The 129,882-nt window shown below is 47.7% G+C and overlaps 6 protein-coding genes and 1 long non-coding RNA gene across 16 annotated transcripts; 4 read left to right on the top strand and 3 right to left on the bottom strand.

Annotated features, from left to right (window-relative positions):
* Positions 1-650: 650 nt before the first annotated feature.
* Positions 651-3,521, top strand: LOC108164874. Of its 3 annotated transcripts, none has more exons than XM_033394842.1 (4): positions 651-666; positions 744-1,473; positions 1,554-1,723; positions 1,795-3,521. In XM_033394842.1, the coding sequence occupies exons 2-4, from the start codon at positions 775-777 to the stop codon at positions 2,948-2,950; spliced, it is 2,025 nt and encodes a 674-aa protein (XP_033250733.1). In that variant the 5' UTR covers positions 651-666; positions 744-774; the 3' UTR covers positions 2,951-3,521. The 3 variants fall into 3 exon arrangements, with proteins under 3 accessions (XP_033250733.1, XP_033250732.1, XP_017156308.1); XM_033394841.1 differs by lacking the exon at positions 651-666 and adding an exon at positions 674-688; XM_017300819.2 differs by lacking the exon at positions 651-666 and having other exon boundaries at positions 680-1,473.
* A 464-nt stretch (positions 3,522-3,985) lies between these two features.
* Positions 3,986-18,955, top strand: LOC108161021 (E3 ubiquitin-protein ligase HECW2). 3 transcript variants are annotated; one of them, XM_017295331.1, is made up of 5 exons: positions 3,986-4,681; positions 4,750-7,472; positions 7,541-7,707; positions 15,977-16,165; positions 16,235-18,955. In XM_017295331.1, exons 1-5 carry the CDS (start codon positions 4,267-4,269, stop codon positions 17,307-17,309), a joined length of 4,569 nt encoding a protein of 1,522 aa, XP_017150820.1. In that variant the 5' UTR covers positions 3,986-4,266; the 3' UTR covers positions 17,310-18,955. The 3 variants fall into 3 exon arrangements, with proteins under 3 accessions (XP_017150820.1, XP_017150825.1, XP_017150821.1); XM_017295336.2 differs by lacking the exons at positions 3,986-4,681; positions 4,750-7,472; positions 7,541-7,707 and adding an exon at positions 11,751-12,089; XM_017295332.2 differs by lacking the exons at positions 3,986-4,681; positions 4,750-7,472; positions 7,541-7,707 and adding an exon at positions 13,545-13,859.
* A 2,618-nt stretch (positions 18,956-21,573) lies between these two features.
* Positions 21,574-54,652, bottom strand: LOC108158724 (tyrosine-protein phosphatase non-receptor type 9). 3 transcript variants are annotated; one of them, XM_017291297.2, is made up of 8 exons: positions 54,422-54,652; positions 38,840-39,265; positions 38,550-38,780; positions 24,420-25,387; positions 24,190-24,353; positions 23,697-23,926; positions 23,394-23,601; positions 21,574-23,331 (listed from the first exon to the last, which is right to left on the bottom strand). In XM_017291297.2, exons 1-8 carry the CDS (start codon positions 54,449-54,451, stop codon positions 23,105-23,107), a joined length of 2,484 nt encoding a protein of 827 aa, XP_017146786.1. In that variant the 5' UTR covers positions 54,452-54,652; the 3' UTR covers positions 21,574-23,104. The 3 variants fall into 3 exon arrangements, with proteins under 3 accessions (XP_017146786.1, XP_017146764.1, XP_017146775.1); XM_017291275.2 differs by lacking the exon at positions 54,422-54,652 and adding an exon at positions 45,363-45,745; XM_017291286.2 differs by lacking the exon at positions 54,422-54,652 and adding an exon at positions 40,375-40,609.
* An 872-nt stretch (positions 54,653-55,524) lies between these two features.
* Positions 55,525-59,761, bottom strand: LOC108165034 (nose resistant to fluoxetine protein 6). Its single transcript, XM_017301070.2, has 6 exons — positions 59,341-59,761; positions 57,867-58,275; positions 57,350-57,423; positions 56,732-57,261; positions 55,995-56,651; positions 55,525-55,918 (listed from the first exon to the last, which is right to left on the bottom strand). The coding sequence occupies exons 1-6, from the start codon at positions 59,648-59,650 to the stop codon at positions 55,619-55,621; spliced, it is 2,280 nt and encodes a 759-aa protein (XP_017156559.1). The 5' UTR covers positions 59,651-59,761; the 3' UTR covers positions 55,525-55,618.
* An 8,430-nt stretch (positions 59,762-68,191) lies between these two features.
* LOC108157105 (histone acetyltransferase p300) lies at positions 68,192-83,212 on the bottom strand. 4 transcript variants are annotated; one of them, XM_017288982.2, is made up of 13 exons: positions 82,977-83,212; positions 82,278-82,892; positions 81,813-82,184; positions 77,475-81,731; positions 76,737-77,026; positions 76,456-76,613; positions 74,956-75,066; positions 73,895-74,861; positions 73,597-73,827; positions 73,297-73,527; positions 72,832-73,229; positions 71,219-72,743; positions 68,192-69,819 (listed from the first exon to the last, which is right to left on the bottom strand). In XM_017288982.2, exons 1-13 carry the CDS (start codon positions 83,029-83,031, stop codon positions 68,908-68,910), a joined length of 10,122 nt encoding a protein of 3,373 aa, XP_017144471.1. In that variant the 5' UTR covers positions 83,032-83,212; the 3' UTR covers positions 68,192-68,907. The 4 variants fall into 4 exon arrangements, with proteins under 4 accessions (XP_017144471.1, XP_017144480.1, XP_033247744.1 ...); XM_017288991.2 differs by having other exon boundaries at positions 68,908-69,819; positions 73,913-74,861; XM_033391853.1 differs by having other exon boundaries at positions 68,908-69,819; positions 74,956-75,036.
* Positions 83,213-90,574: 7,362 nt separating this feature from the next.
* Positions 90,575-90,905, top strand: LOC117188293. The gene is made up of 2 exons (XR_004472548.1): positions 90,575-90,686; positions 90,743-90,905. It is a non-coding gene; the product is annotated as an uncharacterized LOC117188293 (long non-coding RNA).
* A 4,474-nt stretch (positions 90,906-95,379) lies between these two features.
* On the top strand, positions 95,380-99,126 carry LOC108164682 (transcription factor btd). The gene is made up of 2 exons (XM_017300544.2): positions 95,380-96,891; positions 97,017-99,126. The coding sequence occupies exons 1-2, from the start codon at positions 96,110-96,112 to the stop codon at positions 98,413-98,415; spliced, it is 2,181 nt and encodes a 726-aa protein (XP_017156033.1). The 5' UTR covers positions 95,380-96,109; the 3' UTR covers positions 98,416-99,126.
* The last annotated feature ends 30,756 nt before the right edge of the window (positions 99,127-129,882 follow it).

Below are 129,882 nucleotides of genomic sequence, written 5' to 3'. Positions count from 1 at the left end.
GACGTCCCACTCCTTTTTGTAATCGGCATAGTTTTCCCGATACAGAATACAGCTTTAGTTAGCTTAGTACAAGTAAATAAACTAGGGGAAAAAATTTATATTTACTATCTAAATGTATGGGAGTGTATATTTCCAAACTACAACGAGATCTATCTAGAGTCTTATAGCCCTCGTAGCTTCTCCATTGGTTGCCATAGTCAAAGTCCTTGTTGTCGATGGCCAGGGCAAAGGATGAGGATGGCTTGTAAGGTTCGGATCATACAAGGAGTGCGCTTCAGTCCTGCTGGGATACGATTCTGTCTGGCTGGGCAACGGCGGCGGTAGACGAATGCCAGGGCCGAAGACCCTGGGATCTAATCCAGAAAGTTCGTTTGCGACATGTTGGCTGTATGAACTGGCACATCTATGTACTGTAAAGTCGTTAGCGCTTAGACTCAATATCGACGTAAAAATGTACCGGAAAGTATTTCCTTAATTAGGAAAATAGTTTTGGAAAGTAAAGTCAATTACACATTCATTCTGGTGATCTTTCGCAGCATACAGGAATACCCCTCGTCTGATACAAACTAAACTATCTGGTAGCTCTGTGAATTGGCATCGTATCATTTGAAGTTGGCTGCGCCTAAAGTTGACAGCAGCTAGTTTCTCTTCATTTCCTGTGCAAAGGTGTGTGTGTGTTTGATTATGTGTAAGGACGTGACTTGCAAAGAAGTTCGCAGACTGGGAAATTTCCATCGTTTCAGGTAAACAGTAGACGGAGAGTTTGTGGAAAAAATGGCAGCGTATCACTACGTAAATGGAACAAGCAAAATTAAAATGAAATCGCTTTCGACCAAAACGATAAAAGCCATTTACAAGAAAGCCACATTCGGGGGCCTAAGCAAAAAAGTGGCTAAAGCTATTGCCTGGGACATGGGCAAAGAAGTCAACGAAATATTGGAGACAATAAAAACATATGCAATTCACAACCGTAGCAATGTGGTAACGGAAGCAGACATTTACCATGCCCTCAAGGATGACGACGATTGTGGCAGTATTCTTTGTATGGCGTTGCCTGCGAAAGAAGCTGGAGCACTTAAAGGAGGGCATGTTGCCGCATGTACCGACACGCATCGTCCGTCGGCGACAGCGAAAGCCGGATACAGCCACGAGGAATCGTCCGAATCTGGCTGGCAATGGGAAGAGACAGTGGAGCTGAAGCCCCCCAAACGATTTCCGCTTACCAAAGAGCAGCAAGCCTTCTACCAAACAATCATCCATGCGTGCTGGGGAGATGACGAGGATGCGCAAGCAGACGCACTGAAGTCATTGCAAATAGATCCGAGTATAGAGTACATAATTCCCCAGTTGACCACGCACATAGTAGACGGAATCGATGAGGGTCTCTATGACAAGGATGTGTATCAGTGCATCGTTCCGCTACTCATGGCTCAAGCTCTTGTGAAGAATCGTATGATCACTTTCAACAAGCATGTGAGTAGGAGTAGGAGTAGTGCGTGTAATTGGTTGTGATTGGTTGATTATTGATTGTGGGGCTATATATTTAATTGCAGTTCCACCTAATCCTACCTAGCGTACTCTCGTGCTTGCTCATTCAGGAGGCATTCGAGGAGGACGTTGAGGGCAATGAGTTTCACTGGTACCTCAGGGAACTGGCCAGTGGCATAATGGGCGATATTGTGAGGGTCACCAAGAGCTACAATTTGCTCGGTAGAATTATTCGGTAAGTACGCGAGTCACAACCCCTTGATCCACGATCTTGATTGCTTCTACATTTTATATACAAATTTTAAGGGTTTTAATTAGCGGTCTTCGCCGCCACGGAAATTTACTTACGATTTATGGGGCCGTCGTTGGCTTTGGCCAATTGGGAAGTCTTGTCGTAGAAGACTATCTGCTACCGGAATTATCGAAGTTATCGGAATTCATGTACGCTGGAGGCAGGAATCCCAGAGTGGAAGAGGGAGCCTTAAAGAATATATGGTATCGGCTGATTAAATTATGTTCTACGGTGCTCAAAACTGTAAACACACCCCCCGATCAAATGGACAAATATGTTGCACAATATGGTCATTTTGGAGAATATTTGTACCAAATGGTTCGTGGACTTCGTGTAAGGGAGCACCAATACGCAGAAAGATTAAGGGCCGAATTGCAACTAGAAGCACAGCAAAAATTTAAACGCGAAAACCAGGTCGCAGAAGAGCTATTAGCCAACGTAGAGGCACAGAAAGAGTTCACAGCAGAATTTTGTGCCCGTTTAAAAGCACAGAGAGTTGCTGACTTACAGGGGTACAAGACCGCTGAAGAATTAATGGACTCCGACAGCGATGAGTATAGACCGGAAGCAGAACTAAGATCCGAACTAGAATCAATGGAAGAAGAAATAGATCTTGAGAGCGAAGAGAATGACGCGGCAGACGAGTTAATCGCAAAATTAGCAGATTTCAAAAGTTCTGATGAAGAGGGGGATGACCCAGCCGCAGTAGGCGCCGAATACGAAGTCTATGCGGAGGAAGAAAAAGACGATTTAGATGCCGAACTATCAATAATGTATAGGTCTGAATCCGAGGAGGACAACGAAGACGAAGTTGAAGATGAAGATGACGAAGATGAAGATGACGAAGATGAAGATGAAGATGACGAAGATGAAGATGAAGATGACGAAGATGAAGGTGAAGATGAATATGACGAAGATGAAGGTGAAGATGAATATGACGAAGATGAAGATGAAGATGAAGATGACGAAGATGAAGATGAAGAAGTAGCTACGAAGGCGAAAAACCCACACACTGGAGTAGCGACGGAGGAATACGAAATGAATTTCATGTTTTGGAGAGCGGCAAAGATGAGCTCGAGCTCTGAGGTGCAAAGCTCTGACTTGGAAGAAAATGAATATACTACTGACGACGAAGACCCAGCAGGCAAATATTTTACTGACAGCAGGTAGTAAGTAGTCAGTAGCAAAATCTGGCAATCTGCTGGCCAAACTAGCAGCACGTATAAGTCTGATTCCGAAAGGGAATGGTTCTGACACTGACTTGTAATTCCCGGAACCAAAGTCCATACACCAACTAAAAATACAGTTCTCAGGCTCAAAACCTAATATAGAGAATTCGAAAAAAAGCAAGGTACAATTAAAAAAAATTAAAGATGTTCAAGTACATATGCTTAATTATATGTGATACTTGTTGTAACAAAATGAGAACAATAAATATACAAAAATAAATAACAGATGAGCAATCTACAGCCTCTATATAACCAACTCTCAAATATCGAAAATCATCATAATCAGTTTTAGGAATCCCCATACTGTTCAGCAGAGCTGGCAGACGAGGAGCCTCCTTAAACCAATAAACTAACTTAATTTAAAATAAAATTAACTCTTAATTTACAACCAACAAAAACCAGTAGCAATGAAACGCATATCAAAGTAAAAAATGCACTTGTTTTTCCAGGGACCGTAAAAAATGATTATTTTGTATTATTTGTAGCCGAAACAATTACAGCATAATTAAATATACCAATATACTACTCTAAGGATAATCTATCCATATCCACCATTTTCATTTTAGGGTTATTCTTTTTGAAAGATCAAATATCGGCTATATTCGAACGGTTAAAGTGACCGTTTTCGGATACTAGCTGAGAAAATTTTCGGCAGTTCAAACAATTTCTATTTGGCGCGAACGACTCGTATCCAGTCGATGGTATCGATAACCGAACTTGAATCGGGAAAGGCTCTCTTTGAACCGGTTGACAACAATGAGCCCCATTTCACGCTTTTAAATTATGTACTTAAATTACTGTACTTGGATCGGCATATGTCATTAATTGGATACAATTATGTGGGCATGGCTAAATGTTCTATCTACCTATAATAATCGAGGAATATGTAGAATAGAACTTGAATTCGTCAGTATATTTACGGTATATTTTAAAAATAAAACGGTATATTTTGGTATATTTCTGAGGGTCGGTCACACTCACCTCTAACCCCAGCTGTCCAGCGAAATTCTTAAATTTTTTTTTCAATTATTGCTGTTTATTGAAAGAGTGTTTGCTAATTACGAAGTGAACGAGGACAATCGGGGGCGCTTTCATGTACTGAGTCCTTTACGCGAGTGCCCATTGTGTAAATGGGAGGCGGCAACGCAATGCGAAGCAAAAAAATCCATAACTCAAAAGTAGAGCAGCAGCAGCAGAAGCACAAGCAGTTGGTGTAACAGCGGGCGGAGGAGGAGCGGGAGGCGCAGCATCCTCGCCATGGAACCCCCAGCGGCGGCGGCAGTGGCCCTGACGCCGTTGCTGGCGTGCTGCCTGGCGGACTCCAGGAATCCATCGGATGTCGTGCCCCACACAGCCAGGCCCAGTTCAGCTGTTGCTGATGATGCGGACGATGATGATGAGGAAGAGGAGGAGGAAGAAGACGAGGATGATGCCAAGGATGATGCGTACTACGAGGCGCGCAACGGCAACGAAAGCGACGAGCTGGAAAATGCCTTTCAAAGTGCTTTAACACTTGCCAACGCTCACCCGGAGGTGAGCATCAGCGATGTGGACGAGGCGCAGCAACCACCCAGTGGTGCCTGTGCCCCTGCCTCAGACTCTGCCTCTGCCAATGCCTCTGGGTCTGCCTTGATGGATGTCCCTGTGGTGATTTGCAGGAAACGTGATAATTGTAAGTATATTCCATCATTGAATCTATGCCATGGGAGCGATATAGTATGTCCTTCGATCCACTTGCAGCCCCAAAAGACTTGAGCCACAACGAAATAGACTTGCCAGCACACGATCCGACCCCGGAAGCGGAGGCGGTTCTGGATAAGGAACCACGCCATCAGACGCTACTCTCAACCAAATCCTGCGAGACGCCGGGCAACAACTCCACGCTCTCGCCCACAAACTCGTACAACGGCAGCATCGGCAGCGATGGCAGCAGCAGCGTTGGTGGCGGAGCACGGCGCAAGTCCTGGACCCTGTCGCCCCAGAGCGGCGGCTCCACGCCCCTGAGCGGGGCCAAGAAGAAGACCAAAGCTGTGTCTGCGGTTCCTGGAGGAATCGCTGCAGTTCCCTCGGGCTGCTCCACGCTGTCCAACGCCAATGGCGAGAGCTTCAATCTGTGGGTGGCCCGCGAATGCTTTGAAACGGTGCCCGCCGAGATGGTGGACAGTCTCAGCGTGGCCGAGGTGGACGAGGATGCAGTACAGGACGAGGAAGACGAAGAGGCGGCCGCCGTGGAGAGTCTGCTGGGAGCTGCCGCCGCCCTGCAGGCCAGCACCAATGTCCAGCGCCGACAGAAGCACCAGCATCTCCGCCAGCTCTCGCCGCCGCAGCACCGACCCCTGGAGCGCTCCTGGCCGCCACGAGCCGTCGGCAGGGAATTAAAGCTGCAGGGCGATGTCTTCAAGTTTGACATCCTGGACACGGACGAGCGTCTCGCGGAGGAGGTGGCCGGCGCCAGCAGCAGCAGCAGCACTCCACAGCATAACTCCCCTCTGTCCACTCCGCCTGTGCGCTTCAAGCCGCTGATCAAGAAGAAGATCGGCCCGGACAGCTACATCAACACGATCAGCACGCAGAAGGTGCCAGTGCCGGCGGGGGCGGGGGCAGTGGTCCAGCAGAGCTACGAGTTTCCCCCCACCTTCCCTCTCGGCGGGAGCTCCAACTCGAACCCCAACTCCGCCGGCGTGTCTGTTAGCTCTTCGCCGAGCCACCAGCAACACCAGTTTCCGTATCTGCGCCAGCACCGTCCCCTCTCCCGAGCCCTGTCCAACGGCAAGGGTGCCCCCACGACCACGGAGGAGCAGCAACAGCAGCACTTGGCCTCCTCGCCGCGTCTGCTCCTCTCGCCCAAGCGCCAGCGGAGTCCTCCCTCCGGCTGCTCCACGAGAAGTACCTCACCGCTGGATGTGGCTGCCAGTCCGGAGCAGCACTCACCCACGCGGGGTCGAGGCGTCGGTGGTATCATTGCAACGGCGGAAGCGGCGGCGGCGGCGACTCCCGGAACGCCCACATTCCATGGCCACCAGCGACCACAGCAGAGGCTTCTCAAGCGGGTGGGAGGAGGAGCTGGAGCGGGAGTTGCAGCAGGAGGAGGAGGGTCATCATTGATCTGCCCACCCACGCCCACACACCATGCCCGGCGGCATGCCCGCCTTCAAGCAGTCACTGCCAACTCCAGCCATCAAGCGGAGTGCTCCTCTAGTCCTCCTCCTTCATCTAGTCAATTGGATTACATCTACCTGCAGACGACACCGCCCGGGTCGCCAGCGGCCCAGGAGCCAGCAGCCGAGGAGATGGTCCACATCAGCAGCACCCGCCTGCCATCCATTCCGGAGCGTACAGCAGCAGCGGCGGCGGCGGCAGCTGCAGCAGCAGCAGCAGCCGGAGGAGCCCTAGTAGAGGCCGGAACAGGAGTTGAAGCCGGGGTAGTGGCAGTGGGAGCTGGAGGTGGAGGTGGAGAACCGCCACTGCCACCAGCGTGGGAGGCGCGCATGGATAGTCACGGGCGCATCTTCTACATAGACCACACCACCCGGACGACATCCTGGCAGCGACCAGGAGCGGCGCCTAGCGGCGGACCTGCGGGACGGGAACAGCACCATCGCCAGCAGCTGGATAGGCGCTACCAGAGCATCCGTCGGACCATCACCAACGAGAACCGACTGGCGGTCTATAGTGTGCCACCCCCGCCCCGGCAGTCGAATGCAGCGGCGGCGGCGCCCGCTACTGCCCCCGGAGGTGCCGCCACAGCAGCAACGACTGCAGGGACTCCAGTCGCCTCGTCGGGCATCCATCCGGCCATACTGATGCTCTGTCGGCCCGATTTCTACTCCCTGCTGCACACGAACGAGGCGGCGCTGACGATCTACAACCGGAACGCCGCCCTCAAGCACATGGTGATGCGGATCAGGAGGGATCCGCAGTGCTTCCAGCGGTACCAGTACAACAAGGATCTGGTGGCCCTCGTCAACACGTTCGCCCAGATGGGCCGCGAATTGCCCTCCTGCTGGGAGACGAAGCTCGACCAGTCCGGCAAGCAGTTCTTCATCGACCACCAGCACCGCAAGACCTCCTTCATGGACCCGCGGCTGCCCGTCGAGTGTCCCCGGGTCGTGCGCCATCGGCAGCAGCAGCACCAGCACCAGTCATACTTCCATCCGGATCTCGTGGACGGCAACTGCCTTTCGGCCACCAGTGGCCACATCAACTCCAGCTCTGGCTCTCCCTCGGCTGCCTCCTCCTCCCTGGGCTCTGTGTCGGGTGTGCCGCCCCTGCCCCCGCCTCGTCCCTCCTCAAGCAGCGGCATCAGCGGAAGGAGCAGCCATGGCAGCCACGGCGGCCATGGCGGCCACAACTGCACCACAACGGCGGCCATCGCCTGTGCATTCAGTCTGGGCGGAGCAGCGGGTGGAAGCGGAGCCACTGCAGCCGGCTACGAGGATGTGCCTATTGCCTACAACGAGAAGGTGAGTAGATGCAGAATGCAGAATACAGGGTGCAGGCTTATCGTCTTCATGCTCTGCTTTGATTCCAGGTCATTGCGTTCCTGCGCCAGCCCAACATCCTGGAGATACTGCGCGAGCGCCAGGGCCAGCACACGGTGTCCCGTTCGCTGCGCGAGAAAATCAATGTGCTCCGAGTGGAGGGCGTGCCGGCTCTAGAGCGGCTGGGTCATGACCTACAATTGACCATTTTGCTTAGGTGAGTAGATGAGTGCAAAGCAGTGACCCGTGACCTGTGACCCGAGAGAACTAAAGTCTGTCGACAGGGAATCATTGCAGTAGATTGCCTATAAAATGGAACTGCAAGTATAATAAGGGCTTCCTTCCAGCCTCCCATTAACCCATTAACCCATTAACCCACTGAACCATTAACCCATTACGGAATGCTCCTAAACGGCTCGTACGATTTCCATGAAATTTGGATATGCTTGTTTTGGGGACCATAGTAGTTGATAGAGACCTCAGGTATTCGCAAACCTGTGCGCGGAACCACTAAAACCACTAGCCTATATATTTTCACAGGTGAAACTTTATAGGTAAACCCCTAAAAAAATACACTATTTCTCTGTACTTAACAACAAGAAATATTGCGAAGCCATTCCCCTAAGTTTTGCGCCAATTCATAAATATTCATCATTTTCATGGGTATCTAAATACCCATTGGAGAGTTACTTGGTATTTTAGTACTACCTGCACAATTTGTATCATCAAAGCGAGAGCCATTCCGATCCCGTAAATATATCTAGATTCTAGATCCAACAAATGGCTTTCACGAGGACCACATCTGTTCGGTGTACAGCTGAAGAGTGACGCACTCGCACCCCATCCATCTGCAGCACCCTCTCAATCTCCATCTCTATCTGCCCTTGCACCGGCACCCGCACCTGCACTTGACGAAGGTCCCACATCCCAGACCGACAGGTATCCACCTGGCCCTCAAATGGCATGCATTGCGGTGGTGCGTCATTGTCTTGCCTCGGTCTTAGATTTGGACTTTGATTTGGTTTTCGCTCGGCTTTGATCGATTTGGCGTTGGTGTTGATGTTGTTGCTGGGTGTCTTTGTGCAGCGGCGGTCCTGCTTGAGTGCTCTCCGATATACTCATAGAACTCATGGTACTCATGTACTCGCATGTTTAATTGCTTTTGAAAATTGTGGCCGAAGGTTGCTGGCCAATTTTCCAAAGCATCAAACAACACCTCCAAGCGGCAGGCAAAGCAAAGCCCACAACCAAGGTTAATTCGTGCTTCCCCCCCCCCCCCCCCCCCCCAAGCCCCCCACTCCGATCCAATACGAGTGGGGTGTATTTATTGTCTAATTGGCCGTGTGTTTCTCTTAAAAATATTCTTGAATCGACTTCGACCACAAATTTGGAGGAACTGCCGCCTGCACTCGAGCACTCGCCAGCATTTGTTGACCTTAATCTTAATCTGAAGTCCAAATCTAAATCATAATCCCCTGAAAACTGAGAGCCTGAGTCCGTCCACCAGCAATTTCCGATTCCGAGTCGTATACCGATTGAGCCGTTTAATTGCATTTCAATTAGCTCAAATGTCGCGCTTCATTGCCTCCCAGAGACACAAGCACAAATGGTAGCCATGCGGCATGAGCCGTGGGAGTTTTGATACTCATTAGCGGCTGGACATTGACCCAAGGAGTGCGTGTACCACCCATGTATCCCGTGTGGCAACCAGATGACTGGAGAGCACAGCAGGGAAAACTCTCCTGTGGATCGCTTTCCCCCCGAAAGATCTTTCCCTGTATTATATTACATTCGCTCATCCGCTCTCTGACTCCCTCTAGCCGATCTCTATCCGTATTGTATATCGTATATCGACTCGGCTATTACTCACTTTGGGCTTGTTCTACTCCCCATCTCGAGTCGAGCCAAGCCACATCTCTCTTTCTCTCTCTCCACTGTCTGCCTGTGGGACTGTGGGCCTGTGCCTGTGCTTGTCCGCGCCTCAATGAGATGAAAAATTTATAAACGACAACTAAGATTCAGCAAATACTCAGCGTAGCACACAATCGTATCTTGTATCTCGGATGGGTTGTACATTCATAGGTACTCGTATTTGTTTATTGTTTGTCCCCTTGTATTTCGCCAGTTGGCTTTATTATTATTTGTGAATATGAATTACCAGCAAAAACAATGCATAAATACACGATCCGTCGTCTCGTAGTTGAATCAACATGCAGTCCGTCGATAAAGAATTTTGGGATATTTTATTGATATTTTTTGGGTTTGAGTTTAGGATTTTCTGATCTGTTGATTGCTTTATGGTGGGACATTCCACTTTCAGACGCGACCGCTGCCACGCCTCCACTCGGACCTCGGACAGGGACAGAGCGACGCCCCAAAGCAGCAGCTGCTGGGGGCAGGGGCACTCCATCTATCCACACTAATCCCCCGTTCGCCGACCCAACACAACACAACACAACACAGCACACAATTTAACCCAATTCCAAATTCCAAATCAAGCATAATTTATTGGCCAAACGGGGCACAAATTCGTGGAGTATCCCTCCGCTTCAAGACTTCACTTCTGCCTCCACGGCTCCACCACAAAAGTTCCCATCCCAGTCCCAGTGCCATTTCCAGTGGGGGTGTGGCAGGGCAGGGGCAGTGTCGTCATCGTCATCATTGAGCTTCGCTGAAGCGTTGACAAGTTTCAGTAATTTTCTATTGCTCCCGCAGTTGCGGCAAGTTGGACTTGGAATTGGAAATGGAAATGGAGTTGACGGTTATATTACTCGCTCGTATTTGTGTTTCAAATTTGACCCATAGAAGGAGAGTTTCGCCTTTGTTGTACATACATACATATGTATATACCCTTTTTGCTAATTGGGGTATTCATCTTTTGACCAGAGACCGGGCTTGCAAAGCACAAAAGGAAGAACGTTAAGCAGAGTCGTATGGGAGTCTACTATTCGTATGAGCAACAGCAATCTTCCACAGCTGCTAGAGCTGGATGGATGAGGGCTCATCTGATCGATCCGATAGGTTAGGGTATCTAGATGCTCGACCCACCCGAGGTAGCCACGGTAGCCTTCCTTTCTTGTGGCCCTTGCCTTGCTCTGTTGTTTGTTTACAGTTCATTGGGTTTTCTGTCGCCGGCGGAGCGCGCGCGCGCGCATGCGTGCAGTTGGCTACATTTTGGAGACACACACAGAGTGAACGAACAGTGATACGCGTCTGTCAGTCCCTGTCTCCGTTCTGTTGGGGCTTCCGTTTTGGGGCGTGCTAAATGCAGGGCGTGGTGGAGTTAGGCAGGGCCACGCCGCGGCGGTTTAAGCGATGATCAGCGAACAATTACAAGCATAAAAATGACCAGGGTATATTGAATGGAAGGTAAGACAGGCCGAGAATAAATCCCTAGTGTATGCACTTGCCTTTACCCTCTATTTAACATGCTTTGACCATGACCAACGCCACAAGCACACACATGGCATGCACACAGACACTGAGGCCAGCCATGCAGCCGCTGCTCTGCTATGCACTGCTCTGCTCTCTCAGCTGAGTGCAATCCTCGTGGGTGGTGAGTCAGGCGAGAGAGAGCGGGTCGTGTCATGCAGGCCACATCTGACGGCAGCGGGCACGGTGGCGCTAGATAATTACCCCCTGATCTTTGCTCTCTCTTGGCTCCCTCTCCTTTCGTTTATGCGATGGTCCGCTGCTGGGCTCTGCCTGCCAGCCCCATTGTGTAGTGGCGTGCGCTGCCTCTGCGCCAACGCAGGCGTCAGAACTTCGGCAAAGAGTTCGGCAGATTCTGATTCTGCTTTGTCTTCGGCTGCGCTGCGCTGCACTCGTGAACGCTGCCTAACCGATCGATCGTCTTGTATCGCTCGCACTGCCAACAGAACAAAACAAAACACCAATAAAACAGAAACAAAAAATAATATTCTTTGCCGCCCAATTCCATTTTCCATTTCCTTTCATAAATGCCAACATTCTGCAGTTGGCAGGCATATCAGAAGGGGCATATCAGGAGAGCGCAGCACAGCAGAAGCACAGCATAAAGCATAAGCATAAGCTACCCCCTCTCTGGCCGGGAGCCGTCGGAAAGCGAGAGTAAACTCTGCCTGGGCTTAGGGGGTCTGTCGGGTCTCTGTGTCTCTTTTATCTATGACTCCCCAACTAACCAACGCCGGTTCAGTTCCGTTCGCTTTGGCTCGCGCTCTCTCTTCCGCTCCGCTCCGCTCCGCTCCGCTCTGCTCCATTCGCCGTTAGCCGTATGCCGTATGTCGTGCCGTTCGGCGATTCGATTTGCGTAGCTTTCAATCCACAGAAGCATTCGAGGCAGCAGAAGCATTTCTGTTCCAACTGCCAAAGCGCGTGCAGGTCGATCCGTTGATCCCGACGATCCAACCAACCCCCAAAAACTGTTTTTTTTATTCTGTGCCGTGCATTCATTTATCGCTATACGTAGATTGTCTGTGTGCGTGCCGTTCCGTGGTGAAAATATATCCTGGAGATCTCGATCCCAGGGGAACGGAATGGTTAACTTTTCGGTGATTCAACCTTATGCGAACGCAACAAAATGGGCTTTCTATCGAAGGCTGCCTACATCGTGTGGGCCGTGTAAGTACAACCATCCATCCATCCATCCATCCATCCATCCACTCGTCTAACACACCCCTAGAATACCCCTTTGGGTTTACTCATCATTCTTGTCGTTGTTTGAGGTTTGAGGTGTGTAAAAACGCCGTTAGATTACACCAAACTCTGTAATGTGATGATGCGTTTTTATTTGTGTGGAAAGTTCCTCCAATAATGAATATTTCACGAGCTACAGTCGATATTTTTGCACCCCATTGAATGTCCGTTGTATCAGACTCAGTTGAAGCGTTCGTCCTGTCGTGGCAAACGGGTGTCCAGTGGGTATCCTGTCCCGTGCGCGTCTCGTATCAGGTACGACTATTGCTAACAAATCCGTTCCGTATCCGTTTCTATTCCATTCAGTTTCATAAGGAAGAAGCAGTTCCTGGAGTATCCCATTCTCCCATCCCTTCAGGGAAGAATTCCATCAAAAACACAGAAGCTCAACGATGTTTTGTATTGACTTAGGTCTGCCCCTCCACCTCCTCTTCCTCCTCCTCCCAACCCGATTGAAGTGCGCACTCTTCCAAGAATCTTCTCTCCTCTTCCATCCCTTCGGAATGTTCCCACCGAATCGTGAATTTACATACATATTGTATTTATGTACATATTTCGTTGCATGCCTTTGTATCTGTATCTCATAACTGCTTGGGCATGCAAAACCACATACATGTATCCACATCCTGTCCGTCAGTTGCATCCGACTTTTGTTTTCTATATCTCCCCCTCTCCCTCCCCATCCCCCTCCCACTGCTCCATTTAGAGCGATTCCGTCTGGGTTGCACTTTTTGGCGGTCCGCTGCATCCGAAGGCTTAGATCGAGTTCTAACGACGGACTCTCGGCTCCCATTCCATTCCCACGTTCTATCGCATAGACCAGAACAAATGTCACTCTCGGGTAGGAGCAGGGTAGGAGGTGCTTTTCCACTGGGTTACAGCTACAGAAATGGAATAACAAATAGAATGCCAAGTAAACAATTCCAGCTAGTGGCCCATTTGAAAATTGATGTGTGTACAGTCCCCTACACTCATTTTGTGCCACATTGTTGCCTAGTATCCAGTATCCCAGTATCCCAGTATTCCTCAATGCTTCTTCAGTTGGGACCTCAAGGGGGACCGTTTCAAGTGGTTTCTTCATATTACAATGTTGCGACATGCCTTTGAGACCCCTAATCATGGTCTTGTATTTCTTCTGAATATCGGTGGTTGGTCAATCGTTCGATTGGATCTTATGATGCAATCCCCTATGGTTTAACGATCTAGTAGTCGCTGTCGCAACTCCTCAGATAACTCTTCTGATTCTCTTAGAACCCTCTCTCTCACTCGCACTCCCAATCTTTCGTGGCAGAGTGCCGAAATGGGTTAAGGCCCGTCCGTCCGTCCGCTTATCAGCTTATCAAAACCGCTCCCACTCCCATTCCCATTGCCACCGACGCCACCCACAGTCCACAGCCGGTCGGGGACTGCTGCAGTTCGAACAGAGCCCAAAATCAGTCGCCTGTTGCCTGTCCCTGTCGTCGTCTGCCTCTTGTGCCTCTTTCGAGTATCGAAAATCGTGGAATTGAGAATTGATTTTAGTAGTGTTTTGGCCGCGAGTGTTACCTTCTGTTTTGTTGGTGTTTTTTTTTTCGGTGGATTTAGTGCATCGCTAATTGAGAATCCATTTGGGTTTTACAACCCCCCAAAATCCGGTAGACCCATCCAAATGGGTCTCTTCTCCAAGTTTGTCTACAACTTCCACATGTGGGAGCCGTAAGTGGTTTCTTGCTTTCTTTACTGTTTGTTTTTATTCAAATAAACCCTTGCTGGCAATCATATTCCATAAGTTCTGAGCCCAGAGAGGGGATACCTGGGGGATACCAGAGGGGACAGGTGGGTATTCCGCTTGGCGTATGACGTTTCCTTTAGAGATCATTTGCATCTTTATCTGAGGACATTCACAATACACAAGTATCCCTGCCTTAAGTTTCCTTATCCATATCGAGTCCCCAGATATTTGCAGAGCGGCGAAAAAAGTCAGTGACCCAGCGGGCGTTTTGCCCGCGATTGCATTATATTTTTTTGCAATGATATTATAGACATATCGTAGATATTCTTCCGCCTGGGCACCACGCCCATCTTGTGGCCCTATCGCACACTGCCCCTATAGGCAACAATGGCCAGAACCACGTCTTTGTGTAAGGAATGACGACAGCCCCCACACGCGCAGGCCTTTGCTTTGGCGCGTTTAAAAACGCCTGCTACTCTCGCCCTCATCTGCTTTGGCGCGTTTAAAAACGCACGCGTATAAAAGTGCACGGGTTTACCATTGGCTTCTGGCTTTGAGCGTTTAAAATTGCACACTCCCTTTTACGCGTTTAAAAACTCACTCGTTTTTAATATGAATTGACGTTAATTTCGGCTTCCTGCTGTTTTCAGTTGCCAATAATTTGTAAAAATTTCATTCAATTTGAAAGTAATTTGACACGGGGGCATAGCCATAGCCACAGCCCTAGCCATAGCAGATATATGCGCCATAGAACCCCCCATTAATTGATCAGTTTCCATTTCCAAAAATGAGCAATAATAATGAGAGAACGAAAACGAGTAGGGGCAGGGGGCAGAACGGACCAGCAGCAGCAGCAGCAGCAGCAGCTCCAATTTGGAAATTAGTCATTTCCGAGGGGCGATAATTGCACGCAAAACTGTTGTCACTTTTGGGCCACCCCACAGGCCCCCTCTTGAACAGCGCACGATACCCTGCCCTCCCCTCCCCCGACGATACCCAATCCAATCCCCGTCCGATATGCGGTTGACCGTCATAATTTTTCGTTATTAATTGGCCAATTTTCAATTTTCAAGTTGAAGGCCAAAGTGGAAGCAAAAGGCGCAACAAAACAGCAATTTAAGCTACGGATTAGGGGGCTACTTAGAATACTGCTTATATACAGATAGATACTCCAATCCAATCCATTCCATTCTGTGTTTATTGCTGCTAATAATTCACACCAATCGATAGAACGCCTACCTCCCTACCTCCCTCCCTCCCCCTTGTCTGGCCATCAGCGAAGGTCATCGATTGCATCGATTGATCAATCGATTCTTCCGCTTTGTGGTTTCCGAAGGGAACGTTTCCGATTTGCGATTTTCGATTTCCGATTCTGAATCACAGAAGAACCTTCATCCCCAGACTGGACCCTGAGTCTGCCCCATCCGATCCCATCCCATTCTATGCTCTATGGCTCTTTGGTGCTCCTCTCCTTGATGAATAAATATGGAATTGTGCAAATGCAATGCAAGTGCCAATGTGGACGGAATACATTAATTGCTATGACAAATAACTTGCTCTTTCGACCCCATTGCCTTTGTTGGTCATGATTTCATTGCTGATTGAATTCTTCGGAGTGATTCTGTCATTCGTTTGGTTGGTTGGCCAGCCTCCTATGCGATTGTTCGCCCCTAAGGGAGCCTAAGGGTCCAAGCAGATCCCGAATATGAGTTGCCTTTTGCGTAGACATCCACCTGTTGCCTGACTCACGTCCCACAGTGCAAACATAACTCTATTCCCTCCTCCCTGGCCCGGATACACCTGGATGGATACCTTTCCTGGTCGAGTCGAGTCGAATGTTTGCTTTCCAGGTAATCAATTGTCGGCTTAGTGGCCAGCCGGCACACATGTGGCATCCATAAACGAGGCGGCACTTGCAATCAATTGCAGCACCTCCCTCCCCACTGACATTGGTGCATTGGTGCGTTGGGGAATGACGTCACTTCGGGGAGGAGGCACGCGGAGGAGGAGTAGAATTATGGCACCTCCAATCTATCTAACAGCTCTATCAAGTGCACTCCCCCACTCACACTCTGTCACATGCTTTCTGTGTTCTCTACAGCCTGTTCGAGCAGGAGATCATGAGCTATGTTCCTATTGAAGAGCGGAGTCCCCAGGGCTCGCCGGTGCTCAGCTCGAGGATGCCGCAACGGGCGCCGCCGCCCTTCCGACGCGACTTTGAGGCCAAGCTGCGCAGCTTCTACCGCAAACTGGAGTCCAAGGGCTACGGCCAGGGGCCGCACAAGCTCAAGTAAGTCTTTCCCAGACCAGAACCGAAATCAAATATCGGCAAGAATCGAATAAAGAGCCTCTTTTACAGATTACACATTCGTCGCAGCCACCTGCTGGAGGACGCCTTCCGTCGGATAATGTCCGCCAACAAGAAGGATCTGCAGCGCGGACGTCTGGCCGTGCTGTGGGACACTGAGGAGGGCCTGGACTATGGCGGGCCGTCGCGGGAGTTCTTTTTCCTGCTGTCGCGGGAGCTGTTTAACCCCTACTACGGCCTGTTCGAGTACTCGGCCAACGACACGTACACGGTGCAGGTGTCGCCGCTGTCGGCGTTCGTGGACAACTGCCACGACTGGTTCCGTTTTAGCGGCCGCGTCCTGGGCCTGGCCCTCGTCCACCAGTATCTGCTGGATGCCTTCTTCACGCGCCCCTTCTACAAGGCCCTGCTGCGTCTGCCGGTGGCCCTCAGCGACCTCGAGTCGCTGGACAACGAGTTCCACCAGTCGCTGCAGTGGATACGGGACAACGACATCGGCACGGGCGTCGACCTGGGCCTCACCTTCTGCGTCACCGAGGAGCTGCTGGGGCGCGTCGTCGAGCGCGAGCTGAAGCCGGGCGGCAAGAACATGATTGTCAATGAGAAGAACAAGAAGGAGTATTTGGAGCGGATGATCAAGTGGCGGCTGGAGCGCGGTGTCCAGGAGCAGACCGAGTCGCTGGTGCGCGGCTTCTACGAGGTGGTCGACTCACGCCTCGTCTCCGTCTTCGATGCCCGCGAGCTGGAGCTGGTGATCGCCGGCACCGCCGAGATCGACACCAACGACTGGCGCCTGAACACCGAGTACCGGTCGGGCTACCACGACAACCACCAGGTGATCGTCTGGTTCTGGCAGGTGATCGAGCGCTTCAGCAACGAGCAGCGGCTGCGCCTGCTGCAGTTCGTCACGGGCACCTCTAGCATTCCGTACGAGGGCTTCTCGGCCCTGCGCGGCTCAACCGGGCCGCGTCGTTTTTGCATCGAGAAGTGGGGCAAGCCGAACGCCCTGCCAAGGGCTCACACCTGCTTCAATCGGCTGGACCTGCCGCCCTACCCCACACCGGAGCTGCTCTACGAGAAGCTGCTGCTGGCCGTCGAGGAGACCAACACGTTCGGCATCGAGTAGAGGAGGAGAAGTAGGACCCCCGAGTGATATTCCCCTCATCCGTTCCTCATCTATTCCTCATCCATTCCCCATTGTTACACTCCCCCGAGTACCCCCTCCCCACGCATTCCGAAGCGCTTTATATTGATTTTAGGTTCTTTATAACTTGCCTAGTTCTACTGTTAGTTATTGTACCTACTGTAGTTATTTATACATATGCATATACATTTATATATATATATATATATATATGTATGTAGGATGCCGCCACCACAGGAATTCCAATCCCATGACAGACCTACGCTACTTTATGCATGGCATCCCATGCCAGTACCCTAGTTCGTAGATCCTTCCACTTCGTTACCGTTTACTGAATTGAATTGAATTGAAGTTACCTCAAGAGCAAAGAGCAAAGGTTTGCCGCCAGCGCCGCCAGTCACTAGTCCTAAGATTTATACACGAACTACAGACGACACCCTAGAACTTAAGAACCCCTTCCCCCACCCCCTCGCTTGACTTTGAACTTTGCCTCTAGTGAAATTGCCAGCCCCCTAAGCAGTGAGTAATCCAAGCTTTTGCAGAATAAAACTCCAACGTAGTAGCATTCCCCAAAGAGACACAAAGCTGAGAGACAGAGAGATAGCTATTCTATGCCAATACTTAACTAGCTTGTAATGTTGTAATTTCCTAGGCCTTAAAATTCCTCAAGAACTCAACACTCAAGTCAAGAACAGTCCCTAGAAGATGATGTGTGCATTCCCTTTTGCATTAGAGAGATGGAGGATAGGGTCACCGTTTAATGAGCGTATATGGATGTTAGTTATTACTATATACATTACCCCTTTTACTCCCCCCAAAAGTACGTAAATTGTTTTTAGATTTACACAACCCAAAACCCCAAAGCCCCAACCCCAAAAATCAAATCCATAATGTAAGGGCGCCTCCTCTGTCTGTGCATGTGAGTCCTGGTCTGGAATAATGAAGTTGAAGTTGAGACGGACGCATCTCTGACAAGGACATGGCACACACGCACAGAGGAGTCCCGGATCGGGGGTCTATATGAATATTGAGTATATTATATATACACGAAAATGGCTGCTGTTTTGCCAAACAAAAATGATATGAATGATTATTGGTCCAGTGCGCGTTGCTTTGGCTTTATTGGTTCTTTCGACGCATACAATTAAACGATAATACAATTCGACTATTACGATTACACGAAAACCATTCAACACTTAGCTAAATAATTGAACGGATAATGAAACAAAAAGAAACAAGTTTATATGATTATTATTGATCGAAAGCTAAAACAAACGCTAACGACAAAATGGTGATTTCTTTACATGTATTTTTGGCATTAGTTTAGTTGAATACGGAACGTGGACGAGACAGACAGAGACAGAAACAGCCAGACAGAGACAGAGATAGAGGTAGAGCTACGCTGCTGGCAAAGATGATTTGGAGAGAGATGGCGATAAAGACATGCCAGAGAAAGAGACAGAGACAGACAGAAGCTGAGAAAGAGAAACGCTTTTTGAACTACTTATGGATAAACGACGAATGTGTTTTAATGAATTATTATTATTATTATTAATGTGCGTGTATTAATGAACAAATTAACTATAATTATAAACCAATAAATGTGAGCCTTTTACTTCAAAAGCAAATCCGTGTCCCGTTTTCTATGGTCTTTACGTAGCATCGAAATCGATCACTAAAAGGCATCCATGCAATAGGGCGGCCGATCTGGGCGAGGTAGGTCTTTCTGTGATCGGGAGAGTCCTGCCGATCGACTGGCATCAGAAGAAAGGACATCCATTCTTTCACGATTTTCGCCAAAAATCATGATCATTAAATCATTAAATTTGCCAAAAATCGGCCTAATTTTCGAAGTCGAGATTTTGACGCCGATCGACAGTCTAGATCCTCGCGATCCTGGGAAAGTTGGCCCTTCACCGATCTGGCCCTAATTGTCTGAGATATAGCCTATCAAAGATTGGCATTCCACTAAAATACTGGTACCTTCTGAACACTATATCTCTGCAATAGGGCGGCCGATCTGGGCGAGGCATGTCTTTTCACGATTTCCAAGATTCGCACCCAAATACATCGATCTATTCATCAGGATTCACTTCATTTAATTTTCATCATCGAGATTTTAATGCCGATAGACAGTCTGGGTCCGCGAAAAAATGTTGTTGATCGATTTCATGAAGTCTAATATTTTCACTCGAGATCGGCGAAGGACATACGCTGACCCTTCCAAAACCATGGCCCTTCAAAAATGAAACAAATCGGCTTCGTTTTCTATATATTTTATCCACAATTTTGTCCACAATTTTCGTTTTGTTTTGTTTTGCAAAATGCAATTTGCAGATACATCAATTTCCATTTTGGTTTCCTTGCTGTGAAATGATAACATAGTACATATATGCCTATGTCCTTAAATATTATGCGACCATTTCTCTAGGCTAAGAGTTCCTTGCGTGTGTCTGGGTCTGGATCTGGGTCTGGGTCTGGGTCTGGTGTGGTGTATATAGTACATACATATAGATAATACAGTATGTAGATCCTGCACTCTGCTTGGATGTTGGGCCGCTGTCCCGCGCGTTTGTATGTACAGTGTCTCGCGTAAGTCTTGAGCTTTGGGATTCATGGAAGTTAATGGTCTTCGGATCCGTATCCGTATTTGGGTATTTGCGTATTGCGGTATTTGGGTATTCGGGCTTATGCAATATGCAAGTACTTATTCAATATGTAGGGAAAGAGGCGGCAGAGAGAATAAAGGTAGTGGTAGATGCTAGTGGATAGATCAGATCTCTTTAAGATTTGATTAAGGGTGGGCTGGATCAATCGATCTGGTTTCGTATGTCCTTGTGTGTGTATCCGTGTGTGTGCGGGGCAAAAGCTTTCAGAAAGCATCGTGTCGCATGCAACACATCGGAAGTGGAGTCGAGTATGTGCTAGAACAGAGGGGGTGGGTGCGAGTACACTAAGCTGGTAATCAATATCGAACGGAAAACAAGGGCGTTTTTGTAACTCTAGCTACGTTTTACATTACACTTGAAGAAATTTTTGCTAATTTTCATTATACATTTCACATACATATACATACGGGTATGTTCATATGTATGTGTAAATATCTGTAAGATGCGTTTTACAATTTAAATAAATTCATTCATTCATCCACCGACTGACTCCTCGGAAGATCTCCTCCTACAAAAAATACATACAATATGGCACTAATCTACGACGAGTACAGTACGTGTTTACACCTATAGAGGGTTCGGTTCTCTTCTCTGGTTTTTGGATTATGCAATATATATAGTGTATATATATATATATATGGTATATGTATATGCATAAGTGCTATTTCCTGTCCCAAGCATTATAAAAATAGAGCATTCATCGATTGGGTGGAAAGGAGCTGAATATTCATAACATATTCATCCCATAACTTCTTCTGGGGGCTTACGGGTTTCGGGTTACGGGTTACGGGCTACGGTTGTGGTTACGAGTAGTATGTATTTTGTTTCCCTCGGAAAAGGCCTTTGAAAGAATTGAAAGTTGTTCTGTGGTGAGTAAAGTACGTACATATACAGATACTATTTCGTTATACATAATATTAGCTTTCATATAGTATAATGTTATTCTGTGTTCTGTCTGTCCATCTGGCTGCGTGTGTGTGGGTGTGTGTGGATGTGGAGAATCTCTTGTTGTATTAATTTCGGTATCTATCTGCGCTTCATTCTGCTCGCATTTCCATCTATCGTTTTTCGGGGTTTGATCACAGCTTTTACAATTCTAATGATATACATGATAATGTTTTAATGAGAGTGTTCGTGTGTGTTGGTGTGTGCTTGTGTGTGGGGGCATAGTGCAACCAACAAAGTGTACGATTAGTCGCAATTTTGTTTAAATTCGCACCAAAAAATACTGCATATAGTACATATATTGGGAAGAAAAAAAAACAGTTGCCTCCATCTTTTCTGTGTCCTCTCAATCGATTTATGTATATAGATGTATATGTATCTATATCTTATGTAAATATTATATAATAATACTTTTTGCACAGAGAAAATGCATTTACACACAATATTTCACATTCATATATATTTCAATTTCAATTTCAATTTCTATTCGTATTCTTGTATTTTTTTAGTTCAAGAAAGCTGTCGTTCGACTTAGATTTTCCACACAACAACTAATCATTATTATCATTTATCTTTATCAATATCATTATTATTATATAGATATCCATTTTCCTCATCGGTTGTTTTTTTTATTTGTTTGTTATTTAAAAAAGTAATACAAAATATGTTTTTGGTTTCTTTTCCCTTTATTTCAATATTGTTCCGCATCCGTCTCCGCTCTTACTTTCATCGGATTCAGATCACGGATCACGGATTGCGGATCCACTTGGCATATGAAAAGCGTAGGAAAGTTGGGCAAAATTCTTTATATTTTCTGCTCTTTTGTTCATATGCGAAACGTGTTTCTCTCTTATTTTGTGTGTGTTTTCTTTAGTTGGTAAATTGTTTTTTTTTTTTTTTTTAGTAAAATTCACTACAAACTCGCCTGTAATTTACAATTTAAGTTGTAATTTTCTTTTTATATAAATGTTTTGTTGTAAAAAATAATTAATTTTAAATTAGAAAAAGAATACACATTTAGCAGCTATTTGGGGGACCTGGAGGGGGGTATGTGGGAAAAGGAGGATTGGAGGATTGCGTTCCTGTTTTCTTTTGGCGCCATCTGGGTCTTGGGGTTTGCGACAACATTGTACAACAATGCTTAAATCTGCTCTATACATATGTGTATATCGTATATATATCGTATCTATGTATATGCTGTATAGGACATAGATCTAAGCACATACTCGTACATATGCCGTATGCTATATAGGTGTGTATAAGTTATATGCTGCTCCTTTGGGTGCTTCATAGTTGATTGTAGGAAATTGTTAGCACGCTCTTTTATCTTCTCTCCGATTCGATTTCAATTTCCATTTAAATTTCAATTTCCGCATTGACTATCCGTTTGCCCTTTACTCCGGACGGTTTTGCTTTGCATGGTGGCTGGTCTACTCGCGTCCTTTGCCTTCCCTTCGTTGTACTCTCTCGCATGCCTCCACTCCACTTCACACCACTCCTCTCCACTCATCTCATTTCGTCTCATTGCATCTGATCCACAGTTTAGTTAACTTTCTCTTCTCACATTTCTCCTTCCTGTTGATTCATTTTCTTGGTTTTTGTTTTTGTTTCGTTTGCTTATGCTGCTGTTTTTTTCTTTGTTTAGTTTATAATTGTTTCTTCTTTATTTTTAGCTATTTGTTGTTTCATTTTCATTTAGTTTAAATTTAATTTAAATAATGTATGTATATATTTATAAATGTGTGTGTGTTTTCGCTATACATCGGCTATAGCATTGGTATGTCATAATAATAATAATAATTTCAATAATAATAATAAAAAAAAAATTATAGTCCATTAACGTAAATTGGTTACTCTACTCTTTCTACTCCTCTTCCGCTCTTTCGCTCTTCCTCTCTCTTCCTTGCAATCCTTTCTCCTATTTTCACATATTTTCAGGACAAACATCGAAGTACGAACGAACAAAATAATTACAATTCCGAATTTGGAAGAATATAAGCATAAAATTAATCTGTATACAATGTGTGTGTGTTTGTCCGTCGTTCCGTTCCGTTCCGCTCGGCTCCATTCCGTTCTTTACTTAGTTCCTCTCATCTATACTCCTCCTGCTCCCCCTCTATTTGCTATTTGTTGCTCCTTCTCGAAGAGGACCTGCGACGTCCTCTACTCCGAGTCCGGTTCGCGCTCATCGAAGCCTGCCAGATCGACCGTCTGGAGCATGCCGCGCGAGTAGGCGTACTCGATGAGGGCCAGATGGCAGAACACATACTGATCGGGCATTTGGATGGAGTAGGCGCGCTGCGAGCGTATCTTCTCAACGGTGCCGCGTATATCCGCCGTTCCCACATCCTCTAGACGCGATATGCAAATGTCCAAGGTGATGAATGTTCCTGCAGGAAAGCAGAAGCTCAATCAAGATTTAGATACTCGAGGAACATGGATGGACACTCACCTGTACGCCCGATGCCGGCGCTGCAGTGCACCACAATTGGTGGACCGCGCGCATGTCCCGCCCAGGTGTCGCCCAAAGCTTCGACGAGCTCCGCCTGCTTGTCGCGCACCTTCTGGAGAAAGTTCAGCACGGCCATGGCCGAGCTGGGAACACCGTAATCCGGCCAGCTGGTGAACTGCCAATGTGAGACATTGCGAATTTCGTCAGTCTGCGGAAAATGCAATTTTAGATTATAGATAGATTATAGATGCTGTGGCAGTGGCAGTGGCAGTGGCAGTGGCATGCAACCTTTATGCTACGCACCTTTATGTTTCTCAATTCCAACGAGGCAACCGTATAGTCCTCGTTGCACTCAACGCTAATTGTTCGCACATGGAAGTCGCCGTACTCTAAGGAACTATCTTCAGTCGGCTCCCAGTACTGGCCGCATTTCACACGCCCGCGCTCCATCACGCGCGTTGTCATCACTATAACTAAACAATGTTGCTCCCAGATCATGCGCCAAAAGTCATGGGATGTCTTTGGTAATGGACCTGAGCGACAGACAGAGAGACAGAGATATCATTATAGAGACAGTTCGAAATGCAGGCTATAGCTCTAGCTCTAGCTCATCCCCAGGAATGTCCCCCCTAGAGGACAGATCTATCGATAGATAGGCCTTGTCTATTGTGGCCTATCGAATATCGCATAGAAAGAAAACATAGAAAACTTCTTCGACAGAGGGACAGTTCCTTCCCCTTCCCTTCCCATCCCCTTCCCTTAGGGATGGGGTCCCTTTTTGGGGATTTTTCCGCACCTTGAGTTGAAATATATGCATTCTTCTGTTTGTAGCCATCGACAAAATTCGCATTTATGTAATCGGACAGCTCCTCGACGCCGTCCTCCTGTGCCAGCACCACTCGACTGTGATCGAAGCAGAGGACATCTGTGTATCGGTTTTTGGTCAGGTTGGCGCGCATTCTGCAAATGGAAAATGTATTCGATAGAAACCGAGAGTTATCCAACCAAGGAGATCGAATCACTTACCGCGCATGTAGGAACGTGCCGTCGGGCGTCCTGTTCCTAATGTCCGTATACTCCTTCACCAGTCCGTGGCGTCCCCGCTGCATCACCATCTGCACAATCTGCTCGATGGGCTTGGGATCGCCCTCCTGGCCGGCCAGACTGTCGTCGTCGCTGAAGCCCGACGAGGCGCTGCTGGGTGGATTCTCCGACCAGAACTCTCCGCCATTGGTGGCCTCAGCACCCGGGCCGCCGCCTGTGGCCCGTACCGCCAATCCTGCCACAGTGCCAGCTCCTGGTCCTGTCGCAGTGGGGGCTCCCAAGCCTGTGGTGGCTTTGGGGACGCCACCGCCGTCCAAGGGAACGCCGCTGGTGTTGAGCTTGAGGGGTGATGTGCCAGGGGCAGCACTGCCACCGCCACCAGTGGCAGCACTGCCGCTGCCGCGATGACTGGGACTCAGGCCATTGATTGTGATGTTCTCGTTGGGCTCTATGCTGCCCCCAGAGGTGGCATCGTTGCTGGCCTCACCGTTGCTGACAGTCACCACGGTGGTGTTGTTGTCCGCCAGCTGATGGACGGCGCTTATGATGGTTGCAGCTGCAGCAGCAGCAGCAGTTCCACTGCCGGTGCCACTGCCACTGCTACTGCCATTGGTGGTTGCTGCCACAGCTGCCGCACCTGTGACTCCAGCGACTCCGGTGACTCCAGTGACTGTGCCCACTGTGATATTGGCAAGCAGTTCGTCCTCACGATTCGTCATCGATTGGCGGCAACTCAGCAACCATGTGGCGTGATCGATTTCCAGCGTGCCGCCCAGATGCAGGGGCAGCGCCTTGCGCGGCACGTGCAGGCCCAACTGCGGCACCGATACAGTGAACACCCGTTCGCGCAGCTTCTCGCGCACGAACAGGCGCAGGATCTTGAAGGGGGCCTTGAACCACAGCGGCGCCGTCACGATCAGGACTTTCTTCAGACGCGCCGGATAGCCACCCTGTGCGCAAACGAAACGAAAGGGGAAACAGAAACACGAATTTAGTTGCGTATTAAACCAGAATAATAATCAAGCGACAGACAGATAGTAGGAAGACCTTCTCCCATCCAATTTATGGCAAGAGGGGAACCCTTCGGAGAATCCTTCCGTAACTGTTACTGCGGCAATATTTACATGAATATAACAGAGAAATTCCATGGAACTTCATGCACTTGCGCCCTAATCCTCAATCCCCTCGATTGTTTTCGGATTTCGCATGAATTTCCAAGTGTTGCACAACGTGTGCGTGTGTACGAGTGTTGCGCAACGGCAACGGCAACGTGTGCGTGTGCGTTGCGTGTACGTGGGAGGAGTAGGAGTGTGTGCAGCTTTTTCCACGGAAAACCCATCAGAACTAGAACCAGAGATGAGCTTCAAGCAAGAGTAAACACAAACAGCACGGAGAATCAGTGGCAGAGCCCCTGCATTTGGTTACCGACACGAGCCGCATATTACAGCAGCCAGAGCCAGCGACAGAGCGAGCGCCAGAAAGGGTAGAGTTGCGTGCCACATGCCCCAATGATTAAGTTGTGGACTGCAGCAGAAACTAAAAGAAAAATGCGACACTCAGAGATACCAAGAGAGAGAGGAACGGAAGGAGAGAAAGAGAGAGACCTTCACCCACTTTTTGGGAACCAATTTCATTGCGGCATTTCTTTTTTTCGATTGCAACGGATGGAAGCCAAGAAGAGGGGTTGGGGGGGAATGAATAGATACTTGGCTTCACTTAAAGGTACTACACACAGTACAGTGAAGCCTCCGCCCCAGCGCCAGCCCCAACCCCAACCCCTTTCCTTCTCTTCTCTCGAGGCTGCAAAGGAAGAAGAATCTCTCCTTCCGTCTGTACGTCTTTCCGTCTGTTTGTTTGCTTTTTCTGTGTATCCGTGTCATCATCATCATTTGGTTTATTGGCCATCCCCCTCTCCGTCCGCCCAAAGGCTGAGTGCAGAGTGCACAGTGCAGCGGTAGCGGCAGCCACAGCCACAGCCACAGCCACAGCCAGATTAAGGTCAGCGGCCCAGTGCCCCATCGTTGCAGAGCGGCGTGTGTGGGGTGTGGCGGGGGCAAAGCGCAGAGGAAAAGCAGGGCAAAGCCAAAATCAACAAGGGGCAAACGGCCTGCCTTCAGTTTAGAGGCAAGCCACGAAGCCTTTAGATACATAGATGGAGTCCTGCATAAATGTTATAAAATGTTAAATGTTATAAGTAGAAACGATCCTGTGGGTTGCGATCGAATCCTAGCTTCCCGGCTTGCATCCTGTGGAGAAGGTAATGTGTCGAAGGGATATCTATCCATCTGCATGACCTGCATCTGCCTCTATGTGTAAATACTGCTGGGAGGAGGTGCTGGGGGCTGGTGCATTTGCGGGCACTTTAATTAATCGCAAAATCACAATCAAAAAACACACAAAAGCAAACACGCAAGCCGGGAAGCCGGGAAACGGTGGAAAGCGGAGAGGGGAGAAGGGAGAGTGCGTGAAGGAAAACCATTTCATGTTCATGGAAAATTTTAATTAAAGTTCTCCATCGTTTGGTCGTTTGGTCGTTTGTTGCACTTGCAACTGCATTTGCAGCTTTTCTGCTAAAAAGTATTTTACAACACTGGCCCTCGCGCCCTCTCGCTCGCGCTCCCTCTGTGGCTCAATAAATTCCCGTTAAAGCTCTAATTGCCAGCATTTTTCTATTACGAATCTTCCACGGGGGCTCTATTGTTTGTCCCCCGATTCAAAGGTATATTCATTAGAAGGTAAGGCCCTCCTCAATTGCTGTATCTCAAACCGTGCGGGTACGAATAACGAGTGCCGAAATGATACCAGAAAAATACTAATAGTAATAGTACTAGAAATAATATTTAAAAAAAATACCCAAAAAGACACTGGATGTCCTGGTATTAGGTGCTCACTAAAATCCTACTAGACTCAGACCCTAGAATAATACCAGAATAATCCTTTAAAGATACCAGAAAACAGTAGAAACTATACAGCAAATCCTGGATATACCAGATCGAAAAATACTATAGCAAATACTAAAAGATGTCCTCATTACAATTGGAATACAATACGAGGGGGAAAAATACTCGAGAAAATACTAGAATGAGCAGGGGGAAATATAATACTAGGGAAAATACCAGAAATATTAATATCGGATACCATAGAACATACTAGAATACTGGATGGATACCATCAGAGCCGAATGCACCGGTAGAGTGCACAAACACACACACACATGGACACACACATGGACACACACATTTACGGGGTTTCTTTTGTTACTTGTCGATTCTTTATGGCTGTTATGCCACCCCCAGCCCCCCACCCATGGCATTCCTTTATGTGTTGTATACTTTCACTTGGGACTCGCCCCCACCTGTGGGTGAGTGGCATGAAGAGAGGGAGGGCCTGAGGGCCGGAGGGCAGGCAGGCAGGCAGGCAGGCAGGCAGGCAGGCAGGCACTTGTTTGCCCTTAAAGGTGGCGCTTGAAAGTAGGCAATGGCGGAGAATTCCGGGCATTCCATTCCCTTGTCATATCCATTGCCACATCCATTGCCATTCTACTGCAGTGCAAACATTCATTCGGCTCATTCCTTCATTTCTACTGCTGCACTCCTCCCTCGTTGCTTGGCTTCTTCGTTTTCCAATTTGCATAGCCAAGCCCAGCCCATCCTCCGTTCCTGAATCCTGGGGATGCAGGAGGAGGCGGCATCCTTGAGCCCCAAAAAAGGTTTCCAAAGAACTAAATATTGCATGGGCATGGCATAGAATTGGACATGAAAGGAAACGGATGTCTGAATGGAGTTGCCTGCTGCTCAAGTGGCACGGCGAATTATGAGTCATAATTGAGCTGAACGCCGCCCCTGCCATGCACCGCGGATGTTGCAACCAAAAACCAATAAGCGACAAGAGCGGGCAGCTGCAGCAGAGGAGAGCGTATCGGGTGAATGGGGAAAATGTGGAGATTCTCTCTCTAATTGGATGACACACAGCACAGCACACAAGACTCTCCCTGCGGCAGCGAAAGTGTTCCTTTTCTGTACAAATCTGAACAGGATTTTCGTTTTAAGTTTCGTGGTGGCTCCTGCTCCCTCCTGCTGCTTCCTTTCCCTTGCTGTCTATTCCAGTCGCATGCAGGCGATGCCTCACAACATTTCAGGGTCATCCCGATCCTCCCCCCGAATCCAGCCCACCCTTCGCCCACTATGACGGCTATCCCTATGGCTCTATGGCTCTATGGCTATCCCACACATTCAATTATAATTGAATTGAGGACGAGGCCGAGGCCAAAGACGAGGACGAGGGAGGACTACGACTGGCTGACTGTCAGAGATACAGATACGAGAATACGAATATGAATATTTTCGAGTACGTTCGCAATTGGACGGTGGGGGCCACAATAATGCCCCAATAATCAGAATCTGATGATGACGGTGACTCGTGGACTCCACCCCGCTCCCCTTCTCCCCCTTTCACCATGGTTGTATCCCATGGTTGCATATGGCATATGGCATTCCGTGTATATATAGAAACTTAATTGACAAACGTCCAGGCCACATGGCAACAGGAACGAGCAATCACAGGAACGGGGGCGAAGGTGGCAGGTGGCAGGTGGCAGGTGGCACCCACACATACTGCTGCTGTTGCTGCTGTGCCTGCTGTTGTTTCTTGTTGCCTTGAGGGTCAAAAGTCTGTGTGTGCCTGTGTGCGGAAAAGTTGAATGAAATGTCGCGTGGGCTCTGCTGAAAGGAGAACCCGGGACGGATTTCAACCCCGTAGAACCTAGAGGATCCCTCGAGTGGGCCGAGCAACGTGCCCGGGCATGACTCTCCTTCATCTGAGACGCCCCCAAATCCTCTGCTTTGCCTTTGGGGGACATGTGTGTTGTGTGTGGGGGGTGCTGCGGATAAGGATGAAGACAGGATGCAAATGGCAGAGAAGGAAGGCTCTGTGGCTAAAAATAGGTGCCGCTGAACAGCAGGGGAGCCTCTGTTTCAAGGGAAAACCCACTCCCACACCCACACCCAAAGCCACAGCATGGAGTGGGTGGGGTGGGTGGGATTGGGTCTTCGTTTCCCAGAATATGGAATGGAGTGTGTCTCCAATCTGCAATCTGCAATCGAATACAATATCTCATATATGTTTTCCCATGAAACGAAACGAATCTAGATACTATAATCATCTGCTGCTGCCGTGCTTCCTGGAAATCCTATCGAGACCGAAATTGAAATAGAAAGATTGTTTCAACACTTCGAAGAAAATTTCATGCCATCCCGTGCCATGTCCATGGATTTAATAATTCTATCTCGCTAATTTTCCAATGAAAATTGCACGAAAGAGTAGGTGCTTTTCCTGAGAAAAGCAATCCATCCATAAAAAAAAACTCTTCCACGAAAAACTAATGCCAAAGCAGGGGGAATCTCAATTACAACCGATATAACGATTGCATTTCGTTTGAATCTTTGAAATGAAGTGTGTTCCGAGCGGTATGATTGCACAGAGGGGGGCGATGGGTCGATGGGGGATGGGGGATGGGGGATGGCGTCACAAATAAGGCAATTATTGTGTGCTCTTCAAGAGAACGGATATGCCAAGCCAATTAAGAGAATTCCTGGGAAATCAAAGCCCTTTTTGGGCTCCCCCAATGATTTTTCTCCTGTACCAGCAGCGTCCTTTATCTTCTGCAATACTGTACTGTACTGTACTGTACTGCACTGTACTGCACTGTACTGCACTGTACTGCACTGTACTGTCGTGTTGCATCATCCCATTCATTCCCACTCTCTCTCTCGCATCAATTCCTTTCCGATCTTCCTTCTATTTCTCTCTCGCTCTACCGCGCCACACTCGACTGAGACGACTCTCTTTCGCTCTCAGCAAATACGAGTTGGAAGAATAACGGACTGCGTAGTTTCCGTCTCTGCCTGTTGATGCTCTTTCTTGCTTCAGAATTTTCTGCTACGACCTGTTCTTCGAGAGAAATGGAAATGCCAAACCAATTGGGAGGAGGAGAACAGATTCCTGGGAAAAAGAAAAGGAAACGAAAGCCCTTTTCTCCTGGAAAAGAAAGGAGTACAATGCGAGACTGTATTTACTGTATTTGCTTATGCTTTCGTTTTTGTGTTGTCTTTTGTCCCACAAAATAAATATTCAAACGCACAAAAATTGTTGGGAGACGTCCCAGAAGAGAGGAAGGGGGGCGGGGGTCACGGCATAGAAACAATAAATAAATAAATAAAAGATATGCAAAATTAGCCATTGACCAAAATGGGTAATGCTTTTTTTCTTTTCTTTTTGAAGCTTTGTCGCCGGCTTTGGGCATGAAACGAATTTGTCGCGGGCGTCCGTCCGTCTGTCCGTCCGTCCGTCCCGACGCTCGGCGTTTGGCCAAAAAAGGCGAAAGCGGCACGCACAGAACACTGAGCACAAAACACACGCAGAAAGAGAGGCGCAAAGAAGAAGGAAGAGGGCGGATAAAGCGGAAGAGGCAAGAAAAACAAACTGTTTGGTCAGATCCAGTCATCAGATGTTCCAAAAGGGAAATGGAAATGTCGGATTGTATAAGGAACGTACGTATGTATTTGAATGCTCGGAATGTTCCAATATTTGTACGTAACTCCGAGCTCTTAACCTGGCTCTTCGCTCTCCCCCTCTCGCTCGCCCTCCTGCCAGAAGAGAGCGTTTGTGGAGCGAAGAAGAGGCGAGCCACAGAGCCACAAGATAGCGTGTTCCACCTTCGGAATTCTCCCAGACACGCTCAAATGTTGTGCGAGCGAGCCGGATGTTCGTCCATTCGATTGAATTGCAGTTTCGGTGTGATTATTTATTTATTTATTTATTTATACAATATGTACAATAAATAAATACAATCTATCGAAGCTGTAGTACCTGCGCTGCTATTTTTTTGATTTATTAATGTGCGTGTGCGTGTGCGTGTCCTTTCCCTCTCCCCCTCTCCTCGGGGGAGCAGGACTTGCCATTTTCAAGAGTTTTTCCTTGAAATTCTCTCGAATTTGTGTCAAACAATAAATCGAAAAGATACAAAGTGGGGGTGGGGGGTAGGGGGCGAATATCTAAGGGATTTCCAATTGATTAGCTTTTTGGCATAGGTTTCCATTGGCGTTGAATTTGGCATGAGGCATGTGGCATCATGTGTATCGTGTGTCACTCAATCGATGTAAAGAGCTCTCCAATTAGCATGGCTTATCCCCAGACCTCCTCCTCCTCGAGAGCCCCGCGAGAGCCCCAAGCCTCGATCCGAAGCCATCAAATATTGATTTCACCTTTTCCACTATGGACTTCCACATTTCTGTGTGGAATGTGGAACGTTGAATGCGGGATGTGTGTGGCGGAGTGTGGGATGCGTGTCCTTCATTTCTGTATTCGAATATTATTTACGACTTCATTTTTGGAGGCTTTGCTGCCTGAACTTTTGGCACCTGACAGCAGTGCCCTTCACCGATATCTATCGGTTGCTTCCTTTCTTCCTTTCGATCTCTTACGATGATCGAGTGGCACCCCAGCACCTGCCTGACACCATGAAATGCCGCATGTTGCAGCTTTTGTGGCGAAAAGGTCAATACAATGCGATACGATAGTTCTCCTCTACGGACATCTATGGACATAAATCATGAAGAGAGCAACAGCAAGAACACAGAAACAAAAGGCAAAGACGTGAAACCACACCAACAGCTGTGTTTGATTGGCTCTACTTCTGCCCATCCTTCTACCTTTTGCTTCTCTCTCGACAGAATAGGAAGGAACAGAACAGAAGAGAAAAGGACCCAGGTAGTTCTTACTTTTCGCGCCTTTCTCCTGTCTTCTGTCTGTCGCTCTCCTTTCTGCTCTCCTCTTGGATTCCCTTTCTGCAGCCCAATTCCTTCTCTGGAAGAAGGAAGGGAAGAATCTTCCGGCTATATTCTACCTTTCCTAGTGGCAGTCCCAGTGGATCCCTTCATGGAATCTACCGCCTTTCGAATGCCACGATTTGCATACTGCAGCCACAGCCACAGCCTCAAATAGTCTTCCAAATAGTTGACCTACTTATTAGGAGAGTCCTGCCTGGCCCCCTAAGTCCTGGCTAATTGACAGGCGCAACACCTCCTAAATTATTGATTAGTAGCCAAAGGCAGAGGGGCGTACGGATAGGGGCTTTGAGTGAATCCAGTGAATCCATGAATAAAGCGAATCCAGTGAATCCAATGAATCACTGAATACATTTCGAAAGCTAATGAATCATAAAAAACCCACTAAATCAGAGACGACAAACAGACAACAACAAGAAATCAAATTATATTTAAATGTTTGTCTACAAATACCTTGAAAACCAACAAAAAAAACTAACCAAGAGGAAGAGGGGGAGAGAGCAGTAATGAGGGGGCGACTCGTACGAATATGTGTCTAGTATTGGATCGGAGTGTACCTCTCCTATACATATGTATAGTATATCTATGTACTTGTTTATATTCAATTCAATTTGTAGTACCTGCTGAATGGAGCTTAGGTTGTGGCTGCTTCTTGAGTGGTTGCTGCTGCTCTTGGTCTCTTGTCTAATTATTCAGATTTAGTATCGTAATATCGTGCTACACAGTTTCGCGGGAGGTGGAATGGTGGGGATGGTGGGGCGGCATGGGGGGCGTGGGCGTCTGCTGCCGCTGGTTCGCACAATTAAATGCTAATTTCCTTTTGGTTTTTTTTTGTTTTTTGGCTGCACTTCCAATTGAACAATTTTTTTGTATTTTACATAACTTTTCTTTTTGATTGTTTTTGTTTTTTGTTTCGTGTTGCTGTTGTTGTTGTTGCTGCTGTTGTTTTGTTTCAACAATTGCCTGTCACATTACACAACGAGAGGCAAGCAGAGATGCACTTGCACTTGCACATCCACATCCACATCCTCCTGTTCGCCGACCGGAAAGGACACGGAAGGCAGGGGAGCGGGGTGCGGGAGGGGGAGGGGGATGGGCGAAAAAACAAAACAAAATTTAAAGTTATTTTCTCTTGAATTTCTTTCGGGGCTTTGTGCTCTTGGTGGCCGCCAGGTGGACGACGTCGCGACGTTCGCCTGCACTTGTAGATACTTTTCTCTCTCTATCACCCAACCAGCGACGGATCTCTGGGCAATGTATCTTTTTCCTTTTGTTTTTGTGCTGCTGTCAAAACATTCAACAAACTAAAAACCAAAATTTTGGTTTCTGTAGATACACACACACACACACTCACACAGACACGGAGAGACACAGACACATACGCACAGACAAAGAGTGGGTTTTCTTTTGGCAGTCACTGTGTTCCGTTTTTTGCACTTGGAAGAAATTCGACGATGTTTTTGTCTTTTAATTCTTTGCGTGGGGACGGAGGGGGGCGGGGGCGGTGGTGGGGAAGGTTTATTTTATAATATATTTCACGAGTGGGTGTCCCCCGTTTCGAATAGGGGAATAGAGGCGTTTGAATAGTTATTGAATATCGAATGAATACCCGAGATGTGAATATTGTTTCGTCTCGCGCGTCGTCTCGTGGAAAGCTGAACTACGTCTGACTGCTGCTGCTCCGGCGGCTGCCTTTATTTTTTTTTCCGTTTCGTTTTCGCTTTTCGCTTTTTCGCTTGCTTTTTTTCGTTCTCGGCGCACGCGCTCTCTGCCACCACCTCGGCCACTCTCTCACTCTCCCTCTCCCTCTACGGACCCATCCCCCTCCCCATCGCCCTCTTTCGCTCTCCGACGGCACGAGCCGTCCGAGAGAGAGGCACAGGGTTGCTGCCTGCCGGAGAAAGAGAGAGTACTGCGCTGCTGTGGGGGTTGTTCCGTTGTTCCTGCTGCAAGGTTGCATGTGTCTCTGCGTCTCGGTTGTCGCTGCAGCTGCTGCCCCGCTGATGCTGCTGCTCCTGCCCCGAGTGGGTGGGATGGTGGTTGCTCGCTGCCAGGGTTGCCATCGCTGTCCGTGAGACAGGGAGTTGCCATATGGCCACTCAGTAGCCAAAAAATATTGCCAGAACTTTTCATTTTTAATGGAAAAGTCAACATATGTTTTCGAAAATACTCGAACTTGAAGCAGCAACAGAAAATCAGGAATTACCGTTGCCCCCCGAGGAGCGGCAGTGAAAGCACAGTCACCAGGGTTGCCACATAACCACGAAAATCATTGCAGGGTCTGCTTTGATTTTCTCAAAAACTGCTCTCAAATGATTTCCAATCAGATTTTAGAGTTTAGAACCAGACCACTGAGTGGGTGCAGGGGTGCGGGGGGCTGAAAGTTATGTTCTGTTGCAATGCGGAAGTTCGAAGTGTAATTGATGATTCCGCGGTTCAATAATAAAGGTTGGTGGGTTGCACAAACAATTACGTTGTTTCTTGATCGAATTTGCATTTTCACACACACACACACGCACACAGAAATAGAGAGAGAGAGAGAGAGAGAGAGGGATAAATACTCAACATTTGAGTCAATGTCGAGGAAGGAACGGGGCACTGGCTACCGCCAACAAAAAGAATAAAAGCACGTTGTAAAAATAACACACAAATCGTATTTAAGCCGTTTTGAGTGAGTGAATGAATGAAATGATACGAATGGCCTCTCTCTCTCTCTGTCTCTATCGCTCTATCGCTCTCTCTGTTGGTACTATAAATATCTCAAAAGGAGAGTCGATATCCCATCTGTCAATCGAGGTTGGGCCAAGTGTTTTTTGGGCCAAGTGCAAGCACCGTCCATCCCACACCACAACATCCAACAATAAAAGCACTATTTATTATTGTACGAAATATTTAACACACGCGCGCATTCCGCGTTTCGTTTCGCGTATCGGAAATGGTTTTTCCATATTGGAAAAGGCTTTTCACAACAATAATTCAACACACGTACATGTTCCGCTTCTTTTTTGTTTCTGTTTCTGTTTCTGTTCTCCTCCTACTTCTTCGTTTGTTGTTGATCTCCTCTGTCTTTTTATTCTCTTCTCTGTTTCTTCTGTCTGTTGGTCTGCTGGTGTGGAGTGTGGACTTTTGGATACAATCTATAAACGTCGACTAGAACACGTCAACTGAATTAGTTAATCAGGCAAAAGATAGCCACAAGCGACGTATTCACGTAGCGCCAAGCACACACCACACGGCGGAAAGAGCAGCAGAGCGGCAGCGAGTGAGAGCGAGCTTTGGCACGCTCACTTGTTCGCTGGCTGCCTCTGCCTCTCCCTCTTTCCCCTTTCGACTGACTAAAAAGTGAGAGTGAAAAAGCGTAGGCATATGACGCACACGAGTGTGGTGTATGGTGTATGGTGTATGGTGTGTGTGTGTGAGTGCGAGAGTACGTATGATGCACGCTTTCAACGATCGCATCTGATCTGATCTGATATTTTCATTGATTTAATTTCCATCCAAGCAGCAAAATGTTGCGTATGCGTGATGATGGTGGAATATTGCGCATACGCGACACCCTGAGGCACCCTGTCCCAGTGCCCTTTGGCACACAGAGAGAGAGAGAGAGAGAGAGAGAGAGAGAGAGAGAGAGAGGGAGATTAGCCGCTATTTATCTTTTCCCGCCTACCTTCCGTCGTTGTGTCTCGCTCAGCAGCACACACCAGCGCACGCGGGCCAAAGAGAACGAACGCCTACACACACCTACACCGAAGGTTTATGCTCTCTCACACTGCCGCTCGCTCTCACTCGCCGACGCTTCAGCAAAGGTACATGCATATGTGACATGTGAAGGTAACGTAATCCGCTCTCTCGCTACACATACGGGGCGACTCTGCCTCACCTATCATTGAATATACCTTCACACAGCTGTGTTGTGTTCCATTTGCGTTTCAATAAGAAAAGAGACCAAGAGAGAGAGAATGAGAATGAGCGAATGAATGAATGAGAGAGCACCCACGCAAATCATTTTCATTGTTAACTTTATTTTATGTGCGTTTTGATTTCGTACTGTGGAATATATCTGGAACATACATATATAATATGTATGGGAGTAGATTATATGCGTATGTATACAAAGGTGTATCCCCCACATACCTTTTGAAGGCCTTCCTTCGGGTCAAGGAAGGCGCAAGCCCGCCTCCGCTCTCAGCCGGCCGGCGATGTCTGCCCTCTCTCATCCCACCCCCCCTGTTCCACTCCCCTTCCCATGTTGTTTATGATCTCCAGCAGCAACGGTACCACTGGCCGGTGAAAAATAAAACGCAATTGCAAAGTAAACAAAAACAAAAACAACGAAACAAAGATCATGGAAAGTGTGCTTCGGCTTAGCGGGGGGGGCAGACCAGTAGACCAACCCCCCACCCGCCAGCCAGCCAGCAGCCAATGAGATGGAAAACAACACGAAAGTAAAGACCATTCTCCCGAGGGACCGACACTTTAGGTACCCTTGCCATTCCCATGGTGGGATTATATTAATTCGCATGCCATATTATCCGACGGAAGTATCTTTAGATACATTTCTTCAGGCATAATAAACTGTTTTCCCAATGGCAATTCCGTTTCATAATCCTGATACCCAAGGCCCCCCATGGAAGAGTATCCGCAGGCCTGCTAGCAACAAGAGCGATAACAGCTACCTGTTGTTGTTTTTTTCTGCCGCCACTGTATGCAAATAAGCGGATGAAAAGCGGGAAGGGGGCAGACACGGGTCAGGGAAAATGGAGGCAGACAGGCTGCGGGCTGCGGGCTACGGGCTACGGGCTACGTGTTGTCCCCAATCCAAATTGCGTCTTACCCTGACTAAGGGTAGTGTAATTTGAGCTTTTGTTCTTGTTGTTGCCATCTCCCAGCTCTTGCGTGGGCAGAGACGCCGCCAGAGAAGCATCAACGCCCACGCACCGCTAGGTCGAGACTTGATGCTGCTCTGCGGCTGTGACGCTGCTGCGCTGCTGCTTCTGTGCTGCTGTGACGCTCTCTGTTTCTGTCAAATAGTCGTGTGCTTGTGCGTGGGTGTTGGTCGGTGAAGGATTTCCGGGTAAATTGTTTCTATGGGAGCCAAAAGCTGACTATCGAGCTGACTCGATGGAGAACACTGGGCTTACAGCCCCTGGCGGAAGGGCAGGTATTGAGGGGGAGTCCAAAGAACATTGCTATGTTAACTAACAGAAAGAATACAAAAACACACGTGTAACATGGCCCTGTTAATGGTGGCAGGAAGAAAAGGCAGTTCCATTCCATGTTAAGACGGCACGGTAACAGCTCAGAGGAAGAGAAGAGCGCACGCTGTTAGCTCACAGAGGCGCATTGGCGATTGGCTGTTGGCTAGCAGAAGTGATCTTCTACCACAGAAAAAAGCTCTGTTAAGCAGCAGACGATTAGGCAGAATAATTTGCATGCAATAATTATGTACAGTGGCTTCCCAGCACTGGCAACGAACTGCAACTAAGCCAAGTCGCGTTCTCCTCTCCTGCTCGCTCCCTTCTCGTGCCACTCCCCCTCCCCCAACAACAAAATGCAAGTAAATGAAGGAAATTTGCCGCATGACATGAAAAGCCAACGAAACGAAACAGAAATTTTCAGCTTGAAGACATTTCCCAACCACTTTGTTGATAGGCAGAGGCACGGCCCGGCCCTCCCCGTGGCACAGATACGCAGATGAATGCCCCACCACGTACTGGTAAATACATAGATACAAAAGCTGCGACAAAATAGCTGCAGAGGCAGAGGCAGTGGCAGCAGTAGCATATGGAAATATTAATAGAAGACATCGTGTTTTAATATTTATAATTTCCAGGGGCTGACTTCCACGCTCCGTGACTTTTTGGGGCAAGCTCAGATCGGAGTTGAGTCGACACACGACGGACGACACACGCGACTCGACTTGCGACTTGCGCCGGAAATGAGGCACAAACTACGCCACCGACTGCTTTCGGAAGAGTCTCCTAAGCTGACATTGATGGTAGGGAGGAAAAGGACTGACTTTTGTCCCCTTTAGTGTCCCCCAAATACGAGTATGCACATAAATATTATCTCTAGGAACCGAAAGCCTTAAAGAAGAGCTCTTCCAGCACGATTAATCATAGATCTCCGATATGAATGTTAAAGATAAGTAAGCAATGGATCAATCTGTAGTTTCTGTTTTGCAAAAGAAGAGACTTGGCTCCTTGACATTTCCATTCCATGAATCGCTTCCGTTTCAGGGGACTCCGTTTCTCCTTCTGAGACTCACCTTTAGCAGGGTGAGTATCTTCTGTGAGAGGTCGTAGTCAAAGTTTGAATACTTGGAGCCGCTCATGTCGTAGATAAACACCAGTCCCGCACGCTGCGTCTCCGTGTCCTGCAGGGCGCTGTCCAGTTGATAAACGATCCCCTGCAGCGTCGTCGTATGGCCCACGCTCAACGGACTGTGTCGATTGGCGGTGAACAAGGCAATCGCCGCTCCGCTGGAGGTCCGGGCGGGCTGTTGGTGAAATAAAACATAAGTTTCAGGGACACAGGATGCAGGGAATGTACTCTTACGAGGATTGTAAATTTTCCAGTCTGCAGCTCGGAGCGCAGCGGCTCCACATCCGGATCGATGTTGTAGAGATACTCCTTCTGGCGGATCTGCTCATGCTGTTCGTAGAGCGACACGGCTCGTGGTATATCGAATTTACGGGCGTACAAAAACTTGACGGCTGTGGTGTGTGAAATGTGTCGCCTGAAGATGGGTACTGGCCCTACTCCTCCTCCTGCTATCGCTCCTGCTGTGGCAGCTTCCGTTGGTGGCGCTGTAAAGGCCAGGGGCGGCTGTGTGCCGCTGGCGGAGGCTGTGGAGGAGGCAGAGACAGAAGCAGAGGCTGCTGATAACGTGGATGTGGATGCTGTCAAAGTCCCTGCTGCTGCTGCTGTGGCTGCTGCTGTGGCACAAAGATTGTTGCAGAGATCTATGAATTGTTGCACAGCCTGAAACGAGAAGATAAACGAAAACGAAAGCTCATGAGAAAACTGTTCCGTGTTATTCAAAAAGATTTCCCCATAAACTTGAACTTTTTGTGGCAGCGAGTGCGAAGGATGATGCACGCAGAACAGAAATTACACAACTTTCCATCGAATGTCGTGACACTCGATCGCGATACGCGATCAAGATTGTAATTAATCAATTGATCATTCTATCCTCCTATAAGTGTGAGCAAATTACTCATTCGATGATCTATTCCATCGGAGGGAGACTGGAAGTCGGAGAGCTGTGGTGTGGTGTGGTGTGGTGTGGTGTTGCCATTCCATTCCAACACCCGCTGGACGTACACCGACTAGCTAGCTCACAATTGGTATAAGAGTTTATTATTAGTAGTGCTAATCAAGCACTGGCCCACAATCCCTATCGAGTCGCAGCTCCTTAACGTGCTATATTTATTACCCCCCGTATTCATTGGTGTACTGGAGCAAGCATTCCTGGAAGTACTGGGTGCTCGTTCCAGGGAATGCTATCGGAAATTCCCAATCGAAAATCTCTCTCAGAGATCTTTCTGCGAATCCAAAATATTAATTTTCGATTACGAGCAGAGTTGCGTGTCATTCGAGCTCTCTTCCATTTATATCATTCGTAGAGTTCTTCTTTTTCGGTGGGCCACAAAAAAAGTGCAAGTTTCAGCAGCAACCTCTTGACCTCGTTCTCCATCCAAACGATACCCGTTCGTTTCGAAGCAGTTCAAAGCACCAAAATGAATGGTGCCATCTCCCGTTCTCTCTCGCTGGAGTCTCTCCTAACAGTGGGTGTTTACACGGTTCTCTCCCTATCGTTCTTTCTTTCTCTCTCTCTCTCTGATAAGAGTGTAGATACATTTCCCCATCCATGGCATGGTACAAATTCCATAAACGTTTCGATTCTTTCATTCATTCATGCGCAATTTCTATGGGAAATTAATTAGACAATTCGTATGCCATCCGCGACGCGACGCTCTTTCGCCAGACACACAGATGCACACTTCCACTTCCACGGATGACGCGTGCCGCCTGGAATGAAACGGATCTCCGGTTCCCCTGTCCACTCCACTCCCCTCCACTCCACCCACCTGTTCGCGGCTGCGACGTCGCTGGTAAAGATGGACCATCGTATCGTATTTTATCGTATCTGTGGGTTTATTCAGAGGATCGGTACCAAATCATTCACCAGTTAAGAACCGAAAGCACACACACAAAAACAACACAATATATCCTCCGCTTATCACTTCCTCTTTCGCTTTTCTTTTGCTTTGCCCTGGCTGTTCTTTAATTTATTTTGTTCTCTTGTTTCTCTCTATTCGCGACGTTCCGCTGTGTTCAAAGCTTTCCCCATTACTGACGACGACCGATCGCAGTCGTCGTCGTCGTCGTCGTCATCGGCTGATAGCAGCAGCGTTACTCCATCTGTTGCTGTTGTTTTTACTGCTGCTGCCGCTGCTGCAGCTGCAGCGCTTGGCTCAATACACTCTTACGCTGGCAGCAGCAGCAGTGATGCCGTTTTGGCTGATTTAAAGCCAGATCATGGAATCTTTTTTGCTATTGAGGCAGATCGCTTTTTCAGTTATAAACATAATTGTACTAATGGTCGGATTATGCGTAGCTTTCTCTGAAGCAAAGCTGCGGCGTCGAAGCTTTTGTAGAGCTTTTTATAGCAGAAAAAGTCGGTTAAAGCTTAAGCTTCATTCTGGGTTACTTTTCCAGCTATTTTCTGGCTGTTTCGTTGGCTAAAGGGTTGCCGGCAGCAGCACTGCGGCAGAGCTGCGTATGCGGCAATTCGAAGAACCATTAGACGCCAGCAGCAACAGCGGTGGCAGAGGCAGAGGCAGCGGCAGCGGCAGAGAAGACGGACGCCAGGTTGTCGCTGGAGGGGCATACCAACAATTTGAGTCATGCGTGAGACGTGAGCCACCGTCGCTGTTGCTGATGCTACCATATGTCACCCTTCAGCCGGGGCACAGTGGCCCCAGATGGGCGATAAAACCCCTGAAATGTTTGATTAGTTGTTCGACAAGCGATACAAAAAGATAGATAGATAGATAGCTACGACTGTTGTCGATCAAATTGTATTCGTGTGAATTTCAATTTTCGTTTATCTTCGAGGCTCCTTGGGACTTCGAAGAATGCCCTTAGATATTATTTTCATCGGTATTTGTACGACGACGACCACTGTGAGCGGGTGGGATTCCTCCGAAGCGGATTTCGATCGCCCGAATGGAGAGATGATGGATGGATGGATGGAGCGGAACGGAACGGAACGGAAGGTGAGAGGAGTGCTGAGGGGAGTGGTACGTTGATGCGTCACCGCTTTTTGTCCATTTCGTTCACTTTCGCGTGTTTTCACATTAATCTCTCTCGTTCCGTTTCGTTCCGTTCCTTCTTTCAACGGAATACATTATCGGTTATCGCGGGGGCCTCATCATCCCATTCATCGGATGATGGAATGGCGGTGTTTCCCTCTTTCTGGCTAACGTTCCCACCTCCTCTCTACTGCTCTTTATCTTTCCAGTTTTTGGAGACACAGTCGGATCGATCCTGTCATTGGAGTCTTTGGAGGTGCGATTGGAATGCTGCTTGAATTTGTACGCTTTTTCGAGTTAACTGGGGGCAGGGGCAGACATGGGATGTGTCATCCCTCGGTTGGCCTAGGGGTCAATGAGGAGGTCATATTCCACTGCGGCTGGAACTGGAACCTGAGTTTCCTCCAACTACCGATTCTGTCCTTTCCTTTTTATACCCGATACTCAAAATGAGTATTGGGGTATATTAGATTTGTGGTAAAAGTGGATGTGTGTAACGTCCAAAAGGAATCGTTTCCGACCCCATAAAGTATATATATTCTTGATCAGCATCAATAGCCGAGTCGATTGAGCCATGTCTGTCTGTCCGTCTGTCCTTCCCCTTCAGCGCCTAGTGCTCAAAGACTATAAGAGCTATAGCAACGATGTTTTGGATCCAGACTTCTGTGATATGTCACTGCTACAAGAATATTTCAAAACTTCGCCCCGCCCACTTCCGCCCCCACAAAGGGCGAAAATCTGTGGCATCCACAATTTCGACGATACGAGAAAACTAAAAACGCAGAATCGTAGAAGATGACTATATCTTCTAGAGTGCAAAATCTTAACCAGATCGTATAATTATTATAGCCAGAATCAAGAAAACAATTTCATTTTTTCTCGCCCTGTCTCTCTCTAACACACACGTAGCATAGCCGGCTTTGCTTAGAGTAAAACATTAGCGCCTAGATCTCAGAGACTATAAAAGCTAGAGCAACCAAATTTGGTATCCACACTCCTAATATATCGGACCGAGACGAGTTTGTTTCAAAATTTCGCCACACCCCCTTCCGCCCCCGCAAAGGATGCAAATCTGGGGATATTCACAAATCTCAGAGACTATTAAGGCTAGAGTAACCAAATTTGGTATCCGCACTCCTGTTAGATCTCACTATAAAACGTATATCTCAAAATTTCGCCCCACCCCCTTCCGCCCCCACAAAGGACGAAAATCTGTTGCATCCACAATATTGAGGATACGAGAAAACTAAAAACGCAGAATCATAGATAATGATCATATATATCAGATTGCTGAATCTGGATCAGATCAGATCATTTTCATAGCCAAAAGGAACAAATCAATTTCCACTGGCTACGCAGCGCCCGACGTCACGCTCAGACTGATTTTCTGTCTCTCTCGCACGCACTCCTTGTCGTGTCGTTTAATATTAGCTGCGTCTGCCGGAGGAGAGCCATACTGACTTAGTATCGGGCATAACTGTAGAGTTGCGGTCTCCGCAGCAACTCACAACGTTCCCCCTCGTTTTTGGTTACGATTATATCAGAGAGATGATAAACAAAAATAGTCCATAGAAAGACCTACTTGGGAAACATCTGTTTTCGGAACCAGTTCCAGTTCAGCGTAAGCCTCCTGTAAAACAGAGCTAATTTTAAGTAGCCCAAACCCCAAACAATCTATAAATATCACAGAAGGAAAATAACGATATTTGATTCACAAAAAAAAACACCAAAAGATAAACAAAAGATTCGTCTGTAGAGTAGGGGGGAAGGAGGAGGTGAGGGAAGGGAAGGCACCAGTCACCAGTCACTTCCGGTTCTCTCCAGTAGTTTTCATTCTGCTTCGGATCTCGTAAATATCTTAGCCACTAGCGCGAGCAAGTTAATAGAGCAACAACAAGAGTACCTCTACTTCTACCCCTGTCCCTGCTTTACCTCCAGCCATCTCTCCCTCTCCCTCTCTCTCTCTCTCTTCATCTCTATCACTCTGTTTGTTCCAGCATCCACTCATAACTGTACCATTATGCATCATGCAAAGTAAAAGCACAAAACGCGACATCAGTTCCGTTCCGTTCCGTTCTGCGCTGGGGTTCGGTTCGGTTCTGAGCAACTGTAAAACTTTAGAGACTTGGATAGAGATAGAGATAGTAGAAGATCGCGATATGGAGCTATGGATGGATGGATGGATGGAGACTTTTAACGGACTTCGAGGAGCATGACAGCAGTTCTTTGGCGCTGGCTCCGGCTCTGGCTCTGCTCTGAAACCCAACGATCAGCCAGCGATTGGAAAGACACTCTCCAGAGAGATACAGACATAAGACACAGTTATGCTTGGCGAAAGATACAAGATACTTAATCGTAGTGATTGATGAAGAATGGAAAAATGGAAGAACACCGAGAACAACCTATAGCTTAAGCTTCGGGTGATCCACAGAATCCTCTCTCTGCTGCTATAGCCATTACTCATCCCGCTCCTGGCTTTTTAAGTGTTTTGTACAGACAATTTCCTCGTTTCACTGAGCCCAGGATGCAGGATATTGCTGACAGATTGTTGTCGGAGAATGAATATTGGCCGCACTATTTACAGCCACAGAGCAGCAGGAAATGCACAGCGCGAGAAGTTAGCACAGTGGAGGGCACAGACAGGGGGACAGGGGATAGGGGGACTTCCTTTCACACTTTCGCATTGGAAATGCTTTGGAAATGCGAATGGGTATTTTTTTAAGCCCACGTTTAACACGCTTCTGCTCGAGGGGCAGGCAGTCGCCGGTTGCCAATTGAGAGTCGGTTCGAGAAGAGGGCAAAAGCTGGGGAACCGAACGGAGCATAAGAGAGGCTAGTGGGTAGGGGGAGAGGAATCCTCTGTTCGCAGTTTGCGCTTTCCGTCTCCGCTGCTGCGATGATGCTCAAACGGTTTATGGTCTTCCACACCCATTTGCATATTAAATCTGTGTGTCCGAATCGGAATCGGAATCTGAATCCGAATCCGAATCCGAATTCAAGCCAAAAACGGAACTTGGCAAAAGAAGAAAGAGCCCAGAAAGTGACAAAAGAGCCGAGCCAAACAGCTGCTGCTGCTGGAACCGCTATGGAACCGGATCTTACATACGAGTGTATACAAATTTATGGAAATTTCTTTAACCCAAGAAACGTATGATATTTTCATATGGAAATGCACAGCACAGCCATGGGGTTACAAGATGGGATTATTCTACATATGTACTCCGTTAACATGAATACCCCTAATAAACATCAAAGTTTTTTCTCCTCCATGGCAGAGGAGCAAAGCGGGAAAGCACCTCAAAGACCCATCAGCAGCTACAGAAGTAGAAGCAGAAGCAGAGATGCACCGACAGTGGAGAGGGGGAGCTAAAAGTCCAGCTTGGGACTTGAGATGAGGCGAAAAAGGAGAAGTAGAAGACAGCAAAAACTAATAAAGTTAGTCTATAAATAGCCCAAAAGCAGCAGCAGCAGAAGTGTAGCAGTAACAGTAGCAACACAGCGTGAGAGCCGGAGAGCGGAAGAGCTAGAGGGGGACAGTGCACAGCACACAGCAGCCCGATGAAGCGAGCGAAAAAAGTAAAACGAGCAGAGAGTTGCAGGGCAGGACAAGATGGATGCAGGGGAGGCGAAAGCAAAAAAGCAAACTGAGAGAAGATAAAACTTAGAAAGTAAATAAGAGGAGGCATGGGCATGGCTAACGACGGATAGAAAGAGAGAGCACACACACACACACACACACACACACACACACACACACAGACCTTGGCAAAGCACAGGAAGAGGCGCTGATGACAGCCGTTGTTTCTGCTGCTCCTGCTGTTGTTGTTATTGCTGTCACTGCAATCGTCGTTAGATTCCCGCTGGTACTTGTTCTGCTGGCGTCGCTGCATTTTGCTACATTTTACATAGGCACACACACACACACGAGACACTGATCACACACGCACCAGCACAGTGAAATAAATAAATAAAATTGGATATATTTAATAACTAGAACATATTGCCATGCTCTCTCCTCCCGTGAGTGGAAAACGTGAAACCAAAGAGGGCGCGTGATGGTCCCCGAAAAAGAAAAAGACACGAGAGAGAGATGAACACGCGACGACCGAAACAACAATGAAACAACGGCACAAACAACATCGCCTTTGCCGCTGCCGCTGCCGCTACCGTACCGTGCCAAGCCAGTCGCGTCGCTGCTGCGCAAGAGCAGAGGCTCTCGGCTCCAAGGTGTATTGATGGAAGGTTAGCCACTCGCACACATGGTGCAGGGTATATACATATCTACATAGAGAGTGGCAAGAAGATATGCGACTCGAAGAGTGGTTCAAAAGCCTCACCTTATATTAATGCACTTTGGGCAGATCGACTCGAGCGAGTAAGGCGAAAGAAAGAGAGCGATCGCGCACACGAGGCGGCGGGCGCCGACGCAGCAGCAGCCCGACCGCCCCTTTACAGCCGACAGCCTGCTGTTCATTGTTTTTGGTGCACTCTGCCGCTGCCGCTGCCACTGCCACTGCCACTGACACAGTTCAATGTCAGCGGTGGAGCTGGAGCTGGGCGAGGGAGAAAGAGATAGGAGAGCCGAGAGAGTGATTGATTCTTGTAAGGGGATGCCGCTGTTGATGGTATTCCCGTAGGAGCCGTAGGACAGGCTCGCATACAAAACACATCTGTTCATATGTTTTCTAATCCTATAAAACAGCTGTTTCCATAAACAGTTGTGGCTCAGCTTTGGATTTATTTGATTACAAGTACATTAATTAGTTTTTTGGAATACCATAAGTATTCCTGTTGCACAAACAACTGCTAAAATCTTAAGCCCCTCCCAAGGGCAGGGCATGGCTCGTTGAACAGCTTTTGTGCTCGTAATTTAATTTATTCTATTTTCCACTGCTGCTCTCTTCGCTCTCTCTACCGCGCGCTCGCTCTCCTGCCTTTATGACTTCTTATGGGAAAGTGTTAAGAAATTTCGCCACAGTTTCGAGTGTCGCTGGAAAAGTTTCACTTGTGCTCTTCATCCATATCCCCATATCCCCACATCCACATCCATGTGTACGAGGAGAGTGAGTTTCGGAGACGGGATGGGGTTTGTCTCGCTCATACTTATGATTATTGCCATTATTTTGTTTATTATTACGATTATTACTACGCTTTCTTATGGCACTGCGCTCGATTATTGTAAGCAAAATGCTTGCCGCTGAAGCTGTCTGTCTGTCTGTCTTTGTCTGGGGCCTCTGTGGCCTCGGTGGGGCCTGGGGGCGTGACATTGAGACAAGACAAAAGCTGCTGCCAAGCTTCCATCCAAGCATGTACGCCCGACGCGTACGGACGCGAGTATTTCAAAGCCAAAAGAAAAACTTTCTTTTCGATGCGTTTACACAGAGCAGATCCGCGCATCGCATCGCCTCGCATCGAAAAGAAATCACATCATTTATGCTCATTTCTTTTCTTTCTTTCCACAGCACACACAACATTTCGCAGCCAGCCCTGCAGCAAAACGAGTTTTGATCCACAAATTAGAGGACAGACGAGACGCGACGCGCGCTGTGCTGTGCTGTGCTGTGCTGTGCTGCCCCCGTTCCGTGCCTCTTAGAAAGTGCTCCCCCAAAATGGGATTAGTAGAGCTGCTGTCCGACGCAACGCCAGCTCTCGATTACGCAACTTTCAAAGTGGAGGAGGGGCGGGGCGGAGTGGGGTGCGGTTGGGGTTGGGGTTGGGGACCGACCGCCCGATGATGCGACACATTTCCGAGGGCGGTTGGAACGTGACCACCGTGGAGCACCACTCTACTTATTATGTCATTCTCGACTCATAACAGAACTTTCAGAAGCAATTTCAGATACTTCTTGCTTTCCAGCGAAGATACTAATCACAGAAGGATACATACTGGAGATGTCTGACGAAGAGAATGAGAGAGTAGGCTGTTCCTCAGTTCTGACTAGATCGAATCCAATCTAGTTCTAGTCGAGATATCGTAAAACTAATGGATACCACTCCAATACATTTATTATCCAAAGCAAAGACCCGAGATTCCCTTTAGATCTACCCATGATCTTCCCATGCATTTTCTAGACTAAAAGTAGTACCAAATATTATAGAACCCACGACAGAGCAGTAGGTATGGAGAGAGCTACTTCCTAGTCGTTCCAGGTTCGTTGAGTGGCCACGCCATTCAGAGCCCAGATTTGTTTCCAATTTCGCTTATTCTATGCAACATAATGTGTCCCGTTAGGTCCATGGGCATTCTGCCAAAAGCAGGAGCAGAAGCAGAAGCTGCGGCGAATGTTTGCCATTTTAATTATCAGAAATGTGTGTGTGTGTGTGTGTGTGTGTGTGCACCGGAGATGGACAGAGAGACCCCAGACCCCAGACCTCCGAATGGAATGTCAAAAGAAACTTAGAGCCAGCCCCAGAGCCCGCTGAGGGGAGGGGGGACCAGCATGTAGGCCAACAGACAGAAAAATGAAAAAGCTCTTCACTGCGAAGCTAGATCTAAGCTCACCCTCGCTCCGTTGCCCCCCCCCCCCCCCCCTGCCACTTGGAACTCATTTCTTTTGCACAATGTAAATCGGTCAAACCAATCAAAAAGGCAAAAAATATATATACACATATACATACATATATAGCCACAATGCCCTATACTCTCGCCTCTCGCTAAGAGCGAGGGCTCTTTTTGTGCTGCTTTCTGGTTTACCGCCAGGCCCCGCGGCATTGGAAAGTGTTGTGGATGGGATTGAGAATGAGATGAGATGGGGATCGGGATCGGGATTTGGGTAGAGAATGTGATGTGATGTGATGCGATGTCCACGTCATTGTCAGGCCGAAGCCCTAACCCTACTCTCTAGCCCTGCACTAGACTGCAAATGCCATCGAGAGTGAGAGAGAGAGAGAGAGAGAGAGAGAGAATATTGCAACAGAGACTTGAGCACGCGGCGACAGCAACAAGAAGAGGCGGAAATGAAGAGTCCACCAGACAATGGGACCCCGCATTAGAAACTACAGATTTGTATACAAAGAAAAAGAGACCGGCCGACCGACCCCGAAAAGAAAGCCAAACAGAAAGAACGAAGGAGAACTTTGCAGGCAAATCAGCGATGGTAGTACAGTGGGCACTAGAAAAGTACACCTAAGAGCACACAGCCGGGGCGGAGGCTTCATGGAAAAATATTTGAGAGACAAGGCAGAATTCGAGGCGCCTTTAAAGAGATAATCGAATGAAGTAAAGAATTATGGCTTTCGCTTCCACTTTCATCGATTTATCGCCAAATCGATGACTTTCTAGTGTTTAATACATCATGTTATTGAAGTATCGACAAGTTTCTGGCATCTTGCCATTGTTTTATCGCAAAATCAAAGACTTTCTGAAGTATCGATTACTTTCACATGATTTTATTGATAAATTTGTTGGATTTTTTCATCATTTTTGGAGTATATTTTTGCAGTGAGAACCTTTCCTTTGTGTTAGGATTGCTGTACGAGAGATTATCAGATAAAATATTATTTATTTTAGACAAGAATTACTGTTCTCCGTGCACTGCTGCTACTGCTGCTTGAGGTAGAGATGGGGGGGCATCATCGCGGAAGCAGAAGCAGAAGCAGCAAGAAGCCAACGACGTCAAATCCATGCCAGAAGCAGTAGAAGCAGCAGCGGCAGCCTCCGCATCGCGATTCTCTGAGAGCCACTCGCCCGGTCGAGGCCCCTCCTCCCATACACATGCACGTACATACATATGTGTGTGTGTGTGTGTGTGTGTGTGTGTGTGTGTGTGGGGGGGTTCAACAACCTCCCACAGAGAAGCCACGGATTGGGATAGAAGCGAATGAGAAGAGAGGAATGATGGTAAAACAACAATACATTGCCCTATCCTATCCCCTATCCCCTATCCCCCATCCCCCATCCACTATCCACAGCGCCCACTGCCACGCCCACACATCGCATCGCAATAGTTCCTTCAATTATGCATAAATAAAGGGAAAATCGTAATAAACTTCGGACCAGGAGAGATCCCTGCCGTGATTAAACCATGCAGCAGGCATCCAGGCAGCAGGCACCATGCACCAGGCACCAGGCACCAGGCACCAAGCGGCATATATTTGACCCACTTCGGAAGCAATATGTCCATTAAGTGGGTGGTTCGTTGGTGGCGCCTCCCTGGGGAAGAGGCCCCAAACAACAGGCTATAGCCAACAATTGCAGGCGGAAGCAGAGCAGGGGATAGGGAGAGGGTGGCCGGCGACCGGCGACATTTGATAGCCAATTGTGGCCGGCAAAGTGCTTATAGAGTTCAATTAACTATAAATATAGCCACGGCCCAGGCACTGTCCTCCCCTCCCCATTTCGAACAGATCCCAGACAGAATTCAGAATTCAGATTGCAAGGAATTGGATTGGATATGCATTGGGGATTGTTGAATGGATTCTAAATTCGAATTAGTCTACAAAAGATCCCCGAAGATAAAACAGAAGAGAAACCAGAAATGGACAAAGACTTCAGACAGACTATTGTTGCACTGAAATAATTGTAGCTCTTTTCTTTGGGGTATAGCCCCGAAAGAAGTTTCCCCGAGGGCGAGAGCACTACAACGCATTTTCCGACTATGAAATGGTATATAGTATACCATATATGTAGTACATACCCGTGCATACTGTTCATATTGCAGTGCACAAAATGCGAATACACTGGCAAGTATATGTATGTACATGTAGCTACTGCACATAGTATATCTACTCTATTGTAATCACACGAGCACTCGTACGCTGCGCTCTAAATAGGCAATCAACAAGCATCGTTAAAGACTATATTCTATATTTAAGCATAATTTATAATCGAATGCAGAGGCACTTAGTATAAGAAGGAGCAATACTTCCACCTCCAGCCTGAAGGCGGCCCTGTTGCTCTGGCTATAACAATTAATTGTAATGCAATCAAGATATGCCTTAAACTACAATTTGTATAAATGAACATTTCCCACGATAGCGTCGATTGTAGAGTAGTTTCTTTTTCACAAACCCCCCTTTTTGTTGGGATGACTTTTCCCCAAAGAAGGAGCGGGAACGTCTTACTATATGTGAGCTTCTTATTCGCACACCAACACCACGAGGCAGAGTGCGTGAGACAGAGACAGAGACAGAGACAGAGAGAGAGAGAGTGAGTAGGCGCGTGGCTGGGGGTAGCCTAGCCATTTCAGGTAGCAATTTCAGTTCTTCCCTCTGGCTACTATAATGATCTGACCTGTTCCAGATTCGACAACCTGGTAGATATGGCCATTCTCTATGATTCTGCGTTCTCGGTTTTCTTGTATCTTGGGTGGTTGATTTTCGCCTTTTGTGGGGTGGTAGGGTGCCAAAATGATTCAGTAGGATATCACAGGAGCCGACACACTAAATCCTCTTCCACCACAAATCTACACAATCTATGTACACATACTCTTTGAGTATCGGGTATAACAAAATTTAGTTGGATATCTTTCCAGGGCCGCGTGACCGCAAACAGGGTAATCTTTAAGTTATAATTTAAGCTATATATTTCATGGTACATATTTCTGGATTTCTGGATTTAAGGGTTTTTCTTTTTTTTTGTTTGGGGAAAAACACTCCCTTCCCTCCCTAGTAAACAGTATCCTTTTCTGCAGTCTTCTGCATTTGGTCCCCTTTTATTCTTTCATTTTGGATAGGATAGGCCTAGAGCTCCAGGGCTCCTCTCGCTCTGCCTCTCTCTCTCCGTGTCCAGGGTGCAGGGTCCAACTGTGTTCCAGTTTTGATTTCGGTTTGGTTCCGTTTCGGATAGCTGTTGGGTTGGTGGGATGGTGGGTTGGTGGGTGGTTCGGGTGTTTTGTGGTTCTGCTGCTGTTTCTGATTGTTTGTTAGTGGGTTGTTCTCTGGTGTTTCTCTGTTGATAAGAGTGCATTGGGCCTGACCCATTTTCACACACACACACACACACACACACACACACGGATATGGATACGGATGGACGAGTGTGTGTGCGGCTGCCTCCGCATGTGTGTGCTTTCGTTCCACAACGCAGTTTTGTGTTCCATTCTCATTCTCATTCTCATTCTCTTTTTATTTGTTGCTACTTTTATTCGCCTTTTTTTTGTTTTTAATGAAAGTTATTGTGGCTGCCACTGCTGTTGCTGTTTCTGCCACTGCCACTGCTGCTATCTGCGGTGGCAGCCCTTGCGGCTTAATCAACGCAAATGAGGAAGAAAAGAAATGAGAAGAAGCCTCAGGGCACAGCAACAGGCTGTACCACTGCCATGCCCCATGCTCCATGCCCCGTGCCTACCCCGTGGGTCATTGTACTGTGTCCCCCCCCCCATCCACCATCCCGTCCGTAAGGATACTATAATAAATTCAGGGCAAGCCCAAAAAGGGCAGCCAGTGCACAGCACCAGGATACAAATATTTCATAAGTTTTTGGGGCAGAGCCAGAGGGGGACTCCCCCCACTGCCCTGCCATTGCTTTATTTAGTGGAATACACACACACACGACGCAGAATAAATTTATTTGTGTGCACACAAAGAGGGGCAGAGCCAGAGCCAGAGCCAGAGCCAGAGGCAGCGATGGCTGAAGTGTGGTTGCTGCTGCTGCTGCCCGAGTGTCTGCACTTTTTATGAGCAATTTGATTTATGCACTGAGCAAACAGACAGTGGGGCAGGCAGGCGTGTGGTGTGCTGTGGGGTGTGGGGCGTGGGGTGGCATCCACAAAAGTTGGCAAATGTGCAACAATGAAAATGCAACAATTTGTAGTCTGTAATGTCAATTCAAGCGAAATCAATTGTGCTGTGTGCCATACCCATACACACACGCCACACACGGAAACAAGCGCAAATTGATGCAAATACAATGACGGGAATGGCGGGGCGAGGGGAGGCTCCCTGCCCTCCCTGGATGACACACAACATAATCAAGAAAAGGATATGCCAGTGAGAAAAAGATAGTTAATTGAATATTCTATTCATGAGATACAATTCCATGCACGAGTGAAGATAAATATTCAGTCGAGAATGTGAAAGATACGAGTCTTAGTATGTATGGGTTTTCCTTCTTAAAGGTAAATCTCCCCCACATTCCCCCACAGGTGGTCCGTGTAGAGAGGGTTTCCGTATTATATTCTACCGTATGATATTCTGGGTCACCCGAAAGAACGAACGTGGCAAAAGGCAAGGAAGGCAGTCCATCCGCATGGCAATCGTTTTCCACGGAACTCTGTAATTGGAATCATTATTCCGGAAAAACCTTATAACTCCCCCCCTTCCCTGCCTTCCGCTCCCGTCCCATTGTTGTACCTTTTGCAAAAATTCAAATGAATGAACATTTTCGGGGCCAGAGATACAAGATGCAAATACAAACACAAGATTTCCACAGAACTAGGGAGGCAACAGTTTATGGGGTTTTTGCGCAAAAGCTGGCCGAGAGAGGGGAACACTTCAATGGAACAAAAATAAATTATCAGTGAAAAAAACATAAACAAAAGACAACCAGCCTCAGCGTCAGAGCTTCCGATTCGTTTCGGGCAAAATGCAAATGGAAATGGAAAATCTAAGTAAATTTCCGCAGCAAAGAGAAAAAAAAAAAACAATCACAGAAGCTGTACATAAGACTGTGAGATACCCTCTATTGCTCTCCTTCTTACGTACGTACATACATATGTAGATGTGTATCTCTATAAAACAGAACATCTTTCCAAAATGTGGCGAATATTGGAAACGTCCCCCTCCCCCTCCCCGTCCCCTGAGAATACGGGTTTACATATTTAAAGCAATTTGATTTGGGAGGGGAATGTATTTCCAACGAAGATTCATTCCGAATATTTTGCATGCCCGCCCCCCTTCTCCATACCCTTTGGCGGGGCGATTAAACAAACAATGAACCCGCGCCAACAGCTGTCTGTGTGTGTTTTTGTGTTTTTCTGCCTGTTTCCATGTTCGTGTTGTATGTTCAAGGGTGTGTGTGTGTGTGGGTGAGGGATTGGGCACAAAGATTTGTGCAACGGAATGGTAACACAATTGGCCAACATAGAGAGACAGACGGGCCAGAAGAAAGAGTAACAGCAGCAGCACACCACAAAAGGCATTTGGCAAAGGGAAAGCGTTTTTCCTGGGCCTCTGCCGCCTGTTGGCCGAAACTGGTTTCTGTGGCCCTTGCTTGCAACACACAGCCCCGGAAATCACTTTCCCTAATGAAGCGAGACCCGCGCACACTTACACTGGCACACACTCACGAAAAAACACACACACGGCAGCAGGGTTACAGTTACGATTATAAGCTGATAACAGTGTGCCACTGCCTCGATCGAAAGAGGAGAGGGGTGGGGTGACTGGGACTGGGACTGGAACAGGAATGGGAATGGGAATTGGAATTGCGGTGCATTGGAATTCCAGAGTGTGGGAGGTATGGGATGCCTGGTTAGGCAGGAGGCGGCACGTGTTGGCAAACATAAACAGGCACACACACACAAACGACCACGCACTCGAAGATGCAATAGCGGCACGAACACACACACACACACGCACGCACTCGCCTGCACCACTCTGACGAAATTTCCACACACACCCACACTCCTAAGCCCGCACACTCACGCACACAAATACCAGCAAAGAAATACAGGTTGAAAACACGCACGCAAAAAATTTCGGTGTAGTCTTTTCCTTCCTTTGTTGTTTTTTGTGTTCTGTTTGTGGCAACGCCTGCACATCGCTTTGGAGCAGGCATATTTACCCCCGCAGCCACGCAGGCGAATCACTTTATTTAAATTGTACCCTTTCGAAATGAATAACAATTTTAAATTTTAATATTGTTTCGAGCAACACTTACAAATTCTTGTTGTTCTGCCTCCGACGCCATTATTGATATATTGAATATTGATATATATGTTTGTGTGATATTATATTTGTTGGCGATATTCTTTTTGGCGAAAATATTTCTGCGGTATAATCATAACTTTTCGTAACTTAGAAAAAAATTCGCTTTATTTGTGTGTTGTTTCAACAACAACAACACTGTTGTGTTGTCGTTGTTCGCGCCGTTTAACTTTTACACCGCATACAGTGTGAGGATTTATCGATAAGATATACGGTCCGACCCTCAGAAATATACCGAAAATACGTGACGATTTTCAAAATATACTGACGAATTATTTGTATTCAAGTTCCATAATATTCCATCCTTTTTGATATTCGGCTGAATATTACCAGCTAGCTAAGACCCTCAGCTCAGAACTCATAATTTTATCTGATTATTAAAACGGTTTCCTATAAGAATAGCTAAATTTAAGTTTGCATCTTGATTGCATTGCTTATAAAATAAGGTTTAAGCAAAACCGGTCAACAGCAATTTCCACTAAATTCATTTCTTGACATGGTAACTACGCGCTAAGTACACTTTTGCTATATATTAACTACATTTTTAGGTAATTACCAAAAGCGACAACCTTGTGTACGTTTCAGGAATTTTTGCCCGTTTCTCTTTCATATAAACCCCATGGAAGCGCCAGTGTGAGAAACCTCCGTCATCCGTTGTTCGCGCCGTTTAACATCTACATCCCATACCACCCCGACTACGTCATTTTGCCTAGCTCTTGCAGTTGCAACCGAACACGTACGAGCGCAGGGCATGTAAAGGCGGACCATAAAATACAATGACAGGCAAGGGCAACCTTAATATACCAAGATCGTTTTCGATTGTTTACTACATCGATATTCTGTGCAAAATTCTACTACCGGTGAACGTCACAAGCATATTTTGCTCAGCTTTTATATTGTACGACCTTTAATTGACTGATTTCATGAGAGTACCATTACAGACCATTCATGATCGATTTATATACCATGGATGACAAGCTAAATTTTCAAAACTGAAGACACCGATAGTGTCGGATGGTTGCACTACAGTGTGACTGGCGCCAAATTCAAACGATATTTCTTTTTAATATTTTTTAATAAATAAAACTAACTAAATACAAGAAAAAAATTGGTTCGTGTTTGCTGTTTCACTGTTCCCTGCTCAGGGGATCTAAACCTTTGACAGCTCCTCGGTGGTGCTTCCGGGCGAGGGCGTGATCTCTGCCTCAGTCTCCACTGTAGCAGGACTTCCACTGACAGGGGCAGGAGCAGGGTCAGAGGCGGTAGGCGCGGCTTCCTTGACCTCCGGGGCGGCACTCTTAGCCAGATCGCCGGGCGAGGGCTTCTTGGGCGGCGCCTTGGAGCCACCAAAGATGGCCTTCTCGATGCCCAGGATGGGGGCCTCAAAGGCCAGCGTCGCGAATATGGAGGCCGTCAGGGTGATGCCAAAGTCATGCCACCAGCGAAGAATCTGTAAGCGAGAGATTCGAAATGGTAATGAGGGAGAGCAGAGAGAGCAGAGAGAGCAGAGAGAAAGAAAAACTTACCGCATCATAGTTAGAGAAATGGGTGTCGGTCTGGAGGCGGGCGGCATTTACCAGCTGGACGATGCGATGGATGACGTACATGCAGTAGGTGAGACGACTGAAGCCTGTGAAGAAGCTCCACGAGAGGAAGTCGTTGATCAGCCCACCGTGTCCGTTGTAGCAGGCCCACACGATCCATCCGATGGACAGAGCCCAGGAGGAGCGGCTGAGCGGCTCGAAGAGGGCGCCCTCGATCAGCGGCGAGTTGGGTGTTTCGGGCAGGATGCGCCAGTAGGGACCCCACATATCCGCCAGCATGGTGCCGAAGGCCACCGTCCAGCCAATGACCACCCAGACCTTGGCCAGCGGGATCTGGCGTCCGCGGTTGCGGGTGAACAGGAAATAGCCGAAGATCACGCCAATCAGCCACGTGGGTATGCGCGTGTGGGTGGGATAGTAGGTCATCTTCTGCCGCAGATCCACATGATCGTCCTGCACGCGGAACAGGGTGAAGTCCTCCAGCATGAAGGTGATAAAGGTTCCGGCAAGGCAGATCAGACCGAAGATCGAGATGGGTATGAGGGCCTTCTTGCCCCACTTCCACAGCGGAATGAGGAACAGGGGCGAGAGGAAGTACAGCTGCGTATCGACAGCCAGATACCAGGATTGTGACACGCACTAGAAATTCAGAGAGAGATTCAGACTTTCAGTTCCAGAGGTTCAGAGCTTCAGTTTCAGAGATTGGACACGACACTCACAATGTGATAGGGGTAGGCATAGTTCTGGATATAGATGAGCGTCGCCCACCAGGAGTCCTCGCAGCGCTTGTCCTGGGTGCCCAGCTTGAACCACATGGGTCCCTCGCCGGAGTACTTGTACAGCGACATAATGTACAGCACCACAACGGCCACCACCGGTGTGAGCCGAATATACCGATGGAAGTACATCATCGGTATGTTCAGCTTGCCCTTCGTTCTCTCCAGCTCACGGAAGGCGCCCCAGCACATCAGCAGACCGGACATGAAGAAGAAAGTGTCCACGCAAAGGGATCCGTTCTGGACGAGCATCGAGTAGGGGGTCTCCACCCACGTGTAGAATTTATTCCGATTGATGTGCGGCAGGTCGTAGAAGGTCATGTAGCCATGCCCGAACACTACCCACATCATGCTGAAGCAACGCAGGCCGTTCAAACAGTGGATCACATTCGGATTGTTCACCTTCTTCACCGTGAAGATCTTCGGGGCATTGTGCAGCACAGAGAAGGCGATCAGAAGTGGCCTCTTGGGAGCTACACAACAATAAAATCAAAACAAAAAAAACCAGATCATTCATTAGCACGAGAATTCCCTAGGGTATGATGTGGATGATTGCCTTACCCTTTTTGCGGGTCTGTATGTAGTCGTAGACACTGCTGGCAATCATAAAGAACACAATCGTCGAGAAGAAGATGCTGTCGAAAGGAATGAAGGATAAATATACAATACACAATCAATTCCACTCCATTGATTGATTTAATTAATTAGAAAAGCTACTCTACTCTAAGGTAGACTCTTATCACAGTCCAAGAACGGTACTTCAATTCTCTTTGTTATCTTATCTGGAAATGGGCCTATTGTTTTCAGTTTTCAGTTCCACTTTTGATTTGGCATTTTGCCAAAACTTCCTGATTCTGGATTACCTATTCAACATCTGTTCCACAGAGAAATCTCTCTATCGCAACAACGGTGGCCCTTCGGCTTCGCATAATAATTATACTTTATCCTAACTGTTTTATATCCGTTTTAGTCTAGTATGTATATCTCACCATTCCCTCCCATCTAAATCTATAAAATCACAGAGAAATCTCTCTTCTCCCTTCTGTTCTATTGTCCCATCTAAAAATCGATCACTTACATGGCAAATATATCAATGCCTCGCAGTGTGATGGGGGCATCATATTTGCATCGGGTCTGGGTGACCATATCGACATCCATAGCGACGACATCGCCGCCATAGAAGTGGCTGATCACATCCTTGAGCAGGGCATCCGTCTTCTTGGGCCTGCAGGTGCTGGGAATGCAGATGCCGAGCTCGAAGATCTCGGGATCGGTCTGCTTGTAGCTGATGCGCGATGATTGGAACTCTTCGCCTCGTTTCTTGACATCCTTGTAGAACATGGTGATGTTCAGGGTCGCCAGGCAGTACTGCCCGCGGATCTCGTCCCCGTAGGTGTTGGTGGCGGCCACGCACTCCTCGTACTGCCCCATGCTGATCGTGTGGCCCCAGAACAGGCCCATGGGCAGGCGGCCCCAAGTGTCAGGAACTGCAAAGAGAAACAGAACAGAGGGTGAGTCGTCTTCGTCTCCATGTTTAATCTCCCCACCCCACACAAAAGACCATGGACAAATCTGGACTATATCGCCATGCTTATCGATATCGATGGCCCCGCCTGCATTGGGGATTTGCAGCGATAGCCAGGAGCGAGATTAGGTTCTGGTTTTTCACAAAACTTCTACGATTATATTGTGCAATTAACCAGAAGGTGCCTCCTCCGGTGTTTTCTTGCATAACGTTCACTGATTTATAGACCCCATAAAATGCACTCTTTGGTACAATTACTGGACGGCGGGGTACTCTATCGATATAGAACATGAAATACGATCGAATCGAATCGAATGATTGCAAAATGCATGCAAATGGAAACCATTTAGAAAAGGACTTATTTTCTGTTTTTCGAGATCTTTATCGTAATCCCATCCTGAATGCCATTAACCAGATCTTATCGCCGGAAATTGCCACCCAAAGAATGGGGAAAATCAAATTTTGATTTGTTATGCGATGATTAAGGGTAGTATAAAAATTGAATTTACAGCCCATCGTAAAGGCGAAAACGAGGCAAAAATGGATTTATGAATGGGCAAAGAGGTAGAGCTGGAAAGAACCCATTAAAATGGGTAATAAACGAGGGATAAGAAGGAGAGAACAGAGTATGCTCTTCATTGAAATCTTATAAGGGATACATGAAATATGAGATTTGGAAGACTCAGAAGTAACAGCAAGCCGTGCCTAGGGGGAAACGCGAACTAAGGGGCGATAGCATGCAGGAAAGAATATAGATATAGGACATTCATTTGATGAAGCTCCAAATGTCAGACAATTGTTATCATTGAAATTATTATCTACGAACTACGGAAAACGATCAATGAGTAATACGAAGAGGAAGATCGATTTTCAGTGAGAGCAAAATTGAGAGACATCGCGGTCTGCGCGGTCTGCCTACAGCATGGCATGCATCTTTATACGTTGGATACTGCTGTCCATTCACTTTGCGTATGTCTTGAAATGACAAAACACAAAACACAAATCACACATCACATTTCCAGCTTACATTCGAGGGCCCATTCCTCGGTGTTGGCGATGGCGTCCCGGATGCGGATCAAATCTCGGTCGCACAGATCGTCGTCGTACACGGGATGATCCTCCTCATCATCGCCATCGCGTTGGCTGCGCGACACTTGGCTGGTGGTGGCATTGGCAAGGATGGCCTGGTCGGCGGCCAGAGCGAAGAACTTGTGGGCCATGCTGCCCTCCATTGGCGTGGAGTAGCCGCTGAGGAGGTCGTTGTTCGAAGGTTCAGCGGATACCGCCGCAATCAGGAGCAGCGGCAGCGCTGCTGCCAGGACATGGAGACGTCCCATAATCCTGCGGGAGTGTGTGGATCCTGTTTGCGATCTCGTGGAACTGCTGCTCGTACGACTCGACGCGAGCGCGCAGCGTTGCGGAAGGATGGAGAACTGAGTGGCAATCGGCGGGATCGGTGACTTTTATAGGCTATCGATTGGGCGGGGGAGTGGCTGTGACTGTGGCAGTGGGCAGTGGGCAGTGGGCAGGGCAAGTGCGAGTGGGAGTGGAGTGGGGGTACTTGAGTCGCCGACACCGGGCACCAGCACCGGCGATGACCAAGCACCAGCCGCCCCTGGGATCTATAAATATTTCCAACATAGATACAGGTACAGGTAGGGGTACCGGTCTCTCTCTTAGCCGCACACCGAACGATAAGACGATAGAACGCGTCTCCTAATCAATTGGCTTGCATTGGCTCCACATTATCAAGGTGCTGTCTTATCTGGTTCTTATTGGCCTGGCCTGTCGTTTCTCGTGTAGGTCTCCGGTCTCCGTTCTCCGGCATGGATTTAGCCGGCGGATTTGGCTGCGCGAACGGACAAACGGATGGACGGTCCCTGGCGACCATAAATTCATGTCAAAGCCAAAAATAGTAATCGCCAGATCTCTGGGCCAAGATTGCAGACAGTTCATGCAACGATAATGGCAATGGCTCCAACGACCACCGATCCAATGACGGAACCATACCGAGATTTGGTTTAATTAAATTACTGAAAATTTTTTGGGACTTTGAACGCGCGAAACAGACAATTATCGGATAATTTCGGTTGGCCAGAGATATATTAGCAGATATCGTGATTAGGCAAATCCGAGGGTAGTCCACATTCAAGGCCGATATGAAAAGGGGGTGGGGTTGAGAGGCTTTGGAAGAAGGTAAAGATGGGATGAAATAGAAGGAGATACTCGTAAGGGAATGTATGCTATAAGAGAAAGGAACAAGAATGATGGAAGGGAATTTTATAGTATGAAAAGTAATAGAACGGAATGCGATGGGATGGTATACAAAGTAATAGAATGAAGGCCCGAGGAGAGGATATTTAAATTACTATTTTATAGAAATCTTTGATATTGACCATTTTCAGAAGAAATATCATACAAATTAACCAATACAAAAGATTAGGGATCTGTAGAGATATGTGGTAGAATGGATATTCAATAGGGGCTTCATAAAATGGAATGGTATAAGCTAAAATACTCAAGTAAGAATAGTTTAAGATAGGATATAGATGAAACTGATGGTATTCTATACTGAAAGTAGGGATTGATTTACACAAAGATAGAAAATTAAACTATCATTTTATGAAATAGAAAAATAAATTCAATGGAAAATCAATCAATTAAGTGATGAATATTCTACCCTAGAAACAGAACCCTCATCGAAAAAGACTTCTCAAGAATCGTCGATCAGATTCGCAGGAACCCAACAAAAATGATAATAATACTCGGATATTTACCGTATGCATATAGGAAGTGAATAGAGTCGAATCAAATCATATCACCCCATTCAGGTGTGGGCTATAAGCAACAACAAAAATCGATAATCAGAGACATTTATTGTATTAGTCAATTGGTGGGGACGGTATCTTTGATCCGGGCCATCCATCCACTTTGGGAGCACTTGGGGCACGGCACTTGCCGCTCCTCCATTAGGGACGAGTGTGAACGGCGTGAGTCGACTATTGGCGTCGCTGGTATTCGCACATCGATAATTTATGTGACAGTCACTTGAAATCGAGTGCAAAGCTTCAGGAATTCCACTGTCCACTGTCCGATACGATTCGCTCCGATCCGATCGGACTATGGATGGACGGTAGTGCCCGGTGGACGGTCTTGTGTCGTGGGAACAACAAAAAGAGACGTTAGCTGGGTGGTGGGTCCTTCAGTTTTTCCATTTTAATACCCACATCGTGTAGTCAATCTTATCGGAAGATTAACGTGGTTACAGCCTTTAGTTTGGCTATGGTTTTGCTGTGATTAAGCGGATTCGTTTTGGGATTTACGAGCTCAGGAAATAGCCATAAAGAATAAAGAATGTCTGGTCATCATTTTCTTTTCATTCATCTTCACCTTGAGAATCTTGAGATTAAAGACTAAGAGCAGGAGAGAGAGAAAGAGGGGTCTTTCGTGTTTTTATTGTTTTGAAGATAATCGCTTGCAAGGTCGCCCCATCGATTGATTGCCTCCATTGTTGAGTTTTTGAGTTGTGGACTGGACTTGCGACCCCCACTGAAGGCATCAGCTGTGCTTCCCTCCTGTGGCTATCAAAGATCTGATGCGATCCGATCCGACTCGACTCGATTCGACTATTCATCGACTACATATCGAAACGAACGTCAATTGCGGTGGCACTTGAAACCTTTGAAAGTGTTTTCGACACATTATTTATAGATGTTTCATATGACGATGGCACGGGTTGATATTGATACTTGATAGTAGTACCGGCAAACGGATAATTCCCAGGTCTTTATAAACCGTATTGGACTTTGATCTTCAACAGCTGAACAGTGCAGAACAGAACCTCCTCCCGTCTCGTCCCCCGACTTCCGCCTGGTAATATCGTTTGACGGAGGAAAGTAAGTGAGACCCAAAGTGCAGTAAATCAATTGGCGGCCAGTGAATCAGCGGTCCTCACCACACTTTTTATAGTGCTCTCTGTAAATCAGCGAATCGTACGGTTTATTCCTCACCCTCTGTGCCACGGTATCCCTTATCGGATTGTGTCACTTTGGATTTAGAATGATATTCGCATTAAATCGCCTGCTACTACCATTTTTGTGTGTTCCGTTATCAGAGGGGTGTGGTGTGGGGTGCCGTGCCTTATATAATCTTAATTTAATATTCCGATAGAAATCAACTGATTGGTGGAATCAGTGGATGAACCACTTAAGTTATACTCCCACCAATCCAACCCGCTATCACGACGCATTATGCAGCAGAGCCCCTCTGTCTGGTATGGGCCCCTATATCTTATAAAAAACAAACAGACTTTCTTTCATTTTAATTTCATAATTTTTATTTAAATTAATTTATTTTACACTTTCAAGCAAAGTATTTTTAGTTAATTACAGTGGTGTTTGTTGTTGTTTTTTTTCGTTTGCTGTGATTTTTTTTAGGGGGTACGACATACGACAAAAAATAAGGGGGGAATTAAATTAAATATAAGAGATAGAGATTGGTGGAAAAAAATTAGAATAATCATACAATACAAATACAAATATATGCATATATAAATATATATGTATATATATATATATATAATAATAATTAATAATAATAATCATCGTAATAGTAGTAAAAAAAACGTGTATATAATTGTATCATGCAATGGATAAATGTATACAATATACTTATTTAAGAGGGTGTATTTTTTTCGTTAAAATTAATGAAAAACGGTATCTCATCTCACAAATCATCGTCTTGCTCTATCGCCTAATCGTTTATCGATTTTGTCATCAGTAATCAGCGCATCTCTATTTTACATACAATCAGTTATCAACGGTTCGATCGTCTTTCGATCATCATTCATCTTTAATCGCTATAATTATTCGTAATCATTATCATCATAATCATTTTGTTAATATTACTCGTACCCATAGTTTTTAGCTGTTTTTCTTTTCTTTTGTTTTGTTGGTTTTTATGGTTTTTTCTGTTTTGTTGTTGTCGTGTTAGAACTAGTTTTTACTAAGGCTTGGTTTACACTTGACTTAACTAGGCTTAAACGCTTCTTGCACTTCTTGCACTCCTTGCATTCCTGCTTCTGCTTTGTTTTTTGTGGTTTTTTTTTGTTAGGTTTCCCTGTTCTTTCTTTTTGTTTGATATTACATTTTTCATATGCATAGTAATATATAAACGCTGTTTTTTAGCAAAGTTTCCATGTTCTAATCATGATCCTGAGGCCTCATTCATTGCATTAGACATTAGACGGAGACACTCATTCTCATTCTCACACACACATCATATATAATTTACAATCGGTTGATCCTTAACTAATTCCTTGTCATATACGGGTCGCATGCGTTGTTGTTGGTGTATGTGTATGTGTCAGTATGATCGTATATATACTATATATAACTATGTATGTATAAAGATTTGTATTTATATAGCGTTGTTTGTGTAAACTAAGGCTCTTAGGGGGCTAGGGGCTAACTCTCGATTCGCGTAATGCTTAATGCGTTTTGTGGTTGCTCTCTATTTCGGTTCATATATAATTGTAATCACAAATAGTTTTGGAATATGCTCTCGCTCTCTCGCTACCTTCTACCACCTCTCCTCTCCTCTCCATCTTCGCCATCGCTTGCCATGCATGAATCGAAAAGAACATCGATTTTTCACTCTCTCCCACTTTTCTCCCCAGGCTTTGTTCATCGCTGCTGACTGTACTTAAATCGTAAAACGGTTTACAAAATAATAAAAAATAAAACACATAATAAAAACAGAAACTGCAAGCTTGCTCTCTCTCTCTCTCTCTCGCTCTCTCTCTCTCTAAACTCTACACTTTTTTTTGTTTTTTTTTGGTGGCTACTGTGTGTTGTTATTTTTCCTGGCTTTTACTTTGTTTTCTTCTGCGGCTCCGCTGCGCCCGCGCACTGTGCGGCTCTCCTCCGTCAAGCGTCCACGTCAACGCCCACCACGCGGCGACTGCGCGCGAAGGCAGCGTCATGTTACGGTTCCGTTATCGTAGTCGCAATCGTATTCGTAATCGTTACGTAATCGATTGTTCCATACATTAAAAGTACAAAGGCATACGGCGGCAGAGCCCTGTGACTTGAGTATGTTTAAGTATTTTGTTTTTGTTTTGTTTTGTTTTGTTTTACCTTATTCTTTTTTTTTTCTTCGTTTTTTGCATAATCTTTTTTGTTTTTTGTTTTTCGTACTTCTTAATCGCTTTTGTTTTGTTTTTGTTTTCTTTTTACACATATATTAATATATTTACTTTAACAATTAACTTGTTGGGTTTTTTTTTGGTGTCTGTTTTTTGATTGTGTGCAGCGCAGCGCGGGTTCGCATTCAGTTGGATGATCATCTTCTACATATCACTCGGATCTGATCTCTCTGTGTGTGTTTTGTATTTATTTGTTCTTCCTATGATTCTGATTCTGTTTCTGTTTCTGATTCTTGACTTGACGGCAGTGGCAGTGGGGCGCAGGAAGCGCAGGACTCCTCCTTCTACACTCCTCCTCCTCCTCTTTGTCCTCCTCCTCCTCCTCTTATACTTGTTTCTAGGTTTCTATATTTTCTTTGTAATTTGTTGATACTACGCGCGGGTCGTCTACTACGTGGTTTACGAGTTTAAAAAACACACACACAAACTAACTAAAATATGTACTATATTCTATATATATATATATATAGATATATATATATGTGTGTGTGTGTGTATATGTTCCGATATATGTATATATATAAATCTGTATGTATAAACGCTTTTGTGTAGATCTATTTCCTTATATCATATATACTATATATCATATCATAATGCGTTCCCGCTTAGACACTAGGGGCAAATGGATTTTACAAACGGTTTTTCTTCTGCTTATGCGTGTACCGCTCCGCTCGGGGCGGGCGCGGGGCCACCAACTAGGATAACTACCGAACTACATGTATGTAGTAAATATATGTATGTATATATCTTGTATATAATGTAATGTATATATTTACAACAAAGGTTAATGTGTTACTTGCTCGTGGCGCAATTGAAGGCATTTGTTATGCGCATTTTTAAGACTTAATGTACTATAATGCTAGTATTTATATTGTACAAAACTCTCTACCTCCCGCTCTCTCTTGCTCTCTTTCTCTCTCAATATACATATATATTCGCTTTCACTTCTCTCACTGTCTCTCCCTCCTAGTACGTACGTTCTATCGAGTAGTAGTAGCAGTAGTCTTGGGCGGCGGCAACTGGTGTACAAAAAGGAAAAAAACCCAGTTTGAAAACGAAAAGCGAGTAGCGCAGCGCACGCTCCCTTCTTCTAACACGCTTCTAACATTACAAAAACATTTAAAATCTATTCTAGAATGAAAACCCTTCATCGGTTTCGTTCTGTTGCTGAAGATCTGCAGATCTGACGATCTCTTGGCCTTGTCCTACTCGTCATACATATATGTGGTATATGTAGTCTATATATATATATACCCATGGCTTATTTCTACGTTTTCTAGCATTAATAAATAGCATTCTTCATGACGTGTATCGCATAGTATCGGTATTGGATTCCATTTAAACACTTTTCTCCTACTCATACTCTCATTCTCGTCTTAATAGTCTGTTTGTTTTTTGTTTGAGACATCCTGTTGTTTCTTGTTGTTGTTGCTGTTGTTGGGGAGCTGGTATGTTGATCTCTGCTCCTCCCCTCTCCTCTTCATATTGGCTATCACAATATCAAATACTAAGTTAAAGATCTTCAAAGTATTCTTCTCTGTCGCATCCACACACCAACTGGGCACGCGGCACTTTCGTTCGCTGTTGATTTTTTACTGTTTTACTTTTTGCTTATGACTATGTAAATTTTGTCGCTTGAAATCCATGAAAGGATTGGGATTGCGGGTTGCGGATTGGAACACACACTTGGGACAATCACAAAATGGGGGTACACACGCAACATCAAAGACAAGACACACACACAACATGCAACACATACACGAACATCGATTACGCTTACAAAAAGCAAAGAAAAAACACGAACAATTCGTATGAAACAGTTCTGTTAAAACCTACAAGGTTTTTTCTTTCCCTTACTGTCCTTTACTTTACTTGACGTTACTTTACTTTACTTTACTTTTGTTTTGTTTCGTTTTGTTTCCCTATATCCTAAGTATCAAAGTATATATATATATTTGAAGTACTCTAACGGTTTACAAAGCATTGTGTCTATTGCTATTTTGTTGCACATGTTTTGTAATGTTCATGTTCATCCTGATTAATCCTCTCCTCTCTTCTCCTCGTCAACTCTATCCTCCTCCTGTAACATCATCGATTGTTTGTTAGTTTGGTGTTCTCGATTTCATTCATTTGTAAGTTTTGTATATTTTTTAATTTAATTTAATTTAAGGTTTTATGTGGCATCGTTTTTGTCTCCTGATTCTGATTTCGTACCCCAGCCCTATCCCTGACCACATTCCACACCACACCACCATCATCATCCTCCTTCCTCCCGAATGGGTGGGTGGATGGTGGCTGGTGTCTGGTGTCTGATCTCTGGAAGTGCTTCCTTGTACTGGGTACTTCTTTCAAATATGTAACATCAATTAACTTAGGGAAGAGTTTCCTCGGGCCTTGGGCTGGGGTGATTGCTGTTCATTGTTTTTTGTGTGTGTTACTTCTCTTTAGTTTAAGTTTTAGTATTAGGCTAATTTGATTTTCGATTCGATTGGTATAAAAATATGTATTGTATGTATTCTACTCTCGCTATTCCCAAAATTGGAAGCTCCTATAAGGAGCACGTTTATATAACTGCCTATCCGTTCGGATCGCCAACCAAACACACAGTTCTCGGATGCACATTATGGTGTATGGTGATATGGGTGTGGGTGATGCTTGGGGTGATTCAGATTTCTGATTTCTAATTTCCGATTCTGATTCTCTCTGATAGTCGCCTGATTCAAATGTGGGGTTGTGGCTCTCTATTGCTCAATTGCTTAATAATAGTCTACTATGTACTTCTCATCCGTTATTTCCATCACACTATATATATACTATGCTCTATACTCTATACTCTGTACTCTATATTGTATATTGTATGTAGGTACAAAAAAATTAAACATTTTAGCCACATCTTTTTTTATCGAATATCAGAGTTTCAATTAAATTTACGATTGCACTGGATTATTTCATTTCATTTCTATATTTCGCATTGCAGATAGCAAGGTTTTTGCTTTTAATTTAAATTTAAATTTTACTATTTTTTTTGTTTTTTCAAATAAATATTGTTTTGCTGTAACCGTCGTAAATGTAGCTGTAGCGTGTCTTTCTTTTCTTTTTTTATTTTTTGTGGTACAAAAATTATCTTAAATTTTAAGTTTACTAAGGGGCAATGATGGGGGCGAAACGTTAGACGTTCGGAAGGGGGCTGTTGGGTAGGGCTTACATCATCGACTATGTGCTAGTCTGCATTCGTCTTTTCTTTTCTTTCCTTTTGCTTTTGCTTTAATGTTGCTGTTGCAAGTGTTGCTCTTGCTGTTAACTGTTGCAAATGAGGTTGTGCTCTCTCTCCTTCCTTTCTTCTCTCTCCCTCTCCCTCTCACTCTCTCTCTGCTACTCTGTTACTGTGCTTGCTCTCTCATTCATGAAAGGGACATAAATATGGGGGACATATGTATGCCTGTGTGCGTGTCTGTGGGGTCTATTTGTTGGCTTGGCTTTGTGATGTCTGTGTCTGTGTGTGTGCGTATTGGGTGGAGAAGGGGGAGAAATATATATAGTAGTGTACATATATAAGAAGATATTTTCATGTATATGTGTGTGTGTGTGTGCGCGTGTGTGTATAAATATATATATATATATATATATATATATATATATATATGTATGTATAGGGGTATTAGTGCATAGGTGGTTTATAATGCCATAGTAACGTGTATGTATGATCTATTTAAACGTAGTCGTATTACACTATATAAAAAATGAAGGGATCGTAATCGAATTAATAATCGATAATTTCTAATCATAACTGTAATGCATTTGCGTTTCCTCATTTGTTCAAATGTTGTCCTAAGCCTACAAATAATCCGTGTGTGTGGAGCGTGTGGAGGTGTACGAAAATCCCCAACCATCCACCAACAGCGGCAACAGCAGCAGGAGCAAGAGCATCTGCATCGCCTGTCCCTCTCTCTACACTCCTCCATCACTTCTCTACTCTCCGGCTACTCTCCTCTTTCCTGATATACATCGAGGGACTGCTACTGGCTACCGGCTACCGGCTACCGGCTGCTGCTGGTTGCTGCTGGTTGCTGTGGGACGCATCTTAATCTTATAAGTACATGATAATTGTGATAGTAGAAAAAAGTAAAAGTTTAAGAAAGAAGTTAACAATACGATTAACACAGTGTGATCCCTGGCTCTGGCTCTGCTGCATTCGCTGCTGGATTCTCTGCTGGATGTCTCAAATCGCTGTCTCTGTCGCTACCATCAGAAGTAGTGCGGCGACTGTCCGTTGTAGCGATAGTTGACAATATCATGGCCGATGTTCGTGATGTTACTGCTGTTGATGTGGCCACCACTGTGGTTGCTGCTGTTGTGGTTGTGGAGGGAGTGGCCAATGTTGCTGCTGCACTAGAGCCGCTCCACAAATTTCGTTAGCTGATCAGAGGCATCGGGTAGGGCTCCGCCGGCATTGCCGACATTTAAGTTGCCAACGTTTACGCCCACACCGACGCCAACGCCCACACCGACGCCAACGTCCTGGGGGACACCGGGTAGCGGTGACTGGTGGTGCATCCCGTGGTTGTGCATGCCGTCGTGTGGGCCCTGAGGTGCTGGCGAGTGGCTGCTCATGACGTGATGGGGCGAGGGTTGGGCCCGCGGCGAGGCGGATGGCCCCGCGCGTGGCGACGGCGCTGAGCGGGGCGAAGGCGTCGGCTGCGGCGAGCGGATGGGCGGAGAGGAGCGCGCGGACTGCATTAGCTGCTGTTGGAGGGAGTGCGGCGTGGGGGGTCCCATCACCTGGGAGCCAGGACCTCCTCCAGGACCCACAACGGCGGGATTCTGCTGGGCATTCGGGGCATTTGGCATCGACACCTGTTGCATCATCTGCTGCTGAAGGGGTTGTTGCTGCTGTTGCTGCATACCCGGCGGCAACACGCCCATCTGCTGCTGCTGATGCTGGCCGGGCCCTGGCTTCACGCCCACTCCCACTCCGACTCCCACACCCACACCGGCTCCGCCTTGGCCCTGCTGCAGGATGTTGGACGCTGCCGCCACCACAGCCGCATTTGCCATGGAGTACTGATCCGCTCCGGGGCCACCTGAGCCTCCGCCGCCGCCCCCAGCCACACCGCCAGGCACTCCCACGGCTCCTGCCCCGCCGCCAGCATTAAAGTTGCCCGCTCCGCCGCCGCCCGGGAACTGCTGCTGCTGCTGGCCCACCGCTCCGCCCATGTGCGGGCCGCGCTGCCTTTGCGAATACGGAGGCGGGTATTGGTTCATTGGCACGTAGCGCATCTTGTTCCAGTTCTGGTTCGGCACCTAGACGAGACGGACAGAATATGTGAGTATTCGATCTTATTTGGGCAGGCATTTGGGCATTTCGGGAAAAAAAAAAACTTAGTAGCTGCGGAAACGGCCCATAGAAGGGATACGGATACCCGATACTCAGAAGCAGTGCCTGCATCGACCCTCAAAGGGAGAAAGTCATTTACTTGAAACGGGGATGGATCTACGGCATTCTTCGAATGAGATCACTGTATGAACATGCATGGCTCCACTTTGGACATTCAGAAAAACAGAGGGATACATACACACGTCTAGGATAACAACTTTACATCTGGAGTATCGGGTATTACCCATCGGGTGGTTCAACTGTTCTACATTCTACTGTCTTTGGGAATGGTTCGCCCCTGCAGAAGGTATTCTTGTGTACAGGAATGAGTGAATGGGGAAGGAATCTTCTGCAAGGGCGTTGGTCCTTCCAAATAAAAACATAAAAACATAATATATAAAATAAAATAGTTATGCCTCTGGTCCTTCTCATGCTTCACGACATCATCCTCCCTCTGGCGATTTGAGAATTGAATTTCAACTTCAGGATATTCGCTTTTCCGGTTTCTGAGCTCTTCGAAGGGTTTTTGATCTTGAAATTTGCTCCGGAGTAGGTTTGAATTTAAATTTTGAAATTGGTTTAAATGTTTTTTTGGGTTGTGTTCTAAGTGTTTTCTGGATATGTTCTAGCCTCTTTTGGGAGGTGTTCTAGTCGCTGTAATCCGCGGTCTCATTAGAGTGACCTCAGTGACCATCTATAGCAACGGGATATGTGATAATGCATAGTTTAAATGAATGTAAGGGTTTTTGTTATGTTGGAATGTTGTATGCTAAATGGGATAAATCGAAACAAGCGAGGATCTTGTGGGTTGAAGGATCAGTGGGTGAATGGAACGTCAGGATCGCATGGCACTAAATTGCTTACTTGCTTCTCTCGTATGGCATTGGAATGGGTTTTGTTTGCTCACGGAATTTCTTAAAAGCGTTTGACTTAATTTTGTGGCTTCTTCTGCTCTATCTGCTGGTTCTATGACGCTCATTTGCCGCGTTCAGATTTACTTGTACTTGGCGCTGGAGGATATATATGCCAGCAGTGTGCTCTTCTCCTGCCCTCTGAGCCCCTGCAGGCCATGCGCCGCATTGATGGACAATTCCATGGCTGAGAATATCTCATAGATGTATACATTCGCAATGCTGATCTGTTTATCCGTGGGATGGAGGATGGGGGTTTGCGGTAGGGGGTTATAGGTTACAGGTTCTTATAGTAACAGTAAAAAACATTGGGAAGCAAACTACAAGCCACAAACAAACACAGGATGCATGTCTAATTCTATTCGACAGAAGCGTCTTCTACTTGCCACTTGCCACTGGCTCGTCTTCCACTTACCATTCCTCCCTGAGAGGTGACGCCCGGTGGCAGGTTCTGGAGCATCATTTGGGCAGAGTTCTGCTGCTGCATATTGGGCATCCGCTGGTGGGGGCCTCCCGGTCCACCCGGCTGCATCAGATTCACTTGCTGCTGCTGCTGGTTGGGATTTATCTGCTGCTGCTGGGGGCCGCCCGCCTGCTGCTGCTGCTGCTGGTTCATCATGTGCTGCATCTGCTGCTGTTGCATAACCTGCTGTTGTTGCTGTTGCTGCTGTTGTTGTTGCTGCTGTTGCTGCTGTTGCTGCTGGGGATTCTGGGGTCCATTGCCCGCTTGGAGGCCACCACCGGGTGCACCACCGCCTACGGCGCCTGCATTGATCTGTGTCTGCTGGCGCTGCTTGATGATGGCAGCCATGATCTGGGGATTCTGCTTGAGGATGGTGAGGATGTGCTGGTTGCTCTCGTTGGTGGGGTTGTTCTTTATCTTTTGCATGATCTGGGCCAGCTGGTGCGTGTTCAAACTTCCGGCTGCCTGGCCACCGCCTCCTCCGGGCGGTGGACGCACGCCTCCGGCACCGGCCGCTCCCATTGGCGTACCCATTCCGCCCATACCCATGCCATGCTGTCCGCCGACGGGCATCTGGCCGCCGCCGCCGACCCCTCCTCCGCCCATCGGGTTGGTCAGCATCATCTGCTGCTGCTGCTGCTGTTGTTGTTGTTGCTGCTGTTGCTGCTGCTGGAGGACGTTCTGCTGCTGCTGCATCATTTGGTTCGGCTGGCGCATTCCCGTGGCGTTGTTCACGTACCGCGGCTGGGGCACACCCGCACCTCCACCGCCGGCGCCCCACTGGTCCATGGAAAGCAGGTTGTTGGCATTCAAGACATTGCCGCAGTTGCCGGCACCGGGCAAGGGGCCGCCCGAGGGATTGCCACCGCCGCCGATGCCAGGTCCCAGCTGATTCAGATTCACTCCGACGCCTCCGACACCGACACTAACACCTCCAACTCCAACGCCCACTCCACCGACCATACCCACTCCCAGCTGATTCACATTCTGGTTGGGTACGCCTCCGACGCCTCCGACGCCTCCGACGCCTCCGACTCCTCCGACCAGAGCACGGTTCATGACGGGCGGGGCCATTGGGACGCCTTTCCCAAAGCCACCGCCATGCGGCACTTGCTGGCGAGCGGCCTCCTCCTGCACCTGCTTCACCACCTGCAGGACATTCGGCGACGGCGGGTGTCCGCCCCCGCCTCCGGGCTTCATGCCGATGCCCGGCTGATGGGGATGCGGCGAGGTCATGCCACCCATTCCGCTGCCAGACACTGGCGAAGGCACTGGCACAGCAGACGGTGAATGTCCGCCCACTCCTGGCAGCAGCACGGCCGCCTGACCGACGGGCATCACATTGGCCATGCCCACAACGGGCACACCGCCAGCGACGACTGTCGGCCCGCTAACCGCCGGTCCGGGCAGTGCCGAAGGAGCGGCTGTCCGCGACATGAGGGCCACACGCCGACGCAGTAGCTGTTGCTGTTGGAGTCTGTTTAGGAAAGAGAGTTTGGGTTGCAGGATGAGAATAAGGATACAGAGGTACGGATTTCAGACTTATGCTGGGCTGGAGTACTCACTTCTGCTGGAGCTGTTGCTGCTTCAGCTTGTGCTTGATGTTCGGACAGAAGGGCACGGGACACTTCTGCTCCTGACAGTGCTTCGCATGGTAGCAGCAGAGGGCGATTAGCTGCTTGCAGATGGGGCAGCCGCCGTTCGTCTTTCGCTTGCAGTTCTTTGTGTGCTGGACGACGCGCTGCATCTTCTGGCACGAGGGCAGGCGACAGTTGGCGTCGCGGCACTGGCAGGCGTGCACCAGGGACTGGATGCACCGCTGGATGGACTGTTTGCGGGCCTCCTGGGGATTGGCCTGCTTGTGGTCCGCCGGTGCACAGCCGTCGTCAATGTCGAAGCCGAGCTTCTCCATTTTATGGGGATGTCCGACCTTCTCTTTGCACACAATGCACAGATCAAAGTCCTGCGAAAGAGCAAAATAGGATTATTGATTATGTATGCATTTTCTTTTGTCTGAGGCGTTGTCTTACATCACAGACGGTGCAATGATAGCGCGTCTCAACGGCCGTCTTGCAATTGTTGCACGTGTACACGAACTTGTCCTGGCCCTGATTGTGCAGCTCGTACAGCATTGAGAGCGTCGAGAATTGGGCGCGCCGCAGCGACGAGAACTCAAAGTGCTTGTCGCGGGCCAGCGTGAGGAATGCATCGCGGCCGTCCATCAGATCGCAGGTTAGCAAAGGATCGGGGTCTTGAATGGGCTACAATAGGATAAAAATACAATTATAAATCTGGGTTCTCGATCCTCCTTTGGCTCCTTTGGGACTCACCGCTAAACTGGCAGCAGACTGTGCCGAGTGCAGGCGTATCACGAAAAAGACTTCCTTGTGCTTCTCCATCGTGGCATAGATCTTCGCGGAGAGATCATTCCCCGACTGATGCTCGTTGGACTTCTTGCTGTTCTTCCGCTGGGCGGCCTTTGACTTGTTGGACTTCTTGGCCTTCTTCTGGCCCTTCTTCTTGCCATCGCCACTCACCTCGTTGTCCTCGATGGAGAAGAGCTGGGCGCGACGATAAAAAAGATAATTATTAGAGGGGGGAAAACGAAAGTTAAGAAGTGATGAACACCTCGGAATATCGGCTTACATTCGCCGCTGCAGCTGCCTCGGCTGCCTCTGCCTGTTTGCGCTTCTCCTCCTCCTCTTGGTCGAGCTCCTTGATGCTCTCTTCAAGGACATTTGGCCAGAAATCGCCCTCGAAGTAGGGCAGCTCGGCGGCAGAGCCCAGCTTGTCCTCCATCGCCTGCTTGAGTATGTCCTTGTAGTCCTGGATGATGCGCTCGATCATGCCCTTGTCCAGCATCTTCTTGTACCACTCCTGCAGGCGCTTCGGCTTCGGTATCTTCTGGTCCGTCGGATGGCAGTGAAAGATGTAGTCGTCCCCCTCCGATGGCGGACACGCCCAAATGTGGGCCATCGTGTAGCCCAGCTGCTTCACATAGTCCATGTACCCGAGCAGGATCTCGTGGTAGACCGCGGTACGGTATTGGCGCGGCCGGAAGAAGTGCACCGAATCGAGGTAGGCAATGTAGACGCGTCGTGTGTTGGGCGCCGGACACTCGGATCCGTACTCCTGCACGTGCATGCCAAAGAAGCAGACATCGATGCCGTCCACCTCCTCGAAGGCGAACAGGGCCTTCGCCCGGTACGGGAACTCGTTCATCATGTCCCCGCTCTCGACAAAGCGTCGCCGCATTCCCGGCTTCACCTCGACGCACTTCTCCGAGGAGCTGACTACGCGTATGTGCACCTCGCCCGCTCCCGCCTCCTTCTTCTTGAGGAAGTTATTTACGCGCGTCTCGATGTAGACGCCGAGCTTGGTGGTGGGCAGGCGCTTGGCATTGAATTTGTTCTCCTTCCGCTTCGAGTTCTTCTTCTTGAGGCAATTGTCGCAGACAAAGCCGCCCGGCCAGATGGAGTCCAGCCAGAGGACGCAGATCTGATGCTGCTTGCGGCCGCATTCCTGGCAGTTCACAAAAGGCTCCAGCTCCAGGTGATCGTTCTTCATCTCCTTGAATTGGTCCTTTTTGATTTGTCTACAGAGGGATACGGAACAAAAAAGATTAGAATAGGGATCGGATCGGATCGAACGGGATAAAGGGGGAAAGTAGGTAAGGGGCATATACTTACGTTTGTGACTGCAACGGATCGTCACCCAGTGTGACCGTGTCTCCCTGGATGTCATTAAAGCACTTTTGGCAGAAGGTGTATCTATTTGAGGCGACACCGTATTCCTTTAGACTGGTTTTTGTTTTGGTTTTTTTTTGTTTACGTTTTTGTTTACGAAGATTTAGTTTTGTTGTTGGATGCGATGTACGAGAGAGTTTTTGAAGATGGCAGCCAAAAAGAACAACAACGAACGAACGAATGAACGAGCAGGCAAGTGGCGAGTAGTGTTGTCAAGTGTTGGCAGGTTGCAGATTGTGGTATGGGTTGTGGTGGGTGCGAGAGCGAGATGGTCATCATCATCATCATTATTGTGTTGAGCGAGGGCGCATTTGTGTTGTGTGTGTGTGTGTGTGTGTGTATGAGTGCATTTTGAAGATGAGTGCGTGCGCGAGTGGTGTCCGTGAGTGAGAGAAAGAGTGAAATGGAATGGAGTGTGGTGATCGGATCGAATCGGTTTTTTGTTTCGTTTTGTTAATTAATTAATTATTACGGCACACGAATACACACAGAAACACAGGCACAGATAATTTTGAATACACATATTATTATTATTATTATTAAATGTGTGGGCAAAGAGACGACACGTAACACAGAAACACAAATACACAGACACAGTTATATGCACATTTGGGAGGCGCAACGGAACGCAGGTTAACGGGAATTGTTGTTGGTTTTGTTTTTGGTTTTTGGTTTTTGTTTTGTTTTGGTTTTGGCGGGAGCAAGGAACACACACACAGGAGGTGGGAATGGAAAAGAATGCAAAAAAGAAAGAAAGGAAGAGAAACGAAAAGTGTTAGGTAATTTGCATTAAAATTTGTTTACACACAATTATTACAACAATTAGAAACGGAAGGCGGATGAGTGTGGAAGGGTGGCAGGAGCAGGGAGCAGGGGTGGAGGGGATGGATGGTTGTAAATATAATGAGTGGGATAATCGGATTATCGGACAGTAATTGATACATCAATTACAAAAAACTACCGTTAGAAAAGTAACCGGTAATCGGTAACTCAACATCAGGGTACCAGCGATAATCCATGATTGGTCAGGATATCCATGATTTTGGGGGACATCTGTTGAGACAGATATCTGGGGGATCCTGTCTTATTTGTTTCTTTCTGCTCGCTCTACTCGAATATTTTTTTCAAATTTATTCAATATTATTTATTGGTGAATCTGGGAGGCACCTATCAGAATATTTTGTCATTATCGTAAACATGGAAAGCAGAAGCGGAAGCGGAAGCGGAAGCAGATGCGTGGCATTGAGGCTTTGGCTCTACTTTTTGGAATCTTGGAATCATGGAATCATCAATCCTTTTGGCACGGCGGACAAACTTTTTAGCAAACAGATAAACGTGACGTGGATTGGATCCCTGGGAAACATATATGTGTGGAGTGGGTGAGTGGGGAGACAGGGAGGAGAAGGATGAGAGTAGAAGGGTGAGTAGGAGGGCAGCACATACCTGTTCTGGTAGCTATAGTACTTAGCGTCGCGCGGTATCGTGCACAGCTGCTTGCCATAGCAGCACAGCACTTGGGGATTGAAGGTGTATTTCCTGCCGCAACAGTAGCCCAGGGCTTGCATCACTGGATCGATCTCTGCCTCGAACACCTCCGAAAGCTGAGAGAGAAAAGATGGGAAGATGGGAAGATGGGGGAGCAGGTGTTAGCATCGATTGGGGCAGCATGGATCACGGCTGGAGTACGGCTGTAGTCCCCCGTATATCCTTGGACGATACGTTACCTTGGTACAGTAGCGGTAGACGCGTGAGGTCTTTCGATTGTAGAGCCACGCATTGTCGAACATCAGCCAAACATCGTCCACGTACTCCCAGGGATCGCTGTACTTGCCGTTCTGGATGTTGTTCCGTATCGTGCCCAGATCCATCGGCTTCTTAACGATCTCAAAGTAGTCAGGTATGCCCAGCGCCTGCGGATCCACCGGATACCGAAACGGCACCGATTCCGGCTCCTGGCGCAGCAATTTCTCCAACGTTGGCAGCAATGCGGTGCGCAGCTCCTCCGGATTGAATTCTGTAATAAGGATTTTACAATTTTAGCATTGAATTTGAAATCCCCAATCCCCAATCCGCAATCCCTGAACCATCAGCCATCAGCCATCAACCATCAGTGGATGGTTGACGTTATTGAAAGTAAAAGAAAGACTATAGAAGATGTTGCACGAGAGACCAGTTCAGTTCTCTTTTAGGCACAGCCTTCGTCTCTGATCGCGGCCCACCGCCCCCTCCGCCCACTCGACCCCCTCGTGTTCGGCTGCTCAACTCATACTTTCTCTGTTTATGTCTAGGGCCCCAAGAGTGTTGTCAGAAGCTTAACGAAGAGAAAGAGATTAGTGTCAGCTGTTCCCTCAGCTATTTTTGATTGTATCAAAGGAAGGGGTCTGAGGGAGAGTGATAGCAGGCATTGCAAGGATTGTCCTGCGACAGGTACTTCCCCAAACTTGGTTCTGGTCATTACTTACGGCATTTCTTCTTCTTGTCGCCAGCCTGCAGGGCCAGTGGCTCTGGGACCAGGGGCTTTGGCTCGATCTTGGTCTTGATGTCCATGCCCCCCGCTCCGGAGATGCCATCGTGGGCCCCGTTGATATCATCCTTGCCGCCACCGCCGCCGCCTTCGTGTGTGGCCGATGAGGCACTCTCGTCGACATCCATGGGCTCGGTCTTGATCTTGACATTGCCATCGCCGTCGGCGTCCTCCGATTTGATCTCCATTTTGATCATGCTGGTGCCGTCGTTGTTGACATTCTTGCCCTTGCCGCCCGTGGAGCAGTCCATCTGGGAGCTGTCGTTGTTGCCGCCGCAGCTGTCATCCATGAACTCCTTCTTGATCTCGTCCTCCTGCTTGATCGAGTCCAGCTTCCCCTTCGAAGCCTTGCCGCCGCCCCCGCTGCCGTTTGTGTCGTTCGTGGGTGATGGGGTGTCGTCGTCGTTATCACGCGCCGCTGCCTCCAGGGCGGCCATTTGGGAGGATAGGCTGCTCGAGCTGCTCATCATGCGGCTCGGCTGTGACTGCTGCTGCTGCTGGTTGCTGCAGCCACTACCATTGCCACCGGAGGAGGTCGTTGCCAGCATGTGGGGATTGCTGTTCGGCGCCGAAAGAGAGCCTCCGCTGCCCGGTCCGCTCGATGCAATCGTTGCCGTCGCCGACGAGGAGGAATTGCAGCTGAGCGGCGTCGTTGCCGACGTCGTCGTGGTCGTTGTGGTGGCCATAACGCCTCCAACTCCTCCCACACTGCCGCTCCCACTGCCACTGCCACTGCCGCTCCCGCTGCCGCAGTTGCTTCCGTTGCTGTTGCTGCCGTTGCTGTTGCTCCCGTTGCTGCCGTTGCTATTGCTATTGCTGTTGCTGGCGCACGTTGCTGCCGCCGAGGTGGGGGCACTGTTAGTCGCCAGGCCGGTGGCACTGGTCGCCGGCACGGGGGAGGCCGGCACGTAGGGTGGAGTGTTGGCTCGATTGCTCATTGGCTGCATGAGGCTGTTCACCGACGGGGGATTGATGATGCTGTTGCTGCTGCTGTTGTTGTTGGTGTTGCTGTTGGTGTTGGTGTTGCTGCTGTTGGAGGGAGTGCCGACGGGACCATTGGAGATGAATCCTCCACCGCCGCCGCCGGGGGAGGGACTGGGCGCTGAAACCGTCATTCCACCCGCACTCGAGGGTACACCTCCTGCTGATCCTCCTCCTCCATTCGCACCTCCACTACCCGCCGCACCAGATCCTGCCCCTCCTGCACTCAAGGCTGAATCAAGGCTCGTGGGTGTCGGTGGCATGTTGTTGAGGACACTTCCAGGCGGCTTCTGCTGCTGTTGCTGCTGCTGCTGCATAGTAGAGTTGAAGCTGTTGCTGTTCGGCTGCTGCTGCTGCTGTTGAATGGCCGTGGCATTGCTGAAGGGTGACTGGGGCATGAGCATGCCCGCTGCCGCCGCCGCCTGCTGGTGGAGGTGTCGCTGCTTCATCATTTCGCTCAGCTGCGGATTGCTGCTCGCTACGGTGCCGCCATTTGCGTTTATGAACTGCTGCTGCTGCTGCTGCTGCTGTTGCTGTTGTTGCTGCTGCTGCTGTTGGCCAGGCACTGGACTGGTGAGGACATTGGCCGCTCCAGCGGCCGTCTGGAAGGGGGAGAGCACGGGATTGACTACCATGCCGCCGGGACTGGGTCCCGGAGGACCCACCAGCATGTTGCCAGCCTGCTGCTGTTGCTGCTGTTGCGGGAATTGCATGCGCTGCTGCTGTTGCAACGTGAGCATGTTGCCGCCGGGCGAGTGGCTACGCATCGTCACCATATTCGCCTGGCCTCCAACGCCGACTCCAACGCCAACACCGAGTGCTCCTGCCAGTCCTGCGACACCCACGGGGCCGCCACCCACTGGCTGCTGCTGCTGCTGACCGACGACCATGCCGCCAGGACCCTGGGGACGGAGCTGCTGTGGCTGCATCACGCCCCCCATTGGACTGATGATGGGACGGACTCCGCCAACGGATTGCTGCTGCTGGGTCTGTTGCTGCTGTTGTTGCGGCCCCACGACGCCCTGCAGGCCACCGCCCACCGTAGGATTGGAGACGGAGCCGGGTACTCCGCCCACGCCTCCTGGCACTCCAACGGGGCCGCCGCCGGGAACGACCACGGGACCCGAACCGGATACGGGGCCCGTGCCCTGCTGCTGCATGAGCATCTGCTGGTGCTGCTCCTTGCGCTTTAGCCGCTTCTCCTCGAGCTCCTTCTGGATCTTGTAGATCTTCTCAGCGAGCAGGTGATAGTATTCGGAGCGGCTCTTGGCCATCTCGTACATGTCCTTCTCGACCTTCTCCGCGTAGGAGACGAGGTTGTGCATCCGCTTGTCCTGCATCGTCGTCGGATCGGAGGTGGGGAAGATGGCCTGCACGAGCTTGTGGACGAGATGGTTCCGCAGATCCGCCGTCACCGACTCCCGCCAGTCCTTTTCGCTGTCGTTGCCTGTGGAACCCGTTCCTCCTGTCCCGCCGCCTCCTCCGGCACCACCTCCGCCTCCAGCCGCATTCTGATTGGGATTCGCGTTCGCATTCCCCCCGCTGGCACCCGTCGTATCGGCGGGCATCAGAACACTGGATCCCTGGCCGCCGGCAGTCACGCCAGTCGCACCACCAGGTCCTGCGCCACTTGGGGGATGAACTTGGGGCACCTTCAGCTTCGACAGCTGATCCGCCTGCCCCACCAGCTGCTGCTTGTCTGCCGCTCCTCCGCCAAAGTTGGCGCTGCCGAAGCCTCCGACGCTCACAGACAGCGCCGTGGGAATGTTTCCCAACTGCTGTTGTGCGGGATTCGTCTGCTGCTGTTGCTGCTGGTCGACCATGTTGGGGAGGCCGCCGCGTCGCCGATTGCCAGCATTGGCGGCATTGCACTGGCCCTGGAGCATCTGCTGCTGCTGCTGCTGGAGGCTATTAACATCGTTGGGCAGGACGGAACCGGAACCGGGACCCGTGGGTCCCAGGACTCGCACTGTGGGTGGGATGCCCTGCATTCGAATGCTCGGAGGCATCCCCTGCTGCTGCTGCTGGCCCGCTCCGACACCCGCGCCACCGCCGATCATATTGCCGGCCGTCACGGGAGAGAGTCCCACCTGGCCCATGGCATCGAAGCGTCGCAGCTCCTGCTGCTGTTGGTGCTGTTGCTGTTGCTGCTGGACCTGCTGCTGCTGCTGGGCGAGTTGTTGGGCCATTTCGGCGTTGGATTTGGGTGCACCGCCCTGCTGCTGCTGCTGCTGCTGGGGCATCACGAGGCCCGTATTCTGGGCTCCTCCTGGGGCTCCTACCTGTTGCTGCTGCTGCTGCTTGCCATCGAGTGATCCCCCGACGCCACCGAGCACGGTGAGAGGTTGGTTCTGTTGCTGTTGTTGGAGACCGCCGGCCCCTCCGCTGCCTGGTGGGCCCCCGCCAGGGGTCGCACCACCGCCTCCCGCTCCTCCGCCGCCTCCGACATTGGCGTTCTGGAACACCGAATGATTCTGGCGGAACGGATAGCAGATGATGCAGGTGCTGTTGATGCAGGTCTTGTAATGCAGGAGGATCTGGCGCGAGGAAGCACAGTGCTGCATGGTGCAGTCCTTGCTCTGCTTGCAGGTACCCATGTGCGCCAGTACCGCCTTCATCGCCTTGCAGTAGTTGACGTTGCAGACCTCGCGGTTCGGATTAAGGGTCTCCCGCCGGTTGCACTTGTGCGCGTGCAGCAGGAGCATCAGCTGCTGCTGGATCTGTCGCTTGCGGTCGTCGGGGACATCCTGGCGGTTCGCCTGTGGATTTCCCGCTCCTCCTCCGACTGCTGCTGTCACCGCTCCGCCTGCTGCTCCCACCTGGACACCCTGGACTCCCTGCTGCTGTTGCTGCTGCTGTGAGGTTCCTGGCTGCTGCTGCTGCTGCGGATGGCCCAGTAATTGGTTCGGCTGCGGGGGACGAGGTCCAAGGGCACCCGGCTGCTGCTGCTGTCCGAGCATCTGCTGCTGCTGCTGGGGATTGCCGCCCACTAGCTGTCCGGTGGGTCCGCCGGTGCCATCGCCGCCCAAACTGGGCATCGGGACAACAGTGCCCACGGGGCGATTGCCCTGCGGCATGACACCGACTCCTCCCCGTTGTGCCATCTGCTGGGCAAGCAGCTGCTGCTGCTGCTGCTGTTGCTGTTGCTGCTGGGAATTGTTGCCGCCCGGACCTCCGTACTGGCCCACGCCGTAGGGCATGCTATTCAGTTGTCCTGCGGGAAAACGAGCAACGAGAGGATTAGGATAAGGATTAGCAGTGGCTCCCTCCTTGTCGGTCTCGTCGGTGGACCTACCCATCTGCATGTTGGGATTCTGCATGCGTGGTCCTCCGCCGCCGGGTCCATTCCCTGGGCCGCCTGGTCCATTGCCACCTCCGGCAGCGCCCATTATGTGGGGACCGCGCAGCATATGCTGCTGGCCGACCATGCGACCCATCATCGGACCGTTTTGCATGTGCATGCCCTGCTGGTTGGGTGCCACTGAGCCGCTGCCAGCGCCCACGGGTCCTCCGGGTCCGCCTGCCACTGAAACGGCATTGATCATGCCACCGCCTGGCTGCTGCTGCTGCTGCTTCAGCTGGTTGACCATGCCACCCATGCCGCCGCCGCCGACGCTGTTGGTGAGGACCATGTTCCCCAGATTCCCTTGGGCGATTGTATTCATTCCTGCGGATAGGAGACAGGAGACGGGAGACAGGATTGCACATGTACATATATCCGAGAGGAAAAAAGAATGATCTGGGATCAAGCGGCACTCACCTGGTATGGCATTCATGCCATTGTTTCCATTATTCGATATCGACATGGGCATCGAATTTACCATGCCCATCTGTGTGGCAACCTGCTGCATGACGCTCTGATTGGGCGACTGCAGATTTGGGGATTTGCTGCCTAATTGGTTCATCCCCGGTACCACCATGGTCCCCTTCTGGCCCTGCTGCTGCTGCTGCTGTTGCTGTTGCTGCTGCTGCTGGAGTAGGTGCTGCAGCTGCTGCTGGTGCTGCTGCATTTGGCGGAGCTGCTGCTGGTTGCCCGCTCCTCCGCCGCCGCCTCCGCTGCTGCTGTTGCCGCTGCCGTCGTCGCCGCCGCTGCCAGGCTGCTGGGAGCCACCGCCGGCTCCGTTCATTTGTGAGGTAACGACAACCTGACCGACTCCTGGCCCAGAGCCAGGGCCAGGGCCTGTCTGTTTGTTTGGTCCGACTCCGACGCCGACGACGGCTTGGGGTCCGCCGCCGCCGCCTGTTGAGTTTGTGTTTGTGACGCCAACATTCGAGGCGCCACCGCCGCCGCCGCCACTCAGCTGATCCGACCAGCCGCTGTTTGAGGACACCAGCTCGTCGGGCAGATTCTCTTCCAGAAACAACGAGATATCCGCTAAAGCAACAAAAGCAAAATAAGCAATAAAATGAATGTTTGAATATGTCCAGGATGTGGGACGTGGAATCCAGGATTACTCACTTGGATCCATTTTAACCCGCTTTGTGGGCGGCTCGTCCAAATGATCCGCCATCATGAAGATCGCTTTGGGTTCTGCAGAGTTTTGCAGAAGAGTTCGATTGAACCGAAGATATCCAACAAATCCAAATACAAATTGAAATCCAAATTGTAATCCAAATTTAAATTTAATTTTAATTCGAAATTAAATTGAATAACAAAATTAATGATTATACGGAGAGTCGAGTGCGAGTGTATGATGATGCACGATACGATCCACACGACCCTGCACGACGCTGCACGAACGCCGGGAAGACGCCGCTTGCCGCTTGCCGCTCGCTTTGTCAACAAAAATGTTTTCGAAAATTTCCTTAAAATTTTCCTTTCCTTTTGTTTTGTTTTCCTGTATTTCTTTTACAAAATTTGCACAATTTTGTTATTTGCTTTTGTTTTTTTTTCCTTTTCCCTTCCCTTTCGTTTTCTTTTCTTTCTTGTTGTAATTTTACACACTTTACGGTACACACGAGAAAACGGGGAATGGAGAACGCGGGAACGTGAATTCGAAATCGAATTTGAACTCAAACGTGAACACGGAGCACAAGCACAGGCACGGGTGGAACTACTACTTGCCCGACAGCACGGCCCGACTGCTAGGACTCAAATGGCAAAAACCGATATGGGATTTTCCAATTGATGGATTTTCAGTGGAAATTGAAATTTAATTTGAATCGTTTTTTGATGCTTCTCCAACTTTGATAAAGCTGTCAATTGAATATTTGCTGTTGCTGCTGCTGCTGCTGCTTCTGCTTCTGCTGTTCCTGCTCCTGCTCCTCTTTTGTTTTTAGTTTTACTTGTTGTTAAGGTTGCGGTTGCCGGTGCGGTTGCGGTTGCGGTTGATGTTTTGTGGTTTGTGGCAGCTTCAGCTTTTGATCCTCCTCCTCCTACTCCGCCTGTTGCTGCTGCTGCTCCTCCAGATGATCTCGACGTTCTGTTCCTCGAAGAAGAATTCTCTCCTGGCGGCGGTACAGATGCTGTCAAGGATGCTATGACTGTGACTGTTACTGTGACTTTGACTGTGCCTGTGGCTGTGGCTGTGTGCGTGGATGGTGTGGCTTTGGTGGCACTCCGTCTGTTTTCCTTTTGCCGCTCCTGTGCCTTCTCCTCCAGCCAAAGATCTATCGCGTCCGTGTCCAATTGGCACCGCACCTCGAAGGTCAGCTCGACCCACTTCGAGCTCAGCTGCGCACCCAACAACAACCGCGAGCGGATCAGATCCTCCAGCTCCTGCTGCTTCTGCTGCTGATACTGCTGCTCTTCCTGGTAAATTTTGTCGATTTTGTTGTTTCTTAAACACCAGTCAACGCTCGCGTGCATTTTCGTGTTGGTTTGCCCCACCAAAGAGATGACCTTGGTTTGGGGATGGGGGGGATTGGTGTTGGTGGTGGTTTCTTGGTGGCTGCTCCTTTTTGTTTTTGTTGCTTTCTTTCTTTCCGATTTCTTATTTTGTTGTTCTTCTGTTCTTGTTCTAGCCACTTTTCAAAGTTGTTATTGTTGCAATTGTTGTTGTTTTGTTTGTTTGCTGTTTCCGGAATATTGCGGGGGGAGTGGAGTTGTGGTTAATATGACGATGATTGAATGACGATTGAAGTTTTCAAAAAATATGTTTGACGAACAAAATATAATTCGTAGAAGCAGCGGTTTTGTTGTTTTTTTGTATTTTTTTTGTTTGTGTGTGTTTTCAGTGTTCGTCCTCGTCCGTCTTTGAGAGAAACAAAGGGTAGAAGGAAAAAGAGCGCGCGCGAAATTGTTTTTTGGTTTTGCTTGAACCGTTATTTATATTACATTTGTTGTTGTTGTTACTTGCTGTTGGTTTGTTGCTAGTTGTTTTTGTTTATGTTTTTGTTGCTGTTGCTATAACATTTTGGCGGCTTTTTCTTTCTTTGTCTCTTTCTTATGGCGCTCTTCGCTTTTCGCTTTCTCCTTCTTTCACTCTCCCTCTCTCTCAGGCTCTGGCTACACTTGTTCTTCGTGGTTTTGTTTTGGTTTTGGTAAAAAAAAAAACGCAATTCACATGTTTGTTGTTGTTGTTGTTGTTTTGGTTGTTGTAATTGTTGCACTTTTAATTATTGTTGTGTTGCGTTTGCTACGTAGTCCTGCTGCTTCCGCTGCTTCTGCATTCTTCGTTGTTGCTCCGTCGTCGTTCCTCGTTGTCTTTGCTCTAACATTGCACTTTAACTGTAAAAAAAAAACACAAACACAGCATAAGACACAGGACACAGCAACACATGGGGTTCGGTGTTTGTGTGTATGTGTGTGCGTGAGAGATGTCCACAGAACGGGACTACGACACGGCTGCGACAATGTCATTCCCGCTACTTTGGCTACTGCGGCGAATGCTACCGATTGCCAATATTTATTTATCTTTTTAGCCGACTTGCCGCGTTCTGGCCGGGCTGCTCTGCCCCCCTGCCACACCACAGCTTCCTCCTCCGCCGACGCCACCTCCTGCCTCCTGCCTCCTTTCGGCGAGACAGAGACGAGACGGAGACACAGACTCCTACGCCGCCGCCGCCACCGCCACAGACGGACGGACACGACTTGACAACGGCACTTGAACTCGCTCCCACACTCGCAATATTTTACCCACTCGCTAGCTCTAACCAGACGTGGACGTGTAGCCCCTCTCGCTCTTGCGCAGCAGTTAAAAAATAGGAAAAATAATCAAATCGTTTTGCCGCCAGGGCCAAACAAGTGCCGCCCTTTTTGTAACAGTCGCCTTTCCCACAAAATAAATGGCAGGGAAAATTGCCAAAAATTTCACTCTAGTAATTACTCCCCATACAGAGAAGGCATAATTTCTGACGTTAGTTTTTTTGACAAGCAAAAATTGCATTATTTTGATTTCGCTTCCGCATTGGAGGCGCAGCAGCGGGCGGCCATCATCGTACGAGATTTAAATCGAGAGCCTACTCGCAAGTTTTTCGACGAAAAGCTTTTTGCGCCTCTGCGTTTGGTTTGCTTTGGGTTTGGGGTCTCTGTCTGCCACTCGTCATGCTGACCAAGCTCCACCGACAGTGGCGGTCGCCAGAGCGGGACGGAACGCGTGTACAGATATATTCTCGTAAGTTTTCACCACACAAAAACGCACACACACTAGCACTCACAGCGACACGACTCAGAGAGAGAAAGAGAGTAACACGCTCTCGCACGTTTGCTAGTGTGCTAGCATTTTAATGGTGTTGGTGTGTGCGCATACACACACTATGGGTAAGCGGCCAGCGAGTGCGAGGAGCATTGGAAAAGGAAAGAAAAACAGAGACGACGACAGAAATATATTCCATTTTTTGTGTCGCTCTGCTCGTCGTTTTCTTCTTCACGTCGCTTCAAAGTTTCTATTGCAGAAATTTTTTGTGTTGTGCTTGGGCATTAGGCAATTTTGGCGGCCCCGCAAAAAATCACAAAATTCTGGCCGGCAAATCCATAATTCGAGAAAATATCGTAGTTAATTAGGAAAAAATTTCAGGTAATTCTGTTCGGCGAATTAATTTTGTAAACTGCAACTTTTTGCCACGCACTTAATTTTGTATTATTCTATGGAGTTTTGTCGAATTTCGCATTTATACCGTATAATTTTCACATTTTTCCCCGATTTTTGGCAATTGCTGCAAACTTTTTCGCAACACTAAAACAAAAAAATTTCATCCGCTTGTGTTGCAGCAGAAAGTCAACTGATTTCGCGAACGAGTAGCAACAGAACTAGAAAGAAAGACTGAAGCTGAAACGACTACGGGCCCGCTACTACGGGAGCGGAGAGCGAGAGAGCGGGCCAGATAACAAGCCAGCGAGTGGTCGACGGTAGTGATGTCCTGACTGGTTGGCAAAGTATTTTTAAGCTACTAGATCACTTCTTTCACGATCATGTCCGATCATGTTCCTTTTTCTGGACATGTTCAGGACAAGAATACGGACAAATCCCAACATGATAGGGACATGCAGCATGCAGCTCAGACATGTGGGCATACATATGTACATAACGTAAGTTAGGAAACATATCATATGCATAGCTGAAATGCACTGCCGAATGGTATATGGTATTCCGGCAAATGTTCCTAATTATTTTATTATTGGCTTGAAGACGCATGGAAATCACAAAATCAGACTGGGAACCTCTAAAGATATCGCCTTTCTGGCATATTGAACTTTTCTTTCATAAGATGAATTTCGTAATATAAGCAAATGGCTGGAAACATCGATATGGGCAACCGTATTTAATACATATGTTGAAGCAAAGTAAAATCGAAACAAACTCCACTCGAAAAAATCTTTTCATGGAATCGCCACGAATATTTTAATTTTTCAATAAATGCTTGGTTTTATGGGGATTCATTTTATCAGAAAACCATATTACAAAATTCACATTTCTGCTACAAACGGGTCAGATCGGGTCACTACTTTCACTCATCTCTGTTGGCCACAGTGTTAGACAACTCGCGGAGTAGCATGTTTTCGGTGAGCGGGCGGCTGCAGAGAGAGCGACAACAGGCCGCAAACATCCGCCACAGGACGCACCACTAGTGTTGTCCTTGTCCGACGAACCGGTGGCCATCGAAACAAGAGCGCACGGAATCAAACATTTATTTGTGAATTATTCCGCAATAAAAGGCTACTTAGCTGCTGGCTTACAGTTCCAACCATTGCTCCGCCGCGCATTTCATCCGGATGCGTATTCCATTCGGTTTTTTTTTGGCGCGCGCTTTAGAAGGGCGGCCGCATAAATATTTACAATTTTTTTGTTATGGCGGTTAGGCTGCTGGGCCACACACACAAACGCATATTCAGCCAGAGAGCACTCTCACTCAAACACGCAGACAGACACGTTGGCACGAATGTGAGTGAGACAGACAGAGCCGATCTCTCTGGCATTACCTGCGTGCGTGTAAGCGGGCCAGCTGGCGTGACGCACTCTAACGAGTCCGGTCAGCGAGTGAGTGGATTCTCTGAGAGTGCGCTGCTGAGAAAAATATCATTTTCTTTCCAAAATGTCCAGTGACGATTGGGCATAATGCCCAGCATATTTTACGTTTAAATGCATTTGTCCAATTATTGAATTCTATTCTTTGGTAGTGCGCCATTAATTGCGACCAAGTGTGATCTTCTACATACGTTTCGCCGGCTGCCTTGCAAGTCTACTAACGTCACGACTACGTCACGTTTCGGGGCTCGCGTGTAATTTTTGCGCCAATTTTCATCTACAATTTTTTTCCTACGTTTTCTATCTTTCTGTTTTTTGTTCCGCTGTTGGAAAAGTGCGCCATGATGTGGTCAGGGGGGGGGGGGCGGGGTGGGTAGGCCTTGTTTATGCTCTCTCCGCTTCAGAGATGAGCAATTTGCCTGCCGCCACGATCGTTCACAAGTTTTTAAGGTATTCTCTTCCGTCATAGAGCTACGAATTGGTGAAATCCCGGCTAGCTTCATCATTCAAATTACAGAATTCGATTTCGAAATATTACTCCTGCTCAAACTAGACTCAGCAATGGTGTAATTTTTAATTTTATTCATTTTTTTTCCCCAAGTAGCAAGCCCGTGACTTTTAGGGCACCTAAAACTGGGTCGCGGTCGGCTTTTTGGTTTTTTTTTTTGTAGTATTACGATGAAAATAAATTCTGAAAAGGAATGTTCTGGAACTAGCTGGATTGTCATATATTTAAATACATTTTTGTATGACCTAAAAGTATTATTTAGATAACTCGTATTTATTCAGCAATTTGCAGCGATAATGAGGCAATTAAATGTGAATATTGGAATTACTTTTGAAATCTTACTTTGCCTGATTTTTCTCTAGTATTTTTGAGCATGTCTAAAGCATACATTTGTTAACGAAAAATTATCTAAGGGATATATTATCATGGTTAATCAGGATTAATCGTGTTCTGTTTTCCCAGCTCGGCAATATTTATAATTTGATTCATCAATATATCGGGCGTCTGTCTAATAAGAGTTGGAAATTAATAGAAATGTTAAAAATCATATAGGAATTGTAGAAATCTTGTATTAATATTTCTGCAATAGCCAATTCAAATCTTTTCATTGTCAGTCACGACTATCGGAATTGCTCACGGAGGGATGGCCATCCTTAAGTATGACTGTAACACTCCGGAGAGAAAATACCAAACATTAAGTGCTGTTAAATGTGAAAATACAAAATATATAGTACTGTCAAATGACAAAAGACAGCGCCCTCTGTAGCGCAGAGTCAGCACTAAATTCGTGTGGCGTGTGTCTTTGCTAACTGCCCAATGCGCCGTCTGTTGTTTGGGAAAATGTCCGTTGGAATTTGAATTTTAACTATTTTTACAAACTTTAAAGCTAATCAACCTATAGGGAACATTTTTGGCACTAGCCATATTTCCAAATAATAATACTAAAATAGAGCATATTCCCGTCTACGCTGTCACCGGACTCTCATGCCATTTGCCGACAAAGGAGCAACGGCAGGACATCTAAGGACTTTGAAAGGAACAGCGGTCTCTCTTTAGAGCCTTTCGCAATTTAGTATCGCACCAATTAGTCGTCCTTTGTTCATTGTAACCTGCTTTGTCGCCTTGTTTTCCCCATATTTTGTTTTGTTTTTTTTTTGTCTTTTCTTTTTGCGAAAATCTAATCGATTTTTCCCATAGCTCTTTCCCTGCTCTATGTCTGTTTCTTTCCCACAGTTGCCACTGTTTTATGCCTCTCTCTCGCTCCCAGCGGGGCGTGCGGTGCCAGAGATCAGAGGACCGAAGGCCGCCGCGGGGCGCCCTCAAACTGATGATCATTTCGACACCCCATTTATGGTCCTGGCGGCTTCTTCTCTTCTTCTCCAGCGGAGTAAGAGTCGGAGTCGGAGTCGGAGGCTCTCTCTCGCTGGCTGGCTGCCGCTCCTGTTTCTCCTTCCCCCTTTCCACCCGTCCAGCGGCGAACAAGTGCCTTGCCTTTTGAGCCTTCCTTTTGGGTAGGATTTTCCTTGCTGTTGGGTAAAGTGATTTCCCTGGAAGTGTTAGAATCCTCTTGTTTCGGCACTCTCCCTCTCTGTCTCTCTCTCTCTCTCTCTCTGCTGTCTCTTTCTCTTTTTTCGGGGTCTTGTAAATTGATGCTGTTGACATTTTTAGTGCAAAATGGTCTCCTAGGAGATCTCTAATATCTTGTTCGCGGTTCGGCCCCTGCCTGTGGCAGTGCCAGTGCCCCTTGTCACTTGCCCCTTGCCCCTAACACACGGACACGGACACGGACAGGCGCACGCACACGCACACGAGAAATATTTATTATTGAAATTAAAATTTATTGTTTGATTCTATTGTTTGTGTGTGTTTGGTTTTTTTGCATCGGAGCCGCTTGATTAGAGAATTCCCTGGAAGTAGATGAAGATTCGGTTGCAAGTGCGCGCCCCCGCCCCCACCGTCCGAAAAGGTCAAAGGAGGCGCGCCCTGGCCTTGGGCCAAAATCGAGGCATTGCGCAATCTGTCGCTCAGAAAGACGGGGGCACAGTCGGCACAGTCCGGAGTCCGAGGAGAAGGCGTTCCCTGATTCCCATTTGGATCGATAGAACGATGGATCGATGGAGGTTAGCAGCCAGCTGTTGTTCGCCCTGGGATCTCGAATATCAAGTGCTTTAGGCACTTAAACATGTACATATTTCTGATATATCCACAGGCTATACGAAATGAAAGGATTTATAGGATCAGAAAGAAAGGGAAGGTAATGTCATTAATTACATGTATTTTGTTATGTTTAAACTCTGTTCTGGTTTCCAGGCACGATTGGAGCATATCTGAGAGAATGTTAATAGCCCTGAGGCATTGCTCGCAGACAATCCACAATTCACGATAGCAAGGCCTACAGCAAAGCATATCTTTAATCTTGAATATCTTTAATGTGTTATTAAATTCGATATGAAAATTAAATGCATTCAATTAAGACAATTTTTGGGTGCTCGAATGATCTCGGATGCTTAAAAACCCTTGAATAAACCCCTAGTCTATTGTCTCTGCACATTTACGACTCTATAAAGATTTTGCATTTACGATTACTATGCAAAAACGAAGAATAATTTTGAACAAGTATAATTTTAGGTTTCTAAATCAGAATATTCAGAGCCCTGGAACGCCGCATCCCACGTTTGCCTCGACAAAAACGTTTCGATATTGAATGCCATTTAATGAGCGGCCCTTTCTGGTTCATTTTTGAGACAGATCAGACGGATTAGACTTTGACTAAAGCGAAGAAGAGATATAGGAATAAGTATACAGGAGATATGTCGGAGTTCAAAGTCAATTGGCGAGAAAAACCCCGGGAGATTAGGGTTTCGTGGCTAATCTCTGGGCAAGAGCAGGGGCAAAGACGATAGAAAGGCCAAAATATTTGCAGACAGTGAAAGGATTTAAATGCGAAAATCCCCATAAATCCAATTAACATAAATCTGCATATCGGGTTGAGGGAAGGCAATCGAAGGATTCCGAATCGTGAGGCAGTAGGCAGGAGCGCAAGAGCGCAGGAGTGCAAGGGTTAGGGTACCGAAAGGATTAGAACGGAATGCGAAATTTCAATTGAATAAGATTCCCATATACCTGTGACTCCTAGAGGGGAGGCTCGACTTCTATCTGTCTCTCGCTCACACTCTCTGGCTGTTGATCTACATGTACTGTATATCTGTCTCCTTCCCTCTCTGGTTGCGGATTACCGCAGACGATCCCTTGACTTTTCCTGCTAAGCGATCGTAAAACGTGGATTATGCATTTATGGCCCCACACACACAGGCACACAGGCACACAGACCCACCGACCCACACACTCACCCACTCAGCCACTCGCCCACCCGCCCACAGGGGCGACTGACCACCGACCAGGGGTGCGGTTTAATCCGAGACCAGGAAGATATGATATTAATCTGCTCGATGGGTGGTGGATGGATGGATGGATGGATGGATGGATTGGTGGATCGTCAGATCAGGGATCAGGGAATCAATAATTACGATTCAGGCGTAGCCGAGTCAGGGGCTAGGTAGCACAACATTCCCTCCCGGTAATCCTCACCAGCTCCGCTCCGCTACGCTTCGCTCCTGGCGTGGATTAGCGGCGATCTAGTGCAGAAATCCCCAGGCGCGGGTGAGGATGAGGAGCTTTGGGTGTCGCTAAATGCACAGAAGTCAAAACTTTTGTGATCTCTACCTGAATTGTCTGAATCGTCTGAATCCCCGTGATCCTGCTCCTGATCCTGATCCGCGCAAGACACTTCGAACGACAGTTGTTTGTGTCTGTTTGGTGGGCTCGTCCTGGCTAATCAATTGATTATCGCCATGGATTGAATCGGGGATTGAATCAGGATTGGGTGGGGTAAGGGGAAGGACAAGAAAGGTTGACTGTTTGTGTAGGCTTGAGACTGGATTTGGATTCAAATCCCACCGAAAAGATTAGCATTGCACAATATTTGTGGAGATTTGTGGCGAGAACCTAACCTTCCTCTGAAAGTTCTTCCTTTTCTGGATGTTCTTCATATCAGAGACTTTCCCTTGATGTGTACAAATATACACTTTGCTCTGATCTTCTTTGCCTATTTCTCAGCTATTTAGCTCTGCGCTCCTCCTTTGGACACTTCTTCAGATCTTTCTTCAAAGATCTGGCATCTGATTCTCCTCCCCCCACTCAGAGAGACAGACAGACACTCCCACATCTCACTTGACCTACTGGCAGGAATAAAAAAGGGGGCGGCGTAGCGTGAGGCAGAACTTTCCTTGGCCCGGCCTGGCTCCTTTTTTGCTAATTGATTATGCGGCGACGCTGTGGCCCAAGGACAAGAACAAGAACAAGGACAAAAGCTGCAAACAGGAGACCGGCCAGACCGGTAGACAGGGGCAGGGCAGTGGCAGGGAAGGGCAGACAGTCTTCAGGTCTAGTTGACTTCAGCATTGTCATAAATCTTCGCCAACGGAGGAGCTACCCGAAGGGCGGGGAAAAGGGCAGAAGAGAGTGCTCCTCTGGCAGCACGAGACAGTGCTCCTCCTTCTCCTTCTCCTTCTCCCCCTTCTCCTTCTCCTTCTACTCCTTGGTGTTGTTGTTGCTTCAATATAATTGTATCTTCCGTTTCATTACATGTTACCCCAGAGAGCCAGAGAGTCCCGGTCCCAGTCAGAGGATACCCAGTGCCAGAGAAGCAGCCAGGGAGTGTCGGGCATAGGGGATGCGTTTGCTTTAATATCAAAATAATCAATGGGATACAGTTGGTTGAACTTGAAGCACTTTTAAAGTTTGTTTCTTTGTTTCCTTGGCGTTCTACAAGAATTGAATGAATTGGCGGTCGACACTATCTACATATCTACAGATCTCTTTGGAATGTGTATCAAAATTTCCAGGGATTTTCACGATTATATTAACACTGTTAGCAGAGATACAACTAGTCCCCTAATCTGGTTAATCAGTGATGTTGGATAGCGACTTATAGGATTGGTATTTAAAGTTACCCTGATATTATGTTAAACTTCCCAGGACGACGGTGGATCGTCCCAATGGGACGACAGTGATTCAAAGCTCGCGAGTTCGCGATGGGGTGGTACTGGGTAGCTTTCCCGTCGATCACTCTGGCCGACTGCTGCGTGCCCCTTGTTTCCGTGGCTCGTTTCGGTTTAGGAGTCATCATTATCTTTTCACAGTACAGCGGCAGCGGCAGCAAATCGTAAAATTTGTGGCCGGGGAGCCACGTTGCGTATGCGTAATAAAAAAGACGCCGCATAATAAAAATGGATAGCCAGAAGGGTAGGGTGGGGTGGGGTGGGGTTGGGTAGGAGAGCCAACAACAATTGTGATTAATGTGCGCTCACACACACACACATGCACGCAAAGGCAAAGGCAAGCGCATACAGAGAGAGAGAGAGTGAGAGAGAGAGAAAGAGAGACCCGCGGCTGCTGCTGCTGCTGTCGACGTCTTGCACTCGCCTTCGCCCGCTCTGCGCCTCTGCGTCTCTCTTTTGTGGTGGTGTTTGGTTAACGCCCCTTTAAATACAGTTATTTCATTGGGCCGCGACCACAAATTTATTAGTTTTTATTGTTATTGTATTGATATTTGAATTATGCCATGCCCCCGCTCCCCGTTCCCAGCACCGTCTCTAACCTCACTCCCCTTTCGCTTCTTCTTCTTCTTCTTCTTCTTGTGTTCCCTTTTCTTAGATGTTGAGAAAGCGAGAGATAGAGAGAGATAGGGAGAGGTAGATGGTGTAAAGTGAAAAATTAAATGCCATAAAACAGAAATTTTAATTTAATTAAAATGATGAGCAATGTCTGACTCTTTTGCCTGTCTCGTTTACTCTTGAGAAATTGTTAGTTTTGTTCTCTTTTGAACAAAAAAAGTAAATTACATGAAAACAAATGGGAATAAATGGGTTGAGAAAGGGTATACATGTGTACATCATATGCATGGGTAATAATGGGATTATAAAGAGGGATAAAAATCTGTCGATTTACTTCCATATTTACTACCTTGCTATTCTTTACTGAGAACAAAGCCCAATTAACATTAAGCAAATGGATTCTTCAATTTAAAAGACGAAGCTAACATACCCTTGAAGTTCGATGATCAATAAATCTGCATCTTAATCTGCAATAAATCTTTTGCGAAAATATACATAATTCAAAGCAAATGTAAAAAGTATATTCGTAGATAAGAAGTAACATTATATTATTCAATTGTATCTACTACATTCTTCTAAATTAATAAATGTAATTATCTGGACGGATAGAAGTGTTGAAAAATCTGAAAATAATTAACTTTGATTTGTATGGTCGAATAATTGAAGTCTTTTGAAAGTTATAGGAGATATGTACATATATCCTTCGCTTAAAGCTTGAAGTGGTCAGGTCTCAGAGTCTAAGGAGCAACAAGATTGACCATAGGAGGCATTAAAACAACAACCACTGCTGCGGCAACAACAACCACACGACACCACAAAAATGGAATGCTCACCCAATTGCTTTGACACACAAACCCACACATAGAAATTAAAACAAAACGCCTGCGGATACCCGAAAAGAAGAAGCACAAACGAAAGAGGGATAGAGAGAGCCCGCAAGCATGGCAGTGCCCGAGAGCAAGTGAGACAGATAGTGCTGCCCTAAAGGCAAATCCAAAAACAACCACCACCACACCACCAGCAGCAGGCCAGAGACAGCGAACGCGAGAGAGAGAGAAAGAGAGAGAGAGAGAGAGAGAGAGAGAGAGAGAGAAAGAAAGCCACAGCCACAGTGAGGCAGGACCCGAGCAGTCGGCCAGAAGAGTACAGCACTATGACATGCCTCTGCTGCTGCTGCTGCTGGCATGCTATGCTGCCCGCCGCTACCCGCACAACGACGACGACGACGCCGCTGCTGCCGTCATCAGTGATTCGTTTTGTACGTTGTTAGACTCTCTCGCTGCGTTTTGGAATTCAGTCGAGAACGATAATTAACGGTGGTTGTATCACATCACGCGCAGCAGCAGCAAAGCAGCATAGCAGCAGAACAGAGCACCAAAGCAGCAGAGAAGAGCACGACGAAGAGAATCCGACCATCGACACATCAACATCGACACCGAAAACGAATTCGAATCCGAGAACGAGAGCTGCGCGGCCCCCCTCGTTTGCAGCACCGTCTACAGTAAAAACTGCAACTTTGTTTCGGATCTATATACTATATATATATATATATACTCGATATATACCACGCGATTCCGGGGACTTGTGAATTTTTGGTTGTGTTTCAGCCTTTAATTTGCTTCGTTCGGTCGTTGGGTTTTTTTTGCGGTTCCATTTCGCGTGTGTGCGACGCATCGACGTCAGCAATTATTGAGGAGCAGCGGCAGTGGCAGTGGCAGTGGCAGAAGCAGCGGTAGTGGCAGCAACCAGCAACCAGCAACCAGCGGCTGTGGAAAGACTATAATTATAAAACTAAAGTGAAAAGCGTGCCATAATTACAAGACAAATATCAATAAGTGCAAGAGCGAAATGTGCGAAAATTGTTAAAGCAGAAGGAAGAGCAGAAGGAGCACAGAAGGAGCAGCAGCATCCAGAGGAATCCATAGCAGAGGAGCCACCACCATCCTCCTCTTCCTCCATCCAGGAATCAGCATCCAATCACCACGCAAATTGCATTTACAATATGATTGATGCGGCCTGCAATTACCTGAATCCCTATGCTCTGCCCCAGCAGCAGCAGCAGCAGCATCCCCACCTGCAACAGCATCCCCATCCGCATCTCCAGCAGCAGCAACAGCAACCGCAACAGCAGCAGCAGCAGCAACTCCATTTGCAACAGCAGCAGGAGCACCAGCAGCAACAGCTCCACTTGCAACACCAACAGCAACAGCAGATGCAACATACTCAGCAGCAGCAGCAATCGTCGCATGATTTTATTAGCGCCAGCGCCTCCAGTGGCACCACCCCCAACTCCAACTCCAGCAGCTCCAGCATCAGCGGCTGCAGCACCAGCAGCTCCCCGCTGTACGGCGTTGGGATTGGCATCGGCATCGGAATCGGGAAACCCGGAATGAAAATGGAAATGCAATATCCGCCACAGGCCTCCTCCACGGGCACGGCCTCGCCCAACTCCAGCATCCAGTCGGCACCATCCTCGGCGAGCGTGTCGCCTAGTATCTTCCCCTCGCCGGCCCAGTCCTTTGCCAGCATCTCGGCCAGTCCCACCGCAACGGGGGAGAGCAGGATCGCCGTGCCATCAGCAGGAGCAGCGGCAGTGGCCGCCTCCACAGCAGCCACATCCTCCGCATCCGCATCCACACCCTCATCATCATCCTCGGCAGCAGCAGCGGCGGCGGCGGCAGCAGCAGCTGCAGCGGCAGCCGCGGATCTGGGGGCAGCGGCGGTGGCCAGCGCCGCCTACGGATGGAATTCGGCAGCAGCCGCCTACTCGGGTCTGCCCTCAAGGTAAATATCGCCGGAAGGAAGAAAGGATAACAGAAAGAAAGAAAAGAAGAAAGTGCTTCTCGAATCCTCCCATGATAGCCCCTGAACTAATCCTCCATTTCCATCCCTTTTTGCGATCCTTGCAGAAGCCAATTCCCGTACGCACAATACGCGTCGGATTACTACGGGAACGCGGTGGGCATGTCCTCGTCGGCCGCCTGGTTCTCGCACCAGGAGCGCCTGTACCAGCCGTGGTCCTCGCAGAGTTATCCGAGCTTCAACTTCGACGACATCGCCTTCCAGACGCAGCTGCAACGTCGCTCGGTGCGATGCACCTGCCCCAATTGCACCAACGAGATGAGCGGTCTGCCGCCCATTGTCGGCCCGGACGAGCGGGGTCGCAAGCAGCACATCTGCCACATACCCGGCTGCGAGCGGCTCTACGGCAAGGCCTCCCACCTGAAGACCCACCTGCGATGGCACACAGGCGAGCGCCCGTTCCTCTGCCTCACCTGCGGCAAGCGCTTCTCCCGCTCGGACGAGCTGCAGCGGCACGGACGCACCCACACCAACTACCGCCCGTACGCCTGCCCCATCTGCTCCAAGAAGTTCTCGCGCAGCGACCACCTCAGCAAGCACAAGAAGACCCACTTCAAGGACAAGAAGAGCAAGAAGGCCCTCGCCGCCGAGGCCAAGGAACAGGCGGCGGCAGCCATTGCCTCCAGTACCGGCTCCGGCTCCATCAAGCAGGAGAAGGCGGAGAAGCTCCAGAAAAAGTCCAAGACCCATTCGCCACCTGTGGAGTTCAAGCAGGAGCAGCCGGAGAGCGCCCTGCTCCACAGCTATGCCCCCTATGCCAATCTCTACCAGCAGTCATCCTCCGCCTCAACCTCGCTGGCGGCTCCACCCCCGCCGCCCCCACTCTTCCAGCAGCAAGCGGCTCTCCACCATCAGCAGCAACAGCAACAGCAGTCGCAGATCGGGCTGGGGAGCAGCTACGAGCCGTGGAGCAGTGCCGCCAACAATCGTGCCATACAACTACCGACTACCTCAGTGACCGCCACCTCAGTACCCGTCACGGCCAGCTCCCCGTCCTCCTCCTCCGCCTCGGCCAGATCCCCATCGGCATCTGCATCGGCATCGGCATCCTCCGCATCCGCATCTGTATCCGCCTCCGCATCGGCAGCTGTGGCCGCTTTGGCATCGCAGCAGCAGCACTACGCCGCCCTGGCTATGCAGAGCGAATCCCAGTTGGCGGCGGAGTATGGATTGACCATGTCCGGCCTCGCCAGCGGCGCCAGCCAGGACTCCAGCTCGAGCTGTGCGGGCTCCAATGCAGTATCGAGCCACTCAAGCGGCGGTGGCGGCTACTCCAGCCTCATTGGCCACATGAAGTCGGAGTATGCGGCCAGCTATCCCACGGAATTTGCCACCGGCTCCTCCGGTTATGGGTACCCGCACTCGCATCCGCATCATCCGCATGCGCATCCGCATCATCATCACAATGCCTGGGCAGCGGCCTATCATCCGCATGCCACGGCCTAAGGCTCTACCAATCACCAATCACCATCCACAATCCACGTCCTCCTTATCCTCATCCTCATCCTCGTTGTTGTTGACGGTTGAAACCGATGCCATGCTCCTAATCACTAAGCCCCAATACCTGATCCTGATCCCCCATATATCTCTGTCTCTATCTCTCTCTCTCTTTCTCTCTTATTCTCTCCAAGTGAGTCGCGGGTATCGTGATGTCGAGCCACGTGTGACTCTACAGATATTCTAATCATTCTTTGAGGAGAAGAAACCCGTAGAACGAGATCCATCTAGTGTTTTTTTTTATATATAAATGTGTTTATTGTTGATAAATCTACAGAAAAAAGTGCAGATGCAAAAGTCTATATATTATACAGATAGATATTACTATATGTACTCTATATATATATAATCGTTAGCCCTAAGAAGAGACCATTTTTTTTGTCCACATTTTTTTTAATAGTCCTAGGAGAAAGTGATTTTTTTTTTGCATGTGTGTACATAACTCTATAGACCGATATACCATATACCATCCTATGTGTAAGGAGTATATAAGGAGGAGAGAAACCATCTAGTTGTGTACCATAATAATTGTAATAATTGTTAATTGTCTTTAAGATAAATTATATATACTCGTAATCGTACACAAATCGTACAACAAAAGGCGACAAAATCCACAAAAAACACACAACAAAATCCTAACAATAAAACAAAAAAAACGAACAAAATTATATCGAAAACAAAGGCGAATTCCTGTTTACTTCTTTCCACAGCAGAACAGAACAGAACAGAACCTGATCTGCTCTGATCTCTCGACTCATCCACGACTCACCCTCGAGTCCAGTGGTAGGGGTTGCTGATCAGCAAAGAGGGAGGATTGGGGTTGTTCGGAAGCTTCTTCCCTTCTTCCTGTTTGAATTTGTATAGCTTTTGGGTGCGGATAGTCAATGGAGATCCAGACATTTTCCCATGCACTGAAACCATTTTCAGGGTAGAGCATCGTGTAGTTATTGGGTAAACATCCAGTTCATAGAGTACGGACGTATAAAAGCTAGAAGAAAGCGTTTTCGATACCATAAATGTATATATTTTCAGAGCGTTACTTACAATGATTACATACATTCCCAGAGAGTAGATCGTTTCTTATATTCCTTTCTGTTTAGTTTATTTTTCCATTAAAGATTCCAATCAACATTGAGGACTCGCTTTTTCTATAAGAAAATAGATCGATACGATCGATTCGTCGTATTGAATTTAATTCAGAAATTTCCCATCATCTCTTTCGCGCAGATTGGGATCATTACTCAGGGATCGTATCGATCGACTGGGGGGGAACCAATGAGAGTCAATTCGCTCCCGGACTATCCCACTTGGCCAGCCCCGCGCACCCATTCGCAGGCCAAATGAATGAGCAACAGAGTTTTTTATAATTAAATGGCCAACTTTGTCGTTGCCCCAATGATGGCGTGAAGATACGCCATACCGCCATACCGCCATACCATACGCGCAGAGCGGTCTCCCCACACGATGCTGATAGCGGATAGCCGGTCGATTGTGGCCAATATAAAATATTGATTTATGCCTCTTGGGGGCTTTCCTGGGGCATCAATCAATTTTCAAGTTGAGTGAGCGCCAAGCCCCCACAAGCCCACACCCCACGGCCCACGGCCCACGGCCCACGCCTCCCGCCCCGCCCGATGCCAGTCCCGAAACTCGAGACGAGTTCCAGATCCCTGGTGCAGCGGTTGACAACCTCAGAGGTGGTAGTATCCCATTGGTACTCGTAGATGCCCCAAGACCCCGCCTCCTCCTCGCCTCCTCCCCTCTATATCTCTTCACTATCCATCGCTGGGGGTGTGATGGGGCAGCGCAACAACTTCACACGCACGTTAATCATACGCCGCATTGACCGCAAAGCATTTACGATACCCCAAAACCGTTCGCCCCAAAAAAAACCCTTTTTTTTGGTTTTTGGTTTTGGGGCCTCACTAAATGGCAAACAGAATCTGATTGATTTATAACTGAAGTCTGGAGAGTCCGAGGGAAAAATGGAAAATAAAATAAAATACAATCCCGAACGAAGTTGCTCTCTGGCGGCGGCTTAATGATGATAAATGATGATGTTATGATTTGTTAATTTTTCTCCAAGTCCCTCTTCAGGTTCGTCTCGCTTTTATTGCGTGTTGTGCCCCCAGTGGTCGCCAGTTGCCAGTTTCCAGTCGCCAGTCGCCAGTGGAGGAGTTAACCCGAAACATGAGGCTCTTCTTTTCGTCTTTTTTTTGTGTGTGTTTGTTTCTGTTTTGGTCAGTTTAATGGGTCCGCCGCCTCCACCCAAACCTCCAACAGTCTGCCTATTCCTCTAACGCTCTCTGGGGCGAAAGTGTAATTTTAAGTATGGGTTACAGAAACATGGAGAGATGTCTCTAATAGGCAAGTGATTTGTTGATCATTCATCTCTGGCTCGGTGACTGTGGCTCTGCAAATGATTTCGTTTACAGATTTTTCCCCAGAGGCCGCAGGGCCTCAAGGGAGATTCCACCAACGCTCCGGAGAACACCTCAACAGATAACTTCTTCTGTTTCTGTACAGCATCAAAGGATATTTCATTATCGGAGATTCATCAGAGATATTGTTCGTCAAGGTTGAAGTTGAGAGTCTGCCAGAATCCACAGATTAAACAGCTCCTAATGAAATCATCCCAGAAGTGTTTTCCACTTGAAAGAGAGAATTATGTAGATCAGCAGCAGCCACAGAAGTTCCCAGAATTGTTGGCCAACCGACACCACACCTATGGAGGGAGACTCCTAGTCCGATTTCGTTCCATGCCTTTGACTCCACTCGAGTGGCACATAACCCAGAGTGTTGTCACACATACTCGAACCGAATCTTCTCCTCCTGGGCAGGGGCACGCTTCGCAGCGAGGCTCAAGTGGGTCTCCTCCCTCTCCCTCTCCCTCTCCCTCCTCACGGGTCTCTGGGTAACCAGAGATCGTTCTAATTTTGATCAAAGTTATAAATAATCGGGCTGGTTGCACAAGAGCCACTTGACTTGACATTGGGACATTTTCCACGGAAACGATGTTTTGATGTTGCGCGCCTTGGTGATCGCTGATCGCTGATCGGTGATCCTTTTGGGTCCTTTGGCAAACGAGCAGCACACAAAAGGGACAAAGCAAATTGAGTTGAGATTATCGCTGGCCCGGCGGCAGGACCTGCGCTAAGTAAGCGTGTCCAAAAAGGTCCTGCCAGTGCCAACGCCAGTGCCAGCGCAGAAGAGATGATCGAACATGACTTAACTAGAAAATGTTTTATGTTTCATCGACCGATGTCTGGCCCTCCTGGCACTCTTGGCACTCTTGGCACTTGGTATTTATTAGTTTTTACTTTTCACTTTTCATATTTCCCTCGTTCTTTCGCTCTTTCTTTTGGGGTGGGGTAGGGGGGTGGAGGCAGGGGGCGTGTTTGACATGGTCATCGGTGATTATAAATTTCGGTCGTGTCTTGCGGTCGAGGTCCGAGTACGAGGTCCTGTGTGGGTTCTCCCTTTTGTTTATCCGAGAGCATCGTTGCGGCATATGGCCGGCCTATCATCCATTCTTTTCGAGAGTCGGTGTTTGTCGGTCGATGCGGGTTCGGCTACCAGTGGGAGAGAGAGACATGTGTTTAAAGGATAATCTCGCGCAACAGGATCGCAATCTCGATTGCCTTTTGCCAAAAGATAAACTATGGAGATGGATTGCTATTTGCTGCGGGGATTACCATAGTGCGAGGGCTCGGGGGATAATTTCTTAATTTTCTGCTGGATTTCCTACAGATATGTACATACGTAGAGTGGGCTCCTATGGCATGCTATGTATGTGGCGGTGTGGATCGGTTATGAATGGCAGAGAAAACAGATGATAAATAGTACATTTATTATTATGCAGACATAAAGAATTTTCTGAGAATTAAACATTTTTATTAAAAATGTATACCATGTACATACTTCATTACTAACTAAAAACAAATAAAATGAAATATATGTATTAATGTAAATGAATCTTGAACATAAAGTTATAAAATATGAAGCTAATGATGTTACATAAATAAATAACACTATTCTTAGTGTCTAAAAAAATTAAAAATAAAATAAATATGTACATATATGCAACGAATGCGAATTGTCTGAATTAATAAAGTTAAGCCCATAGCTAAAGGATGAATAATATATTTAAAATGAATAAAGGAATGAAGCCACGACTTTGGGGTAGCCGTGGGACAGAAAGGATTAAGGGTGCACTTGTTGAGTATAACAGTATACCAGAAATTGTTTTGCACTTGAATTCGAATGTGAAGTAAATAATTAGAATCATGAATACCGAATCATGAATCGATCGATTATACATTCATCCGAGAAGAGGGGAGGCCCGCGGGCGGCACGTGACCCAATCAATGCCGAGGACATCAGGCCATGACAATCGTCAAGGATATATGAAGTATTGTGGGGGGCAAGAAAGACATACACAGACACACACACATTCACATCGAAGTGGCCAAACCAGCAATATGGAGATGGGGAAGGAGCAGGACAGGGGCAGGGAACAACTCAATTGTTGGCGGCATCTGTGGCATACAAATTAAAATATTTATGTGTGTATTAGGACTAAGGACACACGTTAAGGACACAACACAACAGCAACAGCAACAGCGGAGCGGCGGAAGGCAAGAGCCAATGGAAAAGTGCGACATATGTGCAGTCAATAAATTTTCCACTTTTCATGCTGACAGCACAGAAAAGCGGGGAAAAACAACAGCGACAACTCTCGAGCCGCTAATGGCTCCACAATGACCAGGCGTATTTGCCACAGAAGCACACACACACACACACGCATACACGCTGTGGAAAAGTCCTGTACGAGTGGGACTCGAGTAAATTGCTCCTTTTTCCTGGTGCATTTAATTTGATTTTATTGTTCGCGCTCCAATTATTTGTTTGCGTCAAACGAAACGGTTGCTTTCGATTTGGTTTCGGCTTATCGATATATGTGCGTACATATGTATGAACATGTACATGTGTGTATATTTATGTGTGGGTCACGCCCACACCCACACCCACACCTACACCCACACCCACACGCGTGTGCTGTGTTGTATGTTTCCCCCATTTCCGGGGGCGCCTCAAACAACAAACTAATGTTGAATGCAAAAAACGGACAAAAAATAGGATGGAAAAAAGTGGGAAATCTATTAAAATGCATTTAAATGTCCGCATCCCCCACCCGCCTACCCGGTCCTTCGTCCATTCTCAACCACCGGCCACGCCCACCTCTCAGGCTGAGGCGCCCCTAACATGTGTATATATGCCTGTTTGAATAATCCGCATTATAGCCACAAAAGAGCGTTGCGAATTGATTAGGTTTTCCATTTCCATTTCCATTTCCAGTTTCCCTCTTTCCACCGCTTGGAACGGGTTGGGGGATGGGGATATAAATCGATTTGTTGCGCCTGCTTTTTGATGTGATTTCCGTTTGCCAGAGGGTAGCATTTCAAGAGTACGCGGCTACTGTCTCAGGGAATAGTTTTGCAGGATAAAGAAGGACCCATCAAACGACAAGGAAAAACTTTAGGAAACGATGAAGATCGATTGAAGAAGATCGGTCTTTCAACATTAATTGTACGTTTTTATATGGTTTATTAAAAGAGAAACCTTTTTCGAACATTTTCTTTGGGTTTTGGCACCTTTTTTGTGTAATCTTCAGTTAGTTCTTTAGGCAGAAAAGGGTATACAATGGCTCGTACTTCTGTATTACCATCTTCCATACTTCCATTGTATTTTCATTGTTTCCCATTCGAATGGATCTCCTGTTCGTGTCTTGTGGTTTTTTTCGAGTGGCGCCTGTGGTCCTGTTCCTGATTTGGATACCGATTCGTAGTCGTATTCCTGTTCCTGTTCCTGTTTCTATTCCTATTCAGATTCCATTTGTTTGTTTGTCTGGCGTTGACGTGTGTGCCAACAATTACGCTTATCCTTTGGCCCCCATACTCCCCAAAACCCTCGCTGTTGTTGGGTGACATGTGTCGGACAGTTCCAGCTCTCTCCTCTCCTCCTGGCTCCATCTCCAGCCCCATGCACACACACACACGTTGAGTGAGTGTTTTTGCAATTATTATAAATCAAGAATTTGATTTATGCCATGTAACAAACTTCAGCAACAACCCAGCGAACTATTCCGGATTATTTATGGCCGCAAAACACTTACAAAGTGTGTGGCCCCGGCACCCGGCACCCGTCACCAGTCAGCAGTCACCAGTCAGCAGTCACCAGTCAGCAGTCACCAGTCACCGGCCTCTCGGTCGGGTCTTTTGGCCATTTAAGAGGGTTGAGGCACAGGCCGAGATTTCCTACCTAACAACAATGTGTGAAAAGACCGAAAGCCGTTTCCGAACAATAGAGAACTGTGCCGTTGTCGGTGACTTCTAGTGGGCCATTTCTATTATTTATAGCCGAGCAATAAACCAAACCTCAAAATAAATATAGAAATTCGCTAAGCGTTCGTTAAGTTCGTGGAGTTCTGAAAAGGTGGGAAATATGTCTGTGGATGTTCTCTTTATGTTGTAAAAAATGGTAACCTCTGAGGACTTTAAACTGTTCAGATTCTACTTAGGAATTCAACTCCAACTCCCTGTTGGAAGTTTACTTGATGCTCGTGCTCTGGACCTGCTTTCAGAGAATAACGAAGTGTTAAGGAGTAGATTGCCCTTCAATACCTTTACCTTTCTTGTATAATGTAACTCCGATTGAAGCTTGCAATTGAAGGTGTCTGCCACACTTTACGCCTGTTTTGTTGCCACTTGAAATCGACACTTCAACACACAGAAAAAAACGCTGACAGTGTAAACAACAAACGATTTGCATGAACGTTTTTTACATGTGTATTCTCTCGAAAGAATGGAGAGCACGGAGATATATGTACACATGTACACATGTATGTATGGGGGAGAGAGAAGCATAAAAAACATGGTCAGCGGAAGCGGAAATGGATGCCGCACGGTCAGCAGTGTGTTCGATAACCGAACAGGAATCAGGGAACAGGGACTCCCGTCCGACTGCGGACTTGGCACCGATATACCAGATACCAGTCGTGGTCCGGCACTCAACAATGGAGCAGCGAAGAGCTCTCTACTTGAATGCATAAATCACGAATGGATGGGCAAGGGATGGGTGTGGATGTGGATGGGTGGATGGAAGCAGTTGAAGCAGCATGTTTGCATTTTTTTATGAACTTGTCGTACAACAACGGCGGCAAACAACAACCAAATCGTGTACTCGATATACATAAAAAAAGCATAAAAAAACCAAATGCCAGAGCGCCAAACACAACTGGGAACACAATGGGGCACAACAGGATGAGAGGAATCGCAGAGAGAGAAAGAGAGAGAGTCCTGTCCTGTCCTGCAGTTTTTGCGAAGAGTTTACCCAACTTTCGGATCGAATTTGCTGCTTTCCTGCAATAACAAGGACAAACGATGGGATGTGATGGGTCCATGCATGGGCTTGCATTTGGTTCCTAGGCCATGGCAACTCTTCAATATACTATCTGAAAATAGTTCTATAAATGGGATACGCATCGTTGAGAGCTCTACTGATGGCAAAGAGCATTCAAACTTCGTTGAATTGCGAGAGACACTCGAAACGTTGTCCCCTTGTCCTCGCACAGGACGTTTCATGTGTCAAGCTTCGGCTTCCTGTATGGCGACACCTCCTCCTACTCCACCAGCATCCAGAATCCGAGGGATACGCGCAGCGTAGATACATCCCATGAATATCCCATGAATAGAGTACGCGATTGGCGATTGGCAAATCGCATTTATCATCTTGAGCCGGAGCGGAAAAATTAAACACAACGCAAACACAGCGCCCATTCCCTCCGAATATGAGAGACTTATGCGGCAACGGATATCCTTGACATATCCTGTCACTGCCGCGCGCACTTGAGCATTGTGCGCAATTCGAAAGATACATTCGCAAGGAGATACATTCATGCGATGCGATACGATGCGATCTGGGTATGCTCTCTATTCAGTGATTAGCCTGCTCGAATTTCAAATTTCATTCGGCGATCGAGCACCGTGCGACACCTGACGGGAAGTGTGTGTCCGTGTCCCCTGTGTTCCCTGTATCGGGTGCAGCACCTCCTTCTCCTGCAGAGCAGCTCCCACTCCCACTCCCATTCCCATTCCCATAACCTTTTTCTCTGTAGATTCCTTTTTGTCTTCGTTATATTTCATATCAATTGACATGGCACATTGGCGGCCCAGCTGCCACTGCCCGCCCGATCGTCTGCCGCATATGAAATGCCATTTTATGCTTTATGTTGCCTGTTAACTGTGGTCTATAATTATCGAGCAGCAGCAGCAGCAGCAGCAGCAGCAGCAGAGGCAGCAGCAGCAGCAGAGGCAGCAGCAGCTCCTCTGCGACTCAGAGAAATACATATGTAGGAATGGAAAATATCAAGTTGAAATATTTCGTGCCCTTGGGCCGATTACTGCCGCATGCCGCATGCCGCTGCCGCGCGTGTAATGGCAACTGATTTATCGTATTTGAAACATTTTTAGCAGTGCTCTCCTGCTCTCATTCGAATGCGTACGTAGCTCTGCTCTTCTGCTTCTTTTACTGGCATTAGTCAGAGCCAAAGAATTATAACCAACAAACATGGGAAAAGGGTTCGGCTCGGCTCGGTTCGGTTCAGTTTGGGGTTCTCATGAGCTCTCATGTGTCTTCCCTTTTAGACAGCGGCTTGGACATTGAAATGTGAGGAGGGCAGGACCATAGCACAGAGGACAGGGGGAACGGAATCAAGAACAAAGAGTATTGGAAAACGATTCTCCAGTCTTCCAGCTGAAGGTGTTGCATAAGGGCTGTTGCTGGCTATGAAAAAATTTCCTAGATCTTAGAAAATCAGACCTTAATCAGACCCAAAGCATCGAAGTGGCAGGTTGAACGATTGCAGTGTTGGTCAACGCATCGCATTAAAGCCAGGAATTCTGCTTGAAATCGACTCTAATGAGGAATCGCTAGCACCTTTATCATCTAAATATCATGCATAGTGTTGATTAACAGTGTTGGAAAGTCATTTAAATAGCATCACAAGCTATGACTGGCGTGTCCTTCTGTGGGCTTACAGCTCTAAGGCCCTTGTCAGCTATATCTTTTCTTTATTTTCAAATCCTAAGAGGTACTGAATGCCAATGTAGTCTGCTCCTCCTCCTCCTCCTCTGGGTCTGACGACTGGCAATATGCCTTTAATCAAGCCGCAGAAGACAAAGTAATTTCAATTTTCGAATTATTTCCAGCAAGCCCGACTGAAGCTGAAGCCCAATGCTAATGCCGATTCCGATGCCGGGGATGCCGGGGATGCCGGGCATGCTGGGGGCGTGGGCTGCTGCTGGGAAAAGAAGAGTCAAAGAGAGCAGGCAGAGGGCAGGGAGAGGGCAGCGCGCGTGTATTTAAATTAGGCGCACATAATAAAGCCAATGAGTGATTTAGTTGAATTGCCAACAATTGAATAAATTTTCCAATTGCCTGGATGCCCGCATTAGCATTAGACCCCCCCATTCCCCCATTCCCCCATTCCCCCACTCGTTCCGGCGACGACTCCTCACGCACATCCTGGGCAGCACACAAAACGCAAAATCAGTCGAACGTCGCTCCATTCAAATGAATGGACTTCACTGTCGTCGTCGTTGTCGTCGCTCAACAATTTGGTGAACCCTTTTCAGTCCTCATACTCTGGTCTGGGGGTTGGGCCTCCTCCTCCTCCCATCCTTCTATCCTGCGATGGGGTTAACGCTTCGCTTGGGTTATTTGGGTTTGCCAACTCTTTGAAGTCCTGCCCTGCCCTGCCCGTGCATTCTGCTCGACTTGTCCTGCTCGAACGAAATGAAATGAGTGTTTGTAGCTTTTCATGCGTTGACACCCATTTTTCAGGCCGACAGGCCTGACACACGCACCGCTCCGCACTCCGCTCACCCACTCACTCAAAACAGACACTGGCAATATGCTACTAGAGTCTTCCATCTATCCACACGTATCCGAAGGCTGGCATATCTTCGGCTTAGCCTCCAGTTGGGTCAGGGGTCACATGCATTGTTTATGAGCTTTGCAACTTTCGCGGATCGATAGCTCCTAACGAGGGCACTGGCCCGCTGAAAACTTCCGCCAGCTGAAAAGTTTTCCTGGAACTATTTCAGTGGAGAGTCTACGCACCTGTGTAGACCAATGTGGCACACAGAGCCCCGCAGTGGACTGTGTTCTTAAAGCTGCCTCGAACATGGGGCCTTTTCCAAGCCTGATTGGAGGCATCTTTAGCTTTTGTAGAGCATTCGCTTTTCGCTCAATGTATGGCAGAGAGTATGTCTGGAGAGCAATCATCGTTTTCCCGTTTCCAATATCAAATGAAAGCGAAAGCCGAGACCATCCTCTACGCCTCCTCCTGGACCCCAAAAGTGCGTGGGCCGGCAGTTAATTTCGAAAAAGGGTTGCGCATCGCATCGGCAGGGCCACTCAATTGTGCCATTTTTTCCTTGCCACTGATTTGCGGCAAGCACTCTCCGTTAGCGTTGGCAAAAAACACACAGAAAAAAACACGTAGCTGTGGCATCCCGAAAGAAAGGGAAGAAACTGCCCTGAAAAGTGGGTGTTTTATTGAAAGTGGCGGCGCGCATGAGTGCCAAAGGCTGAAGGCCCAGCCAACCGAGTGTCGGCCCTGGTTTCGTCTCCGTCTCCGTCTCCGTCACCGTCTCCGTCTGCAGCTCTGACTCTGACTGTGATGCTGGTCCTGGTCCTGGGCTGGATTCTGGGGCGGTTCAGGCGGAGGGGACACGCCCAAATGGTTTTTATTTCTTAGAAATAAGTAGCTCTGGCATACTGATGCTCTTTTGCCTGCCATTTGCCATTGCCATTGCCATTTGCCATTTGCCATTGGTGTGCGCCACATTTTGAGTGTGCGGGAAGAAGGGGCTGTGCAGATTTGCAGGGATCGAGTGCAGCAGCAACAAGTTTCAAAGAACCTTTGACTTTGACTGTCTAGGAATGCAACTACTCCTCAGATCAGATGAGAATCTTTGGCGACCTTGACAGCCAGCCCCAGGTGATCGCTTGGGAAAATCCTATAGCTTATCCACAGAGATCCGATCCAGTCAACGAATGACGATGACGATGATGATGACGGCATCGTTGATACCAAAGCGATAAGCAACATTTGCTACTTTTTAACATGACATCAATCAACAATTCAGCCGCAGAAGGAGTCATCGTCGTCGTAGTCGTAGTCGTCGTCTTGGCCAGGGCTTGGCTTCTGTTAAAGCCGCACTCAAAATGCTTTTAAGTTTTGCGAGCGAAAAAACTGCTGATGTAAAGATGACCGAACAGAAAACAAAATCTGTTTTCTCTCTCTTCGAAAATCCCTCCGTTTCGGCCGTTAATTTGATTTCAAAAGGCCGCCGACGCCATGAATAGGCAAATTATGTACAGGTGCAGTGCAGCAGCCACTGGAGCCACTGGAGCCACTGGAGCCACTGGAGCCACCGTCGAACCACTGAAGTGCAACACCCACCGCCAAAGATCTCTCAGATCTTTGGGTTCGATGAAAATTGCAGGCAGCCGTCGCTTTAGAGCGTCGCTTTCTTTCAGTGGTTTCTGTGGCTCTTCGTGTGGCTTAATTGAATGTCAGACGGTGTGGTGCGTTTGCCCATAGAGATACCACCATAGGAAACCCACAGCCGCCTCCCCCCCAGCTGGAGATGGATGCGTGACACGAGCTGCCTTTCAGGAATGCAGTTAGAAATGAAGGGCAACCTATGGTGTCGATCCTCACGGCAGTCACGACTTACGGGTCTCTGGCAACTGTCGTCTGCGGCGACTCACGCGCCCATCCGTAGCGGACAACTACTGTGCTGCTGGATAGCCCAAAAAGCAAAAGGAAGGAACAACAACAAAAACAACAACAACAACAACAACAACAGCAACAGCAACAAAACTCTCTCTGGGGCGTTGGGGCGTGCGCATTGATTGAATGCTCAATTGAGCGCATGAACCGGCGATCATTTTGCCTGTACGCCCTCCTACTCCTCCCCCAACGAGCCACAGCCACAGCCACAACCACATTGAGCACTGAATGGAGCGGAGGAGCGCACTCAGCGATTGAAGATTGATGCTTTGATTGATGGGTGTCAGCAAATTGGATGAGTCGTAGATTACGGATGAGAGGAGTCGTCGATGAGGCCGCTGGGCTTCTTCGCATTTTAAATGCAATTTGTCGAACGTTTTCGCCGCTTTATAGTTTTTTTTTGTTGTTCTACATACATGCACATCGACTAGATAATCGATAATCGATGATAATAATAACGCCATGGATGATGGTGGGTCTCGAGCCCAGCAGCACAGAAGCAAAGCTCTATTTGAATGCTGAGGGGGGGGGGATAAGTGTGGGAAAAGACATAGATAGATATTTGGGCTGTACCCCACCATGAGAACCATATCGGGGTACCACCATTCCAGGGGTTTCCATTCCAGGACTCCTCCTTCGATTCTCGTTCAAGGACACAACTCTTTGGCCACACCTCGCCCTCTGTCCATGTGGCCATGTGGCCATGTTGCAAGGCGCTGGGGCACATACCACAAAGACCCCAAAGTCATTTTAAACCTGGGCCCCCGATAAAAATCTAATAAAGTGCGCCGGCATCGGGGCACCTGGAGAACCACAGGAGACACAGGTGGGGCAGACACGTGGAGAGGCAAGCAATTTCTGGAAACTATTTTTTAATAATTTTTCTCCTCTCTTTTTGTTGTTGCTGTTGCGTTTTGCGCTGCGTTGTAAAGTATTTTTGCTTGATTTCTTGATTTTGTACCTCGTTTTTGCTACGTTCTTGCCTCGTTGTTGTTGGAGTTTTTTGTGGCTCTTGTTGCAACGTTGTGCGGCACACTTTGCACTATCGAATCGTGTGGATCTGAGCGACGAGACGACGAGCCGACGACGTTGTGGTCTCCTCCGAAAGCCTCCTCGCTTGCTGGCAGCCCTGACACTTTGCAGGTGTGCCAGCAGCTAGAAAGATCAACGGGACGCAGACAAAAATGGTGGGGAGGGGAGTCGAAAAGGGGGGAGAGCAGATGTGGCAATGCGCAAGGCGCAGCGCGCAACGCGAGGCTAAAAATTAATTTCATGTTCGAAAGAATTTTTAATTAACTTACATGGCGTATGAGTAATATTAAATCATTGCCCAGAAGAGTTCGGGAGAAGGGGTCTGAGAGTCGGTGGGAAAGAGAGAGTGTGAGAGAAATAAGAGGGAGGGCAAGGGAAAGGATATATACTGTGTATTGTCCAGGATTGCTCTTTTGTTTCAAAGAACAAGCGGCAAGGGCCGCAGCTCTACCTTTATATTCTACACAAAACTAATATATCCCTATCCCCTTTGAATATCGGGCATAAAAAGGCTGAAGGGAACTCCAAAAAGGCAAAGTTCTGGGGGGAAAATCAATGGGAAACTGGAGAAGAGGGAAACGGACGCCCTGCCTGGGCATTCGAATATGTTTTACTGGAGCCCATTGGTCACGTGGCCGGCGATGTCCTTCCCAGATCGCTGTACTGTCTGGGGGGAAAGGGAAGCAAACAATTTGCGCTCGTTACGCGGTTGAAATTGTTTCAACCCTCGCGGCAATCTCGTTGGGGGCGGGGGGGGACTTTAAAATCGCAGCGAAAATAACTCCCCCTAGTGGCCATGGGCTGTTTCGTTATGTGTTTTGTCATTAGTTTCATTTTATAATTTATTAACGTCAACATTGTCTACCAGAACACCACCAAGCCATCCCCCAACCGAAGTTCCCATTGCCATTCTTGTTCTCATTCCCCTTTTGTGGCCAAATCAGGCTGAAACTGTTTTTGAGAAGCGTACATGATGCCTCCCGATGCCTCATTACCAGCTTCGAATCGGGGAAGTTCTGGTGTTCTGGCAAGGAAGGGAGATGCCTTTCGATGCCTTTCAATGCCTTTTGGCTTTAAATGACCAACGAAGCGGATGCACTTTAATTTGACAACAATTGTGTAAATTGCCTCGTTCTGCTGTTTGTCCTTTGACTTTGGATTCCATATCCTAGTACGTACATATACTTCTTTAAAATCCCCCATATCAGAGGAGAAAGCGGCAGAGCAGCGGCTAGGCAGCGGCAAGGCAGCGGCAAGGCAGCGGCAGAGCAGCGGTAGTTGGGTAACAACTGACACTAATGTGTCAAAGGTCACGTGGCATTCGTTTGCGACATTTGTGGATTTATCTCTCAGTACGGCGCTCATCGAGAGTGCGGGAGGGAGGGTCGTGGATGTGGGATATGGAGTGGTGGGTGGTCCTGGGGTGTGCACCAGACTGTCTGAACTTGAAACGGATCCAACGGGGGGGAGGGCGCAAGGAGGGGGGATGCCAAGGCTAATGAGTGAAAGGGGAGATGGATGATGCCATCTCTCTCCTCCCCCAAAAGGGGGATCTTCTTCTGCGCTGGAAATGTCTCACTTTCGTACGAGTACCCTGGATTGCAATGCTTCCTCAGCCCGTCCCCATGGACCGCTCTTGCTCGTCCAAGTCCAAGTCCAAGTGCAAGTACTCCCTGTCCCTGTCTCTGTCCCTGTCACTTTCTGGCTGTCTATCTGTGTGTATAATTTACCATCCACACCTTGTTAATACGAAATTAATGACTGCATTAGATAAATTACATTCCAGCTGCTAGTGCCAGTGTGCTGTTGGCTCTTCAATTATTAAGTGACAAGCAGGGACATGTGCAGAGAGTGTACAGCAAGAAGGACTACAGCAAGGACTGCGCCAGCCAAGACCTTGGCTATCAAAGTCAGGGTCCTGGGGCCACTACTCGTACAAATTGCCACTAAAGCATTTTGATGGCAATCGGCGCGGAGGTCTCTAATGACACTCCCGAGGAGCTGCCAGAGCCACCCCCCCCCCCCCCCTTTTGTTATTGTAATTAGCCTCCCCAACATCCCTCCGTGGCCACCCCCGCCCAAAATCTATCCACCTATCTATCTATCTATCTATCTATCTATCCTCAAGGTCTTTGTGGGGGTTGACTGGAACATTAAAATATGATTAACTTTTGTGGTTCGTGCCATTGTCGTGTCTATTTAATTAGAAGTGAGGCCACGCAGTGCCTGCGCCTTTCAGGACCTGTTCCGCCGTATCCTGCGCTAACTAATGACCCTTGGAAGGAGGCCTGTTCCTGTTCCTGCTCCTGTGCCTGTCCGCCAAGGGGGTGCCCCTTTGGGGTGTGGGTCGCACAAAAGGCGCTAATCTAAGTTTGACGTGTTCGGCATTTACGCTCTTTTGGGCCACCAGATAGATGTTCAATACAGGGTGCTGAGGGCGCTGCTCTTTTCATTGAAAATCTGGACAAATGGAGATACTACTCGTGTAGGGTATACCTGGGTCTTGGAATGCACACGTTTTTTTCTCTATTTCGAGAGAGATCTAATCATAATTATGTGATTTCTTCACTCCACAATGGCCACACAAGAAAGTGTTCCTTTTGTACTCTAATTTGTATTGAAATGAGCCCACAACTTCAGTCTTCAGACCCTGGAAATGGCTCTGTGCTGTCCCTGGGTCTGTATCTACGGGCCGCTTGGCTGCATTTTGTTAAAAGGTGACAATTAATTTGTCAATAATGGAAATTGTCACCAGGGGCGGGAGCACCGGGGGCACAGCGAGCACAGGGACAACAGGGACAACAGGGGTGGACGGAGAACAGGTAGAGAGCCCCCAGCCCCTCCACCAGCCCCACCATTCGTGCGGCCATTGTTACCACTAATGATATATGGCCTGGTTGATGGCGCGACTCGCGACTCGCGACTCGCGACTGGGCGAACAGGGTCGTTATTTAATTTTAATTATTTTGTCATTTGTATAAATTAAAATATTGTACGAGCCTATTGGCCACGGCCGCCAAGGGGTTAAGCTTATTATTGATTAATGATTAATGATCGGAAGGAAGCCCTCTCCCATAGCGTGACAACTCAATCATTTTGCTCAAAAAATGTACATTCAAACGAAAGCCTTTAATTACGAGCATGTGGGAAATGGGTTACCCGATTGGAAAATCCTTTGATAGGAAAATCATCATAAACGATTTATTCAACAAAAATTAAAAGTTTTCCAATGGGTTATTTAGTTTTCTATAAGATATCTCCTCCAAGAATCCGTAAAATTTCGATAAATTGCAATATTTACCGTTCGTTTGGTGTTGGTCTCTTGGGTTCCGCATACTAATATTTTATTTTATGAACAAAAGAAAAAAAAAACTCATTAAGAAGTGGAGCCCCCCCTCCAGCATCATTTTGGGGGACTGCTGGATTAGGGCCTGGCTAATGAGAAATTTTGATATATTTTTTTAGCCAAGAAGAGAAGCGAGGCAAAGAGAATTCCCAGGAATTTTTCACACAGAGATGGAGCCAAAAAAACAAAAAAATGGAATCGAAGAAGGGGAAAATACAACAAAAATGGCGATAGAAATCGTGATACAATCACGTCTAGACTTTTACGAGTTGCGCCTACAAAAAAGAGGAAAAAAGAAACGAGAAACAACAAACTTATACAAAACTTATATACACACAGATACGAAGATACAGAGATACAAAGATACAAAGATACAAAGATACTTGTGTGTATATGCAAGAACGAGAACTGCAGCGCCTGTCCCTGGACGTGGATATGGACGTGGACGTGGACGGGACTCTCTTTTTGGTTGGCAGGTCAAACGGGCAACGTCAAAAGCCAGCAACGACGAAGGCCCCAAACGCCGAGGAACCGAACCGAACCGAACCGAACCGGCTACAACTTTTGGCCATGGACTTGACTGGGGAGCTGGGGGTCTTCTTCTTGGATTTGAAAAGTTAGAAACTTGCAGATACCGCCGCCAGCAGCTGAAGAGACGCCTAAATACGAGGCAGCAGCAGAAGCAGTCTGAGACTCAGGGAGTCAGAGACTCAGAGATGAAGGCGAGTGGCAGGCAACGTCTGCGGCTAATTACAGGCTGCCACAAGCAACAACAGCAACAACAACAGATACCGAAACAACGACAGCAACAAGCCCCCGAGAAATGATATATTCAGGCTGCTGCTTTATTTGCATTTGTCCCAGGCCAAAGAAGGGGCTCCAAAACCCAAGCCAGAAGCCACAAGCCACAAGAAGCTCTGTAGAGCTCCCCAACGATTCAGCAACTCTATGATTCTCTATGTGCTCTAGGATTTCTCAAAGATCTATTCCATAAGCCCCACTCACAATGCCCATTGTAGAAGCAATCATTTGGCAAAGCATTTCTTAGATCTCACATGTTTTCTTGGTTCTTTGAATCAAACCTCGATCAGCAACCAACCTTCCCATAGGCAGCACTGCGTTCCCCCATCAAATGAGCAAATTTGTTAATTTCCCACACAATTTTTGGTTTGGCTTGAAAGGGACTCGAAAGCAAAAGTGAAAAATGTTATATTGATTGAGTTTTTTTTTGGCCAGCCCAAAAGCTGGGGTTCGCATTCATCTAAGAGGGAAAACATTTCATCCTTTCGCGCATTTTAATCACGCTTAATGATTTCTGCTGCCGTAGACACCGGCCCGGACCGGAGACCCTGAGAGCGAGCCCTTAGACTCGACCCTTCCTTCCATCAACCACAACATCCTTACACTCATTCTCATTCTCATTCTCATCATCATCTCATGCCCCCATGTCTTGGGCTTCGTTCGTCGATCAATTTCGGTACGTAGGTGGTTAACACCAGCACAGATACAGCTGCAGATACAGATACAGATACAGGTACAAATGCAGATACAGATACAGAGTGAGACAGTGGGAAGAGAGAGAGAGATCGTTTCGTTACAGTTTCCAATCCTCATTCTCTCGTTGGGCTTCTTTGTACTTTGCCGCATTTTTGATTTGGTTTTTTCGGCTCTCAAAATAGTCCCCTCTCCCATCCGCCTGTTCCTTTTTTTACGGTCTTTTGTGTCTGACTGACTCGGACTCTGAACTCCAGTTCCAGCCTTAACTTCAACTTCAACTTCGACACTTTAACGGCTTATGCGGCGGAGAGGCTCTTTGTTTGGTTAATTATGCGCCGGGCCAAAGTGGCGCCACAGAATGCCCTCTGAATGGGCCGCCTCTGCCTCTGCCTCTGCCTCACTTAGGGCAGGCCAGAAAGTGTGTTTTATTAATTTCCTTTCGGGTTGCATTAATCGATTTCCACTCACCCCCCACCCACACACCGAAGGAGGAGGAGGCTGCAACCGAAATCAATTATTATTAAATCGAATACGAGTCTTTTCCCTTGGGATTTTCACACGACATGAATGGAAATGGAAGTCGGAGGGAAGCAAAAGCTTGAATCCAATGACAGGGAGATCCCAGAGAACCAAATATAGGATCACATTAGACACATCAAAGAACTGGATTGATCCAATGATCCTTGGATTGAGCAAAGAAAAACTTCAGCAGCGGAATAGCCATTCCCACGACTGGTCTTCCATTCGGAATGGATGGTGCACCTGTAGACAGAGCAGAGATCAGAGCTCAGAGCTTCATCATATATGTTTTGGGGATTTGATGTTAGTATATCCTTGAGCTGCGACTGCCAGTGCCAATGCCAATGCCAGTGCCAGTGCCAGTGCCAGTGCCAGTGCCAGTGTCAGTCCCAGTGATATATGTATCTGGAAATTCCGAGTATTTTTTGGAGCAGAGAACAGAGAGTGCTCCAGCCCCTTTTTATTTTATTCTCGCACAAAACATGCGAGTATTTCTCCAGCGGCCCAGCAGCGGAATGGGTCACAAGACGCATAATTATGGGTTAGCGGACAACAGTACGAGAAACACAGAAACAGAAAAAAACACAGAACGCAAGGCAACGCAACGAAACGAAGAAATCATTTATATGAAAGATGAGCAAAGTGAAGTGAAGTTGCAAAAGGAGTAAAAAGGTAAAGGAGCAGGAGCAGGAGCAGGAGCAGGAGCTGGAGCAGGAGAGCTCTTAAATGTTAATGTTGCTCTGGGGTCAATGATGAATGATTTGTAGACAGTTTTTGCTCGGGCCCAGAGAGAGAGAGAGAGAGAGAGAGATAGAGGCCAGAACCCAGAACCCAGAGCCCAGACAGACATCAAGTCGAGGGGAGGAAGCCTTCGTTTCAGCCTCTGTCTGTGGCTCCGTCTCGACCGCATGACAAACAGGTGTCAAAAGGATGCCTAGGGCCAAAGCCAGACCAAGACTCAGAGGTTCGGAGGCTCAGAGGCTCAGAGGCCCAGTCGCACTCTCCTCTGAAAAAACATTTATTAGATTTTCGTCGGTTGGGCGTTGACCGAAATTGGAGCAAGCAAACCGTGCTGGAGTTCAATTAATTTCATTACAAAATTGTTTCTTGGTGCAGCAAATTGCTGGCAGAAACTGACAATTTGTCATAGGAATTGTTAGGAGTCCTGTCTGCCGAGTCCTGCCTGCCTGCTCCTCTCTAGCTCTCTGTTCTTCTGCCACTCTGCCTCTCTGGCTCTCCTTTCTCCTCTCGTTTCTGGCTAATTAAACGCAGCAGGACAGCAGACATTCAAGGCATTCCAGGCCGAGGCCGGGCCAAGGCAAAGGCCGAAAGGCCTGCCGAAAAGTTCCGGAGTGATAAATGGATTCGTCCTATGAATGAATGAACCGCCGACCTGCCACTGCCACCGCCGCTGCCACTTGAAGGTGTAATTAGTGCAATTGCTGAATGAATTTGCCGGTTGCCCGATAGTTTTTGCCCGTGCGATTCCTGGAACTGCACCCGAATTCCGGGCGAGAGCTAATGAGTCCTCTCCGTGCCTCTCCGACGACCGGGCGGCATGGCGGTCAGGGGTCAATTCAGGAGCACCTGCAGTGCATAGCACACAGGAGGGAAAGCTGAACTAGATGATGCACCATGCACCATGCACCATGTAGCATGCACCATGCTCCGCCGACCGACAGCTGCCGAATTTTGGCAACGTTCAGCGGGGGCCTAATGATGTCAAATCTATGCCAAAGGATAATTATGGCCCGAACAGGACTCGGCCTAACTACAGGCCTGTGCACTGCCTTTGCGGGAATCTCTTTGAAGCAGAGCTCTAATTCGTATCCCAGACCCTGCTCTAAATGATTCCTCTGTCATAATCGAATCCAAGCGTCCTATTCGGAAGTATCTTCAAGGATTCCATCTTAAATTAATGTATCTTCAAGGAATAGCCCCTTTCATGGGAGCAATCTTCTCCCCAAGAAGTCCTCTGGATAATTTTCAACCTTGATCTAAATCCCAACTACGCCGCAGATACTCTCTGGAGATACAGATACAAATTCAAAACCATCAGATGGTAGAGAGAGAGGTCGGTGGGGTCGTCGTCGTCGTCGCCTCTCGGCCTAAACAATCTAATTAGTTTTGCGTTATTATTATGCATTAAAAATGTTTATCGCGTGGTTAAACAAACGATATTTCTTAACCAGATTTCGCCTGGCTTTTTGTGTGTGGGTAGCCACCTCGCTCGAATGGTGGCACCACCAGGGGGGCAGCTATAGAAGCAGTGCAAGGAGAGAGGGAAAAGCTAGAGAAAGAGGATGGGGGAGGAGGAAGAGACAGGAGAAGGTGGGAGAAGGAAGGAGGTAGAGCGGGAGATGCAAAAAAGGGGAAAGACGCCATGATCTTTTTAACCCTTACTGAAAGATGCGTATATGGTGCTGAAAAGATATGTATGCTTTACTGCTAAGCGACACTGGGAGAGAGCAATAGCACTGGCGAGGGCACGGCAAGGTCTTTCTTTCTCCACAGAAGACATGTGCAAGATTCCCACGTCATATTTTCTTGAATATTCCATGGAAGTCCGATCAAATGAAGTGGTGGTTCTTGATGTTACTCTTGGCCCCACGGAGCTGCCGAAGGGTTAAGTCGCGTCTCCATAGAAGGGCCGGGGTGGGGGCCACGGGACTGCATTTGGGGCTCCACGATACAACGTTGGCGTGGCGGCCATTGAAGGCGGCTTAGGCGCAGAACCAAAGAAAAAGCAAAACCAAAACCAAAACCGAAGCCAAAACCAAAACCAAAACAAAAAAAAAGAACTGCACAAGACACAAAATAATTCACAAATTATGCGAATAAAATTTTTAATAATTCTCATGGCAACGTTAAATAAATGAGCGCAAAAAGAAGGCAAATGCTTCTCTCGGGTCTGGGCCCCATGTCTGCCAGTGGCCCCTGGTTGCAGTGGATCCAGCAACAGCTACAAGCACCCGGCAGTCTCCTTGTCTCTGTGGCCAAAAAGTGGGTTGGCACAAAATCTTCAACGCGTCGGTATCTGGGGCCCGTGGGCAACCGGAGAGGAGAGAGAGAGACAGTATCCCGAGACGACTCGGGGGCTCGAGAGCTCGAGAGCTCCAGAGCTAAACAAAAGTCAAAGTCGTCAAGTCGTCGAGGTTAAAGATGCAGATGCCTGGAATTGAGGATTGTGGATTGTGGATTGGGGCAGGTGAGACCCCCAGAAGGCCCCACCTCCTCTCATAATGCAGTCCCCCGTTTCCATCTCCATCTCCATCTCCGTCTCCGTCTCCATCTCCATCTCTGACTTTTTCGACTTTGGCAAGCTTTCGGTTTTCGAGAGCGTTGCGAAAATGTTTTGGCTTTTATATTCTTTTTCTTTTTCCCCGTTTGTGGCTTCTTTTCTTTGGCATATTTTTCTCCTTTTTCTGTCGGCATTTTTCGTTTTGAAGTTGCTCTTTTTTCGTTCGTTTTTCGGTTCATATTTGACTTTCGCAGCATCACGAAAATTTAGCATGGCCAATGGGGATGGAGGCCGCCGCTGCTTTTGACATGGAAATTTCACTCGGCCAAGATTCATAAAATACTTCACAGAAAACGTGGAAATTGCCGAAAGGAAAAGGGCAGACAAAAAGTATCATTTGCTCATTCATTAATATTGTAGATCGTTTTTGGCACTCTCCTAATTATTACATTTCGATTTTCTCTTCTCTTCTTTTTTTCGTTTTGTTTTAGATTCTGTTTTTTTTTTGCGGTGCCCAACAAGGCCCAAACCACGCCTACTTTGGCCCAATATATATACCTATATGTATATATCTGTATTAATTGTGGCTGCTGCTAATGAGTGAGCGGCAAGCTCTGAGAAAAACTCTGATGGACCAGAGCCAAGTCCAATGGCTGGGCTGGCCCTAAACAAGGGGATCATGCACAGGTTATGCATTGGATTAATCGGATTGACTTATAAACAATATAAATATATCATATTTAAACGAAAAATACTCATAATAAAGGCGAATATTTAATTAAAATATGATTGTATTGCCTTTTCGTATGCCATTTTTCACTGGGTGCAGGATGCTCTCAAACAGATATGAAAAAAGACTAGGAAATCAATTGGAAACTCTGTCATAATACCATGTTCCTCTGTGGACTCCTCGGAATCGCCATTGTGTATGATTTCTTGGTTCTCGGTTCTCGGTTCTCGGTTCTCGGTTCTTCGGTTTTGTTCAACAAATCGACATGCAAATTAATCAGGAAGGCGGCTTGTGGTTCGGCTGCCAATTAATTAGTTGGACGCTAATGAAAATCAATTTGCGCAACACTCGGCGGCGGAGCCAGGTGATTAGCCATGTCATGGGAGGGGTAAGGGGAGGGGTAGTGGTAGGGGGACCTGGGGACCTGGGGATCGGTCTAGCAATCTGTGGAGCTGTCAATCATCTGTGGTCTGTGGTCTGGGGTCTGCTCTGCTTTATGTTATTTGGGGGGACGTGCATGGCAGACGCGTGCATGGATTTGGTTGTTTGTCAGAGACTGTCACAACAAGTAGACTGCTCTCTCTCTCTCTGTCTCTCTGTCTCTCTATCTCTCTTTCTCTCTCTTCGTTTTAATTAGCTGCTGTGACATTTTTATGAGCTGACAAAACGAGGTAGATCCATTCCAATCGCCCCCCGCTTTGGTGTCTTTTTGGACCCAGTTTGCTGACAGCGCAATAAAAACTAATTGAGTGGCAGTCAAAGGCGATTCCTGGTCTGACTCTTTGCCTGCAACAGCAACAGCACCACCCCTGCATTCCTCCCTTGCAACCGACAACAACAGCAGCAGGGCCACCCCCCCCCCCCCCTTCCTTTTGTAAATCGTCAACATCCCCGTTTGTTGTATTGTTGTCTCGTTGTTGTTGTTTGCTATACTCTTTCAAAGGGTATTACGCTCTTTCGAATTCTATACACATATATCCGCGATCTCCCACTGATCGGATACGGTTTTAGGTGGGATATTTTATAGAATTTCCAGAGCTTAATCCTCAAGAGGGTATCTGATGTTCCGACTGCCCCGTCGAGTGTTCCCCTTTCTGTGGTTTTCTCTGTTTGTTTATTGCACTTTGGCGGTTGTGTTGCTTCTCTTAAGCACCAGCCTACCACCCACCCACTCTTTACCTTCTCGCTCGCTCTCCCTGCCTCCGTGCCTTTGTGCCTTCCCCCCTGTTCCCTGTTGTTGTCAACGGCACAGGCCACGCCTTTTTTGCGTTAATTTCAATCGAGAGACGAGGCCTGTGGTGGGATATGGGGAGTGAGGAGTGGGGAGTGGAGATGGCTGTGTGCCAGATTCCAGAGAGAGAGAGAGCCCTTACATCCGTCCATCCATCTATCGCTATATCTATAAAAATAGATCCTTTCTTTCCACCCACTACCTCCCCCTCCCCGCTGGGACATTTTGCTTTCTTTTTTGTCATTGTCATTGCCATCGTTCCTCTCTTTATTTCGTTTCGTTTCGTTTCTGTTGCTTGTTGTTTGATTTCTTTATTTGATTTTTTATTTCCCTCGTTTTCTTCCTCTGCTCCCACCCACAGTCCGCTCCCACTCTTCCCCCTTTTTTTTTATGTATTTTCCCTCTTGTTGTTGATTTTTTTCCCTTCATTTTTATTGAAACTTCATTAAATGTTGCCTTTTGTTGTTTTCATGTTGAAAGTTGTCATAAAAAAAGAGAGAGGGAGGAAGGATAAAAAAGTGAAATTTCCATGGAACGGCCACGCCCCATTCGAGGCGGTAGCGCCCGTCGCTGCTAGGCGGAGAAACAAGCGCCAGACACGGCGTATGCGTAATATTTTTAATGAATTTTTTACTGCCTTTTCCCAGCAAACGAACGGTGAAAACGGCGATTTCCAGGTATTTTTAGCGGTACAAATGCGGATAAAGAAATCGAGTGAAAAGTATTTAGAAATCTATTAAAACACCACAAAATTTTGTAGAAAGTATAAGTAATAATCATTAGTTATTTTAAATTTATTTAAACCGAATTGTTGCCTTTGTTTTGGTTTGAAATTGTTTTTTGTAATGAACGCCAAACGCGGCAAAAGCTGTAAATGTGAAATGCGAAATGAAATGATATTAAACAATTTGCACAACATTTCCCCTTCACTGGCAGTCCAATCGCAATCCCAAACCCAATCCCAATTCCAATCCCATTCGGAATTAGCCGAACAAACCCATAAAAAAAGAGATATGTACGTACGTTTCTTGTGTTGTATTTCTGCTGCACTCTTGACTTTTTTTCACATTTTAGCATTTTAATGCCGCTGCCAGATCGTATGACAAGATAATGCCCAAGATATATGCGCCTTGTCAGACACAGACAGACACACAGATACACCGATACACTGGGAATTTCTCGTGTATTTCAGTAAAGGAAAATGGCAGAGTGAGAGCGAGCGAGAGAGCGTGCGAGCGTGCGAGGGAAAGAAGAAAACAGGGAGAGAAAAAAAATAAAATTTATTAATTCACAATAATAAATTGTTTTGTGTCTCCCGCTTTTCGATTTGTATCGAACGATAATTACAGGTTGCGCTCCAAAGAAGAAAAATTTATCCCAGAGTCTCTCCCGTTTGTATCTGCATCTGTATCTGTATTGTGTGTGTAGTGTGTGTGTCTCTCTTTTTTTTTATGGTCTGGTCCGGGACTTTTGCCGACTTTTTGTGTAATTAATTGTGTGGACGCGCCAAAAACAAAAAAAGAAACACAAAATATAAAAGCAGAAAAACAGAAAAACAGAAATTGTTGAAGCAAAAACTATTTGCAGCCAAGACTCGGCCACTGGGCACTGGGAACGGGTTTGGACCTGGCCAAAAGCTCTTGACTAGAGCTCTGGCTGTTGCTCGGGCAATGGCTGTGACTGCGGCTGTGACTGTAGCTGTGGCACTGGTAATTTCCATTAGTTTCCCTGAAACATTTCCAGCTACCGTTTCGGCAAACGACACCTGGAATTTGATATTAAATTTACCTACAATTCGATTGGAAATTCCCATAAAATATTCAGAAATCCAAAAGCAAAGTCCTGGCTAATTAATCGCTCAATTGAGTCGGCGTTCAGCTGTAATCGATGGCAGTTATTACAACTCGATCGGACAGGACGGACAGATATACAGCCATACAGCCGGAGGATTCATTCGTTCTCTGTATAATTATAGGCAATTATGCAATTAAATTTGAATGCACCAAATGCTCAATCTCGGCCAGGCCAGGGCAGGGCAGGGTAGGGCAGGCCATTCCATTCCATTGAAGCCATTCCATGGCGCCATCAATAAAATCACAAGTGTCAAGAGAGAGCCCCACAGAGAGGGAGAGAGAGGGAGAGATAGAGATGAAGAGGCAGTGGCAACGAGGTGCCATCGGTAGCTCTTTTGGGGGCATTCATTTAGTCTAATTATGATAATTTTCCCCAAAACGCCCCGAGCCCCGAGTCCAGAGCCCAGAGCCTGCAATCGATCAATTATCCAGAGCTTCCATCTCCATCTCCATTTTCAACTCCTTTGTGCAGGGCAGGGCTCTGTCTGCTGTCTTCTCTCTTCTCTCTTCTCTCTGATTTAAACAATTTGCAAATTCGACATTTCGTCAACATGCTGCTGAACATCTCATCAAAACAATATAAAAATAATAAATAACAATAATTAAGTGCAATGAAGCCAGCAAAATACAACAGAATCAGGCATCAGGCATCAGACATCAGACATCAGAGGGAGCATCAGAGGGCCCAATCAGGCGTCGGCATGTGGCACGCAGCCCAGATCCGTGCCTCGAGTGGAGTACTCGCTGGACTTGGACTTGGACTTGGACTTGGACTGGGACTCTCTTTCTCTCTCTCACTCTCTGAGGGGTATCTGTTGGTCTCCCGGGTCGCCGAATGTTGGCACCCTCTTCAGCTTAAACACAGGTTTTGGGCTACGCAGCATCCACCATCCGCACCATCCGCATCATCCGCACCATCCCAACAGCAGAAGCAACAGTTGATTCACAGTCAGAGGCAGCAACACCCTCTACATGCCACGGACGGAGAGTGGAGGAGAGTGTGTAATCAAGGTAGGTAGTCATTATATGGTAAGTTGGGGCCTCACCCTGGAATTTATGTATGGTATTGTGCAATATGTTGGCGTTGATTGCGCAGCGCGCCTCCATTTCACCCGCCGAACAGATTTCACCTTGATAGCTCTATTAAAACCATCCGAAGTCCGAAATCCGAAATTAAAACCACCTAAGACAATCGTTTAGGCTGGAAAACTCTCACTGATCTGATTGTAGGTTTCAACTTTTGATAGATTTCTCAACGAAATTGCCAATAAATCCCCCGTGGAGGTCTACCACGATCTTAGTAATGATATACTCTACCATTCAAAGTAACCTTAACTATGTGATCTTCTGGTTCGTTTGGCTAAGAGCTCTACTTCCTTTTCTTGATAGAAGAGATCACACAACGATCCTTACTTTGGTGTTAGATCTACTGATCAACAGATACTCTCTGAAAAAATCTTCGTCTCATGATCCTCAGCAATATCTGAGGACCTGCTCTCGCCTTACAGATCAATTGGGCTCCCCTGAGCATTGGGCCCGTCATCAACACCGAAACACTGCAGATCGACAGGCAGATCGGATCGAAGATCGATTGTGGCTTGACATGGGGCATGGGGCATGGGGCATGGGGCATGGGGCATGGGGCATGGCTGGTCATGGTGTACTTTCAGGATGCGTGAGGCTTAATTTGGTTAGTAATTATTGTTATTAAATGGGCTGGCTCTCGGTCTGGGACTTGCCGAAAACCGGCGTTGAGCGTTGAGTGATATCAATAAATTTGTTGATTGATTTGCTTCGGGGCTCCTCCTTGTGCTCCTCGTGCTGCTGCTCCTGTTCCTGTCCCGCTGTGCGATCGATCTCTGAGTGCTTCTTCCTGTTCTTCTCTCTGTCTCTGTCTCTATCTTTTTCTCGGCTTCTCTCTCTCTCTCTCTCTGTCGCTCTTTTCTTTGACTTAGACACTTAACGGCTACCGTGTGTCAGGATAAGCAGCTTTGGCAGCGCCTAGCGTGCTTTTTCCTGTCGCCGCGGGGCATCGCGACTGGGGAGAGGAACTGCGGTTTCGTATGGCAGGGGGCATGCGGGACGGGGCACGGGGCACGGGGCGCGGGGCATGGTGCACGCAAAGTGAGAGGGGTTCAGTGTCTGCTGCTGCTGGTGGTGGTGCTGCTGCTGCTGTTGCTTTTTATGTTGTCTCGAACGGAGTTCTCGGACGTCTACGACCCACTTCAAAGTGATTTACGATTCTGCGCCACGCCCTCGCCTAGCAATTTGGAGGAATGAACTTGGACTCCTCGAACAGCTCCAGACCCCTCAGCGAACCTCAGCCCTCCCCTTGGCGTTATTTTGACGCACAGAACTTGTACTTTTGCCCCCCAAACCTCATCAAGAAACAACCAACAGCGAAACAACCAGCAAACAACCGAAGCAACAACGATGGATGGACGCAACATTTACATTCGCATTCATGAGACCCCCTCCCCCCCATGAGGGGTTTGCTTCCCTCTTGCTCTTGGATTTGTTTGAATCGTATTTTGATATCCGTAAAATAGCCCCGAGTAGTTTTTGTTTAGTTCTTGCGGTACATTTCGGGGGTTACTTTTATCCCATCTCCCCTCCCCCCGCCCGTTACTCGTTGCACGGGCAATACGTTTGCAATGAAAGAAGTCAACCACCAAATAAATAGTCGCACAAAATAAAGCCGGAAACCCCAGTAGTTTTGACGATAGATGATGGACCAGCAGCACTCACTAATGGAGTAATTTAAGTAAGAGTTTTCTCCATTATCCCCATTTCCCCATTCGAGCTGTGACTTCAGAGGCGACTTCTAGACTTACTCTTTCAGGAATCCTTCATTCGAATAGAGAACTATTCAGGAAAGTATCTTGAAGGCACAGAATATGGCCAGGAAACAGGTTACCTGATGAATCCTCCATTCGTTTGTTCATTTCAGAGAAACTATTCAAGAAAGTTGTACTTCTTTATTTGGGAATGCTGGTTCTTATTCGAAAAAGTCCCTTCGGGGTAAAAAATGTTTCATCATTTATTATTATACATTTCTTACAATATGATAGCTAATTGGGAGTAAGAGTACTAGCCATTTGGCCATCGACTCGTAAATTTATATAAGGGTTAGAGGTTTTTTTTTGACGGATTCCTTTTGCATTTCTGTAAAAAGATTAAGTTCTATTGTGTTTGTGTGCTTTTGCCTGAGGGCTTGCTATTAGCTTGGATGGTGGGATATGGCCAAAAAGAGCGGTTCTGTTGTGTTCAAGGGCACTGTATTCGCCCAGAATATGTTTTACCGATAGGTCTCCTCCTGCGCAGCGAGGCGCAGACACTGCGTGTGCATGTTGCAGGATATCGATGGTTTTTAATATGGTTTTCGATGTTACGTCATGACCTCAAAATACTTTAAAATATTGCTGGAAGTCTATCATCCGCAGATATGTTTAGAAATACATTTCTGGGGTTTCCAGAGCTTAAAGGCTCTGGCGTGCAAATTGAATGCTGATGAAGCGCTGACCGACGCCCTAGATCTGAATAAATGCTGGAAGACCCCCGTGCCAAGGACATCCATTGGCCATAAATCACTCAATTGCGACAAAAGTTTTGGCAATTGGCTCTAATTGGCCCGTGGGCCTCGGGCACTGGGGAATTGGGGCATCGGGCCTGGATCATATCATTGTCGGATGGGGAGTGGGGGGAGATCGTATGCTAATCGATTCAGGCTGTCTCTAAGCTCTGTAATTAAGTGAGCAGTTTTTAATTGAGACATAACGGCGGGGCGAGAGAGCGGGCCATCAACTAACTAAATGAAAACTCATTTGATGATGACTCCCGCCCCTCCCACCAAGGGAGGCTCCGCGCCGCGCTCCCCATTTGATTCCCTGTCGTCGGCTGTCATTTTGTGGGTGTTGCAAACAATTTAATTAAAAAGCACAATAAAAAACACACAGAGTACAAAGAGACAGTGCGAAAGGGGGGTGTGGGGAGGGTGGTGGTTGGAGGGGATGGCGAAAACAAAGGAGAAAATCATCATCGCAAAAAAGTGCAATTAAAAAATTTAATTTTTAATTAAATGCATAAAAGTCGCGACGCGACACGACGCGATGACTTCTTTTGCTGCCACTTCCAGAGGTATGTGGGCGTGGCCAGCAATTCGAGTGGGCTGAAAGGGGGGTTGGTAGCCCCTCACAGGGGTACCCTTAACGAAATTGCAAAATGGTTTAATTAAGCGCAAGCAAAGCGAACCCAAAAGTCTCGAATGGCGGACAGTAAGAGTGTCATTATAATTGTTGACAGGCACAATGAACGAAAGTACAAATCATCGCCAGGACCTGGCCAAAGGACCATCAGTACACCCCCCACCCACTCTCACTCCCACTCCCACTCCCACTCCCACTCCCGACTCCCCCTCTTTTGGGGGCACTGTGCATGCGGCGCCCGCAAATCGAGCAACGGGCAACGCCCCAAAATGAAGTTGGAAAATTGCTAGTCCACAGACCAGAGAGAGAGAGGGGCACAAAGAGAGAGAGAGAGAGAAGGAGTGGAGAAAGAGATGGAGTTGGAGAATGACGACGACGACGACGATTTCGTGCAGTGCGTGCATTGAATTAATGAAATCGTAAATAAAGTCGTGCTCAAAGCCACAGTGAAACATGAATCCACAGTAGAAATCCATAGGAAGCAACCAGAGACGACCGAGAAATGAGAATCTCAGAGAGAGAGAGGAGAGAGGGAGAGATCTTATGGCTCCAAAAAGGTTAAGCTCCACAAATTCAAAAATACCATGATATTAATTATAAGCTTTGCGTTCAATAGATGCCATTTGAGCACATCCAGCCCCATAGCCAGTGGTCACTGTACCTGCACACACACACACACCCACAAACACACGCACACACACACATGGAGCTTTGTATCAAGTTGATGTGTGCCATCGCTGGGGCAGAGTCAGAGTCAGAGGCAGTGGCAGAGGTAGAGGCAATCAGGGCCACTCAAAAAAGGCAACAATGCCGAGAGGTAACCACCCACAATATCTGTGGGAGGGGGGCCTGTGCGGCAGACCACCCTCTCCAAGAGAGAGAGAGAGAAAGACACAGAAAAAGAGAGACAGAGATGGCTAGCACAAAGCTGATTCGCCCGCACAAATCACAGCAGAGAGATGCGAGTACTTCGTCGACAAAGAAGGACCTTCAGGAGTGATGAGGGAGAGAAGAACCTTCAGGACTGATGGCAAGGAAGGTTGAGGGTGAGGAGATTTGGGTGGTTACACCACAGCAATCAGTCGGAGAGTGTGAGAGAGCGAGAGAGCCTCATCAAGTTGGTCAGCTGATGAGCACCGACCGCAACCTCTAGGCCATGACAAGGCAGGAAGTTAGTTGGCCTTGCCTGCGACTTTGGGGCACACCACACACACACCTCCATTCCATCCTCCATCCTCCACCATCTCTAACTCCATCTCCGCCCTGGCACCTCCTAGACTTCGAGAGCCTGTCCCAGTCCCTGCCGCTTAATGTGTTGCATTTGTCCTGCAGCCATGTCGTGAGATATGCGCAGCAGACAATGTCTGCCCCGAAACCCTACAGAGAGTACCAGTCCAATCTCCAGTTCCAGCTCCAGCGTCAGCTCCAGTTTTGGGCTCTCCTCCAATGCACTCAAAGAAACGCTATAGATCCATTGCTCTTTTAGACTTTTAAAAAACAGATTCTACTAAAATACTACTTTTCTTGCAACACCCAGAGAAAAAAGCCTTGAGGATCGAATGCTTATACTTAGATTAAAATATTTTTGCCAATAGGATATTGATATATGGATGTGTGTTCTCTTCTCTCAGCCTTCTTAAGAAGTATCCACCTAATGTGCAAGATTTAGCAAAGAAAGAGTTTTTTCCAAGATATTCTTCCATGGGATAAAGTAAGCGAAGGCTCGACTTTCGCTCCATAGACCCTCCTTTGGCTGCCACTTTTGTCCGTTAGTTTTCCACTCTCCAAAGTCTGTCGTGTTTCCTAGTTTTGTGTGTTTCTCGCAGTGCACCGGGTTTCCACGAGTGTCCCGCGGCCCAGTGGCTTGTGCCGAGCACACTTCCCTCGGTCGCTCGGTTC

The sequence above is a fragment of the Drosophila miranda genome, chromosome XL (genome assembly GCF_003369915.1).
Source record: "Drosophila miranda strain MSH22 chromosome XL, D.miranda_PacBio2.1, whole genome shotgun sequence".
Classification (NCBI taxonomy): domain Eukaryota; kingdom Metazoa; phylum Arthropoda; class Insecta; order Diptera; family Drosophilidae; genus Drosophila; species Drosophila miranda.
The sequence above is the reverse complement of the archived record's forward strand: the minus strand, read 5'-3'. Positions and strand labels throughout refer to the sequence as shown.

What these genes read in the sequence shown, in the direction of transcription:
- LOC108164874 (XM_033394842.1), top strand. Translation starts at nt 775, where the DNA reads ATGGCAGCGTATCACTACGTAAATGGAACAAGCAAAATTAAAATGAAA. An exon ending in TGATCACTTTCAACAAGCAT is followed by an intron (nt 1,474 to 1,553) that starts GTGAGTAGGAGT and finishes ATTTAATTGCAG; the next exon opens with TTCCACCTAATCCTACCTAG. An exon ending in TTGCTCGGTAGAATTATTCG is followed by an intron (nt 1,724 to 1,794) that starts GTAAGTACGCGA and finishes ACAAATTTTAAG; the next exon opens with GGTTTTAATTAGCGGTCTTC.
- LOC108161021 (XM_017295331.1), top strand. Translation starts at nt 4,267, where the DNA reads ATGGAACCCCCAGCGGCGGCGGCAGTGGCCCTGACGCCGTTGCTGGCG. An exon ending in CAATTGACCATTTTGCTTAG is followed by an intron (nt 7,708 to 15,976) that starts GTGAGTAGATGA and finishes TGTTCTCTACAG; the next exon opens with CCTGTTCGAGCAGGAGATCA. An exon ending in CAGGGGCCGCACAAGCTCAA is followed by an intron (nt 16,166 to 16,234) that starts GTAAGTCTTTCC and finishes CCTCTTTTACAG; the next exon opens with ATTACACATTCGTCGCAGCC.
- LOC108158724 (XM_017291275.2), bottom strand. Translation starts at nt 45,491, where the DNA reads ATGCAGCGACGCCAGCAGAACAAGTACCAGCGGGAATCTAACGACGAT. An exon ending in TGCATATATTTCAACTCAAG is followed by an intron (nt 23,927 to 24,189) that starts GTGCGGAAAAAT and finishes TCTGTCGCTCAG; the next exon opens with GTCCATTACCAAAGACATCC. An exon ending in TGGAATTGAGAAACATAAAG is followed by an intron (nt 23,602 to 23,696) that starts GTGCGTAGCATA and finishes CATTTTCCGCAG; the next exon opens with ACTGACGAAATTCGCAATGT.
- LOC108165034 (XM_017301070.2), bottom strand. Translation starts at nt 59,650, where the DNA reads ATGGGACGTCTCCATGTCCTGGCAGCAGCGCTGCCGCTGCTCCTGATT. An exon ending in CGAGGAATGGGCCCTCGAAT is followed by an intron (nt 58,276 to 59,340) that starts GTAAGCTGGAAA and finishes TTCTCTTTGCAG; the next exon opens with TTCCTGACACTTGGGGCCGC. An exon ending in ATTTCTCTAACTATGATGCG is followed by an intron (nt 55,919 to 55,994) that starts GTAAGTTTTTCT and finishes TCTCGCTTACAG; the next exon opens with ATTCTTCGCTGGTGGCATGA.
- LOC108157105 (XM_017288982.2), bottom strand. Translation starts at nt 83,031, where the DNA reads ATGATGGCGGATCATTTGGACGAGCCGCCCACAAAGCGGGTTAAAATG. An exon ending in TGGCATGAATGCCATACCAG is followed by an intron (nt 82,185 to 82,277) that starts GTGAGTGCCGCT and finishes TCCTATCCGCAG; the next exon opens with GAATGAATACAATCGCCCAA. An exon ending in TACTATAGCTACCAGAACAG is followed by an intron (nt 75,067 to 76,455) that starts GTATGTGCTGCC and finishes AACAAAAACCAG; the next exon opens with TCTAAAGGAATACGGTGTCG.
- LOC108164682 (XM_017300544.2), top strand. Translation starts at nt 96,110, where the DNA reads ATGATTGATGCGGCCTGCAATTACCTGAATCCCTATGCTCTGCCCCAG. An exon ending in TACTCGGGTCTGCCCTCAAG is followed by an intron (nt 96,892 to 97,016) that starts GTAAATATCGCC and finishes CGATCCTTGCAG; the next exon opens with AAGCCAATTCCCGTACGCAC.